The 144179-nt window shown below is 36.2% G+C and overlaps 4 protein-coding genes across 6 annotated transcripts in view; 3 read left to right on the top strand and 1 right to left on the bottom strand.

The window, feature by feature from the left end:
- Positions 1 to 14275, top strand: part of LOC136833686 (KAT8 regulatory NSL complex subunit 1-like) — a 281243-nt gene extending 266968 nt beyond the window's left edge. Inside the window, 5 exon segments of the mRNA XM_067095876.1 lie at positions 8170 to 8295; positions 8298 to 8325; positions 8962 to 9437; positions 12533 to 12676; positions 12880 to 14275. Coding sequence (XP_066951977.1) covers positions 8170 to 8295; positions 8298 to 8325; positions 8962 to 9437; positions 12533 to 12676; positions 12880 to 13026 — 921 coding nt within the window. The 3' untranslated portion in view covers positions 13027 to 14275.
- Positions 14276 to 35254: 20979 nt separating this feature from the next.
- Positions 35255 to 71607, top strand: LOC136833687 (dnaJ homolog subfamily C member 16-like). Its single transcript, XM_067095877.1, has 17 exons — positions 35255 to 35473; positions 38503 to 38569; positions 38795 to 39003; positions 39139 to 39289; positions 44165 to 44294; positions 47919 to 48010; positions 50143 to 50231; positions 52200 to 52401; positions 54721 to 54934; positions 59002 to 59201; positions 60408 to 60484; positions 61571 to 61666; positions 62233 to 62460; positions 62975 to 63179; positions 63753 to 63800; positions 67637 to 67747; positions 70398 to 71607. The coding sequence occupies exons 1-17, from the start codon at positions 35325 to 35327 to the stop codon at positions 70536 to 70538; spliced, it is 2409 nt and encodes an 802-aa protein (XP_066951978.1). The 5' UTR covers positions 35255 to 35324; the 3' UTR covers positions 70539 to 71607.
- LOC136833688 (sulfide:quinone oxidoreductase, mitochondrial-like) lies at positions 65558 to 109136 on the bottom strand. Of its 3 annotated transcripts, none has more exons than XM_067095879.1 (13): positions 109063 to 109136; positions 100814 to 100922; positions 99729 to 99834; positions 99058 to 99138; positions 96408 to 96551; positions 95960 to 96154; positions 95466 to 95555; positions 93188 to 93307; positions 92788 to 92974; positions 91824 to 91925; positions 90736 to 90880; positions 89825 to 89914; positions 65558 to 65687 (listed from the first exon to the last, which is right to left on the bottom strand). In XM_067095879.1, the coding sequence occupies exons 2-12, from the start codon at positions 100912 to 100914 to the stop codon at positions 89854 to 89856; spliced, it is 1332 nt and encodes a 443-aa protein (XP_066951980.1). In that variant the 5' UTR covers positions 100915 to 100922; positions 109063 to 109136; the 3' UTR covers positions 65558 to 65687; positions 89825 to 89853. The 3 variants fall into 3 exon arrangements, with proteins under 3 accessions (XP_066951980.1, XP_066951979.1, XP_066951981.1); XM_067095878.1 differs by lacking the exon at positions 109063 to 109136 and adding an exon at positions 108257 to 108501; XM_067095880.1 differs by lacking the exon at positions 65558 to 65687 and having other exon boundaries at positions 89329 to 89914.
- Positions 109137 to 134376: 25240 nt separating this feature from the next.
- Positions 134377 to 144179, top strand: part of LOC136833852 (probable G-protein coupled receptor Mth-like 1) — a 41009-nt gene continuing 31206 nt past the window's right edge. The window contains exons 1-3 of the mRNA XM_067096154.1: positions 134377 to 134618; positions 141628 to 143273; positions 143644 to 143722. Coding sequence (XP_066952255.1) covers positions 143021 to 143273; positions 143644 to 143722 — 332 coding nt within the window. The 5' untranslated portion in view covers positions 134377 to 134618; positions 141628 to 143020. The remainder of the gene's footprint in view (positions 134619 to 141627; positions 143274 to 143643; positions 143723 to 144179) is intronic.

A 144179-nucleotide genomic window follows, 5' to 3' on the forward strand; every position in this document is an offset into this window, starting at 1 on the left:
AATTTGAAATTATATTTCTTGAATGTGTACCTGGAGGGCAAAAAATAAATCTAATATGCAAACAACTTCCATTTTAAAAGTTTGTATTACTGCAAATTACTAGCGTGAATCACACATTTAATTAGTTAGTGGATATTAATTAAGTTTAACCTACCATGTTGGTAGCCTTAATCATCACCATCATCATCATCATCCCTGACAGACATTTTCAATTTTTAAATCAAAGTCATTTCCTATGCACTTAGTAGATGTTCTCTCTCTCTCTCTCTCTCTCTCTCTCTCTCTCTCTCTCTCTCTCTCTCTCTCTCTCTCTCTCTCTCTCTCTCTCTCTCTTTTCGTTTGGTGAGTTGGTACTCTCCTGGCCCTCGCTGGGCAGTTCAATTCCCGGCCGGCTGATGAAGAGTTAGAGGAATTTATTTCTGGTGATAGAAATTCAATTCTAGTATAATGTGGTTCGGATTCCAGAGTAAGCTGTAGGTCCTGTTGCTAAGTAACCAATTGGTTCTTAGCCACTTAAAATAAGCCTAATCCTTCGGGCCAGCCCTAGGAGAATTGTTAATTAGCTCAGTGGTCTGGTAAAACTAAGGTATTCTGGTATAACATATTTGAAGACAAACATATACAAGAAGAATTTCATATAACTTTTGTGGGAGTTTTAAGTTTCCGTTTTTGGTGACTTATGTTACAGGGAAACAATGAATGTGCTTCAATATGTGTATTATATTTTCTCTCTTGGACATGGTGTCAGGTAAGTACTAATATGTTACATCAGATTACAAGGAGTGATGTAGGTATGGATTGGAAGTGGTATATGTTTTATCTCTTGAGAAAAGATAGTTTTAAAGTTTTGGATAAGTGATGGGTTTTCAAAGCTTTGTAGATTTCAGTCACTGTTACTTAGGGTAGCATATAGTGCTGTGGCTACAATCCGGGATATTTTCCTTGGTTTAAAAGAAGAAAGTTGGTGAGGTCTTAAACATCCCCAAATACTTGGAAGAAGTTGTAAAGGTGAGAGTGATGAACAGCTTTTATCCTTGTGCCATAGCTGTTTGGCTCTACTAATTTAACCAGTGACCCATATTGTGGTTATTGCTGAATTCCTTACTCTGAAATTCATGAATAGCACATTAACCCCTTTTGCGTCTGGATGTGATCATTTGAGGAATAATAATAGATATTGGATTCGATCCAGGTATCCTCGTGTAACAATCATTTCACACTGTGCAGGAAAATGTTCAAATCACTTGAATTGGCCATAAATAACTGTATCGCAACTCTTATGGCAACAATCACACCTGTGCTCAGTGACATGAGGAATAAGAGTGACCCACAAGATTTCATTGGCGAAGGTGCTGCATCTCTGGGTCCCAGTACAACTCCAATATATTTGTCCCTAAATGTACTCGGAATGTTGCCGTTGTTATTTCTTATGAGGTATGATATAATTTTAGCTGTAATTGTAATTTTGCAATATCATGTACAAAAAAAGTAAGACATATATAACTACAAAATTCATAAAAACTCATGGCTGAGGCCCCAGGCAGGGTTGGAAATACTGCATTTACTTTCAACTTTACTTAGAAGGTAGAGAAGATTTTTTTATAATTTTTTCCTTATACCATGTTCATTTGCGTAGCTTCCTCTTTCCATTGATTTTTTTTTAATTGGATAACCTTAAAGCTTGCCAGCCTTCGGTTTTGTTAATGTATTTTTAGCGTGACCTGTGAGGGTCAAGTCCCACAACTTACAGTCCCCTCCAGTTCCACCTGGACCAAGTGTTGATGTGAGAGAGATTTGGCACCACTAAAGTCTACTTTGGGCATTCTTGTGATCTAGATTAACAGAATGCCCAGTATAAACAATGACAGTTTGGTCATCTCTCCTGAATGACCGTGGCAAATAAAATGGGTTGGAACTGTTCGTTAGCTCTGTAGATACCAAATATTTTTCAGATAATTTGTAAAAATGTTTCTTACTAATATGCTGCTAAAACAAGACACATGAAATTATACATACACAGTAAGAGTTAATGCCAGTTTACACTATGCTCGTCTAGCTGGTTGGGAACCCCTTGTGATGTGTTAGTCACCACATTTTCACTTCCAACAGCATCCCAGTTTAAGTTTATCAATTAAGCAACTGGAAATTGGTAGAAGTAACTTGTACTGATCTGTGCATCTTAATGCTAACCATGAAATTTTAAATATAAGCTTATATGATTTGAGGGGCTTGACCATGGATAAAATCTAATTATAGTAGTATTATCTCTTATTATATAATAGTTTTTATTATCTAATAATAATACTATCAAACTAGTATTACTAAGGTTGAATACGAGTTTTGAAATGAACAATATACTAAATATGATCACAACAGTAAATAATATGCTATCAAAAAAATATAGAGTGCTGAAATTTGTAAATTTTACTCTTATTTTCTAATACACTACCTGTATATTTGGGAACATTTTCTGCTGAAAACCTTGGATCCAAACTCAGAAATGAAATGAGAGGAAAAACTCCCTTCACTTAAGTACAGTATTTGAAACATTAGGAGGAACACCAGTATGCCACAAAGCAGCACCGCTCCTCCTAACTTGGGTTGGAATCCTAGCATAGAGGGGAAAGTTTATTTCATTGCCTGATTTGGATTAATGGCCAGTGCTATGAGAGGTATGTATTTTAAAAGGTTGGTTGATGTAAACTGCATTAATAATAGCAACAATATTAATAATGATAATAATAATAATAATAATAATAATAATAGTAATAATGAAAGGTTTGCAATGGAAAAACTAGTAAAAAAATATTCATGAATTGAGTTCATTGCACAGTGCCATAGTTCTAGCAAATGTTCCCATTAGATTCCATGTGCTGAAGTGTTGATGGACATGGTCTGTGTTGGTAAACTTGAAAGTGTATCTATCATGATCATTTCAGACATATTCTCTGAAATCCTGTAGCATTGTTGAATAGATAGTGAACTTTCGGCATTGATTTATTTGATCCTAAAAAAAAATGAGAAACCGTCTACAAGATTAGAGTGGTTTCATTTATACGCAGTGGTGCACCTTTATCCCACAGGTTTTGTATTATGTGGTTCTGTGCGTTATGATCTAGCCAGTAACAAAAAGGAAGCAACAGGGGTAGATTGTGAGCCCTCTAAAAATGCGAAGTAATGTTGTATTTTTATGTTGATGGCATAACCTAAAGTATTGTTGACTCTGTTCAGGGTAGATTATCATAGTTAACTTCAGTGGTTTAACCAGGCAGTTAAGTTGAAACTTATTTACACAGTACTAGTCTGAATTGACATCTTTTTTGATCTGATCTTGTAATTTACAAAGTTTTTTTATCAAGTTAATTCATGTAAATGACATACATGACATTCCTTAAATGAATAATGTAAAAATAAAAGACTGGATTGTTGCGTAAGATTATGCATTAAAATGATGCTGTTAGTTGTCATAATATTAAGTATAAGAACTGGTAACCGGTTTAACGTGGCCGTTTGATGAAGACTGCACAGGATCAAGTTCCTCGTACCTGGACTGCTGTATAACGTTTTGTGTAATAAGAAAATCCAAGGTTTTGGCCAACAGTAGAGGCAGATTCATGAGTGCAGTTCTTGAAAGGAAAAAGATAAATTGCTAACTTGAAACTTCCAGGCTTTAATAACCTGCAACATACTAGTAATTCTAGGTCTTTTAGTTAAATTTCAAGACCCTGTAATGAAATAATGTGTTTTGCTGGGTTTTCATCGCAACTTAATGTTCATATAGTTTTCTGGTTTGTAAAATATTTGGAAATATTGTATGATGTATACTCTAGCAGTTCATTTTGAGGGTTGGGTACCTTTTCTAGTGTTTGTTTTAAGCCAGTTTTTTTAATGCTTGCTTACCCTCTCTCATGGAGGTCTGGTTAAGAATCCAAAAGATTTAGGTGTGGCTTTTGACAACTGGAAAATATGGTGTTTGATTTTACATGAAATTGGACATCATAATTTAGAAATGCGTTAGGTTTGTAAACATACTTGTAATGTTTCTGTACATGCATGTATATACAATACTGTACAAGTACAATATATATATACATGGTGCATTTTACATACAGGACATAGTTTTGCAATGAGTAATGTATATGCACAATTTTTTTTATATGGGCATATGTTATAGTGCATGTGCGTTGCTATATTATTTTCTCACTCAATATTTTTACTCTTACATATTCACTATCTTTGAAAAATAATTAAGTAGTCGCAGGTTTGATTTAATTGATAAAAGTTCCGTACTTATTCAACCACATTAAATGCACTGCAGCGTCAGTTAGTTTATACTCCAAAGTACTTGTTTCTGAGCTTGTTTAGGAATCACTGCTGCAAGAACTAATCAGCGATCGGAAGACTGCTGGAAGTCCAAGTCTTCTTCGCCATCAAATACAAATGCTCCAGTTTTGAAGCTGGTGCTCAGGACTTCATGGTCTTGTCATGGGCCTACTATTTATATTTTCTAGGATACTCGAAGTGACTCCCCCTGTGTTGACGTTTGGCGACGAAAGAGGAGAAGATATAGTTGAATGGTGTGTTTGATGGCTAAATGTGAAATGTGGGAGTTTGTCATCTGGGATGTAGAGGCCAATTTTCAACAACTTTTACTTCCAAAGAAGATTGTTTTTCGGTTTGGTAAGTATTGAACAGTACTACAGGCCAATAAAGGTATCCTGTTATCACCGTTTGACAAGAGAGAAACGTTCTTCAAGAGTCAGAAATTCCTTCACCCGTGATCTTGGTTAGCATGAGTGAAGAGGAGTATCATTTTAAGTTTCTTCTCTCATGATGTTGGCTGGCATGAGTGAAGGGAAGAGGAGAGCCATGCTTAAAAGCATGTTAGGTGCCTTTGATTCTCATGAGCCTAAATTGTCGTATGTTGTAGACATGCATTTCATTTCTACTGGAAGTGACACCATCAGTAGGTAAAATGTGAATGCATGGTACAACTAAACTGCGTTAGGCAAGTTTTGATGAGAAGCAAATCAAGGTAAAACAGGTGAAGGCTTTGTAAACCTGGTACTGGAAAGACGTACCAGTTTCCAAATTGTTTCCCAGTATCTTGAGCAGGAACCATAATCTTTGGTGAGTACAGTGAGTTAAGGGTAAGTTAATTTCAGATTTTAAAAAGAATTTTTAAGAGAGTTTCAGAGTTTTAGAGTAATTGCCTTTGGGTATAGAATAATTTGTTTTTCATATTTTGTCATGGATTAAAATGTGAAGGTTTTAAAATATATTTTGAAGTTTACATAATTGGATAACACTATGCAAGAAAAAATTGAGGTTTGAGAGAGAGATCTAAATATGATTATTTTTAGAATTGGGGAGATCCCTTTACATTTATTTTTAGAATTGGGGAGATCCCTTCACATTTTATAGTTCAAGCATTAACATTAAACTTTTGTACCTTAGAAACATCTTTTTTCTTTAAGATGCAGATTATTTTGCCAAATAGTTTGCTTATAGTGTTTCTCCAAGTTTAAAAGAGTAATAAGGACATGGTTTTATGAACAGCATTACAAGCAAATGTTGATTAAGAAGAGTATGATACCAAGATTGAAAAATCACTTATGTAAGTGGTACTGTGGATTGCTGGTTGTTGTTGCAGCATCACTTCAATTTGGTCTTTGCTCTCCAGTTAACCTACCTCTTGCCCTCTTGGATTTGGCACACATTAAGTCAATGTTTGCCATTTATGAAGTTTAGAAAGGTCCATTATTTATCTTTAATATTAAAGTACTTTGAAAACATCACAGAATCCCATTTATAGACTTATGGCTTACCTGAAGAGTTTCTTGATATTGGTTGGAATGAATACACTGAGAAATTTGTTATATAGGTATGAATAGGGCGACAGATGGTAGGTCAAAAGCAAAAAGCAATGCATTTGGGGTCCAGAGGGATGTTGCAAAGAAACTTCAATACTGTCTACATGAATAAAGGCATCTAACTTGCAACAGGTATGTATGAGGATAAACTTAATCATTGTAATTTCCCCCTCCTACTGTGTTGAATGGAGCTATAAATTTCCAATAAATCACATGTCTTTTGATGTGTGATAGTGTTGGGAGTGATTTGGTCAAGTCAGCATGAACTATAAGGAATTGTGGAAGGTTTTACCACTTCCCTCATGGAGCACTCTCGTTGTGTGTTCTGCCTTAAGGAGACAAAGTATTGTGCAGTACTATCTTATGGAAAAAAAGACATGTACTAAACAAGTTGTGCCATTTTTTTTTATTGGAAAGGCAGCGAGAGAGTAACTGGTGTAATACAGTACTCCAACCACTAATGTCACTTCTGCAGGACTTGAGCCTTTCAGTGGTCACACAAACATATGTCACTTCAGTCTGTGAATGACCTTGTGTTCATATAGTTGAGAGTACAATAACCACAGAAGACAGTGTACCAAGAACATCCCTCCTGACAGAAAAAGTAGTTACAATTTGTGAGAGCTGTGGACAAGTTGCAGTATCCACAAATTATCCCTAAATATACTTTATTATTATTATTATTATTATTATTATTATTATTATTAAAGACGACGTAACTTGTAGGCCTATTGCTTAGTAGGTATTACTGATTTTTCATGTGAATGTGATAATCTTTAGGATCCTGATTACTAATTCACTGTAATTAGTTTGATTCAGGTCTAATATCCTAGAATTGCAGGGAGATTGGTTTTAATTTCTTGAAATGAATTGAAGTAAATTGATTTTCATTGAACTGCAATATGGTGTTGAATGAACTTGAGTTGTCACAATTTTCCTGAAGTTATTCAGAACATTATTGGTTATAGGCAAATTACTCTTGATTATATGTTTATATATATAATTTCCAGAGTTTGTTTCATGATAATACTGGCATGTTTATTAAAACAGAACAAATAAATTTTTGTAGATTGTTAGGTAAAGCAGTTAATCTATATAAGTAAATCATTACCCATGCTTTTACTTCACTACTATTCTATTGTTATTTTAACAAGCTGTCAACATAATTTTGATTGCATGTAGTTGGGAAATTTAGGTCTTCGTAAAAGCTGAACCCCTCTTTTTGGTCATAAAGTCGGAGTCTAGGTATATTCATAATTAGATTTTTATTGCTTTGCTCTATAACTTGTGCAGACCCATAATGTTATATGCCAGCTTGTTTCTGTCTCTGCTCATTGTGTACTTTTTTGTTGCATTTTCCTATTTGCCTGCATACTACATATGTCTAGATTTAAGTTCAATTTTTGTAGATATGGCCTTTCTACATATGTCTAGATATAAGTTCAATTTTTGTAGATATGGCCTTTCTTTTATTAAAATAATGTTTATGAAAAAAAAAAAAAAAAAAAAAGGGTCATCTTGACCTATAGCTGTTCATTACAGGTGTTAAATGGATACTGAGTGTCTCATATAACTTTCCTGTATGTTTTCACCTAATTGTGCCAGGTTAAGTTAAACAATAGTTGTATCTCATAGCAAGATGGTTTCAGCAAATTCTGATTCCTACTGAAAGTCACCATATTTTTATATGTATGTGCAGTATGTATTACTAATTAGTCAGAACTGATGGTATATACAGTGCACTGAAAATTTTATATTAATTTCCCTTTACCAATATATTTCCTATTTATGTACCCAGTGAATATAAATATATGTAAACCAGATAGTATGTTTACATTTTTGTATTGGGAAAATTAATCTTCCATTCTATCAGAAAAAATTACTCATGAGCAGTTCTGTACTTCATAGAATTGGGGAGAAAACTGTTAGAAGATTGAAGGTGACTTAAGCTTCTTTACCTACCCCATGTGCCACATGAAGGATTAACTGTTGCCACATATGACTTGGTATTTCTTAAGTGCAAATGCATTCCTGAATTTGTGTTATCTCCTGGTCTGTACAGGTTTGGTTTTGTTCTAAGTATTACTTTGTACCATAAGTTTTTAAAAAAATTTAGGAGAACAGTAAATGGTAAGAAGTGCATTGCACCATAAGCTGAAGAAAGGTGGATTGAAAGCTTTGTACCCATACTCTCCATGTGGTTATTTTTAATTTTATTACAATGGAGTTCAATATTTGTTATATTCAGTAGATTTTATGAGGTAGGTTAAACCTATCTTAATTTATTCATTGATAGTTTGAAGAGGACATCAGTGAAGAAGCAATTGCTGCCCGGCATGGTCGCAGTGAAGAGATGGAGCGTAAGAAGTTCCTACAATACCTCCACATGCAAGTAACCTCAAGGTCTACCCGCTCACGCACTTAACTGATTCCTCAGGAACAAACACTCCAGGTAAGTTGATTGTTTTGTATAAGTCAAATAGCATACTAATCCAAGTGTTAGAAAGTGTTCACATCAGACTATTTGTTTATAGCATGAAGTATTACACTCAACGCAGTTGGAATATAGTAATTGTGGTTGCTACTTTTATTTATGATTAAAAAAGTAAAATTTTTTGTCATACTCATTTGTTCAAGACAGCATCTGTCCACCTCTCAAAGAATTTTTTTTTTAAGATGTTTTCTTTAATAAAGTCTCAAGTTCCTGTAATTCATTATTCATGCTTTGTTTCTCAACTGTTTTAATAGTTGATTTTTACTAAGATGATCAGGGTGCTCAGGTCTCTAATTTCGTTTTAAAGTTAGTCAAACCATTGTTCCTTTTTATAATTTCTCTATCTCTCATAGTGGTAAATATCTCCCCTTTGTTATTTGTCTTTTAATCTTTTCTGTTAATTCATTTAATTTCTTTCTGTATTTGAATAGTTGAGAGTTTTGTTAGTAAGGTTTTGTACATTTGAAGACACTGCTTGTACAAAATTAACTGAATTTGAACGTTCAATTTTTCTTACAAAGTTTGTATCTTTTTTGTTTGTTTGTAAACTAAAGAATTTAGTGAATATTAAATGCTGATTATTTCTCTTCTCAGACCATCCATTATCTCCAAGACCGCCGGATCCAGCAAGTGACACTATATCACCTTTAGCTACGCCTCCAACCACTCCTTTAGCACCATCCGAGGATTCCAATCAGTCGTCTTCATTACCCACTATAACAAATACTAATTCTTCTACTTTAATTACTTCTATCCCTAATTCTGGAATACCCTCAACAGTGTTGCCTCAACCCTCAAATAGTTCATTGCAAGAAGACAGCCAGTCTGGTTCACTAAATCAGCCATCCACTCTTCTCGTCCATTATCCTCAAGTTGGATTAAGCAGTGACAGTAACCCTCTACCCACAACGGGTTCAACTTCAGTGACATCTAGTGCCACACTTTCAACAGCTTCTCTGTCTTCTTCGCTGTCCATGTTGCCGGGGACACGGCGAACCAGAACTTACAGCAGTGGCAGTCGTTCACGTGGCTTCTCTTCTTTGGAGGATGGATTCATTGAAAAACTTGAGGTAATGTTGTTGCACTTTTGATGTAGTAATTGAGTTTTTGCAACATAGGACAGTAGGAATATAACTCATTTCCTGTGCATTAGATATTTGTGTATCTAATAATGAAGGTCACAGTATAGATATAGAATTATGTAAGTAAAGATGAGGAATCGGTGTAGTACTGGACAAACATGTCCAGGTAACAAATCATTCCACAAAAATGGTTACATATACAGGAATGTGGTGCTTTTTTTGTGTGCCTTTATTTTCATATGATAAACAAATCTCTTGTACTTTAATAAAATTTTTAATAACTAGGAGGAATCTTCTCTTAGACTAAACTCTCTTTTAGCCTTGTTTGCTTATCCAATTATCCTGTTAATTCTTCTAATGTGGTTTTTCAGCTCTGTTCCTCACAGAATGTAGTCTTTTCTCATCTTGTCAGCATTGGAATTTGTGTGTTTTCCATTGTGTATGGTTAAATTGCAGTTTCATCAAAGTTTGGCTTTGTTGTTATTCATGATTTTTCTATTGTTGAGACCTTTGTGTGTTAGTACTGCCAATGTTTCTCAACCCCTGTGATGTTTTTGAGGTATATTCCTTTATCCATAAATGCATACATGTTGGTGGCTGTATTGTGTATGTAGTTGTTGGTGTGTAATGAGTGACGATTATGAACAGTTCTTTTTATAATTTTGTTAATATTTTTCCACCTTCACATAAACCTAGAAACAAGCATTGGTTTAGGTATGCCAAGGTTAAAAAAACAGAAAAGAATGCTCAGACATGAAGTGAAAGCTTCTGGGACAAATGTCCTTGAGTTTTATTTATTTTTTTATTTTTCTTAAAGGACCCATCAGATAGGGTGCTTGTGTCAATTATGAGGACTTCACCAGTGACAGCTTGGACTGGTTTGAAGGGCACTTCAGCCATGAATGAGCAACACATCAGAGATCATGTGTTTTCTTTAGCTCTGTATATAAATGTCGTGTTGTGGATCCCTTTCCATGCTGGCAAATGGTTCAGTCTTTGAGCCATCTCATGGCTAGTCAAATTCCACCCAGTAGTGTTTTCTCCATGAAGGTGGCAGATTTTGAAGGTTAGAAAGGATGCTCACATGCGGTGGCAGGGATATCCAGGATCCTGCGTATAATTGCTATGGTTACAATGAGGTGCTTATAATTGCTGAGATCACAGTAAGACAATTTACTGTGGTCAGAGGTTAGATTTTTCAACCAACAATGTCCGCTGACACTATTGAGGAAGATGATTAGTCATCTAAAGGATCAGAGCAAAGGGAGGACAGAACTTGAGGGAGGAATGGCGGTATGTTCAATTTACAGAGAATGTAGTCTTGTAAAACATTTAAAAAAGAATGCTATGAAATATTATCCCGTTTTTTAGTTGATCACACTCATGTAACCAATTAGTATTTGATAATGAACACAACCCAGTCTGTGAATGCAGAGAAAATGTAGTACAACACTTTCAATCAAACATATCTTGAATGACTATCCAACTTTCAGCCATTGACATAATGTCAAGTTTCAGAAATACATTCCAGCCAGCAGTGTAAATCAAGCGTCAGAAACAGATCCTTGAAAGAAATTGTCTGTCTTTAACATTTTAGTTTATATATTAAAAGTTCATGTACCTTCACTAAGAACAAACCCATTGGCCAATCTTTGGGATTTAAAATGTTAACTCTAGTCAGTTAACCTATTAAGAATGATAATTTGGTGTCAGCACTGGAATATATAAGGAAATTGAATCACAGTATCTAAATGTAAACTATTCATTACAAGCCAAAACCTCAAGACTTGAGTTGAAATAATTGAAAATGTTTTTGTTCCTATGAACCTTGAGTGACTTTTGAATAACTTTATTTTCGAGGTGGAGTATTAGCTGTAGAAGCATTGAATGATAACTTGTCTGTGTTTGGATTAGTTTAAGCTATAAGAAATCTGTACAGTAATTATTATTAAAGGTCATAGAGATACTCACAACTAACTGTGTTGCTGCTGGAGTGTTCAGCTGAAGTATTGGTATAAGTTTGGAAAATGTAACTGCTCAAATTTCTAGAGCTGGATGCAGAACAGAGGTATTTATCAAAGATGTGAATTTATTACTAAGATTGGTCTCCCCCTTTTTTTAACGAGCCGTAATAATGATAATGATTATGAGTGTTTTGGTAATTATATATCAGAATTATGGATTGTTGATGCAAGGCTAACATCTGTTTTACTGTGATGTTAAAGCAAAAAAAAAAAAAAAAGTGTTAAAGTATAGTGTGCTTTCTGAACATAGAAGTTTAAAACTGATTAGTGAAGACATTTTGGTGTATGTCACAATATTAGAAGTTAGCAATTGCAAATTGTTAAAATGTTAATAATGAACAATAGAAGACTGAAAAAGGATAAAATCTGCTCTATGAAAACCCAGTAAAGATCAACATTTGCATTTGGTAATTATTCAAATGAGTTTTTTTTTTTAGTGTGAGTGTTAAGCTCTTATATAATAGTTAACTGGACCATACCTAGTCATTACTTGACTCAAGGAATGACTTGGAAAATTAGTTTTTAAAGAAAAGGTATGAAAATTAGAGTAAAACTTCTCAAGGATGTGTAGTTGTTTAAAGACTGAAGGGATTAGATGAAGGGTGGAGGGGGGAGAAAAAAGAGTACTCTGTATAATAATTGGAAGTAACTATACAGTGATCCCAATCTGTTTAAAGCTGTAGGTGATTTGGTAGCAACATGTTAGTATCATAGTATCATGTTGGTAACAAGGGCGAATAAGAGACCTTGGGTGAAGTGACGTTCTTGGATAAAAAAGAATCATGTAATATTTGCTCGAGAGGTTCTGAGGGAGGGAACTTAGAAGCTCTCTACTGATAGGAGGGGGAAAAAGTTTGTCTATTTTGCTGTCAAATAAGTTCTCTGTTTGACTTCTTTTGTGTGTAACACTAAGTCTTAGTGTATTGGACTACTCCCATTAACTTATAATTACTGTACTGTGTTAATGTTGTAGTGTACTTAAAGTATATGAATAGTAATACATGTACTAAATAAGTTCGTATGATGGATTACTTAAACCTTGACTCATTCTCTTCACAGGGTATAGAGCCATATGAAAAACGTGTCTTCCCATTGTCTGAGGCAGAATATTTAACATTGTTAAGGAAAGCAGAAGACTGTGATAGTGTCCCTGTTAGCACTTTCCCTGATCCCTCCAATCGTGAACCAAATAACATTGATGAGGTAAGAATTTCAAAGGGTTATGGTCTAAGGATTCATGCATACATGAACTGATCAACAGCTTAGGTAGATCACTTTAGAAAATGCCCAACCTTTAAAGTCTTTGTAATTACTGATACATTACAATTAGTATTTTTTAATGTTAATGTAAAGTTTAAAGAAAATTTTGTTAAGCCTACTTAACTAAGTATCCCAAAATTCCACAGAGTGGACGCAGTTCTCCAATGAGTGAAGTAACAGATTCAGCACCAGAGGATGAAGGCAATTATGATGATACAGCAGAACCAAAATGGACGATATCAGGATTAAAAGATGCTACTGGTCAGTGTGTGCTGCAAATTCACCGCAACTGATATTGGCATAACTCTGACAAGGCTCTAAATAGAAATTGAAAAGAAATAGGATGTTGTCTTTCTAATTTAAAATCCCAAGATTTGTTTACACAAGTTACTGGTACAATTGTATAAGCCCTGCATTAGGAATTTATGGGGAAATGGATTATATTGTCCCGTTATTATGAGTCAGATTGATAATTTTGTTAATTTGTAAAAAAGATATCACACAGGAATGCAGATTTTAACTTGCACATGCAAATCTTTCAGGGATGGATGTATTTTCTCAGTTATGGAACTTCATGTAATTGGAAAAGTCTTGAAGTCTCATTCATTTCACTGTAATTGGAGAGTAACCAATTTTTTTTTTTTTTTCATTTCGTTTCAATAGGAATTAAATATTATTATTATTAGAGTTATTGTCACACAGTACCACAGACTTTGTGTCTATGATCAGGAAGAAGTTTTGAATTACAAGATGGAAGGGAACTGCACGGTAGCGTTACGTTTAGTGAAATTTTTTGTTTGATGATTTGAGATTAGTCATTAGTAGTTCAGTATGAGGGGCTTGAAATGTAGTGCTAGCAGAAAAGAGAATATAGTATAATGTTGAATGCAGAATAAATTATGTCAGAGTTTATCTATCTGTATTTAGTAAGAAAGGCTATGCCATGTTGCTAATAAAGGTTCTCATCCCTTGGTTTGTTAGTTGAAAAATTTTTGTAAAAGACTACTGTGCTCGGTATTTAGAAAAGAATGCTAAATTCCTTGCCTTCCTATTTGCTTCTACCAGCACAGACAAAAAAAAAAGTCAAGCTTTTCTTTAAAACACAATCCAAGCTTGGTCCCTGCACATACCCCACCCACCTATTTTATTTTTTATTTTCATAAAGATAGAAGTCTAGCCCTTTACGTTGTGTTTTACTGTTTATCACTTTTTTAAAAACTACTGAATACAAATAATAGTAGCATTGTTTATTAAAGAACAGAAGTGAATGAGGATGAAAGGAAGGTTATAGATAGGTGTAATTTTTGGGATGTGTACCTTTTTTTTATTTATTTATTTTTAATTAGTTGGTAGATTTTAGTTAGAGGTCTCCTTACCTTGTGTAATTCTGTCAGATTGTTTAACACTGTGATGATATATAGTGATTACTTTCATTATTATTAGAACAATTATTGATAACACTTTTAGTTGAAAGTGTTACTGAATGATTATAAAGAAAGTTTGATAAGGTTGTTCATAATTTAAAATAAAAACAGCAGTATAGATTTGGTTTCAATCTGGACAGAATTCTTAAAGATATTTTTAGATTTTCAGATACTGTATGTTAAACAAATCATAAGTTTTTTACTTTCTTTTCTAGGTCCACGAAGAAAAAAAATACAGTAAAAAAAAAAAAGTATTTAGTATATGGTCTCTGCTTAGCTAATTGTTTGGTAAAGATAAGCTGCTTTGTGGCAGAATGGCTATATGTTTCGATATATATCCATTTCTAATTAATTTTGAACCAAGTGCTCCGAAGAAAGAGGATGATTGAAGTTTCTAAGATTTACGTACAATTACAGGCATGGAGAAGAAAATTCCTCTAAATATGCTGTGCTTTGATCCTCCAGGAGAACACAGCAGAATATACGCTTATGTAATCTGTGTCATGAACTCTCCTGTAAACTTTCAAATCTAATTACATAATGACGTGTTCATCTGTTCTCGAAATGTATCTCCTTTCATTTTCCATTATATAAATATAAAAATATATATAAATATATATATATTATATAGGTGTGTCTGCCTATTGTTCTTTAGTCTAGAAGACTAATGGAAATGTATTCTTACCAAGTAATGTTTTGCTTTGTTTAATTTGCTCCTATGGGGCCCTTGTAAAAAGGTTATTGTAAAGTGTAACCACAGTGATGCGAGACATATTTGTACCTTTGTCAACAATGCCTGTTTATCATTATTTTCTTGAATATTCCCTTAAGAAGGTGATTTTTGAAGTACAGTATGGTAACTATATTCTTGTTTTTCAAGTCTTGATTGAATGGGCATAAAATGTTGACATTCTTGTAAATATTGTATAGAAGTCAGTGTGATTACAAGTATTTATAACCATTCATTGTTGTTGAATGGGATACTTGTTGCCTGATTGAGAGAGCACTGTCGGAGAAAACAAAAGGGAAAAAAAATACAAACATTCTTGACCTTTTATTTTCCTTTTCTCTTTCCTTATAGTTTTAAGTAGAATTTTGTCTGCATTTTCCAAGTGTCCGTATCACACTTGGTGAGGCATGTCAAGGTTCTTTATTTTGAGCAGAGAATATTAATATTGTCTTCATTTACTTGAAATACTTTTCATAGAAATGTCAGGACAGGAGTTATTTAACAAAATTTTGACACTGGTATATGCAAAACTTTGATTATATGGTTTTGACTAAACTATGTGGCTGCTTTTAGACCTTGAAGAATGGTAAAGAATGTCTGCAAAACCTACCAGTTTGTAAAATAGTAGAATTTACTGTAAATTTAATAATGAGGTAATATGCTTTGATTCCAACAGATTGTTATTATTTGAAATGTGTAGTGAGATTTCAATCACTACAATTCCATTGGGAGTTAATTTTCAATTTGTCTGCTTGGGAGGGAAGTTAAATCGTGAAATAGCTAATTGTAGGCCTGCATATAGAGGGTTCCTTTAATGTGAAAGTTAGAATTATTAATCAAAACGAGATGATGAAAATTGTGTATGGCAATATATTTCTTGATGGAAGAGAGTACTATTATGATTTTGAATACTGTTTTACACATTTACGTTACCTTTCTTACAGAATATTTCACAGTAATTCGAATTTCAAACATTAAAATTTGGTAGTACTTAAAACCTAGTCAAATGAGTGTTCTTGAAAATTTAACTTGAAAGGCCAATGGGAGTGACAATGTGAATGGTTTCATGTAATGCCTTTTTGAAGGCTAGTTTCAAGGAAAACTAGAATAGGTAAAGAAAACTGAGGGCAGAGCTTAACTCTAAAGAAATTGCAATATCAGCTTATTGAAGGTTATAAATTGGGAAAACAGATGATGGAAGTGTACAAGCTTTTGTTGTGAAGGGATGTAAGCTCACTAATGTGCATGGCAGTTACATGTTACCACAGAATAAAATAAGGGAGCAGTAGTTTGGTCATTCCAGTCCCTGGGTCGTAGCAGAAGACTACCCCACACCACCTTGAGACTACCTGGACCTTTACACCTTTCCCCCCTTTTACCTAATCCAAAAAGTAATCAACAGAGTGGTGAATTATCAGAATCACAGGATGACACTGGTGGCTCCCTTGTGGCCACATGCAGAATGGTACCCTGGTTTCATAGCATTGCTGACCAATACACCGACAAAGATGATGATGATCCCCCCCTCCAGCACAACTGCCTTTGCCAGCCACACATCAAGAGGTTTCACCGATCAGTAGGATCCCTATCTCTCCATACCCGGAGACTATCCAGTATCTCTTGCGAGCGTGAAGCTTTTCTCGCAGAGTAGCGACACATATGTTTGGTTATCTCAGAAGATCATCTACAGCTGTGAACCACGGAAAATGAGCCCATCTACTGTGATTGGTGTCATCAGCGCTGTTTCTCTCCGGTCGGAACTACTATTCAACAAGTAGTGGACTTCATTTTTCTGTATGGAGAAACGTCTTTCTGTGTCAGCCATCAAGGGCTATAGAGCTGCTGTAGGATTAGTTCTGTGTATGAAAAATGTAGACCTTTCTTCTTCATGGAAAATCTCTATGCTTCTCAAAAGTTTTGAGCAGTCCTTTTCCTTGAGAGATGTTAAGCCTCCTAATTGGTACTTGACCCTGGTGCTTAGCAGTCTCACTCGTGGCCCATATAAACCCTTATGGATTTTCATCAGACAGAAATTTAACCCTCAAAACGGTTTTCTTACTGGCTTTGGCTTCGTCAAAGAGAGTTGGTGAACTTCATGGAATCTCTTGATGTTAAACAAACGAGGGTCGGGGTCTGTAGCTTTTGAATTTGTCCCGGAATTCATAGTTAAGACGCAAAATCCCTAAGTTCACGATGACAGATTCGAGTCTTCTTGATCCCTCCCTGGTGATTGGGTTGGGAATGACCCAGAAGAATTACTTTTATGTCCTGTCAGGTTGCTGCATAGCTATCTTAAAAGGACTCAGCATCTTAGACCTGAGTGTCAGAGACTTTTTGTTAGCACAGGCCGGAACAAGAAAGTTAGTGTCCAAGAATACCATCTCCTTTTGGCTACGTGAAGTGATTAGACAAGCTTACAGTTCTGCTTCACATACAGATACCAATACAGTGCATGCAAGAGCACATGATGTTAGGGGCCTAGGCCCTTCCATTGCTTTCAAAAAGAACATGTCAGTTCACAGGATTTTGAAGGTTGGTACATGGCTTCGCCAGGCCACCTTCACATCCTTCTATCTGCAGGACGTTGCCCACAGGTCCTTGGATACTTTTTCCTTAGGTCCGGTGGTGGCTGCTCAAGTTGTGTAGCTCATCCAGTGCCCCTAGTGGGAGAGTTTGTATCTTGCCTAAGATGGTTATGAAAGTGAGAGTAAATGGGTTGACTGGTCTTTCTTTCTTTCTTTCTTTTTCTCCTCTATCATCAGACATTGGAGAGATTTGATCCATCATATGCTGGAACTGGTTATATACAGGTGAGTGAGCTCCCATTCTATTTGGCTATATTTGATTGTTCCTACACAATACAAATTCCTTATAGAAGCAAGTCCTTACACCTCTCACAGGGGGAGAGAGGAACTGGCAACAAACAAGGTTGGTGGCAAACGTAAGTTTTGTTGTCTTCCAAGGCACAATGTAGGCAGGAGTTTACATTGTCTTTTAGTGTTGATGTCTGGCTGTGAAGTAACCTTTTGCTTAACAGATCAGAGGTATATGACTCCTTCCTATCTTTGGCCAGGAAGTGAGCCCAGGTGAGCCAAACCTCCAGTCAGTTCTGAGGCATAATTTTTTCTCCCTCCAAGAGTAAAATCTCCCTTACGTTAAGACCAAAGTTTTGTTCTGTGTGTGAACAAATGACAAATTTTTAATTAATATGTATTTTTCATAACTAACAAACTTGTGGTCTTAATGTATACAGCCCACATCAATCCACCCCTCATTCAATTACCTGGACTGGAAGGTGATTGTTACAGCATTGTTGGGGGCCAAGCCAGGTCGGCTTGCGCCCTCCTCCTTGACCCCCAATGGCTGCCAACCGTTGCCACCAAATCCTTGTTCCTTTTTAACCAGACTCCAGCTGGTGGTAGAAAAATTCCCCTATGTTAAGACTGTGGGTTTGTTAGTTATGGAAAATACAAATTGATTAAAAATTTGTCCTATCAGTACAGGAGATATAGTGAAATGGGTAGAGCTCAATAAGTCTTAAGTTACAGTATCCTCATTCGGCTAACCTCTCAAGACAGAGGATAGGGCAATCTGAGAGTGAGATCCACAGTAGAAGACTAGAAGTAAAGCATAGCCAATATATTGGTCAGTGAATAATCAGAGGAACACTTTAGAAATGTGGACAAGGGGTTTGTCATACCCACCAGCAGCAACAATATATAAGGTAAAAAGATGTTTGACGAAATGCTGTCAATAAGCTCAGCTCCTTGAGAAGCTGATGATGTTATGCTGTTGAAGTTTTAAGATTTCAATGATATACAAAAGGACTTCATTGGAGGGGTGGTTACGGTTCTCAACTAGCACTCTGCTGGCCCTGCGTTCCGTTCTCCGACCGGCCAATGAAGAATTGGAGGAATCTATTTCTGGTGATAAAAATTCATTTCTCGGTATAATGTGGTTTGGATTCCACAATAAGCTGTAGGCTCTGTTGCTAGGTAACCAATTGGTTCTTAACCACGTAAAATAAAACTAATCCTTCGGGCCAGCCCTAGGAGAGCTGTTAATCAGCTCAGTGGTCTGGTTAAACTAAGGTATGCTTAACTTTTAATGATATACAAAGAAGAAAGTTAATCATAAATGTTATGACAGGGTAACATTGTGATGACATGCCTGATTATACTGGAAGATGGCTTTAAATCCTCATCTTTCCAAAAATTAGTGGGCATATTGATAGGAAATGAAGGTAAAAGTATCCTGTGATGCATACTCTTTGATATCACAAACACCACACACAGCATACAGTATTGTGTAAGGGTTCACACTGCAATTTATACTGGTAGCTCAAAATATTCATCTGATGTAGGATTTGTTGCCATGTTACTAAAGAAATACCCCAAAATAATGCGGTAAGTTTCACAGCAGAACTGAACATAAATCTGCCAATCAAAATGACCAAAAATATACCACCATGTAGCCCCTCTTATCAACAGGCTTGTTTTGAAAATGTATCGCTGAGGCATTTCCGGGAGACAGATATCACAGATACATTCACAGTGAATCTTCTAACCTTGGACTACGCTTCTAATTTATTCAGCGTACAGCTCCTAAGCTTCCGAGTCAATTTTCGGAAGCTGAAACAGGGTGTAAGTCAGGCTTGCCCGTTCCGCCTGAGCTGAAAAATCTTATGAACGGTTTCACCTGGAGAATTAATCTTTTCCCAGGTGGGCGTTATTACGCCCCATCTGGGGCTACTATTGTTACCCAGAGCCTCCGTTCTCATGGGTGTCTACCCTACGAGCAGAAACGGTCTGATCTTGCTGGGACCTGCCCAAGTCCGGCAAGAAGTTCATGTAGTTCAAGAGCCCCTGCTCAGGCAGTGGTGCAGGCCCTTCAGGTCTCTGCCCCTAGACAGCCGTCAGCTCTCACTCCCAGCCTCCACCTCGATGTGTGCGGGTTCAGCCAACACATCAGCCCCTTGTAACGCCCCGTGTGTCTCTGCCTCCCCACGGAAAGAGATAGCAATGCCCGCCGGGGTTTTCTTTGCTTCATACGAAAACCTAAGGAAAAAATTTTCACTAGACATTTGGCAAGAGGCTCTGACCCTCGGGGTTATCATAGGAGCAGGGATGCATCCTACCCTCTCCGAGAAATTGGGAAGGCTTTCCGCTTCACGGGAGGCAATCAAGCCGCCCTGTAGTATTTCTCATATGGGTGGGAGGCTGTACCATTTTCGGGGCCACTGGAACTTCAGTTCCTGGGCCCAGAGTATAGTTATCAGGGCCCGGGGTGGAGCTGGACTGTTGTTCCCCAATCAGGTTCAATCAGCCTCCGGCCAGAGTTCTGGGGGTCTTTAAGTAATGGCCTGTCAGGCTTTTTTCAGTCTGCCAAGGAAGTTCCCTTCCACTGGAAAATTTTTCCGGCGTGTCCCGTTTGTTTTCCTTATTCATGCGGCAAGTCTCGGTTGCTTACAGTCTTGTGGGTTCGGATCCTACTGCGCCGTGGGAGCCGTAACCACCTCTATAGACCTTTCCGACGCTTCCTTTCACATCTTGGTTGCAGAAAGGTCCTATCCCTTCTTGGGATTCAGACTCGGGAGCAGGCGCACCCCTTCAGGTTCATGCCCTCCTCAATGCGGCTCCAGAGTCTTCGCCAGTTTGAACAATACCGTAGTTCAACAGCTCCGGTATTAGGAGGCTATGCTAGCTGCATATCTAGTTGCCTGGCTCATTTGGGCACCCAGCGTGGGAATTGCCTGAGGGCGCCGGTCATTATAATCGGTTTCTAGTCTTTGGGCTTCTAAGTAACCAGGAAGGAATCCCACCTGATTCAGGAGGGTAGCCTTCCGTAGTTATGAATCCAGTGGAAGTGGAAAGAGATAGCAAGGGCATCTTATCATTTCATCATCTCAAGCATACCTCTCCCCGTGCCCAAGACAAGGTCTGGTTTTCTCCAGTTTGCTTCAGTGACGGTTCTCCTTCTGAAGTCAAAGCTGGAGTTTATGACCGGGTATGGTGGAGTCAGGGACGTGTCTCCTGATTCCTCCTACTTGAATAGTGGCCTCTGGCCTTGCACAACTGTCAAGTGCTTACCGGTCAGTTCCTCTCCAGCTTTCCCCCCGGCCTCAGTATTCCACACCGTCACCTCTCTGGCGGGTGAGGTGGTTATTTTTGGCCCAATGGAGTACATGGTACTTAGTCGGTCACGTTCCGACAGTTCCATATCAACGCTTTGGAGGGCGGTGACAGTCTTCCTGTCCTTGGAAACTCCCCAAGAGGTTTCCTTTTAGGCTGGTTCTGAACAAAACAGCAATAGTGCGCTGCGTAAACAGGTGGTTTTGGACTCGAATTGCTCCGTTCAGGTTATGGTTCATTCTTCTCCATAACCAACAGACGAGGTGCCTCTGTCTACCACCCTTCTCGTGGGGGTCCAAAAGGTCACTGCTTTTTCCCTATCCAGGCCTCCCCTGGTGTCGGAATAGTCCTTAGGCGGAGCATCATTCAGGTAGTCTTGTGACCTTTTCCTGGGCCTGGAAGTAGGTCTGTTTGCAACCCAATTCAGCCACAAACTATCAAGCTGTCCCGTCTGGTATAAACTCAGCCTCGCCAGCCCCTCAAACTCTGATGTCCTGGCTTTGTGGTCTTTGTGAATCTTACAGTTGAGGAGGAAACTGATATTGGTCCTGTTATTACTGTTTTCCTGAAATCAGTTAAGGATCCTACTCTACTGCAGTATGGTTCTGCAGTTAAGTAACTAGCACTCTTCACATAGTTTTCGAAGCTTATAGTACTGATGCGACCGCATTGGCCTCGAGGAAAGTGTTTTGTTGGAAACCAGACTCACAGGCCCTTAACTTTCATCCCTAAGGTCTGTGTTCGTCTAAGAACAGTACTCCGTCCACATTCGGTTTCCTGGTCTTTGAGTAATGTATCGAGTTAGCTTCGGTAACCAACAATCACCTTGTTCTTATCTTTCCTTGTTAAGGAAGTCCCAAAAATTTTTAATCAGCTTAGCTTCTAGTGTTAGTTTTCCTGTACTGTCTGCCCTGTCTGGCAGAACCAATCAGTTTGGTTTGTCTGGCATGAACCAATCAGTTTGGTTTTCCTTCTTCAGGGTAGTGTTGTGAATTCCTCACCCTAACTTTCTATCTACATTGAAGGTCCTCATTTTCGGTGGTCACCTTGGAAAGTACTCCCTTTTACAAGGTCTGTTTCTGTGTCCAGTTTTCTCCTTGCAGGCTTTTTAGACAGGACCTCTAAATTTTGTCAGGTCCTCTCCTTTAAAAAAGGGGGCACTGTCATCGGGTCTGCTATTAGGCAGGAAGTATTTTCTTAATACAAGCCTATTCAGGTGCTATTCTAAGCTCATGATCTTAGACGGTGACCACTTACATTATTTTCATTACATGAACTTAGAGGACCTTACTTATGTTCAGGTAGAATTCTCCTAGTTTTCAACGTTTCTATTTAAGTCTTTAATAGCATAAGAATGATGTTTATTTCTCTGTTACTATTTCATCGGGTGACACGGGACTTTCGATCCAGAAAAAGGATTTTGACAAAGGAAAAATCTATTTCTGGAGAGGGGCCCGTGTCACCCGGTGACCCACCCCTGTTTTTCATTCTCTCCCTCCCTTGATAAACTTCATTCTAGTGAGGTGGGTGCTAACATGGAATGCGGCTAGTGTTGCCTTGTATACAGTCCGCGAGTAGTGCATGGGCTTGTATCGGCACCTCTCTCGTTGGGACTTTTGACATTGGGAATCTCTATAGATAAGGTTCCGTGTTTTTGTAGTTCACCCTTTTTCCATACACGACTCCATCTAGTGGAGCTCGCTCTGGGGGTAGTAACTCCAGCATTTCATTTAGCTTTCTGGTATCTAGCAACGGAATTACCTAGAAATAAGTGCTGAATGGACTATTTCACCGGTGACACGGGCCCCTCTCCAGAAATAGATTTTTCCTTTGTCAAAATCCTTTTTGTAATCTTCACTGAGATGGTATAAAAACCTTTCAACACCAGTGTCTCAAAATTCTATTGTACAACTGACAAGGTTTTCATTATATATCTTATGTGGAGCTGGTGTAGATGTTGAAATAGGCTGGATCCTTGCCCATGCCAGCATAATGGGTAATGAAAGGTATAAACCAATCATAGTACAGTAGTAACTACTGTACTATGACCAGATCTAAAATGGCTGTCTTCCAAACAGAGATCCATGTCACAGTAACTGCCTCCCTTCTTCGCATTTGTCACACTTGTTTGATCCATGGATACTGTATTTAATGAATAACCCACATGATCCACTCCTTGTATGCATAGAATGTGGAACAACGCTAAGAGTTAAAACATCTTACGTGACGTCCAGATTGTATTTAGCAGAGAATGTTACTGTTTTAGAGGCAAATCATTTCAGGCAATTTATTCAGTCTTCATTATTTTCGACTTCCCCAATTATCGTGTTTTCAAAGAACTATAATTGAATAACTTTTCAGTTTCAGTATTAAGGGTAAACCCTTTTCGGCCAGCCTTGTGAGCGTTGAGTGTTTTGACTTGGTGGTCTGGTTTGATTACTTAGAATTAAACTAAGCAGTCCTAGATAAAAATTTTGCCTATTTTTATATGGTTTTATTTAGCTTGGTTTTATGTCTGTCTGTTTGTCTTGGTCAAATCGTGTAACTCAATTTTCGACCTGTTCCTTCATCTGGTGGACTTGAAATTTTGCATGGTTGCTCAGTCCCGGTGACAATACAACCTTACATGATCAGTAGGTCAGCAGTGACCTCTAGTGACCCTACAGTGACCTCTCCCATTATCTCAGTATTTGTATGAAACCTTGGATTTTTCACAACTTCTTTGACCTGGTAAATAACTATGGATTTCTCAAACCTCCTTTGGCTCAACAGAATATCAGTTTTGTTAGCTACAATCATAAGTCTGTTATAATTTCTGTCAAAACTAAAAAGTATAAAAGAAAAAAAATTTATAAACATGCTTTTACTAAAATGCACTAAAAAGTTAAATATAATTTTTTGTCAAATTATTTTTCATCTTGTAGTGCATTTTAATAAAAGCATGTTTTAAAAAATTTTTAATATCTTATTTCTGCCAAATAGGCATCAATTGCTGTAACATGTAATATTTATTATTGGAAAGATGTAGTGTTCAAGAAGAATTTACTTCTAAATCTCTGAACAGATTTTTGAATATGTGCAGTATTTACAAAAATTAACGACTTAACTATTTGGCAGACTTCAGCACATCAATCTGATTTTATAAATTTATTTTTCAGTTCTGAATATACTACAAAAATGTACATTTATTCTGCTTCAAAATGAGGCCAACTACTAACACTGAGTTGTGAAAAATTACTGGTAATTTACAGAGTTCATTTTGCTCCAGACAAATTTTGGACCCCATTCTCTCGGAATCTCAAAGAAGTATCAAAGTCATAAGCAGTAAGACTGGTACAGTAAATAGATATCAAAGAGGGTTGGTAAGATATTTACTGTTACCTTATATAAGGTACACTAGCCAAATGAAAGAATTGATATTGTAACTGATACCAGTCTTTTGAGTTTGCAGCATATATATAAATGAGTTATATGATGGTAAAATGTTAGGCACTTACCATGACTTATGTGGTAGTCTCTATGATTTCTCTTCCCTGCAGAGGGTTAGTGCTGTCAGTGCACCTTACGCAGTACACTGTAGGCATTACTTAAGGTTCTCTGTGGTGTCCCTTCGGCCCCTAGCTGCAACTGCTTTCATTCATTTTACTGTACCTCCATTCATATTCTCTCTCTTCCATCTTGCTATCCACACTCTCCTAACAATTGTCTCACAGTGCAACTGCAAGGTCTTCCTCTAGTAACACCTTCGAACTTTCTGCTCTCAGTTTTCCTTTCAGTGTTGAATGACCCCATAGGTCCCAGTGCCCGGCCTTTGGCCGAAATTCTGTATTCCATTCCATTCTATGATTTCTCTTGTGTGACATGCTGATACAGTGCTAAAGATTCTTTGCAGCATTATTTCAATCTATAGCATTATATATTGCTTTGTTTTGCTACAGCCCAATCACTTATGTATACCTGCATTTGTTCATGTCCACAAACTTTGCACTCACGTTCAATAGATCAGCCGCAGTACAGCACGTGCCACTTGGAGCTCAGGTACCTATCACATTAGCTGCTTCACATTTCATGTGTCTACAGTGTTGTTAATAGTTGAGCAGAATAGAGAATTGTATTTATTAAATGAATCAGGTATGTTGAATGTGAAGTGGCTAAACTACCTAGCAATGCAGAATGCTTACATTCTTTGTTAGTCCCTTTTCAGTGTAACAGTTTCTTAGCCTTATTTATTTTTCTTTATTTTTAGTGATACTATTATGATATTTACACCTTAGCAGTCCCTTGTCTATTGCTAGCTGTTCAGTTTTCTCGGAGAACTGTCTGCAATATGGACAGTGGGAAGATTATTAAAAACATTCCACAACAGAAATTTGTCATTTTCTGTGACATGAGGTGTTTTAGAGGCCCTCAGACTAATTGACCTACAACTCCATTTGTTCAACAAACGAAATGTGTTGATCCACAAATTATATGAAGCTGGTATGTATTGAAATATATTGGCTACCTGGACATGTTGGCATTGAAAAAAATGAAGATGCTGATAATATAGCCAAAGCAGCAGTCACTATAACGAGATCCATGCCTGTTCCTCTTAATGACTATTACCTCCCAAGCGCATCATCCTTAGTAAATAGCAGGTGACGTGGGATAATGAATCTGAAAATAACAAATTAAAACATTAAGGGAACTGTTGGATTGTAGTGTTCTTCATTCTAAAAGGAACACCACATTGAAGTAATATTATCCAACGTCAAATTGGTCACATTCGTCTGACCAATGGGTATTTGACGAGCAAAACTCAACCCAATCCTGAATGAAGAGATTACAGAACAACACTTTCAATGAAAAATATCTTTCGTGGTTGTCCAACTTTCGACCAACAAAATTGATCAAGTATTGGATAAAAATCCAAGAAAGAATCGTAGTCTTCAACGTTTTCAGTCAGCCCAGCTACGGTATAAGATATTCAAGGAGTGGCAATATTTTAAATAGCATCTTAATTATGGTCAATCCCCTTAGACCAGCCCTATGAGAGCAAACACAGTGGTCTGGTTATACTGTCTATTAATAATGATAATGAACAGGAGAATGATGGATGATAGAAGAATCAAGAAAGAATGTAACCCATAAGAGATTAAAAGTGCACTCATGAAGATAGTTAAAAAAAGGGCATAGCTCCAAATTCATCTGGAACAAGTAGCAATTTAACAAAAATAGCAGGAGAGCTGGTCGTCCTTGAGCTTACCAAAATAGTGTATACAAATATCTGACAAGAAAGGATAGGGCTAGTAAAATCTGTACAATAATGATAAACAAAAGAAAAGAGGATGCGCTGCAATTACCTAGTAATAGCTGTGTTTGGGCATGCTATTGAAATAATGGAGAAGGTGCTGGAGGGAAGGCTGAAAATACAGTGCTGCATTGTTAAAATTGACAACTGTCAGTTACACCCCAAACTGTTTTGGCAGTTATACGGCTTTATCACTCACCTTTCTGCCACTGTTTGTTTGGATTTTCTTCGCCAGTAGGAGGTGTTAATAACTGCAAGTGGCTTCCGGTTATTTTACCAACGAAACCCCTCCTCCATCTGCGAAGAGGAGGACTGGATTTCACCAGGGAGCACCTGCTGAATCCTCATCCAACCTCCACTTCCTCCTCATGGCCCTCCCTTCCTCGTCACCTGACGCCGCATCAAGTTAAGTATACCTTAGTTTAACCAGACCACTGAGTTGCTTAACAGCTCTCCAAGGCTGCCGTATGATCCTGTATCCTTTCCTTCTCCAGTCTCGAACGAGTGCATACCAACCACTGCCGAAATTTAGAGAGGTACCAGCCAAAGGACAGTCCTCACACGCTGCAACTGTTGCCCTTGAGAGGAGTCGTCCCGGCATGAATGTTACAGCCCGACTAAATCACCGAGGAGAGGTCGTCATTACGCCGAAGAGCAGAGCAACAATCAACCTCCTGAAGGCTAGCACGTAATTCTAACCACTAAACCCCAATGAAAAGTTTAACAAGACCACCGCTTGCTCCTACCCAGTCGAGCTCCCTCTTGAACCTTTTTCTACAAAACCTCCCATACATTGCGACGCCCAGAGATGTATAATAAAACACGGTCAAGGAAAGACCTAGCCCATTTCAGTTGGTCAGTTCCAAGACAAGTGTGGCTTGGATCATGGGGGTTACTGCCCTACAGAGGAGCATATATCAGTCTCTCAGGTGCTTCTGTTGCCAGTGGACATGTACTATGCGCAATCTGTAGTGAAGAACGCGAGACCAAGGAATGTCTTGTTAAAATTCAAAAAAGGGGAATGTACTAACCCTAATTGCCCAACCGTTCAGAACCACATCGTGCTCAGTTTAAACGTTGCAGTTCAAGACTTGCTCGCGAATAAATACTATATTATTTTTCGCTGAAATTGGTTTTGGCAGAAAATAAGATTGTCAGTGATAGTGGATTATGGCTTCTAAAACGGAAACGGTGACTTGTCCCTGCCTGATAGAGGAAAAGAGCAGGATTGGATAAGTTGTGATTGTAATAAGTGGTATCATCGGAAGTGTGTTTTCTTAGTTGGCCTCAGTGAAGATAACAGCGAGAATTCGGCGTGGCTTTCAATCAGTGAAGAAGGAACTGGTGGATGTGATCAACCAGATGTATGTGATGAGCTTCGGAGGCTGAGACGCTATGATTACTGGGAGTGATTCCATAGTTGCTGAGCGGGATGAACGAATTGCTGAGCTCAAGAACGAGCGAGGGGAGTCACATGATGACACAATGTACTTTCCTCGGGTCATTGATTCCAAGATTGAGAATATCATGAAGACGATGGAATTGGTAAGAAGATGGCAATTTTTACCACAGAGAAAAACTAATGCAGACATTGATTAAGGAAAAGCATTTAGTAATAAAATCTACATAAGCTTCAGGGGAAGATTGAAAGAAATCTGAGGGTGCTAATGACCTGAAGGATATTTCAATTATTAAAAGTCTACCTCAAAGGGTAGTCTTATCAGTTTGCTGATGCAAGCAGTAGACACGAGGCAGCCACCAGGATATGTAACAGTATAGACTATAGAAGGTGTTGACGCAAAGATGATTGGGAAATTTAAACCAAAAATAATGATCTGTAACGTCTGTGATGAGGAAGATGTGGGCGAAGTTACAGAAACAGTTTCTGAGGTCTATCCCTGGTGTCAAGGGAAAGATAAAGTTGCTATTTAGTAAACCTGTTGCAGGTAGGACTACCCACGTCATTCTAAAATGTGAACCTGAGATTCACTGGGCTCTACAATCTATATGAACATGGTGATAAGGTTGCCTTACAATGGGGAACATATAAATATGTGACAGGTATTACACCTGGTTCTATTGTCAGAGTGTATGGACATTTGGAGAAGGGCAGAGAAGGTAGAATCTGAATTGTGCTGGTAATCACGTAACAAAATTTTGCAACTTGAAAAATTGCTCAAGACAGAAATAATGAGAGTAGCAGCAAACACTGATCATGGATATGAATGTTAGTGAATATTCGGCCTGTTGGAAATAAAACACTGCAAATTAGAGAGTCGATAAATGAAGAGCCTTTCGATATATTAGCGGTTTTGATAGTGCTGATAAATGAAATTACGGAAGAATTTCACATAACGGGACTCTGTTACCAGCAACGTTTCTCATCTTAAAAGTAAGAGAGACCCCAGGTAACAAGTTTTGAATACAAATAAGCCAGTACTTAGATCTGAGGTCTATCCCTGGTCAAGCGTAAATGTGTGTATTGAGGAATTTGGCTTATTTCTGGAAATGATTGACATGATTGCTAAAAATATATATATCTGTGGAGACTTAAATATGTGGATAGATTATCCAGAAAGTCATAAGTTGTTTTGAATGAGTTACTGGAATCGCGTCGATTGGTAAATGTCTACTGGAACACTGAGTTTTAAGAGATTCGGACAATAACAGTGCAATGGATGTGTGAAGTGCACCATATCCTCAATACATATCTATATTTTAGGATACGGGTACTGAAATTCAGTGTGGTAAAAACTTCTAGAATACATCGATTTTTCCTCAGTTTTATTCATAAAGTTATCCCGAGAATAAATGAAGACATGGGAGGAAAATCCACTGCAATATTCAGCGTTTAGGAAATTATAAATTTAGCCATATTTATCAAACAGTTTATCAAACTCTGTCAGACAATTTGATAAAGAGCAGCTGCTAACTAAATATATAATTTTCTAGACTTTGGTATTATTTGCGGATTTTCCTCTTATTAACCTGAAGGCGGAACTGCACTGATGTCTTGAATAAAAAAATGAGGATATCGATAAATATTCCTTGGATCATTACCCTTGACGAGACTGCAAATTGTCTTTTGAATGCTTATAAAATTTGTGGCCGTTAACAGAAAAGGCTAATCATGAAAGACAGATCACCTTGGTGAGAAGACTAAAGGGAAAAAAGGCTTAGGGACAAATGGCGGAGGTTGAAGACTGAAGGTGCACGGGAACAATATAAAACAGTTAGAAACCGTTACAGTGATCTAAAAAGGAAGTGAAGAACGGAATACTGTATTGTCATCAGAAAATCCAGGAAGCTGGAACCGATATGAATAAATTGTATAGACAACTGGATAGCTTAACTGGAAATGTAAAGGAACGAAGGGTCCCAGAAGGTTTCAGTGATGAACTCGCCGAAAATTTTCTTGGATTTTTTTAACATAGTTGAGAACTTAGTTGTCACTTGTTGAAACGCCGAGTCTGATAAATACTACACCAGAAGCAAATGATGGACTAACGAGATTTAATTGTTTATATAATGATGAAGTTATCACGGTTTTTAAAAAGGCAAGAAAAAACTTGGCAACTGAACCGATGCCATTCTCTGAACTTGAAATTTTTTCATGCTTTATTAATAGACATAATACTGTAAATGATGAACCTGAACATTTTTCATGCTTTATTAGCGTCACTATCTCTGAATGCAAGTTCCCTACATTTGAGAAAGTGGCTGTTGTTAAACCGATAATCTGAAAGGTAGCCTATACTTGATCATCAAGGTCCAAGTTTATACAGGCCTGTTTTGCAGTTATCTTTTATGTCCAAAATGTTACTGTCATTCTTGAGCAAGTAATTACATATCTGGAAAGGGTATATGCTTTACCGATAGTCAGTTAGACAATTATATTCTACAGAAACTGCTGTATGCTCTGTCTTCAATCTATTTGCAATAATGGATGAAGGCAAATGTGGTGTTTTGGTGTTGCTCGATCTCAGCGCTGCTTTTTATAAGTTGTTCATGAACTTCTAAATTGTTTACAGTCACCTGGTATTACTGAAGAAGCTTTTGAGTATTTGAAAGACTTCTTATGTGGCAGAAAATATTGTGTACCGATTGGGAACTCATACTTACGAGTACCGCAAGGAAGTGTATTATGTCCAATTTCATTTTGTCTTTATACGACTGGTCCAACTTACTCAGGGATATGGGGTTAAAGTTCAATCCATTTGCAGATGAGAGACAATTTTATTTTTACACAATTTAAAGATCCAATGGTAAATAAATTATGTTCTTACCAGTGTTAAGGAGTTGTTGACATTTAAGCAGTGGAAATTAAATGAAAATAAAACTGGATTTATATTGGTAGGTAGGAAAAACAATTTAGGACAGCTTCATATTTTTCGACTAAGTATAAATAGTGATTAATTGTGGCATAAACAGAGTGTACTATTGCAACTCCATCATAATCCGCATAAGATACAAATTTAGAAGATGCAAAAGATAGTGAATATAGATGTTTAAAACGTATAATGACTCATCAAGCTAACAAGACCGGGTGTCCAAAATATTTGAATGACTGGTGAGTATTAAACAGCCTAAAGATGGAGTCAACACAAGAAGAATTGCAGATGGAATCATTTTACTTGAATATAGGTTTCAGAGCCTTAATATTATGCCGCGCAAGACTATACAATCGGATCCGACTTGATATCAGGAGGACTGAAAATATCAAGTCCTTCCAGAAAAAATAAAGACTTCTTTTTGCTAAGTGCCATTACATTGGGCTTTGGCAATTATTAAAGAGGACGCCGTATAATAAGAAAATCTCAGAATGGGTCTGCATTGTTATGTACGTTTGACTTAGCTGAGTTTGCAGAACTCCTTGAGAGAGAGAGTATGGCACATCCGACCCCAACGATTCTGTCGGCGAAAGCACTCCGCGCAATTATTTATTACACATTGATTGGTAGTTGCCTTCAGCAAAGGCATTTTTCTACAATTCTACAATCACCTTTGACTGAAAAAACTTGTTTCCAGAAGAATGGGCGAGTCTCATCATTATGCCTGTAGTTAAACCTGAGAAAGAAACAAGCAAGGCTAATTATTAGCTCTCGACCTACTTATTAACAAGCGGCTCATTTCTGTACTAGATTAGTAAAGCATTTGCAAAGTCTAAAATTGTGATTCCATCGTAGATTGTTTCTAAACAATAGCTCTTAACTCAAGATCATATTCACGGAGGCTTTGATCGTAAGCTGATTTACACATTCATTTCCTTCGATATTCAAAACAAGATTCTAAGATTCTAAAGGCATTTGACTCTGCGCGGATATAGTAAATTCGTGGACACTAGAGTTCAATTTAACCCCCAGGTACGTACAGATAATTTTACTTCAATGTATACAAATGAAAATGGCGTCCCATAAGGTAGCACTGTAATCTTAGCAGCTCAGTGTTTATAATTAAAATTTAAGAAATTACAAACCGCCCACCTTATGGTTACTACCAAAGTTGCTTCATTGTCTTCCCCGGTAGGGTTTAAAACTTTAAATTTTCAGCTGGTAAAACAAAAGCTATAGTAAACGGGTGGTTTAAACAGGTCATTTGGTAGTGCTTTCACCAAATAGAGACTTCCTCCTTGGACGTTTGGAGCCTTAGCAGCAAATCTTTTTGGGGAGTAGTTCTGATTGTTTGTTACTTTGTAGAGGTTCGATTGTGGGAGAAGTAAGACATATGATTCTCGCGTCATAAAACTTTATAATATTGTGAAGGTGGTAACCTGTCAGACCAACCACAGATGGTGTTTGGGTCACAGTTATGAATGTCCATAAGCCTTAGAAGAACCACATGATATCGATCAATATTGGATAGTTATATATGAGTTACAAGGTATTAATACGACTCTTCAGCTGATCATACTTGCCTAATCGTTGACTTGAAAGCCCATCTTTCGTAAAATAATATGCCTGTCAAAATCAGTCTCTTCACATTAGCAATGTAACACGGCTGGTACGATTACAGTGACAAGAGTCCACAGCTAGCAGTAGCATTCGCTGCGATTCTGGAACGTCCTAAAGGCCACATCTTATTCCAGATAACAATCGTACCCATGCCCTGCCTGTGCTGACTCCCAAAAATGAACTATCGGCTGCTATTAGTGGGACTTTCAAAACTGCTTAACAGCTGTGGCCTTTAGATCGACTTACTTTACTGAAATGTAATTAGTAGGACAACCTACAAGAACCCCATCCGCTGAAATGACATAACTGGGCGAATTATTTTCAACCATGCTCACTTCACTTCTGAAATCAGGTAGATATCTAGACTACGACGTGGTCATTTCAGAGGAAACAGCTTGGTCGAAGATCTACATCCATTCTCTTGCGAAAGGTTTTTACGGTGGAATTAAAATTTTAACCCCAGATCACTTCGCACTTCTAAGGAGACAGGCAAGAACCTAGTGCAAACTTCTTTTGTGGCATTGTTAGACAAAAGAAAATTAGTTTAGAGCGAATGACATATGGTTACACGCCAGCATTCACCCACACCCATGTAAAGATATAAAAAGCTCTACTTCCTCAAATCTACAAACTATCACAAAGAAAGGGGAAGCAGTCCGAAACAAAGCTGTTGCAAGGATATACGGCGATCAATTTGGCTATGTCCTGAGTTGCATAAATTATGCAGATGGCTTGTGGGGAGTACATAACCTTTTCACTTACAACGCACTGTTTCATCTCGCTTACTGTATAACGTTAAGCCGTATGAAAGGTGATTTAAAAGAATCCACAAATAAATTAACTGTGATCGTTTCCCTGCAGAAGCATGTAAATTTTGCTAGTTATGGATCTGTATGCCTAATGCTTGCGTGATTCGCCTATTGTAAAATTCTTATGTTCCTGTATAGCGCATGCAGTACAACAAAAAAAAAAAAAAAAAAAAAAAGGATGCCGCAGACGCGGTAATTTATCGTCCAAATGCGAGTAAAACCAGTATATCAAGCATTACTTGAAGCTCCTTTGACTGCACATGGTTTCCGATCTTCATACATGAGACAACCAGCCGTTTTAAAGTTGACTCAACCAGCATCTGCATCTATACCCTGAACATATCCCCGAACTATTTAATCATAGTCTATATACTTTGTATTATGCTATAGGCTATTGATGTGAGAAAAACATTTGACAGCGTAAACTATCTGAAACTCTTCTTTGAGCTCAAAGAAGTGCACTTTAGTTTGAACGGCATGCTGCGAATATATTGTTGGTTGTCTACGCAGCAATTCATTACAAAATGGGCAAACGTGATAATGCAACTTTAGCTCATTCAACGGGCTCCAGTAAGGTGGCTATCTCTTCAGTACCTACTGTCCTTCAATAATGAATACCCAGTTGAAAATGTTGTACAATTAACATCATTAACCAATTATGATTGCCTGAAACATCCATCCACAAACCTGCGTAGACCTTATTGCCAATAAATACATTTTATTTACTATTTAAATAGCTACTGCGTATTAGGAGCCGTCACCTTATTGCAGCTTCTAACGACCAAGTTTTCTGTTGTAGGATTATCAGCTCTAGAGCCAACTTCCAATTATTCAGTTTCCATCGAAAGATTATCAGTCTTTAATATAACGCACTGCGGGAAATTCACTGAGTCACAGCTGGCTTATCATGCATACTTTCAAGCAATTATGACCTCCCACCCGGCAATCTCTTTATCTCGCAGTTTACTTTCATCCTTCAACACAAGTATTTCAGTCTGCATTTCTTTAGACTTATTCACTGTTGCATGCACTACAACAAAACGTATAGGACAGAGCCACTTTAGTCTCCTGATATGATCACCATTGATGCCATAAGTAAAGCAAACAAGATGAAAGCAAAGTGGTATGACAACATACAGAATGAGCAAGTCAGTTACCATTGGTCGTCATGTCAAAATCGTTACTCTCCGCCGACAGTTAACCAAGATTAATCTTGACAGTTACCATAGAAATACCTTGCCGACAACTTTACCACAGTTATCAATATTTAGGGCTGAATAAATAGTATCTACAAAATATGTTTTCAACTTTGATTTAATTTCAAAATCAATGTATTATTTGTTAATTTATTTGTATTATCGCCATGTTTTCTTTTCACGTATGATGGGGAAGCTTGCTCAACTCTCAAGCCTCATAAAGTTGGTCCATATGAATGTTCGCTCATTTTGAATAATAATAATAATAATAATAATAATAATAATAATAATAATAATAATAATAATAATAATAATAATAATAATAATAAATAATAATAATTTACACTTCCGCATGTTTACTGGGAAAAATGGGTCCTTGACATACGATGCTATCGAGCTGTTTCTTACATAATATGCTTTTCTGTGTCACAAAAAAAATATTCTGTTGGCCCTTAAGAGCTTGATACTACTCAGTGAGTGACACTAATTACGAAACCCAGGGTATTACGTAATAATATATGTTGAGGGACATGGAGTGCCATCGAAGCTCAAGAAATTTACTGAAAATTGTTTCTTTCTAAACCTTATTGATGGATAAATTGGATACGACTATTTTTTTTAACGCGTGAAGCCACTCCCTTTTCAGAGAAGTATCGTTTTGGTCCAAAATACGTAGAGATACGTGAATATCAAACCATATTTAGTATTATATATATACACATAAACTCGTGGTTATAATTTGTCAAGGAATTAATATGAATTCATAATGGTTATAATGAGGAAATGAGAATTAAATTCCTCGGCATTTCAAACTTCCCGCTCTAAGGCCTATCTCATTGATCAGCTGGCGCATGTACCGCATATTCATTTAACGACAAATAAAACGACGGAAATGCCAGAAAAATAATAATAAAGTCTAAACTATGTATTATAGACAGCCATGGCGAAGCTATAACACTTTATAACCTCGATAACTGCGAGATATAAAGAGCGATGCCGGAGGTGGTGCCGAAGTGTTGTAGTCTGCTCGAATGACGGAATTCCGCAGAGCAGTACAATCATGCGGTGGTCGGTGTGTGTTTTCCTCCTTTTCCCTCTCGTAGCGTGTGCTTTGGCGAGAATCAAGGACCCGTACAACATTCTGGAAATAAAGAGGACGTCAGATGCCCAGGATATCAAAAAGGCCTACAAGAAATTGGCCAAGGAATGGTAAAGTGATCACCGCGTATGGTGTTTTGGATATGTCAAATTCATGAGTTTATTGCGTTAACGCTTACGAGGGTACAAAGATCGTGCATTGTTTTACTCCGTTTGAATGTCAGTTATTGGGTTATGCTTTTTTATGGTCATACAAATTACTAAGCATGGAATTAAAGCACCGGGCCAGTCAGCAATTTGCCTAGACGTAGCTGCAGTAGGTTAGGCCCCAGTATCCCTTGTGTTAACTTATTCCTTTAGTACTGTCCCGTTGTCTTGTCAGGTCTAGGCAATCCGGTTTCATTTTGCCCTTATTTTTATTCTAGACTTAACACTTCGGGTTTCTCTTAGGCATTCGTTCAAGGGTGGTTTTTGTAGATTAATGGGTGCGGTTTCTGTAAGAGTTGGCCGTAGGCCAGCCTATTATTGCTTGCATGCTTGCAGGCCTAGTTAGCCTATTGTAAATACTCTCTCGCCAGTAAACGTGATTTATGCTGTATATTTTTCTATCTGTTTAGTGAATGACTCGTGTATTTTATGATCCCCATTTTTTATATATTGCTTTTCCCTTCTCCCACTGACAGTTAGGCTAGGGGAGATGGAATATTGGAAAAATTTTACTTTAATCCTATTTTGGACTTGATTATATTATTTTTTGTGTTTTAGTGTGTGCTTTGAATATTTATGTTCATTTCTTTTGCTGTAAATTTTGCATTAATACCAGTGCCACTCCCATTAATTTTCATGTTCAGTGCCAGCCCCACTGGAATGATTGATGAAGCATAAACAAAAGACAATAAATACCTCATTAACAGTAAATTTCAGATAGATTTGAGCATCAATTTAGTACTAATCATGTTAAGGAGACTTAAGATCTCAGCATTAAAAACTACAATACTAAATAATGGTTTACAGTAAAATAATAGCAGAATTTTTGGTGAGAATGAAGGAAAACTGACATTGAGCTGTAAGAGCAACAGGAATTGTGAGCACATCCAAACTTGGGAGACGAAGGAGTGTCATGAGTAGTGGCAGGATCCAGGAGCTGAGTACTGATTATCCAGGGTTGAGGGTCGAAGCCCCTGGCTAGACAAAGGGATCTAGGGCTCAGGGGCATAGCTCTTTGTTTGGTCAAGATGCTTGGGCTGGGTTAGATCAGGTTAGGTTAGGTTAGGTAAGGTGATATGTAATATTAATGCATGAAAAGAACAAATGCTAATTCAGAGATTCCCAAACTTTATCTGTTGTCTCTGACTTTGACTCTGGGTCACATTTCCTAGCACATCCAAAATGGACTAGTACTGCCCCTGTGCATGGTCACAAAAATTGTAAATACCAGAAACATAACGGCAAATACCATAAATATAATGTCTTACATTGTTTTGGATGTTACGAAATAAATGGACCATCTCTGGGTCACATCCTTTCTACTGCTGCATGGTCTTGTCATCCCAGATAAATAAATGCCATCTATCCAGTGCCGATTTTGGGAACGATTGTCTTAATTTAAAATAATCTCATATGGTATGCTGGACCCCTAAAGTACTTATTTTCACTTATCATTCCTTTCATGATTGGGGTTTGAATTCAGAATTTGAAGGGTTAAATGCCATTTGCAAAGGGTACTGCTCGATCTAACCTAATATCATCAAAGAGGCAGTGTCCAGCCTAACCAGCATTGCCTCTTGTAGAATGCTCTTTCACTATGGAACTTCCAGAAGACTTCGTGAGACTTGTGCTTCATATAAAGTTTGGGAATTCAGGGTTGTGAAGCTACTGGTCATGCTATGACATTCTTGTCCAGGCATCAGTGTAAAATACAGGCAAGAATACTTTTCAAATATATTCATCAAAATTATTTCCCCGCCCACATGTTCTGGGGTTAAAAGTAAGGTTTTAAAATAAAAAAATCATAATAAAACTCAATAATAATGCAGTCAATTTTTCTTATGATTTTTGAGATTTTTGATTTTCCGGTTTACGACGATTTTCAGACACGCGCGCAGTTATTTATTCTGAAAGTAAAAGTAAAGTTTTATGTTAATTTTAGCTTGAGTTATTTACTAAAAATTAATAGTTATGTTAATTTATTGAGAGAGAGAGAGAGAGAGAATATTTATATGTACTTCATTAAAAATTTGGCCTCCACTGATAAGCTGTAACATTTATGTAATGAAACACTGAGCTTTAATAGAATACTTAAGAAGATACTGTATATGAATACAGTTTTTGATGGGTAGTTTACTCATCAAAATTTTTTTTCTTGGACATTAACTTATGTAATGCAGAAGTTTTTTCTAATGCATTTTATCCATTTTTAGTGAATATAGTGAAAAAATGTTCATATATTTGACTTGGATTTTGGATTTTAGATCATACATCAATGTGTTATGAATGTTCCAATTGGTTGAAAGATTAGTGTATCTTATGTGGTCAGACACTAGGTTAAAGGTGACAAAGTGACAATTTTAGTTAGCCTTATTTTGGCAGTGGTATTGGGTTTACCCATTGGGAAACAGTGCCTGGTTAACATTCAAAGTTAATTAGTTGTCTGCAGGGTATCATGTTCACTTGATCCAAGTAATATTTCATTTACACAATGTGTTTTATTTTAGTGGTGGTTGCTGGGATGATAATGTGTTAGCCAGTAATGGGCTGAAAGGTAAAACAAAGTGGTTGGGGAGTTAGGGGACTTCTTCCTATTGAGAAGTCAAATATGCCAGCTTTGCCCATAGACACTACTGGTAATGAGACGGGTTACTTTTAGTTTGTACATGTTTGATGAGATCGGTTAATAAAGTAATATACAAAAGAACTATTTACCACTGTTACTACTGAAACTAGTTATTTGTAATAGGTTACTTTATATTGAATTAGTCTAAAAAATAGTATTAATTTTATTATAAAAGTGCTTCTTGGTTCAGTATCAAGATTCCAGCTTGAATTAGAACTTGAACAGTTTTCAACATTTTTTTATTTATAAGATATACTTTTATAGCTGCAAAGTGTAATTATATGCCTACAAATCCTAAATTTTGCAGGCATCCTGACAAGAACAAGTCTCCCCAAGCTGAGGCAAAGTTTATTGAGATCAACCAAGCATATGAGGTAAGTTACCTTGCAATTTTTATTTGGTGTTAAGGGAAATCTTTCTTTATAGGTTACAGGTGAGCAAGATTTCTATTGCTTAATAATATATATTTTGAAAATATTTTGAGTCTGTAGTGTTTACTAGAGTGGCCATTTATGAATGACTTTTGGTACTGTATTGTAAAATACATTATGGAAATTTGCTTTTAAAAACTTGCTTGCTTTCATGTTCCCCAATTTCAGTTGTTGATGGATCCAGAGAGACGTAGGCTTTATGATACTACTGGGCAAACTGAAGAGCAACCAAATTTTCGAAGACAACATGATTATTCATCATTCCGTCGCTTCGATCCTTTCGATGAAATTTTCAGCAATTTAGGTGGCAGCTTTAGATTCAACTTCAAACATGGCGAAGGTTCAAACATTTACCAGAAGCAGTCCATAACATTCAAGTAAGATAATTTAGTAATTATTGTGTTTTAGTTGTGAACCAATAGTACTTATTGAATACAAGCACAAATAGTGGTCAAGTCCTTATTTAAGGAATTGTTGGTGTTTATTAATTAATGATTTTGTATCTGTTACAGAGCTTACCAAAACTCCATCGTTCAGCTAAGCAGAAAGCAGCCATATCTTTTGCTATTTTATTCTGACTGGTGTATAGCATGTGCTCACATAGAACCCATATGGCGAAGATTGTATGAGGAACTGGAGCCTATTAATTTTGGCATGGCTACGGTGAGTGGCAGTTTTGTGTTACTAAATCTTGTTTTAATAAATATTAATAAATACTTGTGTAGGAAAACTTTTTGGATAAAATTTGTTAAAAATCATTCTTATTTAGTATTACAATTGCTGGTAATCATACTGTATGAATTCAGTTATTGTTTTTTCTCATAGCTGTCTGCTGATTTCTCTTATCAGTCAGTAAGTTTAAGGGGTAGGCAAAAGCTTTGAAATCTAATTGAATATCACTGTGATTCCATAGGGGATTTGTGGAGAAACGTGTTTTCTTATTTTGATGTTTATGTTGAAAAATTTTACTGTATCATTTTAGAAGCTGGTCCCTTGCCTGCCGTGTTCATCAGAATTGTTTTAAAGAATTTGATAATATAAACTAGTTCCTGAAGTATTGGTAATCCTTTGATGTTTGTTACTATCAATATGGATTCTAAAAGGAGCAATCAGTTGCTAGTGTTTTCTCCTATTCTTTTCAGATTATCTTTTACCAGATATTTAGAAATATTAAAGTAAAGATTTACAATATATACAATAGTCCTGCACAGCCTTTGCAGTAGAAACACAAATATTGACAAGGAAAATTAGAAGATTATGAAAAGTGACCATAGAATTTTTTCAGTCATGACAAGAAAAAGGAGATTGTAGAAGATATACACTGATTAAAGAGTTTCAGAAAAATTATACAGGACAGAAGAAATTGGAGAGAATATGGTACATGTTTAACCTAATAAGGAAAACATTGATGTTGCATTCATGACGTTGATGAAAGATTTGGAAGTATTAATGGTTATATTTTTAACCTTTCAAAGACTTATGATGAGGTTTGTTGGGTCTGTCAGCTGGGTTTTTTGGTAATGGTGTAGGCTTTCTTCTGCATAAATTTTTTATTGTAAATATGATTATACAGTTTTCTGTTATTTGATATATAGTATAAAAATTAGTTTTGCTAACTACCTTTTTCTTCTTTATTTCAGCCATTTGGCCCTTTCTTGTCTTATCCTTAATTGTCTGGTTGAACAGTGTAGTTGATCTGGCCAGTGTGAATTACGACAGAAAGAACTTTGTACACTTCAGTGCTTTCAAGTCGTCTTGTTTCCTTTAAGTCTAATTTATACTGGTTAAGACTGTTGTAGTACAGAATTTGAGGATTTTAAAATTTAGCCATATTTTCCAGTAGAGTAAATAAATTTTTTCAGTGCAAGCCAGGTCTGGTGTGAAGCTATATGGTAGTTCTTCACTTGTGATGCATTATACAGCTACTATTATTATGGCTCTTAGGCAGGACTGCACATGGTGTGTGTGTGAGTGTGTACATTGTATGATGTCTAACATGCTTCTTCTTCACAACCTATTCAGCCTTCCTCACCTGCTCAGTCTCTCTGATCCTCTGTCTTTAGAGGCTTTCATACTTAGTGATCCTTTCTTATGACGAATTTGTTTGCTAATAGTATGCTAGAGCTTGTGGTCTTGGTGAAAACTAAGGATAGAGGGTGACAAGTGGGATTGTAGCAAGTCCAGAGTCTTTATGCAATGTTCAGTTAACTATTGCCGAAGTCTCCACACTAACTGAGGTGGTGTAGTTGTTACCTTAACTAAATTTACATCAGGAACTGCCAGTAAAGCACTACAGACTTATAACCAATTTTTAGGTTCAGATTACTGAATGCCTTACAGATTGAAATAACTTTTTATGGAGTCTGTTTTTTCATGACTTTGTTTTTGCTCAGTCTGATTCGAGATCATAGAGTACAGTATTGAATAAATCCTGATGGAAGGTTAGGTGAGGCTCTTGCTGAAAGGTTAAAGTGGTATCTCTCTCTGTTTACTCTCTTGAGGGAATCTCTCTCTCTCTCTGAGGAACTGCCATAAAACAAACTTCAACACACTTTTCTCCTTTATTCAAACTCTGTTACAACTTTTGGACAACTGTCCATCTTCAGGTTCTATAAAAATTAAAAAGCAACACATTTTTCCCCCCCCTCCAAAAAAAATCAAGTGAATTACAGTCAACATATCAAAAATGGTAACACTGAATTTAAAATAAAATACTTTCCTACTGAAGGCAGAGTTATCTATATTCATGCTTGGTTTTAGTCTCTGTATGTAAAAAGTGTTTAACAGTCTTAGCTAGGTTTCAAACCAAGCTTTACGTGAAATACTAATATCAGAAACATTAAAATTTTTCACAATCTAAGCAATGACTGTTAAGAAACCTTTTATATAGGGAACTAAAACCAAGCTTGAATATAGATAACTGCCTTCAGCGGAGTTTTTTTATATTTTGAATTGTATTCATTTGATGTTTTGGGTATAAGTGTGCTGGTTTTAATTTTTACAGAACCTGAAGATGGACAGTTGTCCAAAATATTGTAAATTACTTTGAATAAAGGAGAAAACAGAATATTGAGGTTTGTTTTGGTGTTGCAGTTCCTCACCCAATTAAGATTTCCTTCATGATTTCAATCGTTTATGAGACGTTTATCAGTTGTCTCATTAACTAACTCATAATGATACTGTACTACCAATCTTCCTGACATAGATTTCTTTTACAACCTCTAGATCTTTAACTCAGCTGTTGCCTTGAAATGTTTTGAACACAATTTTGAGTTCAGTTCAGCATTTCTAGCAGCTTCACATTTTTAGGGGAAAGGGTACTTCATTATATTTGATATGATTTACAATAGAATATATGACAATAGTGAAACTGCTTCCATGGTACTTTTAGTATTTTTGAAAAACATCAAGTTTTACAATGTATGAGATAATGAACAATCCCTCTGAGGCACTTAAGTTATGGGAACCAAGTGTTTATATCTATTAATCCTCATAGTAGGTACTGCTTATAATTGGCCTTGACTGTTTCACTGTAGGTGATATTCCTGGCACCCTGGTCTCAGGCTGCATTGCTTTTTGTCTTTTACTTTTCTTGTGTTCACTTTGGTTATCTTATACCTCCGTTTCATTTCTTTTGCTTTACTTCTTATTTAAGATAAATCCTTTGGGGAGTTCTTATGAGAATTTAGAAATGGGACACCATGGTCTCACCATATATACTACTGTATAAGGCAACCTTTTAATTTTAAGAATCTCCCCAGAATGGTAGGTCGTCTTATATTTTTTATAAAAGCAAACCTTAAATCCTGCTGAGGTTTTTAATGATAGGCTAACCCCTGAAGTGTCGATAGTTATGTCAATAGTTAACTACCATTACAACTATTGACACTGTAAACAAAACAACTGTAATAATGGTAAAACCGTAGGTAATTCAAGTAAATCACTAGTGACACAACTATCAGCACTGTAAACAAAACAACTGTAATTACAGTAATTACCATAGGTAATTACCATAATTAGACATTAGGTTTATGAGTGAGCTCTCACTTTACTAGCATTATATATCTAGAGTACCATTATTATAAGGCAATAATTTTAGACAATTTTGTTATTGATACTTAAACATTGCCCTTTCAACATTGAAAGATAATTTGAAGTTACCAAAGGGTAAATCGAAGTAGTGTAACTTTCTTGTTTACAAAACATAGCCATGTTTGTAGTTCCCAGTTGTGCTGGACTTACAACCCTTGTTGTTTACTAAAGGCCAATATTTCCTTGGTAGTATTTTATAATCAAACTAAAGGGTTTTGTGATATCGAAATTTTCCTAGCTATCCTTGATATCGGGGTTCTTTCCAATTTTAAAGGAACACGTTCATGTGGATCTACTTCCAACGGGTATTCCTCCACTAATTAGTGACATCACAGGCATTGAGCATTTGTTGTGATGTTTATATTTTTCCTAAGGGAATACAAAAGTATTTTTTTGTAGTGGTGAGCTTTGCCAAACATTTTAAAATCTTGAAGATAATTTTATTTATGTACCAACTAACTTATATCAGCTGATACAGTTATTTGATTTGATAAATTGGGGGTCGTCTTATACGGCAATCATACCTCTAAACCTACATTTTTACATGAAAAATGGGGGGTCGTCTTAGTACTGGAAGGAGGATTATTGCACACTTTTCAGTGTTTTGTAGGTGCAGTTTCTGAAGGATCATGGATGGTAAAAAAAAGAGATCTGAACTATATGGCACTATTGGAATATATGTAGATACTGGGAGCATTGAGAAGGAGAAATTGAGTATACCTTGTAAATCATGAATCGGGGGAAAGTAAGATCAACTACAGTATTCTGTTAGTTTTGTCAGTGCTCAGTCTCTTCGCTAACTGACTGCACCGATTCATGATCTATTGAAGATCTTGATACCATTTTTCTGGAAGTACTGTTTTAAACTTTTTCCATTTAAACATTCATTTTATTTCTTTTACAGTAGAAAAAAGATTTATAATAAAAATTTATTTTTATAAGTTTTTAACATACATTTATTTAACATACATTTATTTAACATACATTTACAGTCGTGGCCATATACGGCAGCAATATAGCAGTGGTCAATATTTCGAACAAGGTTTGAATGATCTAGGCAATATTAAGAGGGTCACTTTATGTGCAGAGAAATTACCCAAGAACCCAAATGATGAAAATTGCCTTTCTGTGTTACGTAAATATAAACCTTAATGGGCCTTAATTTGGATTATTTTTTTGTGTATGCAATTACTGTACTACTGTACTTAGATAGTGTGTTCTCATAGGGAAATGAAAGTTTATATGGTAAAGAATTTAATATATTTCCTGTAAAGGAAAAAATGTAATGTTGAAATGTTCAATGATGGTGATAAGTGTATCTTACATGTAAGGAAAGTTTAGTCACGACATAAGGTGTTAGTCAGATCAAGCATCTGATATTAATAAAGTATTTTGTAGTAAGTAACATTATACTAAAGTATATTAAAAATTCTTACATAATTTCAGGTGCATGCTGGCCATGAAGTAGAATTAGCTCGAAAGCTTGGGGTTAGTACTGTTCCCTATTTGATTATGCTTTTGGATGGCCATCCTTACCATTACACTGAAGCATCTGTTAGCATGGTTTCTTCATTAGGTAAGGGCTGATGTGCATCTTTAAAATAATGTTATCAAAGCTATTTTCCCAGAAGTAATCAAGTTACTTATTAACCCTTTGAGATTCCACTGGGTCACACAACTTGTCTGTGGCAAAACTTGGTTCTGGCTTATTGCTTATGAGCTTGGTGAGAATTTTCTTTTATTGCTTGCTGTAAATTTTAGTCTTCTTGACAAAAGTTGGGTTTTTTGCTATAATTTTGAAGCTGAGTAATTTTACTGTATATATGCTGTTGAAAATGAAGAGAGCAATAAAATGAAAAATGCCAAATTGAAGCTGGCCCTAAACTGGATTTTTAAAGTTTTCTTAGAGATTTTTAAGAAATAAATATAAATTTTTTTCACATCATAACATGTGTAATAAGTACAGGTACTACTGTATTTCTGGTCATATGTATTTTACTGTATTGCTGTTTATGCCCATCAGTGCTTATAAAACATACAGAAAATTAGATGAAAATGTTTAAAATTCTCTTTCAACAAATTTAGTGACAGTTCTCTTTGAATGGCCCTTAATTTTGGGAGGATGAGATTCAACCATCTTCCAACATCCTTTCAGACATCATCCCAGGGCTTCTGGTTTCAAAATATGAATAATTGTTAAAAAAAATTCTCTTGACATCATCTGACATCAGTGGAATATCAAAGGGTTAATGTTCCTTGTTAAGTATAGTAATATATAAGGAAATTTGTTGGAAATTTATTATAATTATTATGTCTTCTAAAATGTGGAGAAATGGTTTATATTGTTGCTATTAATATTACTAGAAAAAAACTCTTTTTTGTTTCCTTATAGAAAAATGATCTTATTGTTGCAAAATGGAAGAATTAATTATGTTACAAGGAATAGTGTATGGTAGTCAGATTTTGAAGACACATAATAGCATGTTTACATTGTAAGTGACAAATGTTGTAGCTTTATTATGAGCTGTCCAAAGCAGGCTGCATCTGTAGTCCCAAGTACTCTTAAGCCTTTCTTGGGGCAAAATAAAGGTTGCTTATGCTCAAAATATGATAGATGTATGATTTATTAGATTCAATCAACATGCTATTTGCTCAATAGATTTAATCATTATGCTAATTGCTCAGTAGATTAAGTCAACCTGCTAATTGCTCAAAATTTTCAGAAATGCCCAACATCGCTTGTTTCTCTGATCTGTGTAAACTACTCTCAATATCGAAGTATCAGTCATTTGCCTTATTGAAAACATTGGCATCTAAGCATTTTCAAGAAGATTATATATGGTAGAGGAATTTGATGTTGGTTGTGTTGGGTAGCTACTGTCCAAGGTTTATTCTGTCTAGATCTCTTGCATCGTAAAAGTCTGATTTATGGAACTAGTTCATCTTAGAACCTGGGACGCCATCAGATTCCACATCATCTTGATGGAGGAGAAACGTTGTAAAAGTTCTTGATATAATAACCAATGGTTCTTGCCCATTGAATGAAACAGATCACCTACAAATTCTAAGGCCATCTGAAGGGCTTCTTGAAGTCGATTCCAGGTCTTGTATCCCCAAACCCAAAAACTCCTGTGCCTGTGTTATGCAAAGCTTAAGAGGATACTGGTTAAAATTTGGTGTCGTCAGTGATATCAGAAGCAGGTTGACAAAGAAAGAGGAACTTAGATGAAACTGTTGCAGTAAGGACAATTTCTCTCAACAGATTCGTCAATATTTCAATCAGAACTAGCAAGACTGCAAAGCCCTTAGCAACTCAGCTCTCCAGTGCTGAAGGAATGTGATATGGCTTCACATGTATTCGTTATCTGTTGGTAGCTCTACTATAACTCAGCAGTTTCAGCCTTTTTGATTGATTTGACTGAAATGTACTGAAGAGTAACAGTTCCTCTGGAAGGTACCCAGTTATTAGGTAAGATTAGTGAGGGTTGGAGAACCAGGGTGTCCTGAGAGCTACAATAACACTGAAGTGGCCATGTGACATTACTACAATAAATGTTACATCTTCTCAAAGAAGCTGTTGCACGTTTGCTTTTGTCTTAACCTCAATAAAACCAGTGATGAAGAAGCAAAACACTAAATGTTGTAACTGTGGGACATAAATGTCTGAAACTAATGGTTTAACTACTTTCATGTGTAACATTAAAAATGGTATAACAGTCAAAATAAATTAACTGGTGGGCAAGATTGCAGTGCTTCAGTCAAAAGCTGGTAATGAGGAAAAATGGTGATACTTAACAAAGTAATTGATTTTCCTGTAAAAATTCAGCAAAAAACATGAATGCTGTAGAAGAATGCTCAGCTCAGCAAAGGAAATACAGTAACTACAATATGTACAGTACTGAACATGTTATGAAATTAAGACACTTTTCCCATGGATGACTGTACAATTTAGGAATGTAGATGCTCATGACTCAATTCTTCAACAAGGAACTGCTGTGACTTGAAAGATTTATAGATCCTCAACCAAGATTCCATGGTTCTCATAGAGAGCTATCAGAACGCCAGTGACCAAGATGATGACATTGTTAGGCAGTCCTGTGGTTCTGACTTACAAAGGTACAGTATTCAGGAATATAACTGGAACAAGATACATCATCTTACATCAGGTCTCCAGCCAGAATACATGGGTCTTTTGCTGACCAGGATATAGAATCTGGTTTGGTGTGCTGGAAAGCTTTATTTCCCATCTTGAATCAAGAAGGTTGGTTCTAACCCTGGTGTTCTTAGGAAGAACTTAAAGATGCATAGGTAGTTTGTATTATTTAGGAAAGATTTAGGACAAATTTCTTTATGTACCCTCTCCGTCTTGTTATTTCTGATAGTTCTCAAAGTTTTTTCCCAGATAAAGAAAGGTGTGCATAATTAGGTGAAGTAACAAGTATACAGGTAACATCTACCATAGAATTGAGATTGACTTGCCACTTGTTAGCTGGTTGTAGAGAGTTAACTTTCATGTTGAAGAAGGTGTAATTAAGGAGGCTTCTTGTATTGTGGACTTTAAAAAAATTTAAGATAATTCATAACTTGGAATTAAAGCCATCTAAGAGGCTCACTCAGCTCCTCTGTTGGGTACACATTTTCTGTATGAAGCCAACACGAGTTAAGGAACTGAAGCATTCAGAAGGCAAGATTTGGGACTTGCTTTTTTGTTGAAAAGTCTCATCCAGTGGTATCCCTACTTTGCCAGTTTTAGCAGCTGTTGAGCACTTGGTTTGTTTGTTCTTATCTGGGTACATATTACAATACTTGAAAATAAGATGTTTGAAAGTATGGAGAATGGGTCCTTAAGATTTTGCAGGTTTTGCAGATGGAAACCATTGCTTTTTAAGTACCTTTCCTCCCCACTGTCATTGTGATGCATGCAGTTTCTTTACATTACAAATGTCATTTAGATGTGAGAACTTTGTGAGAAAACTGGTATCATCCAGTTGGACTTCTTAGTTACTAGTTCACAACATATAACAGGGCAGTATGAAATTCAGGATGTGATTACAGTACTTAACTTGAGTTTAAGGAAATATGCTTTGTAAAGCACCGAGATTTCTATAAAAATTTTTGTACATATATTTTTATCAGAAAGCTGTAGTAGATTTAGTTGAGTAATCATAGTAAATATTGAGTAAAGCTCATTGTTTTTCAGACTTTATTCGCAGCAAATTCCCTCACAAATTAGTACAAAGAGTAACAGAGGAGTCACTTGAGACATTTCTAAGTGGCTGGATGGATAATAAGGTAAGAGACTTTCTGGCAGAATTTTTTCTCAGCTTTATTTTAGAATATTTAATTGTATGGAAAGAAAAAGTAATAATTGAATTCACATTTGTTGAAAATACATTGTAAGGTAAATGTTGATTTGGTGTTGGTTGCATTACAGTAAACTGTGCGTATGGCAGCCTCAGACCTTGCCCAAAGGTTCCAGTAAGAGTACAGGTGTTTAAAGGGAATAAGAAGCATGTTATGGACCTCTGTACTCTCCCTTACCGACATGGATGGTCTTCAGACCCATCAGTCATGAATAGCTTTACTCTGTGTGAAACGAGCCCAGTCACACTCACTTGAAGAGTTGAAAGAAGGAAGACCTGCAGCACTTGTGCAAACTGGCTCCACAAACCACAAGATAATGCACCCTTTTTATTCCTCTGTGCCAGCCTCCATCTAGAAAATTGAGGAGGAAGGAAGCCCCAGAAAATTTTTATTATGGGTTTTTAGAAAAACATATTATAAGAATATAAATTTTTCATATGAATCCATTAGGTGAAAGGAGCCTGAATTGCAGTATAGGGGGGAAGGTGAAGCAAATGAGGCCTTGAAGATAATAGTAGACCCTGTATCAAGAAGTGCAGCAAGAAATCTAGTCCCAGTAGACAATAGATAGTTGAGTCAGCTACAATCTCCAGAATCATGGAAACTTTGTAGTTAATCGATTTGCACTAGAAGACTCTAGCTCAAAGCACTACCCTCCCAGTAAGGGGGTATTGTTGTCAGGGCATCTCATGTGGTGCACTGTAGGCATTACCAAAGGGTATTTGCAGCCTCCCTTCACCCCCAAGCTGCATCCACTTTTTAGCCTTTTAGTTTATCTCCATTCCTGCTTCCTTTCTTCAATCTTGCTTTCCAACCCCTCTAACTGTTACTTTTAGTGCAACTGTAGGGTTTCTCCCAGTCCCAGAGTTAGATTCTTGTACTTCATTTCCTTTATTTTTCGGATCTAGCTGTTTTGCTGCACAACTCCAGCTCCCTTTTTTTCGCTGTTTTAAGTGCAGAATGGCTAAAAGTGTCCCAGTGCTTGATTTGATGGCCCAAATTTCATAAAGTCAAATAAAAATGAGTAAATTATATAAGGAAAAGTGTAAAAATGTGGCTGTTTCATGTACCACACCCTTTGAGTTAAGATTATAAGACTTTGAGAAACACCCCAGGTAACCTTTGAGAAAGAGGTCATCAAGAGTATAAGGATGAATGACTTGGATCCTTCTAAATGGTAGTAGTGGCCCACTGCAATGATAGGTCTCAAAGAAAAATTTCGAGGTTTATGGGTACTTCATGTAAGTGGAATCTTACAAAAGTATTTAGATAATGCCAGTTACCTGATATAAGAATAGCTGAGAACTCCAGTTTATCTGTAAATGCCAGGGAGTAAGAGGATGTTCAAACAATGTAGGCCTTGATCTCAAGTTGTGAAAGGCCCTCCCAGAAAACATATAAATAAGCCCTTGAAATGACCTTCTTAAACCAGTAGGAAACAGAATTAAAAACCATGGGTGATCTGGCAACTCATGCGATAGAATAAACAAGAGGGCGAAAGCTAGCCAGAAGGGCTGTCTCAAGGCACAGGACTGTCCTGTGGAGAGAATGAAAAAGGCAGAAATAGCAAAGGAATCCAAAAGCAAGATTTGGCAAAGAGGTTTTAGGCAAAGGACTCAACAATGACCAATAGCTGGACATAATATACTTATATAGGCCAAAGAGCTTGCTGAGATAAAAATGGCAAAAATAAAGGTCATTGAACACTGGCCATCACTAATATGTATGGATAGATAAAAATGACTGGACAATGAATTATAAAAAAAGAATGGCACAACAAAGTGATTGGGAAAGCACTGCAGTAATCTTGGGAGGTAGATGTCTTTGTTAAGGTGCATAAAGGGATGAGAAGAGCATTGCCTTGTGGTTCCTGGAGCTAGCCCATCTTGCAGTGTGAGTCTTTCTTCTTTCAACTCTTCAAGTGACTGTTGCTGTGTCCACATCACACATGTTAAGGCAATTTATGATTAATGGGTTCATAAGAATTAATAACCCTGTCTGCTTAGGAGTAGCGGAAAGTGTGATTTCTACTTTTTCTGATTTTTTCTCTGTTACTTCAGGTACGGGTGCTAATCTTTGGCCGTTTGGATATCATTCGCCTCCGATACTTGACTGTTGGATGGGAGTTCAGGGAAAGAGCTGTGATTGGGTAAGTATTGTGTATTAATTGTAGGTAGAATTGTTTATGAACCACACCCCCTTCAAGTGAGGAGAGTGGACACATCAGATTATAAAAGTTGGGGAATTTTGATTAAACTTTAGTAGTTATGGAATAGGCTAGTGTTTGTATGTACAAGTAAGTAGTAGAAATTATACAGGCATATTTTGGCTTTGCATAGAGTCAGAAAATGCCTAATAAAAATGTTTTAAGTAGAAAGATAATGGGAAATGAATATTTTACATAGTGGGGATTGTAGAAAAGTTAAATCTTGAGACCAGTGGAGGCAATAATTTTTTAGATGAAGAGAAGATAAAGAAATTCCACCATTAAGCCATAAATAAAGTTTGTTAATGGTCTACCATTGGGACAACTTTTGCTTGCAAGGATACGTCATCAACTGTTTGCAATTGTAACACCGTAGGGGGATAGTGCCGTCAGTGCACCTCACCTGGTGCACTGTAGGGATTACTTAAGGGTCTTTGGAGTGTCCCTTTGACACCTAGCTGCAACCTCTTTCATTCCTTTTACTGTACCTCCATCCGTATTTTCTTTCTTCCATCTTACATTCCACCCTCTCCTAACAATTGTTTCATATTGCAACTGCAAGGTTTTCCTCCTGTTACACTTTTAAAACCCTCTTACTGTCTATTTCCCTTCCATCGCTGAGTGACCTGTTAGGTCCAAGTGGTTGGCTCTTGACCTAAATTCTGTATTCTATTCTATTCTATTTGCTAATGTAAGTTCACTGTAGGTAGCAACTTCCTAAGATATTTAAACCTGTTCAACCACAGCATCCCTCCTGGGAAGAGAAAAGTTGATAGGTCTCCTTTCAGACGTGGTGTTTTGGTCTGATATGCTACATAGGAAAGTATGGACATTATTTGGTACATTTTTTATATCAATGTAATGTTAGATAACTTAGATCAGTATTTTAAAGTCTTAAAGGTATAAATTATTATAGAAATATGATAAAGTAACCTAATGTTGAGGATGTCAGGGTTTTGTCGTCTGTATGCTGGTTTGTTTAATCTTTTCACATTACGGCAGTAGTTCTGACATGATCGTCATAGGTAGATATAGGCTATTGTAGGTTGTGGGATGTAGTTGATGACAATGCTCTTTCTTTTGCTTTTAAGCTTAAAGTAAAGTAATTGTATTTTGTTAAAAGTGGGGTCAGTTTTCAACTAAAATCAGAATCGTTAATGTTTTTAGTCCTTTTGCATAGTTGATAGATCCAATTTAGTAAATTTTTCACTTTGTACAATGAACAGCTGGTAGATGTACAATGAACAGCTGGTAGATGTTTAGTCATTTGAGGTTAACCTGGCATTTGAGAAATAATTGATCAAGTAGACTTCATCTCAGTTTTATGATTATTTGTTTGTTGTCTAAAAGGCTAGGTGGTTGGATGAAGGCCTTATATTAGTTTAACTTTTTTAGGTTAGTATGTCGTTGTCTTTTCTTGATCCAGCCATTGAATGTAGTTCTTTGCTTTATAAGACAGTAGTGTAATAGCTTATATCCATCTGAAAGATAGTCATTTGAACAAAAAGGTTAACTTGGTATTTGAGAAATAATTGATTGAGTAGACTTCATCTTAATTTATGATAATTTTTTTGTTGTCTAAAAGGCTAGGGGTTTGGATAAAGGCCTTATATTAGTTTAACTCCTTTAGTATGTTGTTGTCATTTCTTGATGTAGCCATTGAATGTACGTAGTCCTTTGTTATATAAGGCAGTAGTGTAATAGCTTATATCCATGTGAAAGATACATAATTGTTGACGATACTCAGTGTTGAAAGCATTCCTCATCTTCATCACCTTAAGTATCACATTATGCAGAGCACAATAGGTATATTATTAAAATTTGTAACGCATGTAATTCATATTATTAGGATATTGTAATTTCATAGTTCAGTACACTAATTGAGCATTTTCTTTGTCTCACAACATCTAGGTATGTACAAATGGATCGAGCAGATACTGACAGCATTCGCACGCGTTATAGTGTGTCAAACAAGGTTGATACGCTGCTTGTTTTCCATGAAGACATGCATACTCCTGTTGCATCTGTGGCTATGACAGATTTACCTTATGCTACAATGAAGGATATTATTGAAGGAAACAAGTTCCTAGTCCTTCCACGTCTTTCTTCTCAGGTATGTTTATTTCCAGGTACTTGTAGTGTTTGTAGATTTGTAATATTGGCTGTAGGCTTTGTAAATTCATTTATGATAGTCTTGGTAAAATATCTTAATTTTCAAATAGTTTAAAGTTTTCCAAGACTAAATTCTAATTGACTTGTGCTGTTGTGTTATTGTGGAACATCAGTGAATGTTATACTCCATATTGTATTTGCTTCTGTGATTTTGACTTCTTTATGATGTGATGTAGAAGTTTTGTCATTGTAATGACTAGAAAGAGAGCAAAGGAAAAATTAAAATGAGAGTGGCTATGTGGTCATTGTGAGAGAGTTGTGGGAGTGAACTCTTTAATGTGTACCGACTGCAACAGGTGGTGCCACAAAAAGTGCTCAGGATTACAAAATGTACAGCATATAGAATCGGAGATTGTCGATGCTTGAAATGTATTACAAGATAAGGGAGTTGAGAACCCTGTAGTGACAGATAGACAGATCCTACAGGAGAAAAAGCACTTCTATGTTTGGAACACAGTGAACTGAAAAGCAGGATTCAAGAGAACAGTAAGAAAGAGAGCAGCTGCAACATGAATGAAATGGAGAAACAGCTAGATTACTAGTAAATAAAAATTGCCCCATAAGTAGAGAGAGCAAAGACTTCTGGTGAGTACATAAGGCTTTTATTACTCATGGGTCAGAAACATGGGCAGTAACGAGGAAAATGGAGGAAATTTTGAAAAGATGTGACCCATGAATGTTAAGATTCTTGGGTGAAATATTGTAGGGAGATTGTATTATGAATGGGGAATTCATAATACAAGTGTCAAGAGGCTGTAAAAAGACAGATCTCAAAGATTGAGGTGGTTTGTAAATGGGTTGAGAAAGATTGAGGAATAATTGGTTATAAAAGCAGTAGATATGGATGTAGTAGGACAAAGACTGCAGTGCTCTGTCCAGTGAGAGGTGTACAGTACAACCTGCAGGGAACCTGGGATTCCAAGGGCAGTGACACCAGACTTTTCCTCTGATCAGGCATTGGAAGAACCAGCAACAAGGAGTGCCATCTCTTTATTGGCTGAGGCATGTCATCCTGAAATCTTACTGTAATGCATCAGATGGCAAAGTGGAACAAATGGGAGTGCTAGTTCATAAAATCAGAGCCTTCCCTCATGTTGCTTTTAAGCATAATGTGGCGTGTCTTTTGTTTTGAATGTAAATACCGGGTGGTTTGTGTGGTGATTCGTCTTTAATACATTATATTTGAGCTATCCCTCACAAGTAGTTGGTTACATACTCTTTGAAGCTTGTAATTTGGTGGGCCAAGTTCTGCCCTTGGGGAAGACAAAGGTCCTTCATTTTCCATTTCTTCATAGCTTTATCCTTATACATTTGGTAAAACTAGAGACAAACATCCGTGGTTGCTGGCTTCTATATATTCACATGATGAATTGTGTGTGTGATTTTATACTAGCTTAAAGGGACTTACCAAATGTATAAGCACCTTCTTAACACTATTTTTTTATCCATAATTATGAACACCCCATAGAGGGGTAGTGCCATTAATGTACCTTATGCAGTGCTCTGTTGGCATTACTTAAGGTTCTTTGCAGTGTTCCTTCGGCCCCCAGCTACAACCCCTTTCATTCATTTTACTGTACGTCCATTCATGTTCTGTTTCTTACATCTTACTTTTTACCCTCTCCCAGCAGTTGTTTCATAGTGCAACTGTGAGGTTTTCTTCTTGTCACGCCTTTAAAACCCTTGTACTGCTCTTAATTTTCCTCTCGGTGCTGAATGACCTCATATTTCCCAGCACTCGACCTCTGGCTTAAATTCTGTATTCCATTTTATTCCATAATTATGAACAACCCATTTCTTTTGATCTTACAGGCACATGTAAAATAATTTTGAGGCACTTTGAAATGTGGCCTCCCACCTGAATTACAATTTGGACACTCATGAAAGTAATTGATAAGTTGTGATGAAAGAAACAGATTTTAAAATACAAAACTAGTTTTCTATACAAATCCATCAGTCATATGGTAAGTTGCTATCTCCCACCAGCCAATCTCAGTCTGATCTTCAGACTACATAAAAAGGGAAGAAAGTAATTGATGGGTACCTTTTGGTTCAGGTTGTGAATGGTTAATGAGACTCTTCTGTATGTGTTTTACAAAAGACTTGAGACTGAAGACATTTGAGATCATTAATGTGGCATCATAAAGGATGGAAGGATTTGTATGAAAAACTATGAATATATAAATTTTTCAGTTTTACTCAGCTAGGCATTCATAAATGTCATGCAGAATACCAACTAATGCAATATGAATATTTTCAGAATGTTTTTGATGCCTTGTGTCCTGTTGAATCAGTTCGATCTCGTCGACGATTATGTGTAGTTTTAGTAACTCAAGATGATCCTGCCCATGACTCAAGCCGTGCAGCACTTCGTGAATATGCTAGTCTTGATCAGGCGCGAGAAAGAGACCGTGTTCGCTATGCTTACCTTTTCCGAGAAAAACAAGTTGAATTCATGAATGCGTTGACTGCAGGTTTGTAGAGCATTTTATATCATGTATATAATGGTCAAATTTAAGAAGCTGGTCATCATGATTCTCCAAAACTTAGTTGTCTTGTAACACTGTTTTTGAGTGTGCACTTAAATGAATATGGTCATCATTTATATAGATTTGAATTTTGCATCATAGTTATATTACAATAATGAGGATGTATGGATGAACAACTGCAGTTTCTACTCTTGTCAGCGACTGAAGCTCTGTACATAGTAATAAGGGCTGTGTTACGATACATTTATGAATAAAATTATTTGAGTCTGAGTCCAGTCCGTTTGTGGTTGACTTGAAGAATTTTGGTATCAGGTTATTGCATTTTCAAATCATGTCATGGGTACCAGAGTAATTATTATAATGCAGAGCTATCAATTTGGACTAAAAGATTTTTGAATAACTTTTCTACAAATTGTGTGTTGAAGGGTATGATTCTTAGGTACGACCCTTCTATGAAACGATGCCTTCATATTGTATGAGGGATCACAACAGCTTGCAGCCACAGGAACACCTGTTTGCTAATTCAGAGACAAAGAAGAAACAGTTTTCCACAGCAATTTTTTTTCTTAACTAAAACATCTGTAATTGTGAAGTATAGACTATCTGCTCGAAGATTTTAACCTAATCTAATTGTATAGATAGAGGGGAAGTCCTTGTAGTTACTGAATACTTTTCTGTATAATGACTTGGGACATGTATTTACTTTCTTGGCACCTGATGCTGTAGTCAGGATTAGCATAAGGGCAGCTTGAATCCTCCTGAAGGTGAAGCAGTGCAAGTTAACTTAATGGAAGTGATGCCATTCGGTTATCAGGTAGCTTTGTTAGGTGGCAGGAATACCACTTTTGTATTCTTGTTGGCAAAGCTGAGGTGTATGGGATGGCATGGAGAATTGTCAATTAAGAAGAGGATCATGAATGAGGGCACCTTGTCTTCAAAGTATTTCTTCTTCGCCTTTGCCAGTGCTTTGCATTCCTCATTGTCTCTTGGTGCCATTTGGATGTGCTGCTAGGTTGTGATGCTTCATTTGTTTTTGTTTACCAGTGTTCACTTTAGCTTAATACCCATGTTTAGGAAGTCATATACTTCTTTTTACCTTTTGGCTGGTCAGCCGTGCATCACTGCAAGTAAATGTGAGTGTGCCCATTTTCATGATTACAGTGTCTGTTGCAGTAAGTTTCAGTGATTTTCTGCAATTTTCAGTTATTTTGAAAATTTTAAGTTACATTAATAATTTTTGTTATGTAATTCTAGTTTGGAGTTCTCTTTGCTGAGTGTAATGGGCTGTCTGGCATGACTCTATAACTCTTTATCTAATTCTTATTGAGATGATTTGTTTAAGTAGTACTGTAAATGTGTTTGTCATTTTTATTGTCATGGCACTAAGCTTCTGTCATTTTTATTGTCATGGCACTAAGCTTCTGTCATTTTTATTGTCATGGCACTAAGCTTCTGTCATTTTTATTGTCATGGCACTAAGCTTCTGTCATTTTTATTGTCATGGCACTAAGCTTCTGTCATTTTTATTGTCATGGCACTAAGCTTCTGTCATTTTTATTGTCATGGCACTAATGGAAGCTGTTGGTTCTCCTTACTGTTTTTGCTGTAATTTCATGATTTTTAAAAATTTGGAGGTGTAATGTAAAATGAACTTATATTTCCTGTTTTATATTACTTATTGTTATTGTAATTTTGGTATAGTTCCAACATGAAATCTTGAGGGTATTATTGTAGTAATCATATCCCAGCTGACTACTGCAATCAAGGTGCCTTAGTCATGTACTACAATTGTCATGTTCTGATTTGAGGGGTGTAGTGTGTTAAGATTGGTTCATGGGTCAGTGGTATTTGTATGCTGAGCAGTTTGCATGTAAGTGCTGTACTTCTGCGTCTGCTCTCAGCGAGTCGTCAGACTTAATTTCCTTTGGTCTGCAACCACAGCTTTAAAGTGGTAAGTGTCTTCTGATGAGGCTTCTCCTATTCCATGCCACCTCCTAGTATCAAGAGCATCAGCTTAGGCCTTTCCAGTCTCAACTCCTATATCCTATTTGCTTGAGGAAATTTATCTCCTCATGTTCTCCTGTTCAACTTGGGGAATGACTTACTGTTTGTAATTTTCTGCTTCTGCGGTATCTGCCTTTGGACATGTGTCCACTTCAGGAGGCTATTCCACGTTGTAGGGAAATGGGATGATCCAGTAGTGGCTAAAGAGGGTTGGGATACTAATCCTGCTGTGCCCATAGAAGGGTGATCAGCATCATAATAGTGGCTTGAGGCTTTTGTAATTTTCTAGTACCTAACTTATTGGGCCACACAGAGGGCATGTATAAACATGCAGACTGTCCCAGCTGTGAAGCATGGCATCTGGGTTCCAAGCCGTTGGGTTTGGCTATGCCAAGGATTATGTTGAAGCTTGTTGGTCAAGTTTGTTGCAAAGAAATAAGTTAGACTCTTTTGGAGGGAACAAGTAAAGATACATACTTCATGTTTAATGATGAATTTCATTTACAGGTAGATAGGGTAGCAATGGGTAGCCCAATTTCATGTATTTTTGCAAATTTGTTTTTAGGTTTTCATGAGGGAAAGTGGTTGGAGGATTGTCCTTTACATTGTAAACCTTTGTTCTATAAACAGTATGATGATACTATTTTAATTTTTGAACATGAACACCAGGCTAGTAGTTTTCTTCTTTACCTAAATAGCAAACATGAAAAAAATATAACATTTGCTTTAGATAGGGATGTGAATAACAAGATGCCATTTTTAGATATTTGTATTGACAAAACTGAGAGTCATTCTCTGTTTACAGGAAACCTACTTTTTCAGGATTAGGTTCCGGGTTGTTTGTCATTGTCCAAACTTTTTAAAATTAAATGCAATTAATACTTTAATCTTCAGGGCTTATAATTTATTCTCCAATTTCATTGTGTTTCATGAAGAGATGGAATTCTTAGTAAATTTTTTTACAAATCATGGTTAACCAACCAACTTGGTCTATAAACACATTAGGCTTTTTCTGGATAATATGTATGGTCCTAAAGTGCCAATTGTTAGTTCCTAAACTAGTTTTATTGCAAATTGCCTTACATTGGTAAATCAATTAAACAACTTGAGAGGGAATTGAAATACTGTTTTGATAGATATTATCCACAGATTACTGTTAAATTAATTTTTAGTAATGATTTTACAATAAAAAGCCTACTGCCTTTTAAAGATAAACAGCCTGATTCATTGAGTTCTGGTATTATGTACTATTGTACTTGCCCCAACTGCCAACTGGATTATTTGCGTAGTTCCATGAAGGTATTCGAAACAAGATACTGTCAGCATGATGGGATCAGTGATAGGACAGGTAGAGACTTAAACAGTCAAGCAGCAGTTTTCAATCTGTGAACACTGTGGTAGATGCCTTCACGCAAAAATAAATATAAAGGGATTTTCAAATTGTGGATTCTTGTTGAAAATTGTCTGATTCAAGGGTTGTAGAATCCATATATATTCACAAACTTAAGCCACAACTCGACCAAGATCAGTCCTTTCCGTTATCCATAATCGGCTGATTTTCTAGCCGCTCTCGCTTTCCAGTCATCAGGTTGATTTATCTATTGGGCAGTTTTTCTTTTCTTGTTTGTCTTGGTTTTTTTGTTTGGTTTTTGATTGTTGCAAAGAAATCTACAAGTAGCATCACTACAGTACTTTAAATTTAATAATTGTCTGCTTGTTGTGATTGATGAAAACAAGTAAAACTGCAGTGTTTATCTATAAAAATAAAAATGAGGAAAGAATTTATCGAAATAACTGAAGCACTGGTAATTTGCATTGTTTTTATGAGTTCTTGATATCTTCCCCAACCATCTTGACGGCATTTGTAAAGCAAGATACTCTACTTACGCTTGAAATAGCGAAGAAAGTTTTTTAATCAGAAATTTGTGGTGTTAATTAGATTGACAACCAGCTAAAAATTTTCTGAAGTATTATAGTTTCTTTTTGTCCTATTGTAAAATGTTTGTTCATAGCATTACATGTTGATTAATCAAAATGTTTTATTATAGCATCTGGATCACCAGTGGAGACAAATCATCACATTGTTATTTTGTGGCGAAAAGATCAGAACCATCTCAAGTATGAATGGTTGGATGGAGGATGGGAAGTAGAACCTGAGAAGCATAATGCTTCTCGGGAGGCTCTAAGAGCTGCTGTTCAACGACTTCTACATTCTAATCAACCAATGCCTTTCAAAACAGTAGTTCAGGTTAGTGAGTTTGCTAATTATATTAAGACATTTGGAATCTAGAAGAGAGTGAAACTTATTGAGGTTATTTCTAGTGAATATGTGATATCAGGTGAAATATCATTGGGATACTTTTTTAAAAATGTGCTTTTATCCATACTTAACAGTTCTTTATAAAAATTTGGTAAGCCTCTTTATTTTTGTGAGAGAAAACGATGAGGAGATTGTGTTGTTTTACTCCTTTTGAAAAGTTAGTTTACAGTAGTGATGTCACAAACTAGAAGAGCTCAGGAGGCACTGTTGCATAGTCAACACCTCTGACGTCAGCTCAACTCAGGCGTTATCACTGTTTACATTCTGTGTATCATCTGTTGGAAACAGTGCAGTTCTTTCTTGTTAATATACACCAAATATTTTGTATTCTTTTACATTGATTTCTGTATTAAATTGTTAAATAAGCTTATGCAATACAATATTTTTTAGAAATATTTCTGGCTACTTGCTAAGGGTATAGTAAGTGGTGTACAGCAAGTGTTGGGAGTGCTTTTATGTATTTTTGCCATTCTGTGATAAGTGTTCACATTTTATCTCTGCCATATAGATAGGATCTTAATTTTGGAGTGATATTTTCATGCTTAAAAAGTCAACTCGTAAACTGAAATTTATGGCACGTGGGAGAATGCTGGCTTTTACCTTTATTGCAGTGTGGTGCATTATTTAGTTATGTAATTTCCCCTGGACAACTGTTATTTACAACACCAAGCCATAATACACTGCTGTGATATTTTACATTTTAGTATTTCATACGGCTTGGATGTAGCACCTTTTTCTCAGATTGTTTTCCAGCATAATCTCTCTCTCTTTTAGTATTTCATACGGCTTGGATGTAGCACCTTTTTCTCTGATTGTTTTCCAGCATAATCTCTCTCTCTTTTAGTATTTCATACGGCTTGGATGTAGCACCTTTCTCTCAGATTGTTTTCCAGCATAATATCTCTCTCTCTCTCTCTCTCTCTCTCTCTCTCTCTCTCTCTCTCTGTTGCTGTGGTCCCATTTGTGTTTCTGAAACCTTACTCTTCTCTTCTGTTAGTGTTGCTGAATATTAAAAAATCTTAAAATCCACATAATTTCATTGTTATTTTTTATGAAAATTTGGACAGTGTAAATCTTGGCATTTGGTATCTCATAGTTCTTGTGGGACTTAGTGTTGTTATTCTTTGATTGCAGGAGCTGTTTGATGAGCATGCACAAGGAATTGTGTGGAGGATCATTAATAAGTTGGTTTCAGTTCAGGACTACTTCAGGTAAGTTGGTATAATTATACTTTAAAGCATGGTTTTAAAGTATAAAGCTTGTGTTTTATCTTCTGAAGTACGTTATTTGGGATGAGAGCTTAAAATTTTCAGGGATTTGCAAGGGTGGGATTTAGTAACCCAAACACATAAATGGAATTCATTTACTGTATCTCTGTGTTATATATGAAGTCATTTGAATATTTTGTTCTTAATTTTCTATCGCAGAATGAGACTCAGTTTAAGGTTTTGTTCTAGTGTTTAAAACTACTGTACTTCACCTTCATATCAGGCCTTGTTAAACAAATTTATAACTAACTAACTAACTAACTAACTTTCATATCAAGTCAGAATGGCAGGGAGTTATAACAATTTATTTGAATTGCAGCCATTCATAAATTCTTACATCTGATCACTTGAAAAGCACTTTTGTACAAAGTTAACTATATTTTTCATTATGTTATGTAGGAGTGCTTGCATGGTATTCATTCACGTTACGTGATGGGTGATGTTTATTTTTATAGAAACATTATGTCTTTAAAAAATATTTATATTGCTTGCTGTATAATACAGCTGTTACATTTATTGTAGCAAATAATTTTGAAAGAAATTCTGATAGCTTTAATAGTCATGGTAGATACAGTAATTATATTCATGAGAGGCAACACTGTATTTGATAGATAGAATAGTTTAGCCTCTTTCCTGGCCCATCCACTAAAAAACAAAGTAACATTGTTTACAGAATTTGCGTGAGTACTGGAACCCATTATAGGTACTTTCTTGTATAGTAACCTTTGCAGAGTTAGTGTTCTTTTATAGATATGTGGTTTTGCTGAAGGTACACACCCAATAGGATATATTGGAAAATATTACAGTATATTCTCATGTAGAGTAATGTTGAGGTGATATTTTAGCCCTTTCCTATTCAGTATTCTGTTTAACACTTGACTTATTTCATATTGTCATTTTAAAGCTCTATTTCATACAAGAGATATTCATATTGTCATTTCAAAGCTCTATTTCATACAAGAGATTTCCTTTTTTAGGATTTAATTGAAACGGGGAGTTTTTATTGTAGTGACTTAATTTTCTCAACAGGGAAAATGTAACCCAAGATGATCTAGTTCCTGCTGTCTCCATCTTCATCACTGTCCTCTTTATTGTTGCTGGGGGATATGTCATGTCCTACTTGGTGTAAGTATTCTTTATAACTTTCTCTTAGAATATACAGTATGAGATTTCTAGTTAGACAGCCTCTTGGTGGTGATTGTTATTATGGAATCTCCCACAGTTTTCCTTTGTGTAATGCGGTTTCATATCTGCACTCAAAAATGCCATGCAAACATTGAAAAGGAAGTTGCTGCATTTGTTACCATATATTATTGGAAATGTGTACACCAAGGGTGAGTCAAAGAAATTATTAGTTTTGCTGTATGATTGTGTTATTACTCTGGCTTAATCATAAAACAGTATTTAAAAGGAAACTTGTGAGAAATCGTTTGAAAAAATATAAGTTTCTTTGTCAGCTTTTTGGTATATTATAGTTCCTTTGTTGAAAGTGGAATATTATGAGTATTTGAGGTTAGCTAATAATTCAGATAAACATTTGAGTAGCAGATTTCAAGTTTATTAGGGATAAAAGATAGTTCTGATGCCACCATTTCATTTTAACAGAATTAGTTAATTGAATGTTTTTCCATCTTATCAGTAAGAAATTCACTTGAACAGAATAGATTAATCAACATTTTTCTTTATTGCAGAAAACTAGAGGAGGAGCGTGTAAGCAAAACAGGAGGGGTATTTGTTGATCAGACTGGGAAGCTGAGAGTTCAGCCTCAGCTTAAAGTGCATGAGCTAAGAGGAGAAACCTACAATGGTCTGGTACGAATGTTGAAGCCTGGATGCCGTACACTGGTTATGCTTTGTGATTCAGAAAGCAGGGCAAAATTAATGCCTAAATTCCACAAAGCTTGTTGGCCATATAGAAAGTAAGTTGTTCCTCTATGTATACCTTAAGTTTTTAGTTGTCTGCTTTTAATGATGTAAGTGATAGTAAATTTCAAGAAGTGTGTAAGTCTGTTTTAAATGATGTAATTGATAATAAATTCCAGAATAAAAAAATTACTTATGATTTCTGTGTGAAATGCAGTTGGTGGAAGTTTCTCAGTGTAGTTCCTGGTGTTTGGAAAAAATGTCCTTTATAGGAATTAAGTAATTACCTGGAAAGTTTTTAAACTTAACTGAGCTCATTAGAGCATAAACCTGCTTCTCTATGTATAGGGGATAGGAGCTGTTGGATGAGACATTTTCTCAGTGTTTAAAATATTGTAGTTGGGGTGTATGTTGTATTATTATTTTTATAGTTAAAGCAGTTGCCCTGTTAAAATTTTACAAGAAAATTGCTTTGCATGTTCTGTTAGGGATAATGGTTTGAAGTTTGTAATTCCTCTTATCTTTGGAATTTGGAATAGATTATGAAAATTATTTTTATTTATTTTTCAGAAACAAGACACTTATGTTTGCATTTTTGAACATTGAGAGGGCGTCAGCCATGGAATGGTATAAGCGAATTCTTATCTTGGGTTTGCCAGAGCCTCGTGATCTCAACATCAACCCCAAAAATACAATAGGAACTGTGATTGCTCTTAATGGACACAGAAAGTACTATTGTTTATATCATGCGAAACATCCAGAGTCTGTGTTTGGGGTAGGTGCAGCTGTTTATTTTTCAAATGTAATTAATTTTTTGTCATTTATATATCTTTATCTTCTAAAAGTGAGGTTAATATAAAAATTTTAAAGCATAATTCTCACAAGTCCACATGAATATTTTATAGTCAGTTTCATTTGTATTCCACTAGATGGGTGAATGGCCCAAAACATAATTGGTACTTTTACAGTTCTGTAAGAGAGAGAAACTTTTTTTAAGTGAAGAATAATTTTAATGATCAAATGGCGTGTATGGAATGAAATGATTGTAAAAGCCGGAGGCAACTGAATGTCAAGGTTTCATTAGTAATTTTTCTGATAAAGTTCTTCTGTGGATATTTTGGAATGTGGGTTCAAAGATATTATAATAATGTCTTGCTTTTTTAATCTTTTGTATATTTTTAAGCTGTTTGTAATAATTTTAAGAAAGAAAGAACATTACTCTGTTTATATATGTTAGTGTTTTATAAAGTATATTTTCTTTCCAATTAAATATTTTTTCCTTATGAAGATTGAAAAGTGATATTTACATAGAAAAAAGTCAATCATGACTTCAATTTTTTTTTTGTAGGCTGGGTCTCCTGCACCATCTGAATCTGAGGGAGGACTCAGGAGAAGAGTAAGTTTCCTAGTTTCTTGTTGTTATTCATTATTTATAAAGGTTTGCCTTGTGTGTTATTTTGATTTCCTTAAATTTTAGTAGACTCGGTGAACATGATTTAACTTGCAGTTTCACCAGTATTCAGATGAGCTGTGGCTGGTTACAAAAATTTCTTAAAATTTATCAAAATTTATTGGTGAAGAAACTGTTAATTTGTACCCTAACAAAACATTCGTGTAAGAGGCTCATCGTAGTTCCTGATTCATTATTCTTATATTTAGTAGACAGCAGAAGCAGATTAGTTAAGAGCAGAAATTCATGCTTGTGTGCTCATGACCCATAGTAATTATCCACCTTATTTTTTTTGTGTATGTGGACTGCTTGCTCTGGTGTGAGGTTCTCTGCTACCTGTTACTCATCAGAGTAAAATAATGAAAAATTTCTCAGTATATACTTTCAAATTTCTTTCATGATCTTCTTGCCTAATTCCTAATTATCTTCAATTTTCTAAGTTAGAAATAGTGACTACTTACAGGTTGTTGCCGTTTTGCTTCCCATAAATATTCCAGCTTATTCTCTGCTCTTTTTTATGTGATTTTGCCATTTTATATCTGTGCGTGATGCAAATTCCCATAATTTTTAGTATTTTTTGTAAGTTACTACTATACAATCTTGATAGTAGCTAGTGCCAAGAGTTAAATTCATTCATGACTTCTTGTTTATTGTGTATGAAGTACCAATATTACTTTGAAATTTTTTTATTTTCATGATATTTTTGTACTAAATGTTACGTTTTTGCCCTGATATCAGTTGTTTAATTGGTATCTGTAATGTGTATTTGGTATGTGCTGCTTGTGTTATGTTTATGTTGAGGCTCTTATTAGAGATGTGTTGCATATCCAAGGGCTCTCCTTGGATAAACAGATATATCTAAAGCATTTTACCACCTTACTCCTTCCATCCAAGTTATGATATGGGCATACAGTAAATATGATGAATGGGGTTGTAGTGAAACTGAGTTTTGATACCAAAAATAGTTTTTTCATACAAACTCATCAATCATACTTTCAACTTGCTATCTCCCAACCCCACTGATCCATTAGCATAATTTCTAGACTGCATAGAAAGTTAGGAAGATGATTATTGGGTAAATGAAGATACAGGTGCTGCTTCCACTCTGAGACTACCATTCTTATGTCTGTTAGTAAAAGAACATGAGTCTGGGGAATTGTAAAGACCATAGATATGAGTTGATATAGTATGTATATGATTGATGGTTTTGTAAAATAAAACTAGTTTTGTAGTTTTAAAAATGAATAGTTCTAAGTCTCTCTTTCTCTATTCAAATTCATATTAAAGTTTAAATCTTTATTTATATGTATTACATACTGTGACATGTATTACATATATTTTTAAAAATCACAAAGATAAAATCTTGCTTAACACAGTGAAAGTCTAAGACAAAAATAATTTCTTCTGCATTATAAATTAACATATGTTAATTTGGTTTTCCTAGCATTCTATTAGTTCTTTTATCAACTGATCAAGCACTTCACTTCATATTTATAAATTTTCTTTAGTAATTGCTTAATACTACACACTGGTATTATTATGGAACAAATTGCCAAGATTAATATTTCTATTTAACAAAACAAAATTTTTTGTACAGAATTGATTCTTTGAGAACAAAGTGACCAGTAAAATAAAAAGAAGTAATTTTTTATTCATGGTTGAGTCCTATCTTAAAAATGAAAACATTCCACCAATAATGTGTATTACTGGTGGCGAGAGCAAGCAGAAGGAGGAAGCAACCTGGAGTGAGTACGTGGGTTTATTGAGAATCCTATGGGATGAGACCTTCCGGGCTACATTTAGCATGTTCACATCGGGTCTTTGCAAATCCATCTGTTGGGAACCATAATAACTAGATTAAATTAGTATTAAACAATTTAACCCAAGCATCAGCAGATCAAAAATTAAAATGACATATATCAGTGATTATTAGACTTGCTTCTAATAGTATTGTATATCTTGTGTTGGTCAGAACATGTCCCAGATCTTTTACCCTATTCACAACCTTTAGCTGTGCTCCTCAAAATGGTAGCTGTACAGTCACTGAGCAAAATAACCTTATCTTTTAAAACATCCACATATAGAATAAACAGTATTGGGGACATTACCTCTCCATGCTTCACTCTGTTTTGAATTTTGAATTTAACAGAACAAATACCATTCCACTTAACCTGAGCTTCAACATCACACTATACATTGTAACTAGCATTCTGTTGACTAATGGGCACAACACCCCAGTTGATATTTTGTCAAACAACTTCTCCTACCATATCCTATGAAGGGCTTATGAACAGTCGAGTAATGTTGCCAATGCATTTGACCCCCTCAACACACAATCCTGCAGCATCTCCATTACCATAAAAGTTCGTAGTGATGTTGAAAAACTTTTCTTACAGGCAAATTGAAAATCACTAGATTTAAACAATCTTTAAAAGTAATCATTAATATTAGTCCAATAATTTACAAACTAAACTGTTTAAATCTTTCCTTTTATTTTTGACCAGAGGTGAGAAGACTAGAATGTCAAAAATGCCATCGCTAAGTCTATGATGTCGCATTATTATTAAAATAAGAGTGAGATGTACATGAAGTTTTCTTGGGGCTTCTGTTAGGGCATCTGTATAAATTTCATAGCTATCATCCTTTTTACCTTTGTTCAAATGATGTATAGCACTACTGACCATTTGAACAGTAATATGATACGAGCGACTTTCATTATTTGACTGATTACCTTGACATTATCAGAATATTGGTCTTTACCTTGCATAGAATACGTAATATTTTATCAAATCTATATTCCATGGAAACAAAATCTCAATATTTTTGACAGAAAGTACCACTTTTGGCATACGTATTCAAAAAGCAGTTGGCTTTTTTGATTGTTGGTCCGTGAAACCTTGGGTCATAGTAATCGTTGAGAAATTTTGTACCCATATTCATGGTTGTTGCCCTTTAAGGATCAGAATTTGTAAATCAGAAGTGATGGATAAACTCCATTTCAGTCAGATTTCATATCCTCTGAACAAAAAGTAACTTAAAAACTCTTTCTGTCCTTCGTGGTTGCTTGATGCAAGTAAAGGATCTTGAGCCGATAAGATTTTTTTCCTAAATTCAGGTGAAAAGGCTCCTCACTATATCCAAATAATTTGCATTGAGAGCTAAGATTTTCCCCTCATAGTTGAAATTGAAGTATATACTGTACTTGAAGTTCATTCTGTACAGTAGGGGGGGTGGGTGTGTGAAGGGATGTCAGCCATCTGTTATTATTTGGACTCGAGTAGTATTATTGTGATTAGCCATACAGTATTATGAAGTAAGAGCAAAATTGTATAGAGATTCACCCTCCTTATTTTTTGGTTCACTTTTTTCTATTTGAGGATAATAGGCTTCCTAGCAAAGAAGCCAACTTGATGTCTGGTTAAACTACTTGATATATTATCAACCATGATTTAATGAACCTTCCAGGGGTGTTGAATTCTGCACTGTAAATTTGTGAGTAGACCACTCCATGTGTTGAGGGTACAGCCAAAATACCCAACTAATAATTTTTTTAGGTATGCTAATTTTATTAGCTTTATTCATATGTGGTAACATCATTGTGGTAGGTGGACTATGCAAGTGTTGATGTAACTGGCCAGTTACCTAAGCATAGAATTATTTTAATATTTGTAGTTGTTACATGTTAATTATTATGACACTTGCTACATTTTATTTTCATCAGTATGAACTCTTATTATGACACTTGCTACATTTTATTTTCATCAGTATGAACTCTCTTTCAGCATCCGCGTTCTGGTATCAGTGGAGATTTCATGGGATTCAGTGATAATGAAACAGAATCTGATTCTGATATTGAGAGTGGAGACAAGAGGAAGGATTCTGCTGCCTCTGATGTAAGTATTGTATATGTCCTCTTTATTACACTTTGGGAAAATTGTATTGCTTTTGTTTGTGTATTTGTTAGCTGTGTTACACAAAAAAGGTTGTCTTATACAAAAATTTTACCAAAGGGTAGCACTCTTGATTGGATTTGGGGAAGTTAGGGAGTTAAACTACAGCCATGTAGGATGTAAGAAAATAGTCCAGGCCTTCATCAACAATGAGTATGCTCATGTAGGGTATGACATACCTTAATGAAGATTTATAACCTTTGGATGTTATTGTATAGTTTTTATTTTGTATGGAAATCCTCATGGCATCTTCCAATATAGAAGACAAGCTCTGATTCCCACACAAGTATTCAAAAGCAGTAAGCTCTTTTAACGTTAAAAAATGTTCATTAGAATTTTTGCCATCTGTTGTGTCTGTATTGTTAATGTATTGTATATGTCACATGATAATTAGTATGTTTATTTAATAGAACGAACCATTTGTAGTGGTTGTTTTGAATAGTAGACCAACACAGAATGAGTGGGGAGGATGGCATACTGTTATAGAAACCCTTTAAAATTATAGTCTAAAAAATACCCAGGCAGCACAACAAATTAAGTATTCACTTCACAAATTATATGAAGGTGGCAAAAATGTAGAGATATGTTAGATTCCTGCTTATGTGGTTGTTGAAGGAAATGAAGCATAAAAAATATGAAGCCAAAGCTGTACCAATTGTGAAAAGATCACACAGAGGTATTCCTATTAGTGATTATATAACATCTCTAAAATCCATTGTAATGAATGAATGGTAGAATATATAGAGAATAATTAACATAATATAACAAATTAAAAGAGGTCTAGCCTAGTTTTGAAATATAATATTCACCATATTGAAAGGAACAACATTTACAGCCACAAGGAATTTTTTCTTGTCTTAGAATTGGTTACTCTCATTTCAGCCATAGATATTTGATGAATATACCACGTCCAATTCCTGTATGTGCAGACTGTAGAGTACAGTGTAACACTAACAGTTATAATTTTTTTGTGTTAATGTCCACAATATAATCAACAATGAATGCCAAGCTTTGGAAACAAATTTGTCAGGTTCTACAGCATTTCTAGTCAGTGATGAAATTTTGAAGGTGTAATTTCGTTAATAAAATCTCAACAAATCCTTTGGGCCAGCCCTGTGAGGGTCAGAGGTCTGGTTAAACTACTTAATAATAATAATAATGTTGTTCACTGTGTATTAATAATAGTGCATGTTGTTGCTTATAGTTGTAACTGTTATATATATGCAATATTTTTCTCTGTTGTCCATGCAGTAACATAAATTTGTAAAGTAATGGTGATTGTTTTAGTAAGTATTAAATACTTTCCTGCTTTTATGATGCAGTGACATTTCAGTGTAACAAAACTTCTTCATAAATGTTTTTATGCCTGCTTTTCCCTTTTATGGGGTGTCCTTGTTATTATTTAGTTTTACTAAATATATGGGATAACAGTTACATTGAAATTTGCTTGCTGTTAAGTACTAGCTTGTCTCACAGATTTTTGCTGACTTGTGCTGTAAGCTCCTATTTCACAATGTAACAATCCTGCCCTAGCTTACCTTTCAAGACCTTCATGCCTCTGTCATTCCTGGAGAAAGGGTAGTTATTGCTGCCAGGTATAACTGTTCCATCTCACCCAGGAAATGTTTTGTGACTGGTTGCTTGACCAATAGTATTATGGCAAGAGGATGACTTGAAAGAGACATCTTAAAAGGGTCCACGTAATGCAAGATCCATGTACCACAAGCAAGCAGTTGAGTAGGTAATGGATAGATCACCGAGGTTTTACAGCGCCTTGTGTAGTTCTGAAGGTGACAAAAGGATGGGGATCAATTTTAGATTTCAACCCGCTTAGTAAGTTTGTGCAAATTTGGGATGTGGATGGTGTTGCCACTCAGAGACCATAAGAATACATACCTTCATGTTTGCTTAAACCTGTAAGGGGATAGTGCCATCATTGCATCTCATGCAAGTCTTCATCTGAACCTTGGCACCTGTGGCAACATGGGTGCATATGATCAGGTTGTGACTCAGGAGGTATCTCAAAGTTTGGTTGGTAATGGGAGAGTGGAGGAGGAATTAAAGGACACTGCTAGCGGACGACTTGAGCAGGATAATTGTTTATGGTTTCCTCCATTTACCCTATTCAGACAAGTTGTGGGGAAGTGCCATACATCTGACAAAATGGAAATTTTTTGATAGCTCCAGTTTGGCCATAGTATAAGTGGTTTGTGTGGTTTGTGGGTTTGTTATGCAAGGTGACGGACAACTTTTTGAGTGTTCTGGTTTGGAAGAAACTCCTGGAACATTCATACCTCTACAGATTTTTATTTCAACCTGGATGTAGTTCATCTATAGGCCTATTAGTTATCAGCAGTCTCAGAGACTGAAGTTTTTCAGAGGCAGCAGTAGCCTTTGCAAAAACCTGTAATGTTTAATGCACCAAGGTAGGAGGGAAACTGCTTTAATGCATGTAAATTTTTTCAATACAAAGATATGCTCTCCCCACACAGATACTTAAGTGCCATCCTGATAGTAGCTTGAGGCTTAAAATGTGGTTTGCTGTTAGTTTATTAGTAAACCTTTTTAATTCAAAGTCTTGTCCTCTTTCCAGAAACCCCTGCTCAACTACTATAGTAACATACTTTTTGAAGAACAACTCTTAGAAGGATTATCCATGTGGATGGACAGGCTCTTTGAAGGGTCAACTTTCCGATACCACATCAATTACTGGCCTGACTGGCCTGGGAAGTAGAGATCTCAGACGTATACATTCTGGCTATGGAATGGAGTCATATCTTATCTCCTCTAGTGTCCTGAACAAAGGGAATCATGATATATCATACAAGCAGGTGACTGTACGTTGATAGTATTGTTAAATAGCATGTTACCCTTGACTACATTGTTGTAGGTAGACTATGTTATGTGCAAGGCAGCATGTGTTTCATTGTTACTGATATGTCTTGTACAGCATTAAAATTAAAATCTTGGGAAACTACAGGGGGCAGGACTAATTTATTCAAATGTGAATTCAATTTATAAGACTTTGTATATGCAGACATTATATGTAATGTACATAATATGTATACACTTATATGTTATGTAGAGAAGGATGAGACTATATAGTAGTATATGTATGAATACTCAGTAGACATTATATTTGATCTTGAGTAGGCAGTAGTAGATTTGGTTCTTATTTCATCCTCATAGGGATTAGCATTTTACTGTGTAGATATGGTATAGACTATATAGATACTGGATATGGCTCTAATTTCAACAAGACAAAGGGTTCTGATTTACTTTTTTTTGTGTAGAAGTATTAATCCACTTACATGTAAACTAAAAAGTAAGGCTGCTATTTCTTCTCATAACTAGTATCTTCATGCTGAATCTGGTGAATTACTGAATGTACTCGACACAGGCAATTCTGTCTACTATTCATCAGTTTCCATGAGATTCAGGGTTTGCTTTATGTCATCAGTCACTGATAATCTCTTTCACCAGGTGAGTAAATTTTTAAAATACTAAGAGTATATAAATTTCTCATTAATAGGATGGACCTGCCAATTATGGAAGGATGATGTTCTTCTTTATGCCAGGCAAACATGTTAATTGATATTTGCTTTAAACATTTAAAAGAATAACAGGATTCCTATTTTATGCTTACCCATTGTAGTACCCTTTGAAGTTCTGTGTAGTTGCCCAGTACTCTTAAAGGCATATTAAAGTACTGCAGTAATTCATAGTCATATCATGAGTAGCAGTTTATTTTTTATGTCAACAGACCGTAGTAAAAACCATTACTGTATATTGAAGATTATAATTCAGTGGCGTGATAAAACTCTTCATTAATTATTTGTCAGATTAGGGTACTCTATAATAGAAATAGTCAGGAAATATCCTAAGTTATTTTTATTTCAGCAAGAACAGACAAGTGTCAGAACTTGAGGCTTGCTAGAACTTCATTTGATTTTGAAGATTGTAGATATTTAGCCTGAATTGCTAATTTTTCTCTATTTTTTTTTATTCTTTTGGCAGAAGTTACCACTTTCTTGAGTTCTTCCTGTTATTTACATAACTAGCTGCAACTAAAATGGTTAACCTGGACCTGTTGTCATTTAGGTTGAATGATGTTCATGAAGACAAAAATTCCAAGCTGCTTTAATGATATAAGTTGCAATGAAGAAATATTTTGTTACTGCTTGTTTAAACCCTTGCACATCTGGGCTTATTTTGGGGCTCAGCAAAGCAGTACAAGCATAATGTGTAACATAAAGTAGTAAGCTGTTTGCAGTTTGATTTAGAATGTATCAAATGACCAAGAGGCCTTTATTATAACATACATGGCAAACTATTGTTGGGAAAATAGCGTTTTCCAGTGCAACTTTTAATTTTACATATTAATTTTTAAAAATGACATGAATTTTTAAAACTGCAAAACAAGTAAACTTGAGATGGAGAAACTCAGAAGAGCTTTATTTGTAAATTTCCCCATGAGAGAATTTTCTTTATTAGTTACTTCAATACAGGTGGTAAAATTTGAAGCAAATCCCTTCAGTCATAAAGGTAGAAACAGTCATTTTCTTTATAATGGTGCCTTATGGCATTGGCGTTTCCCTCCAGCGATCCCTAATAGTAAAAATCATTTGATATCATGGCCCTCCTCCGAGACAAAAAAATGTCTGAATATGGCGGTCTTGCCTGCTCTCTCAAAAAAAAAGGTTGCTGACCCACTAAACTAGAGCATTGTCAGGACAAGGTTATGTGTATATTAATGTGAATTACTCTGGGTAATAAAAAAAAAAACAAAAAAACAAAAAAAAAAAAATTAATAATGCTATGAACCATGCCTCTGCTGAAGGAAATTATAAAAGTTAAACTTGGGGCAATGGCAAGCTTTTTATTCCTTGGTGATTGTGTTGATTCTGGAAATTGGTTCTAGCCACGTAAATAAATCTAATCTTCTTTGGCATTTATGATGTAAAAAATTTATAAATCTACCCCAGCGAGTACTGGCACTTTCTCAAAAATCCTTGTAGATAGCAATGCCATGGTACTGTTGAAACCTGTAGGCCTGCTCTTTAAAAACTTATAGGACAAACTTGTAGATATTTTGTTCCTGTAGACATTTTGTCAAGGTCATTGTAGACAAGATTTTATTTTTATATTTATTATAACTTTGTATTATTTTGGTGGATTTCCTCTTTAATCACTATGAGAATTCTTATCTTGGATTTCCTTTTTAATCGTTATGAGGAGTTCTGATCTACAGTATTATGCCTGCCTGAGTCTTTGTCTGAATTTTACTAATATTAAAACAGAAGAGGTCCAGATTTGCGAGGGTATACTTTTGTGTATGTTTTAGAACATTTAATTTTATGACTTATCATAAATAGACGCTAATTATGCCTGCCTGAGTCTGGTATTATTTATACTAGGAAAACTTGTATACTTTGTGAATGTTTAATATAATAATGGATGTCCAGTATCACAGTTTTCTTTTGATGCAGAAAGTTCAGATGCTTGGGTCATTTTAGCTAGTCCATACACTTCCAACTTGTATCATTAAGGTACTTTTATTTTGTTGCAGTTGTGTTTACCTTCAGCCACTTTCTCACCTCCATAGTACTTTTTTTTTTTTTTATTCATTATTGGCTCTGATTACTGAATTAACCTGGGTGAACCTGGCATTGTTAAAACTTCACTCTTGCTTTTCTTTACAGAAAGCAGGAACTTACCTATATTGTCTTGGGAGGTTACGGATCTCAGCACTTACATTTCATTTTTAAGTTTAGAAATCACAGAGGGCATGAATCAGTCACACTGAGGTCATGCTGTTACCATAGTACCCTTTGAATATGAGAATCATTTAAATTTATTTTTGACATGTTATCCCTTCCCTATACATTCCAGCACAGTTGTACCCAAAGTAGTGTCCATATTGCCACTCTCCTCACTGCCACACCACTGCCTTGACATTGTGACATTGCTGGTGTTATTGCAGATCAGTTTTTCATGTCTTGAAATTTTACAGATAAATTTTGCTTTATCATTATTCATTTTAATAAATTTGAATTGACAATGGCTTCCCTCATATTGTAATTATTACAGTACTTAAGAGTGTCAGTGTAAATTTATAAGGTACATGAAAATAGAAGTGGTGCCCGAGACATTTGCTTCTAATGAGGGATAGCCCATGTAAAAATAATGGTAATATTCATCAGTGCTCTACTTTGTCTTCAAAGTAAGTGCTTCTTGTATGTAAAAATGCATAACATTCAGCATGTGGTTGAAGTTTGTTGATTTGTTGTTCCTTTGTAATTTGGAAAAGAATTGCAATGAAAATGTAGATGTATGAAGTATAAACCATTGTCTTCTTAGAAATAAGAAAATTTAAATTCTAATAAGACAAGGATTTGCATCAACAAAACATGTTTGATTTTTGGATAGCTGGCCTTCATACGGTCTCAATATCATTGTAGTATTGTAAAATTATGGAATAATGTTTAATAGTTGATTTTTAGTACTTCAAGTATTTATTTCCCATTTTTACTAGTGAGTTTCTTTTCTGTGACACAAGATTGTTTTGGAAATAAGGCAAGGATTGCACCCATGTTTTTTTTATACAATTTTAATGGATTGTAGTACTGTACAATGTTTCATTGTTTAAATTTGAAAGCTGTGCTTTTCCATGTATGCAATTAAGGTTTTTGACATTTGTTTTATTATTGAATGTGTTATTATAGCTATTCTAAAGCAGCTAACGTTGTTGTAAAGTAGCCGTTGTAAAAGAAATTTTTATTTAAAAGTATTAGATGTTTTTCTATTCTGATGAAACACCATAAAAACACCAAAGTGTTCAATTTTAGTAAAAAATTATTTCAGGGTCATGGTAGATGTGTATTTCTTCAGTCACCAAATAGGAACCATTATCCAGGTTTTTCAGTAGGTTGTATGGCAGTTTCAGACTTTATTTATTCCACTACAATTTATGTTTTACTTGTTATGGAAAGTTCAGGTTTACCTTTAGCTGTAGGAAAGTTCAGCAAAGACTTTGCAATGCTTAAGTCACAAGTCACCAGAATTGTCAGCAGGTGTTGGTATTGTTATCGTTATTAATAATCACAGTACTCTAATGATCTCAAAATATTGAAAGTAATATTGAAAGGTCACAGCCTGTTGAGAAATTAATGAAGATATTTCCATGAGAATCCTGGATTAGTAGAGGTTTAATGATGTACTATTGTAGGAATGGTATATAATTAGCTTTTCTTACTGACGATTTCATGTACCGTTAAACAGAATTAGGTATTTTAGTAAGTAGGTGAACAAGTAATCTAATCTTAAGCAAAGACAGTGTTGTTTTTATTAGCTTGTCATTTGTCATTGAATTTTTCAAGCTGAAGGGAATGGGGTTATCATTGATACTTGATGCCAAATGACCTAAATTTCTGTGAATTCTTGGTTTACTGTTTTTTTCTGTAATGTCTTCAAGTGTATGTGCGTCTGTAAATGACAGGAGTGTCTTCAGTAGAAGACTGCTCTTGTTTTGTTTATATGTGTTATGACAGTCATCATTCATGTAATTGAGCATAACTGGTATCTGCAAGCTTTGTTTCTTACTCATGTAAATTTCCTGCTATATTCAAAGTGACAATGTCAAATTTGTAAAATATATGAAAGTTACTGTAGTAGGTATCTAAAATTAGTCTTGAACTTGGTCATTGAGTAGACAATATTTAAAAAATTCTTGAGGAAGGTGTACAAGTTTGTTTGAAATTCCAAGATCCTAATTTTTCCTACAATATTTCAAAAATTTTTGAGGGAGGTGTTCAAGTTGTTTGTTTGTAATTCCAGGATCCTAATTTTTTCTACACACTGGACTATTGGTATGGGCTGTGAGAAAGCTGTTTGAAATTAATATAACTGTCAAAGGGGTATCATGCAGAGATTACTATTATGAGGAAAAACTAACTCCACATCTCAGGAAGTTTGTTGGCTGATTCATTTATAAATTACCATCTATGGAAAGAATGTACATTATAAATAATTGGAAGATCATTTTAAAAATTCTCCTTCATATTCCATTTTTTGGTGTTAAGGGACCTATTTTTTTTATATACAATAATGATTAGAACTAATTAACTCTTTAATTTGTTTACTGTACTTCCATTCCATAGCTGGCCTTCCAATTATAGTTTAGTACTGGGTGTGTTTCCTTTGGTAGTAAACTCCGTATTACACAGGAATTCAGCATTGTTTTAGACTGATGCCCTGGCTCTCAAATGAAACCACGATGAGTTCTGAGTTTCTCCTTATTACTGATCATCATGATTTCAGGCAAGGTGAGACTAGGTGTAGTGACTCAAGGTCCACAATTGTAGGCTGCATGATTTATTGCAAACATGCAGGAAAAAAATAATTTTCAGAGTATATAATGTCATTTGACATTAGAGTGCAAGTTTACTGGTGTGATTCGGCTTCTTTTCCTTTTATTTTGGCTGTTAAAGCCTCAGTGAACCTAATTCTGATGCAGTCATGGTTTTTTTTCTGGCTCCTTTATGATTGATGACTTACCCCATTGTTGTTGGGAGGTTATGGAAGAATTACTTCACCTTTAGGGTTTTGCTGAATAGGAACTATAAAATGGGTGGTAACCCAGATGAGATTTTGGAATGGTTTTAAGTAAGTGTGCCAGTTATGCCTTCATGCATCAATTCTGTTTTTTCATTGTTGGACTGTTTTTGAATGGAGTCAATATTATAGTTTAGCTTGGGAAGAAAGCTTGTGATGCTATTTCCTTTAGTGTCTGTTCTGAGAATTTGTATGCATGCTACTTTTCTTATAGAGCATCAGTATTCATAAAATCTTTTTGAGATACTGTTACACTGTTTGGCTGTCAAGATGGTAAGCTGCTCAGTACTATTTTTTAGAGATGATGTAAAGCCACATCACTCAGTACTGTTCAGTTTTGAACTGTATTTTTGGCAGTTTTATGGATGTTCTTCCATAAAAGTTTTAATAGAGACTGTAATTACTCTCTTAGAATTTTTGTAATCTTTTTCTAAATGTTGGTTTGCATTGTATTTATTTTTATTCTTCTCTTCTTCACTTACAGACACCGTATTCTGTGGAGGCTTGTTACAATTCGTGTATGATTTTTTGCTTGCTCTTAAGAATGTGGAAAAACATCTATTTCACTGATGATGATAACGGAAAATAATTCTAGTCATGTTACTTTAGTGGTACAGTAAATTAAGATGGTAACTTAGAGAGCTTTTGGAAACTGGCTTATCATCCCTTGTCAGTCTCAGTATTTTTTATTGTACTATGTTGATTAAGACTCTTATTCTCTCCAGTTTTTCTCACTGCATGTGATTATGAGATTTTAGCCAGTAATAATAATACTATAATGTCTATTATCATGTGGTGGTTTTTATCACTATGACTGTCCTCTGCAGGCAGAAGACAGCTGCTGTATATTTTGGTGATGCTGCTTGCTTCTATGTCCAATGATTTGGATTTCAGCAAGTAGGTGCAGAGCAATACTGAATTAAAAGTTGTAGAACCTCTTTTTCAAGGTTATTGCCAAGGTCCAGTTAATACACAGGGAAAGAACACAGGTTGAAGGCATCTTAGAACACAGGTTGAAGGCATCTTAGCCTATGAGACAAACTCAGAGGCAAATGCCATATGTTTAGACAGATGTTCCTTCAAGTGGTTTTCTCATAAGGCCATATTTTAAGACTTGATGCTTCTGACAGCATTCCTACTGGAATACATGTCATTTGAGCTGGCCATGTTTAAAGACTTGATGCTTGTGACAGCAATCCTACTGGAATACACATCATTCGGGCTGATGGATGAAAGAATTTGTATTGTGCAAAAGTGCTTCACTCACAGTCTTAATGTTTGGTTGTGGATCCTAACAGTCTTGATTTGGTTGTGCTCTTTGATGCTGGAGTTTGTGGCTCCTAGTCATTTTTGGTTAAATAACAATCCCTTCACTATCATTGTGATGTTCGGTTTCCTCTGTTAAGAATTCCACCGTGCAATGCATAGTGTTGATGACTTTAAGTCATATGTGATATTTTAGGTTATTGGTGATATTTTAGGTCATAGCTGCCAACATCTATTTTCCTTATCCTTCTGAGTATTTTTGTCATGTATGGATTTAATAGCCTAGTGTTTGGCATACCAGTTACCTGTTAATGTAGACATATTGCCGTGGTTGGAAAATGAGGAATCTGTCTTATCAACTGGATTGTAGTTCCCAATGCGAGTACAGTATAAGAACAGGTTTGTAGTTTTATTTTCGTAATGCGATTCTTGAACATATTTTGAAGGTAGGGGAACTTGTTTTGAAGGTAGGGGAACTGTTTGTATTTGAGATGCTACCTTAATTATATTTGGCATGTACACTTTCTGACTTTGCAGGAAATTCTTCACCAGTGTAGCCAAAAACCTATTGGCATCCCACTGATTCAGTAATCAATGCATGGTACCTCTTTCATAGTAATTCTACTTTGGATGAAGTCCTCAGTACAGTGGAGACATTTTAAAGGATTTAAAAAAATTAAAGAGTTAAATCATATGTGATTGTTTTGAGTAATTTGAAAAATATAGAAAATATGCAAGGATTAGGCTCAAATTCTTTTCATTTGTTACAGTAATATACTCCTGGAACTTTAACAGTAGTTTAGTCTTGAAACTTAAACTATATTGGTGATGATTTGGTGATAAGACTTCCATTGTTGTAGATGTAGTAGATTTTCTGATTAAAATTTTTATTTTCTTGGTAAATTTTGTCATTGGCATTAATATCAGATGCATACTGTACTGTAATAGAGGATTAAAGTAAGAAAATATTTTTATAATAACCATGGCCAAAATGAAACAATGTTTAGAGATCTTCTAGTATAAGAGAACCTATTTGTAAATTTATGTGGCAGCTGAGGATACTGCAGTTTTTAAAATATATGAGCAAAGTGTTAGGTTGTGATATATATAGTTAAAGGTAAGCCATAGCCTCAAACTTTTTTGTTCCTATGGGTGAGCAGCCATCATCCTTCATATATGAAGTATCCTTCAGCATGAGCTGGAATAGCTGTTGAACCTTTAAATAAGGTTGTTAAAATGGTGGGAATTTGGGGGGCGAGAGAGGTGGTTACCTTGCCCTCCTCTCCATTATTTCTTTCTTTGCCATAGCAAGAGGATGCATTTACTGTTGCTTCCCTGTGTGATTTGAATTTTTGTTGAGTACCCTGAAATCATTGTTCCTTTTAACTTGAACCTTGCTTTTTGCATTGTGTGAATACTTTTTTTTTTTTTTTTACGTATTTTGGGCCTGGTTTTCTCAGTTATGGAGAATAAACCGAATCAATGCCATTGTGAAGGTCATGGGTGGCTAAGTAGTCATTTCATGTCTTCTGTATCAGGAGACCCACATATGTTTTGTACTTGTAGAGAAAGGGAATTGTTTCTTTCCCTATGATGAGTGTCCCCATTGGACTTCACCTCAGTGGGAGATGGACAGCAAGAGGAGGAGCAGGCCTAGGGAAGTTTCATTAAGTTTTTTGGAGAGTAACACTTGGCCAGAAATGATGCCAAATCCTCTTAAAATCTTGACTACTGTAGAAAAATTCGGTTACCTTTAAATATTCAAGGTAGTCCATCACTTGCTACTTTCCTGGATTTGCTCTCAGAAAGAAAACCTGACCAGTTATCTACTGACATGTCTGCTTCTACTTTCGCAGTATCAATGTTATCTTCATTTATTACAGGTAATTCCCTAGTGGCTGTGGTTATGTGCCTGTTGCTGAGCAAGCTGACATTGTAACATCTCTTCCACTTGCCTCAACCACATCGCTAATGTACAGGTTGACTAGAGTTGGACAAGGTGGTGAAAAGAGAGAAGCAGTTGCTTTGGCTTCATCCTCGTCATCGTCTTATACTTCATCATTGTCCTTTTCCTCGTCCACATCCTCAGACTCTTCATTGGCGTAGAAGAAGAAAAGAAGAAGTTTAAGCTGCTAGCTTCCTTCTGGGTTAACATTGCACCTCTGGCAGGGTTAATGCTTCAGCACGTGCCTGCTTGGACAAGAGGACTGCTCCCTCGGCTTGCCACTGTGAACTCTTGGGCTGACACTGGTATGGGATTAGGAGTAAGAAGTAGTAGTTTTGACCTATGGGAAATTTTGAGGTCCTGAGGACCTGCTCCTCTGGACCTTTCAGGCTCAGTTGAAACTGTATTTTCAGGAAATTATTTTGCTTATCTGTTAGCACAGTTATCTCAGGAAGGCAACTTTGGCTACTAATCTGACCATGATCTTGACTTCAGAGTGCACTGTACAGTTTGCTTTGGAAGTGAGATAGTCAGTCAGGTTGCTTGTTTGCTTGTTCACAGTTATCTTGTGGTATTTTGGTGGAGGGAACTCCCTTATTAATGGGTCTGGGAGTTCCCATGTTGCCAGCAGATTGGGTAAACTCCTCCCCCGGCCTCTTAAACTCCAGGATTGGTTCTATGCACTGGATGTGGAGGACTCACCAGGGCAGTTGGGTGCATCAGTCTGCTGCCTGACAAAAATGTCTCTCTTGTGAAAGACTGTCAGGAATGCTTTGCCATGGAATTTGCAGCAATGGCTTCGGTGCAAGCAGTGACTTGTTTTAGACCTGTTTTAGACCTATAGGTTGGAACTCTCACTGACTATGTCCTCTCAGGTATTTTGTCTTGAAGACAAAAAGACTAAAAGGAGGTTGATGGTCTCAAGAGGTAGAGGCTCTACCTATCTGGCACACTGATTAACATTACAGTAGGCAAACCTGGTCCTGCAAAAGAGAGAGTTTTCTCTTTACTTTCTTGCTTGGTGTCCCAAGAAAACAGCCTCTTGCGGAATAGTTTAGGTATTGGATCTACCTCTCACCTTTACCAATAGAAACGGTAGATGCAGTGGTTGAGCTTTGTTGGGAGGACTGTAGGGACTCCCTGATCACCTGTGCAAATGAACTTAAAACCCCTGCAGGGAGCAGAGCTGCCTGCCTCTACACCTTTAAGTCCGGCAAAACCCCAAGCATTTGGTGTGCAGAAGTAGCCCTAGCCAGCAGTAGCAGTCTTCCTCCTCTGCTAGGAAGGGCAGGTAGCCTTCCCAGCCCTTTCATCTCCCTTCTCTGGTCAGTCCAAGACGGGTGGGAAAAGGAAGAATAAGGGAGGTGGTCGGTGAGAGTGGCAGTCTCCATCCTCTGCTGCCATGAATAGGGGTATTGACTTTTTTGCTATTGGACAAAGTGGCAGCAACAAGGAGTAGAGCCTTGGGCCATATCGGTCCTTTGGAACAGGTACAAGTTTCCATTCAGGGACTTTGTGCTTTCCTCCTGTGATACTAATCCTGTTCCTGTTAAACTCTCTTGATTCTTGGACGTCGTTAAGCTTACTGGAGGAGGTGGAAATCACAACAGAGAAAGGCACTTGAAGTTGATTGCTGGTCTCCGAGGCTTACAGTTGCCTTTTCCTTGTGGAGATGGCATCTGGGAGTTGCAAACTGGTCATTGACCTCTCAGCACTGAACGAGTATATTCGGAAGGCTCCATTCACAAATGGAAGCCATGTTCAGTGTTATATTCCATTAGAGAGGGGAGACTTAATGATTTTGATGCATGTTCAGGATGCGTATTTTCAAATACCCATCCATCAGGCTCTCAGAAGTACATTTGCTTTGCCTGCAAAGAGACTATGCTTTTAACATTGGCAACTGGTCCTCAGATGTTCAGGATGGGTATAATCACCATCCATCAGGCTCTGCTGTACATTTGCTTTGCCCAAAGAGACTTCAAATTGAGTATTCCACCTTGCTGGGGCATTCAAAGTACCTGGATATGATTTTGGTGGATCAGCTCAGCTGCTGAAGTGTGGTCCTTATACCCCAGAGTAGCAGAGAAGTGGTTTGATCTATGGAAATCCCTCATGACTGAACAGGGAACTTCATGTTTTATCTTCTCAGTCCCAGACCTGTGTGCAGTGGTGAAGAAAATGTTCAACATCCCTGCAACAGTCTGGATGTGTACAACTTTACACCTTTCACTCTTTACTGTGAGGTGATCAACTGAGTGTTCGTTACCCTGGATCTTCACGCCGAGTGGTACGTACATCTGCTGACATTCCTGATTGAAGTGCTGATGCAGTTGCCTTGAGTCAACATGTTCACAGGTATCACTAGGCAATTTGATCTCTCCACCTTCATAGGTGAAGTTTATTCAGTGTGCCCGTGAAAGAGGCTTTTCTTGCAGGGCAGTGAGAGAAATATATGGGTACCTATGTTGTTTCACAGTGAATGAGCATCAGGGAAAGTTTGCTATCTTCTGCAATTGGTGTCATAGAAGGGGTCGCTCTTCCCAGTCACAGGCATTGTTCTCCCCAGTCATCAGGTATCTGTTCAGTGGCCTGCAGATTTCATCTTCCTTCTCTGGAAACAAGCAACTCTCACTTTCTGTGGTAAAGGGCTATTGTTCAGCCTTATCTCTGGTTTTTAAACTGAAGGAGTTTGATCTCACATTGGTAGAGTTATCCATGCTTATGAGAAACTTTACTCTGGTCTTGCCATTCCTGGGAACTCCAGCCCCTGGAGTAAGATGTTTCGTTGACGTTATGCGTAGCCTCAGGGACATCTCTCTGAACTACTGTCTCGTTCTTTGGACAGAGACTTAGTCTTCAGTCTTCCTCTTAGCTTTAGTCTCAACAAAGAGAGTTTGGGAACTTCATGGCTTGTCTCATCTCGTCCAGCACGATGAAGGTGGGGATCCCTCTCATTCTCTTTTGTCCTAGAGTTTGTAGCAAAAACTCTCAACTCATCGATTCTGGACAAGAGGTTTGAGAGTTCCTTGATTCCTTCCTTCTATGATTGTTGGTGGAGATCTGGATGAGATACTGTTGTGTCCTGAAGTACTATTTGAAAAGGACTTGTTCTTGAGTGTAGGATAGGTTAGTCATAGGTGGTGGTGTCTAGGAACATCCTTTCTTTCTGGCTTTGTAAGGTTATCAAGTGGGTGTACAATTCATTTCTGGAAGAGCTTGCCCTCCTTTCCTGCTCAAAAACACACAAAGCTAAGGGTGTGGGACCGTCTCTTGCCTTTTGGAAGGATTCTTTTTGGCCTGTGAGGTAATGAGTACAGGAGTTTGGCATAGTCAGAACTACCTTACCTCACTCTGCTGTAGAGGTGTTGCCGATGAGTCAGCCTTGACATGTTCTCCCTGGGACTGGGTGATTGCTCAACAAGTTATGTAGTTATACAGACCTGACAGGGTATGTTGCATCTCATCCGAGTATGAAAACTGGGTATGTTCTTATATGAAGGGTGATTGAGGAATGAGTGGTTATACCGTCCTTTTCTTTTCCTCTCTTAAGTGTGTCCTGGCTGAAGTACACTGGAATTAAATGAGGGTAAGGTAATTAAACAGCAAACGCCTGTTCTGGGTAGCTTAGAATGTGTTGCTCTCTGTCTTATCTTTTTTGACAAGGAAGAAGAAAGATATGATAAAGTTTTCTCTGAACTTTTTTTTATAAAAGAATAGGCAGGAAAAAGCTGCTTGGTGACTTGCCAATTATTATAGGAGTTGTCATGGTTTTCCGAAATGTTTTTCCCTCTTATTTTGGAGATTTAAGGCACAGGGCCCTACCTCTCTGGTCTTCTTTTCACTAGAATTTTACAGGTTCTGGAAATCATTTCATCCCTTGTTTGCAAAGGCAACTGGAAGCTTGGTGTTTCCAGGTGGAGTTCAGCCCTTTTCTTCTTCTGGGACCACACCTTCCTAAAGGGCAAGTCCCCACATATATAAACAGTGATGGTTGTATCCCTATAGGAAGAATAGCAGACTATTGAAGCAACCTTTCATTTAGGTAGTAACCAACTCTATCATCCAGTTTTGTCCTTGTGGGATAAAGGAAAGAATGGAATGGCAAGCATGTGGAGAGCTTAGGTAACTCCTTCCTCCCCCTTTCTTCATCATTTTACTACCTTGTTTACCAAGATTTAACAGCTGTTCCAGCTTGTGCTGAAGGTTACTCCATATATGAAAGGCTCTGCTCTATATGCCCAGGAAAAATACAAATAGCTTCAAATATTTAGTTTTTCTTAAAAGTTGGTTTAAAAAGGTAAGGTGCATTCTTACCATTGAAAATTTTGACAGGCATTTTAATCTGATTTTTGTTGGTAATTTCTAGGGAGATGACCTACCTTTAGTCATTGTTGTCAATCTGGGATTTATACATTATGCTTTAACTTAAAATAGTTTAATGTGGTCATTCTTTCACTAGATGTACAGTATACAACAGTTTTGTTTTTTTAGTTTTAGCTTCTTTTGGTGTATAGTTGTTAGATTAAGAAACTGGAAAGGCTAATTTCTGCCAATTTCCCTTGATGTCATTTGTAATGCAGGCAATTTTTGTCCATGATTGTTTGCTTTCATTCTAGTCAGTTTTATAACTTTCTCATCATAATACAATAAACTTAATCATTAAAGTCCTTGCATCAGTTATTTCCTTTTAAATATTTTATATTGCATCAGTCATTTCCTTTTGAATATTTTACTATGTAGAAATCCCTAGACTTATCATTTTGCTTTTGGGGGCACTGAGAGCAACTTCATACAACCAACATGCATAACTTGGCCTTTAATACATATTACAGTAGTTGGTCTAACCTAAGTTGGCTAGGCTTATAGTGTTTTGACTCAATGATCTGGCTAAACTAAAAAATAATAATTGCTCCTTTTATCTTTCTTACATGTTAAGATTCATTGATCTTTGGATGATGCATCTTGTGGCTTTGATTGCAATTCTGATCACAGCTAAAAAGCAAAGGAGTTATCTATGAGGTTGGACGACACACCTTACCCCTGGCATTTGAGTAGCACTTGTAGTTGAGCAATGTGAAAATCTAATAATTCATAACTGTGGGTATTTTCCCATGCCTAACAAACAGCTAAACCTAAGGATAGATAAACTCCCTCTAATAAGACCGTCTAAGGTTCACACCAAAGTACAACAAATGCTACTAGGGCATTGTGGGTTACTGGTAACCCTCAAGGCCCTAGTAGCATCTGCTGTGCCTGGGTATATAAACCTTAGGCAGTCTCTGGTAGAGGGAGTTTATCTATCCCTAGGTTTAGCTGCATGGTAGGCATAGGAAAAGTTTAGCTGCATGGTAGGCATGGGAAAATACCAATATGTAATACCCAAAAGCTTGATGCAGCTTGATGACCTCAGTCATGTTAGGGCATAAGAACTTGCCTGTAGAAAGTTAAACTCACACAGCAACTCAGCCAGCCACATCATTCATCCATTCACTGTCAAGAATTGCCTGGTTACCCAAGCCTCATTATTAGCCAAACATATCACATATATTTTAATTTTTCATTACATTATTTTTCTTAAAAACTTTTGGGTTCTCTGAGTGGTAAACAAGCAGAGGCTTTTCAATTTTAAATCCTAACTGGCATTCCATCAGAGTGAATGAGTTTATCTGTCCATCATTGGCTTGTACTATGGCAGTGACTTCTCTTCTTGGGTGGTATGAGTCCTGTTTGGCTTTTCTTCCAAAACAGGCCTACAACTGAACACTTATTGGGGATTGAAACCTTCATCCATTACATTACCTGAGCAATTTTTCATTCTGAAAATAATAGTAATTGCTCCTTACATGAGATGCTTGATCTTTAGATGATGAATCATGTGGATTTGATTAAGATTCTGATCACTGATAGAATACAAAAGAGGATAACATTGGATGGCAAACCTTACCCTGGCATTCAAGTAGCACTTATGGTTGAGCAGTATGGAAGTTTAGTGTGTAGCTATGTGCTGGGTCTGGTCTTTATGGACTGACAACCCTCAAGGCCCTGGTAATATTGGGTATGTGTAGGCCCTGGTAATATTGGGTATGTGTACTTTGGTGTAAACTTTAGGTGGTCTTATAAGTGGAAACTTGTCTATCCCCAGGTGTAGCTACATGATAGGCATGAAGAAATACTCTCAAGATATAAAACATCAAACACCCCAAACCTTGATGACCTAAGTATGCAGACTGACATTTCAGCCCCTCTTCAACAACAAAATTCCAACAAAAACAACCCTTAAGATACTGTAGCTGTGAGCTCATAAAACAAAAGAAATGTGAAAAATTAAGCTCCATCATTGATCCATTTGATTCCCTTTTACAGAGTCAAAATGGGTGAAGGTTGGAACTTTTTTAATTTTTCATTTTTCTTTTGCTCTGCAAATCCAAACAGCTTCATTGTCATATGAGTTGTTTTGTTTGAATTTCGTTGGAGAGGGGCTGAAGAAATGTCAATCTTTGCATACCTACGTCATTAAGCTTTGTGGTATTTGATGTTTTATTACTTGTGAGTATTTCCTCACCCTACCATGCAGCTACGCTTAGGGTTAAGTTTCCACTTATAGGACATTACATGTCCTGTCCGTCAAGATCACACCCAGCACAGAGCTACAACACATTACTGCTCAACCATAAGTGCTACCTGAATGCAGGGTAAGGGGTGTCTTCCAACCTCATCCTCCTTTTTACTCTAACAGTGACCAGAATTGCAATCAAAGCCAAATGATTCATCATCTAAAGATCAAGCATCTCATGTAAGGAGCAATTATTATTTTATTCAGAATGAAAATGGTCAATCCATGTAAAGGGAGCTGAAGGTTTAGTTCCCCAACAAGTATTCAGTTGTAACGAGATGGGCCTGTTTTGGAAGAAAATGCCAAACAGGACTGATATCAACCAAGAAGAGAGTCACTGCCATGGCAAAAGCCAATGATGGACAGACTATAACTCTTTTGCTCTGAGGGAATGCAAGTTAGGATTTAAAACCGAAGCCTTTGCTGGTCTTCACCACTCAGAGAACCCAAGAATTTTTATGAAAAATAATGTAATGAAAAATAAAATAAGTGTGATGTGGTTGGCTAACAGCAAGACTTTGGTAACCAGGTAATTTTTGAATGGATGATCAAGAAATGCCTCTAGGAGAAAAAAATTGCTTTTGCTCACCCTCCATGCTTGAAGGCTGAGTTGCTGTGTGAGTTTAATTTTATACAGGTGAGGTTCTTGCCCCTTACATACCCCCATATCCAGCCTAAGAACCAACAGGTGATTTCAAACTAAGAAACTCTACGCCAAAGCACTAATTCCAGAGGTGTTTTGAAGTGACCTCCAACAGAGCTGACCCTCAGAGAGTTCTGGAAGAACCATTTCAACAAACCCCACTGCTTAAGCCTTATAGACAGGACCCTGAACTCTGCCTGGAGAAAATTGTGGCCAGATGCTGTCACAGAAAAGGAGTTTGAAGGCTGTGATGCTGAACCTGTTGTAAAGGATAAAGTCTCTGAGCAAGTCCATAGGCTTGGAAGCTAATGCTGATGATGTGGAGGAGTTAGTGGATGAGCACAAAGAGCAGTTCACCACAGATGAACTGCAGGATCTTTAGAGGAACAGTTCTCCACAACTGGGAATCTCCTTTATAGGGTTCCGTTCTCAGCTTCATCAATAAAAAAAATTGTTTAAATTGGGGAAATTCAAATTTCTGACCGGCCAATGAAGAATAAGAGGTAATTTATTTCTGGTGATAGAAATTCATTTCTCCCTTTAATGTGGTTTTAAAAATCTGACAAAAAAGCTTGGATCCGTTGCTAGGTAACCAAACACTGGTTCTTAGCCACGAAACAAAGTAAGTCTAACAACCCCAGAAGTTCCAGCCCTTTTAGGAGAGCTGTTAATCAGCTCAGTGGTCTGGTTAAACTAAGATATACAACTTTTTTAGAGGGAACAGCAACAGACAACAACTGAGGAATCTCCTTTCTTTCTTGCATAAAGGGGTAATTTCTGTAGTTCATCAATAAAAGAAATCTGCTCAGATTGGGGAAATGTGCAAAATTATTTCCATGAAAAATATCACCCTGAAAAAGCAATTTGGTAAACTGTGTTATAAACTTGCTGAATGACAATGCTTTTTTCCTATTACCTTTAAGGACATTTTCAAAAAAATCTGTCCCAAGCTGATCAACCAGATGTAAGGGGTTTCCTCTGAAGACTTGCTCTTCTAATTACCAAAAACTCATCTATAAACAGGAATGTAAAGCTGATGTATGAAAGGAAGATGCTTTAAACCAGCTACAGAGGAAACTTGTTGAAGGATGACCAAAATTACCTCTAGAGGAAAACACTTTGTCATTCATGTAAAAATTAAAAAAAAATTAAAAAATGAGCAAGACAATGAAGACAAAGCAAGAATAAGAAGAAAAGGGTCTGAAACTCCAGGTAGAAGTACCAAAATGTCTGCTTCCTGATGAGATTGGGAAAATAACTCTGCGGAAGGTTCCCTTCCTTGTTCCTAATACTCGGTGCTTGCACTTCACATTAAAGTCCTCATTTTTAATGTTTATATTTTGAGCTTTACGATTATCTCTGTATCCTAATGCAATTAAAAACATTTTTCTCCTACACAACCTGCACATTATCTTCATGGTATTCTAAACTGTTCTGTACTGTTAGAAAAGAGGTTGAGTACTGTATGGAATAAGAATACTTCAGAGCTCTGCTTTACCAGCTGGTTGATATGTATATTTTTAAACATTTTCATCTCCCTATTGTTCACTAACTCATATCAATAATAAAAAGCTAATTTCTAAAGTATTAGAAAATATGCAAACAACCAAAAACATAAAATAAGCTTGACATAATTTTTTCTATACATGCCAAACTATCAGAGGCGCAAAAGTGTGAGGTTTTGGTTTTGAATAAAATTTGAGTATTTGAAGCCAATGCAATTAGAACAATGTGAGGCACTGGCCTGGGGAAAAATGCCCTACAACAGGAAATTGTTCAGTTTTAAACTGAACATTGCCAGATTCTTAGCCATCAAAGTTTTCCACCTGAGTTTGAGTGAGCAGCAATCTTTGGCTCAACAGGCAATCAGAGGATCTTTTAAAACTGAAGCCAATGTTATATAGTGTAAAGGTACTCCTAAGCATTTGATGCCTACCTCATTGCTACAACTGACATACTATATAAAAAAGGAGCAAGAATACTTACTATATTAAAATGGCACGATATTTAACGGAGCAACTACTGTACTTTCTGTGCTAATCAACTCTACTTCGAGACTAAAAAGTGTACAGTACATGTACTTATTGTAAATGTCCAAAGTTCTCAATAAAATTACATGTACTGTATATTAAACTCCAGTAAACTCCAGTACGCACTTATGCAAAGGATGAATACTTTTACTGGAACTACAAGGTACTTATCACAACATTAACATCCTTTTATAATACACATACAATTTCCCTTCAACTTAAGAATAGGCTACCATTAAGTGTTCTATACTGCAAGAAGTTTAGACTACGCACTTGCTATTGTAAGTTAGTTAAAGTTTTCCCAGACCACAGAACTAAAGATCTTGTCTCTTATAGAGCTGGCCTAAAGGGTATCTCTTTTAAAACGGATTTAAGGGAACCTCGTGTATGTCGGTAAGTAACAAGCTGATAAAATGTATATAGTCTTATATATTTACAGGCAAAAATAATTACTAGTACTGCTACTGGTAATACTACTAGTGTGGCTAGTACTATTAGTGTGACTACTACTGCTAGCTTATCATTAATGTACAATGATTTCTTTTAATTCAACATTTAACTACATATCATGGCTACAGTTTACATCATGCCTTTGTTAGGCTAACGTCTCCCTTTTTTTCGGCGCTACTCAGAAATACCAAAACCATTCTGAAATTTATGTTGAACGAAATTATCGTGTACTGTAGTCTTACAAACACCAGACCCTCAACTCTATTATTCCCTGTTATTCCTTCTTACTGATTACAAAGGCATTCTTTTCTCTAAGAACTAGTTACAGTATATAATTGATTATATACTGTACTGTGTTAGACAAGCTATGATTAAGTAAATTAATTACTGTTCCATGTCATTACATGTACCGGAATGGGATGAATATAAGAAAATTATATTCCTGACTCATACTTACAGAAATGTCGCTTGAAATAAATTGCAATTTTACTTAGATAATCCAAGATGCATTGCCTTCCGTATGTATTTAGGTCCTTCCCAGTAGCCACTGCAAGGGAAAGCAACATGACATTAATTAATGATTCAAAGTAAATCTATTAACATTTAGCCAAACCATTCTAAGTATCGTTTAATATTCAAATGACAACTGACAAAGACGGCTGTTAACTCGGTTTTGGATCTGTGTCACAACCTTGTGATTAATGGAGGTTTTAGATATTTTCTTCTCTGGTAATTTTTTATTAACCTTCCCAATTCCATATCGCTTGCTATTCATTTTTTTCGTCTTCAGAATTCACCTTCAGAATTTGTGTAAGCGAGCTACAGGAAACTATTGTTATTTAAGCTGAGAAAATTGCAAACCTCAGTTTTTTCGTATTTTCACAGATTGTCAACGTGTTGATTATACTGTGTTAATTTTCAGTGCGTACCTACCTAAACTATTGTTCAAATAGTGGATTATGTAAATATATAAATATAAAAATTTTTGAAAAAGATAAAAGTATGAACTTACAAATTTGTCAAATAAAATTCTGAAGCCCTGCATGCCTACAGCTCAAGAAACGAAGAACAACATAACTGGATTTGGGTAGGAGTTATGAAAGCTCAAAGCTGAGTGAGTTGTATTAGGAAGATAAGAAACCAGTTGCGGAAAGGAGTTGATGTAGAAACTAGATTTTTAACGCCAGTCGGGCTGGAGTATTCAAATGGAGTGCAACATATAACAACTGCAACCACCAGCACCCCATAAACGTTTTTTTTTGTGGCATTTATTTGCTCAAATTAATTATGATAAACATATACATTTGAAGTTGCATTTACTATGAACCTTGGAAACTAGAATAAAAATGCTGAACATGCTTTACTTACTTCATCATTGCCATCCAGTACATGGGAGGCATCATATCCTTCTTCATGTGGAACATAACTCTTCGCTCCTTTGCCTGATTGACTGGGAATGTCTCCACGGGATTTAAATTAAAATCAAATTCGGCCAGTATGCAGGTCGAATATCCTGTTAGAAAAAAAAAGTATGGGATCAAACACTCGTATCTTCCGTAAAAGAAACATCAATAAAAATAAACAATTGAAGACTTCAAAATATGATACCTAATGTCTACTTTGCACAGTCCTAATCATGAATGCTCTTTGAACAATCTGAAATCGGATAACATTATTGTCTATTTCATCTGGCAAAAGGTAAACTAATTACTAATGAATAACAATCGTAGTCAATTTTTCTACATTATAAACAAGGATATATTCAGTCTAATGATTTATTGTCTATTTCATCTGGCAAAAGGTAAACTAATTACTAATGAATAACAATTGTAGTCAATTTTTCTACATTATAAACAAGGATATATTCAGTCTAATGATTTGTTAGCTGTAAAACAATCAACAGCGTATGGTTATTTTCTTGTCCAAGGAAGTTCTTCAATTACTCAGATAAGTTATTGCAGGGGAAAAATAACTTGATTGACAAAAACAAAGGTCCATGAAGAATGTATTGTCCTGACAATATCTATGTCAGCCTTTTTGGGGTAGTATTTGGATGTAGGTGAGCCCTCAGTCGAGTATTTTATCTTAACAAAAAGAAGTATGACAACTAGAGCCAAACTAGTAATATCCTGATCAATCTAGCTTTATATTACTAGGTTCTAGAGCACACAGAAGTCAGGAAAATTTGATACGATTATGATGAGTAAAATTCTCGAATGGAGCATCCTTGAAATTAAGATACGGGGCAATGGCACTGGCGCCCTCTACTGTATCAAGTACCATATATACTCTATTCTGTCTAGTACATCATTCAAACCAAGAAACATGTTTCTCTACTTTCAACATGCACAAAGGTTCCAAAATAGTCCACGGCAGCATCAATGAGAGTAAATTCTTCTCTCTTAAATTACTATACATTATCACAGAACCGTAGACATACGAACACCGAAACTTACCGGTAACCAAAGGGCAGGAAGTGTAACCGTCATATGTCTGTCGAGGATCTTTGCCGTCCATCACCATTCCTAAGTTTTTACGTAAAATTCCAACCTGGGCAGCTAGGAAGACAAATAGATGCTGATGGTGAATATGGCAAATTCTCAAAAACAAGCGTTGACACTTAACATAATTAGCCAATAACAAAAAGTATTCATCAAAAGTAATGACTTTTGTAATAGTCATTTTATAAGAAGTAAATAAAAAATGTACAGCAATATGGAAGTTTGAGCAATTGTGCGAGTTGAAGGACATCATAACGATATATTTATCGTTTTTAGTATGATGTATAACCATTACTTTAGGTAATAATGGTTAAAGTACGACTTATATTAAGGCTAATAACAACCTTGATTGAAATGCTGAATGGTATTCTGAACCTATTTCCTAGCTTCGAAAATAGAGGAATTGCAATGGAATAAAAAATTTAGGCCAAAGGCCAAGCACTGGGATCTATAAGGTCATTCAGCGCTGGGACTTACGAGGTCATTCAACGCTGAAAGGGAAACAAAGTAAAGAAGGTTTTGAAGGTGCACTATGAAACAAGTGTTAGTAGAGGGTGGAACGTAAGATGCAAGAAAGATAATATGAACGGAGGTATAGTAAAAGGAATGAACAGGGTTGTGGCTAAGGGCTGTAGGGACTCTGCAAAGAACCTTATGTAATGCCTACAGTGCACCTCATGAGGTGCACTGATGGCACTACCTCCCTACGGGGCGAAAATAGAGGAAAAAATCCATCATGGAGCGCAGTCTCCTCAAAAGCCCTAAACTTGGACCCTAGTGTTTTTATGCCTCACTTTCAGCAACACCTCAGTGATTAATAACTATCAACTACTGATGCGAATAAACTTTCGCAATATGCCAGTAACATCCAACAAGGTCTATACCTGATTTACAGTAAGTAATTGGTTAAGTTACTCACCTACCGCCGCAGCTGTCCTGGCAGTTGGTACATTAGTGCAATCACCAATGCCAAAAATATTTGGGAACGACTCGTGCTGAAGAGTTTCTTTGTTGACCTTAAGGAATCCTGCACCATCCACAAGGGCCGGACAGTTCCTCAAAACATCTGGAGAACTCATCGGTGGTGTGACATGAAGCATTTCATACTGAAAGAGACGGTTTGCTTTGCAAGTATTCTTAGAATAAATAAGTAGAATTATGTAACAATTCATAAAAAGCATTAGTGTCCCATTAAATGTGGCCGTGTTTCATCTATTGCAAGTTTTCTGTTCATAATTATAATTCTCTTTCAGGAGACACTCGAGATGATTCAATCACGTTTTCCTTCACTATAGACTATAATTTAAAAATGTGCTTACCTTGAGCGTTGACAACTCCTCTGGTTTATCTAAATTCTGGAATACTGCCTCTCTTGAGTCTGGTTTAACTTCAATGAGGTGGTGCCGAAGGTTCACCGAGATGTTCCTTTCTTTTACAATCTGTATAAGCAGGTAAATATACGTAAGTTGGTTTATAATAATTTGTTTATTTTGTATTTATTAAGAGGGTTAAAACAATACATTACAGGACTTTATGTCTCGTGTACTTTCATTTATACCCCATTCATTCCACATCTTTCAGTGTCTTTGAAGTGTTGGTGCCCTCCATCTTTTCACCCATCTGGTGTTTTTCATGAACGATCTCAACATTTCATCTCCAGGAGTTTAAATAGTGCCTGTATAGATTTTATTAGTGTTTTAACGCCAGAACTATATCGCAAGTGGAGCTAGCAAAGCCAATATTCTATGGGTAAGCCTAACAATGTGAGAATGACTATTAAAGTAGTTACTCCCACCATTTAACAGCTACTGGAAATCATGTAAGCCAGTCAAATATCCAAAACCCCAACATCCCTCCTGCAGTCAAATGAAGTAATACAGAGTTTTCAGAGACCAAAATGGCTCCTCATCAAGTTCCCTACAGGCTGTGGTTCCTCTCTGTAACTAGAACAAGACAGTCCAAATTGTTATAGGACTAAGAATTGGATGGATTAGTCTCAAGCTGCTTTCATTCATCTAGTTTACTCATGCATAAGACTGATGAAAACACGTCAAAAGCAAAAGGATTCTTTGGCCTATTGGAAACTTTGGCTTGCCAGTGTGGTTATTTTTACACCACCCCCAAAAGACATTCCTTGATTTACCTGGCCATAACAACACTATAACAACACGTTTCTCCAAGCTTCACTTATCCCGTTTTAAAAGTGCAGATGACTTTGTCCAAGATCAATGGTTCCACCACTTTGCTTGTAGATTCTCACTTGTGATGCAAAATGGAAAGGTATTTTACTGCACCACTGATCATAAAGTCAATATCATACAGGAAAGAGAAACCTTGAAACTGTTTTTAGACCCATCCAGGGTCTACTGATGTATCTTAATGGTCAAGAAAAGCCCAGGTGCAAAGAGGCCATTCACTGTACTTAGCTTCATCTTGCAAACCCCTTCATGATCAAGGAAAAGAGACTAATGGCATCAGTCAGCCATGTCCCCAGTCTGACATGGTCACACTTAAGGAACGCTGGTCTTAAAGATACTTGGATGACTGGCACGTCTACTCCAGTTGCCTCTCTGTTTGCGTGATGACCTTTAAATCTCCCATGCGCTCCACTATTAGCAAGAGATTTTTAGTGTTTGGTCACCAGTATTTGACTATGACACAAGACTCTTGATAAGTTTGTGACGGGTGCTTCGGTGATGGGTGATCAGGTAGTCCATTGACTGTGATCACTTCATCTCGTACGAAACTCACAAAACAATATTGGGTTTTACTTTTTTCAAAACCATCTTAGACATGTTTTCCATTGGTAAGTGCCAAATATTTTTAACCCTCCTTGATTATCATGGATGAGCTAATCTTTCACTGAAAAGGGGTAATTAATTCTGCCACTGCATATTTCTGAGGCACTTTTTTATGAGTGTTTTAGTCATGTGCTTTCCAACACGTTTAGGTTTGAAAATCAAGCTCCATTTTTTGAAAAACTGTAAACTTACCTATTTGGTATTACATAATCATATAAAGATGGTGCCATCAGTTACCCATGTCTAGACCTACAATGTCAGTTTCAGTTGGTGCTACTGTACTGTTAAATATTCCAAACGTTAAGTAATGGATGCAATAATATGGTACAGTACAATGTCTATTTTCATACATTGTTGCTGGTTTAATCGACCTTGGGGTAGCAGCAAACTAATGCAGCCAGAAAGTGTTAAGGTATCTTGAAGAAAAGCTTGTTGTGCGTGTCACAGGCAACTATGTGTATTGCTAGTCAAATTTTACGGGTTTCCCTTGAGCAAGAGCTCTTGCCAGCACAAAGCTGGGTCAACCTAAGATGATGCTAGTAAAAACAGTATGACCATGAAATTATTGTTATAATGCACAACGTTCAAGTAATTTGAAAAGCTGTTCTGTGTCTGCATGGTGAATGGTAATGCCAAATAAACAAACGTCATCAAATAAGAAAATAAAACATGCGCCTAACTGCCGACATTATATATGCACTGGATCAGTATTTTGTGATATTAGTAGCCAAGGTTCTTTTACCGGTAATACCAATGGAAATTATAGCCAATTTTGAAATGAAATATGTTTTCTTACCTCCCAAAGTGCATCTGCATATTTTTTAACGCCAAATAAAACAGGAAGAGATGTGTAATAAACAATGTTGGCCTTGTCTCGTTTCCCATGCTGCAATGAAGGAAAATTCCTCATTAAATTCAGTCGAAGATATTTTTGGACGTATGGTGATAACTTTCATTCACAGGGTTCTTTAAAAAAAGGCATACTTTAAACATCAAAGATTATCTTGACATTTAATACGGTAATCCCTGAATGAGTTGAAAAACCGTCGCATTTTCTCCAACGACAACGAAAGAACTTAGTTTGAAAAGCTCACTGAAACCATACAAGATGGTAAGCCTCTTATTGGCTCGAGATTGACTTCACAAAACAGCAATGTAAACTTTAATTTATGCTCTGTGAAAGTATTAGAACCCTATATAAAAGAAGCGAAAGCTCGTTAAGTATTTTCAAAATCCATCGAAGTTATATAAGTTCAAATATTTCTTAGTCCCGTCACCCAGTTCTCTTACCTTCCTCAAGTATTCTTCCGAGATGTACATGATTTTCTGAGGTGCCCCTGGGCATTTAATAGGTGTATTGGGGAAGGTGAACAACGCATTTCCCTCTTGGAAATTCTGCAGACTCTTTAATGTTTTACTGACATATAGGGGTGAGTAATTTGAGCATACCCCTGGGGTTTCGAATGCGCCTGGTAAACCTTTTACCTGAAACAGAGCAGTCAGTAAGTATATCAGTAAGAAACATAATTGTGTATACGAATTTCTTACTAGTATTTTTAAGCTGAAAGAACAGATTGATCTAATATTTTGAAAATAAATGTATGAGGTGTACACTAGTAATAGAATTTGATACTTTAAATTATATAATAATAACAGAAAAGATGGAAATTTATCAAGTAGTCAAAAGCTATAAATATAGAATAAATAAAATAAAGGGAAATGAAAGTACAATACACACCTGGTTATAATTTAACTGTATGCCAAGGGCAACCACTAGATATTCATAATTTATCTCCTGGCCATCATCTGTCATTACTCTGTTGTTGTGCGGATCAAAACCCACGACCTTTTGTTTGATCCAGTCTGCTTTCTTTGGTAAAACCTGAAATAAACAAAACCAAAAGCGAATCCAGATAAAAAAAAAGTCTCGGGGAAAAAAGTCACAGAAAGAAAAGTCACAGGAAATAGTCACATTAATCTTTCCTAGATAATGACCCCTAAGGGTTTTAACCTGGTATGTATCCACCTTTGCGGCGTGTTCAGTAGAAGGCCGTTGGGGATTTCCGTATAAACATGAACAAAAGACTGTAAATATAATAAAGATAATGACCCACCCCAAGGAAATATTGTGAATTTTTCCCCTTGTGAATTGTTTACCGGCCACCATAAATCAATGTGACTTTTTTCCTAGCCAAAATTATAGCCTTTTTCTTGTGACTTTATACCGGCCACGGCAAAAGCTTGTCACCAGGAGTGTTGCAAATTGCTTTGCTGGTATAAGACATATGTTTAATAATCCTTTCTACTATCTATAAGTGGTGCGTCCATGCTACAGCAAAACTTGTCAGAAACAAAAGTCAGAAACTTATCACATACATATCACAAACAGGTTGAGAGTGAGTCAACGACTACTGGTGACGAACGAATCTTAGGCAAAAGCTGTTTAATCGCACGAAGCACTAGTTAGTTCTACCAACAAGTCGTTGGGTAGTATTCAGCATGTATGTGATATATGAACGATAAGTTAACGACGTTTTGTATACGAGTTCGGGTCGTTTCGGCCGTAAGTCATTTAGGCCGTAAGCACGTTTATTGAAGAGCTAGGCTTCTGGCGTTGAAATGGCCTTCTTGGCCCTTGTACCAACCTCACATTACATTGCCGTAGTAACGCAAGGTAGACGGAATGGGAACTTGAATCTATGGTATATCAACAGCACTTTAATTCATTATTAACGAAATCTATGAAAATAGCATTTCATCTTGTATGCCAAACTTATAAACCCAATAGGAGGGTTATGGATAGGGACCGAATATCAGCAAAATTTGCAAAAGAATTTTAGCAAAAACACAAAGTGTTGCCAGAATCTAATGCTTCAATGGGGCCTGTTGTCGGCTGACAAATGGACAACCTGGCTTAGTATAAACGCAGAGAATGGACAGCAGTATTACAGAAGTAAAAAATGGGCAGGTAAAAGAAATTTGTAACTGAAAAAACTTCAATCATCAGAATTCACTTGAGACCCCTGCATTTCTAATTTCTTTGCTGTTGTCTCTTAAATTTTATCATTCAATATCTTCGATGAAACGCAAAGAAAGCTAGCATTCATAAGTGTACATGCTGCAAAGGGTCAAAGACGATCTGCAAGTAAGGTCTGAATACCTTAATAGATCAAGGCACGCTAATAGATAAATCTAAGAGGATAACGATCACACCAGCTAGGTTAAACTGGCTTCTAACGAACTGTTCATAAGAGCTTTGCTATTCAATCGGTATTTGGAAGCATTAATGTATACTCAGTTATCCATACCGTTTTAGAAGCATAAATGTAGTTAAGGTTCTACAGAGAAAGAAGTCTAGATGCAGGAAAACTTAAAGCTATCATATTGAGTTCATAAGACCGGACAAACTAATTATTGAGGGAGTATGTTTGTGGCTTTGCAGAAACGTAGTGATGTAGAAATGGGTGTTTAAAATAGCTTTAAATGCTCGGTTACAGTACTCTTAAACAACACCAGAGTAATTTAAAAGATGATAATAGTTCATACTCCCAAGAAGAAAGATGAAAAGAAAATTTCTGCCAAATAATTCTTGCCTAAAAGCAGTTGTGTGTGTTGAGGGGTGGGGCCCGGGGAGGCAGGCAAAGAATATGCTGCCTAGGAACGTCCCTGCCACATGGAGAGACTGGGGCACTTCCGAAAATAAACAAGGAAGTTATGATAAAACCAAAGTCTGAAGAGCTGTAAACGATAGCCCGGCAGCTCGAGACAGCAGTCACTTTTCTTGGTTCCTGGACCCCACCCAGTTTCAGTTAATAGATTACTCTGTATGGATACTGTTTAATGATAAAATTCCTTCTCCGTCTTATTTAAGGACTTGCTGACTTTTGCCCTGAAATGTGATCGATTGCATAGGAATAAAAGTAACGGCGACGAAAGTGTATCCTACATTCAAGTTACAATAAAAATACTGGTTAGCAACACAAATCATAAAATATATAAGCTTACTTTAAACTGATTCAAGTAATGTACCATCATGTATTACCTAAGTCTGAGGGCAAAACGAAATTGTCTACTTTCATATCAGAATGCTAGGAGTTTAGGAATAGGTGATCAGGTATTGTCATATCATTCATCCTAGGTTCCAGCAGAAATAATGCTGAGATATTTTTCCATACTGTACATGGAAAATGTCCTTCAAGTGCTTTATGAAATGGACAGAGAAACGAAAAATATTTGCGAGAGACTAAGAACATCAAATTACAATCTCTGCCAACTGGGCGCGCGAGAGCCTTAAACGTCGTATTCTGGTGTAAAATAAAGACCAATCTAGATCTTGATAAAGACCATGGATGATTGCCGTGAAAATGACGATCAAGTAGAAGACTTACCTCACTCATTGGCTTACCAGAGTCCTCCAGAGTCTTCATGCCACCTCCGACAAGAGTCCACATTGGTTGATAATAATGCATCTGTAGAAGAGAAGGTTGTTGTTGCTAATCTAATCCACTAAATTCACGAGAATGTTTTCAAGTGACAGCCTACATTTTACCCCTTTAATGAATAAACTTTGACAATTTACCAATTTCTTGAGTTTAAAAAATTGCATTGGTTGATTACCTCTCTTGCATAATTAATATCTCAACACTAGCACATTCCTAAGGGTATGTTTTCTATATAGTGTGATATTTTTTTACTTCGATGTAATTAGATGGAAAAGGTCAGAATAAACATAAAAATAAATTAATAAATACTGGGAACTTCTAAAAATCTGATTTATAAAGACCATTAACGATTAATAGCATGCAATCATCTTTCAAACATCCATGGTCGTTCACCTACGTCAAACAACAAGAGTAACATGGAAGCTGAGTTGAATTATGATCGATACAACAAATTTTTAAAGTAATCTGTATCTTTCCTAACATACAAACCTGAAGTTCTTTACATATGGTTCGGCTCGCGTTCGCAAGCTAAATCCCATATACAGAACGAAGGTTTGTATTTGTGTAGGAAAAAAGATTGGGTAAGGATTAGCTTCCGATTCACTGTCATTACTTACGTTCGCTGGATCAATGACTGCAACTTTTCCTTTGCCGAGTTTCGAGGAAAACTTTGCAGCCGTTGCACAGCCTCCTGCACCGCCACCCACCACCACCACCTTGTAGCTTAAAAAAATAAATAAAAGAAAGCTTAGTTACAAAACGAATCCATTTTATTTCTATGTATGGAATATAAAATTTAGGCCAAGGCCAAGCTGGGACCTATAAGGTCATCCAGCGCTGATAGGGAAATCGAGGTAAAGAAGGTTTAAAGGTGTAATAGGGGGAAGACCTCGCAGCTGCAGAGTGAAACAATTGTTAGGAAGGGTGGAAAGTAAGATGGAAGAATGAGAATATGAACGGAGGTACAGTAAAAGGAATGAAATGGGTGTTGCAGCTAGGGACCGGAGGGACTTATTTCATTATGAGAAAAAATATGTTTTTAACTGCCTATCAACAGAAACTGAGAGAAGCTGCCATGATGCACCGTGCCTCTTTTGACGTTAAAACCGACAGGAAAGATTCTGAAAAGGGGGTGATTTTACTTCTTTGAAATAAATATGAACTATATTTTCAGAAATTTTCAAGAGGTAATATTGTAGAGAAAAAAACTTGTTTATTTTTGTTACATTAAAAACAGATTTACTCATATTTAACCAAATATCAATAGAGAGAGGAAAGCTAAATTAAGTAACTAGGTGTTTTAATGTCTTCACTGTCAAAACTTGCATTTCAAAGTTCATGTAACGGGCTATCAGGGCTAATCCATGAAACGGAGAGATACATTGGCAATAAAAATAGCTTTCTTCCATTCCATATGAAAAGTTGTCACTAACTTTAATAGGCTGGTTTGTTAAAAAAAAAACTTAATCACAAGATAACTTGAGGAGTTAATATTCCATTTGGCAAACCAATGCAAAAAGGTGGAAAGGAAACAAGCATTTATCTACAAAATGGTAGTACAAAAAAAAAAAAAAAACCTAAAGACCTGTCAATGTAATTTAATAGAAAATCGGATATCTCTTGATCAAGCCGACAGAAAAATAGTAAAAAAGTCTGACAACCAACAGCAATCAAGAGTTGCCATAGGTGACATTTCTCTAACCTCTTATGCTTGGGACACGTCGTGGAAAAAGCAGCTTTTCGTAACGACCCTCTCAAGCCATGAGCCGTTAAAAGGCGAACTCCTCGTCCAGACATCATCATCTTGTTCTCTGGTGAAAATAACAAGAATGGAAAAGCAAAATGAGTATCCTCATCTGGTGAACAGAATAGAATTTAGCCCAAAGGCCAAGAGCTGGTACCTATGAGGCCCTTCAGTGCTTAAAGGGGAAATTGACAGTAAAAAGTTTGAAAGGTGTAACAGGAGGGAAACCTCGCACTTGCAATATGAAACAATTGTTAGAGAGGGTGGAAAGTCAGAAGGAAGAGAATATAAACAAAGATAGAGTAAAAGAAATGAAAGAGGTTGCAGTTAGGGACCGAAGGGACGCTGCAAAGACCCGTATAGGTAATGCCTACAGTGCACCACGTGAGGTGCACTGACAGCGTTACCCTCTTATGGGGTTTCTCTGGTGAAACTAACAAGAAAGGATAGTACAATCAGTATCATCATCTGGTGCTCTGGTGAAAATAACAAGGAGGAGAAGCAAAATAAGGTGTATGTGAACCGCTATTTAAAGCGTAATTGGAGGTATGGTTAACTGTCGAAAATCAACATTTTTTACATTGTGTCCTTTGAGTTAAGAAGACCATTTTCAAAATGACCAGTTGCCCGAAAGTGAGTCGACTGCAAGTTGAAATGAAATGTATCACCATCTGCAAAAAAACTAGCTGACCTAAAAACCTATAATGAATAAAACAAATATGAGCCCGGCCCCACCCCAAAATCCCTCTCCTCACCCCAAACACTTTCACACACACATACGCACACGCAACATCGATCGGCTTAAAAAATGATTCAATCGTACCTTCAGTAGCTATGGCAAAGGAGGATTACTAATACTGATTTAAGTTGAGTTACGAAAGTTAGGTTGTCAAACACTGGGGAACTTTCGGATATCCAGTGCTTAAGACAGTGTAAAGGGGAGTTGGAGCCGTTAGACAGCAAAGTGAAGAGATCCAGAAAATAAAGGGACTGAAGGGCAAGGATCTGAAGGTGGAACTTGGGAGAGAACGCAAAGCTGCTCTAAGAAGTAACAGTTAGAGAACAGAGGGAAAGGGTAAAAAGTCGGAGCAGCTAGGGGCCGAAAGGACGCTGCAGGCACCCTTTATTAATACCTACAGTGCACCACGTGAGGTGCACTAATGGCACTACTACCCTGCGGGGGTGAAAGTGATATTCAAGTAAACTTTTCACGTGTATGTATAAACCTATAGCTTGCATGGCAATGCCCAGAACCAAAGCGCAGTCAAACAAGACATTCTGGGTAATTTGTGAAATCAAAACATTGTCTTGTATGAGGGCATTAACGATGTCAGACTTTTCCCTTTTCTGTTAATGATTCAAAAGCTCAAGTTATTTTTAGAAAACATTATCCTAAGATAAATTCAGCTGAACTGTGATAGGAATGCCAGATGAGAGAGAGAGAGAGAGAGAGAGAGAGAGAGAGAGAGAGAGAGACTTGACTGCTCAGGTAAACAAGGAACCTCTTGTTGACACTGACGTCACTGAACAACCCTCCTTCCCAGCACTCAGCATTCACAACCCTCTGCCAACGGACTTAAATGTCTGAAAATCATTTTGAGCAAAGGACTTCTATTTCTTACTGAACCGAATATTTTCTTAAAGCTACGCAAATTCATGCTTTATGTGTATAAATGTTTGCTTTCCTATTAACACTCAATTTAGTCTTGAAGAAACTGAAAAAGTTTTGGAACTGGAATATAAATTTTAGGCCAAAGGCCAAGTGTTGGGACCTAAAGTTATTCAGTACTGAAAATAATGTTGAAAGAATTGTTTGGAGAGGGTGGAAAGTAAAATGGAAGGAAGAGAATATGAACGGAGGTATAGTGTAAGGAATGAAATGGGTTGCAGGTGGGGGACGAAGGGACGCTGCAAAGAACCTTACGTAATGCCAGCAGTACGCTGCCTGAGGTGCACTGACAGCACTAACCCCCTCTTACGGGGCTGGAAAATTTTGTCTTGAAATGATAGAAGCAAAATGAGCATTTGATACGAGTATTTGCACATGTGTATTTTTCCTAGTATGGTAGATCAAAAGAGAACCGCAATCTAAGCCCAGACACGGGTTTGAACCCCACCAGGGAAGTGTAAGAGCCGTTTCAATTATTTTCCTATCGGATTCAAGGTTTTCAGTGTTCAGCATGTCCAAAACATGTGAGGAAATCAGTAGGTTAAGTGTCCTTGTATTGATTAAAAATGTTGGCTTCTAGTGACTGGGTCTACAATAATATCACTCTTGCTCACTCCCACTTCGATATTACGTAAAAAGAAAACTGATTTTACTTCGGTACAAATCGGTAGTTAAAAGAACTCTCTCTCTCTCTCTCTCTGCATATATATATATATATATATATATATATATATATATATATATATATATATATATATATATATATATATATATATATGTATGTGTATGTGTGTGTGTATGTGTACACTACATGTAAATGTATATCACATAGGTATATCTAAGGTAGCACTTTTGAATGTTAGCAACTGGATTTGCATATCTCTAATTTCACGTTAATTAGAAATTTCCCATCACTACAAACTACTGCTAGTTTTGGTAAAACAATCTTAACAGCCACAGAATTCACTCATTGCTTCATCAACAGATATTTGTTCAGTGAACAAGCGAATCTGTAAGTTCAGACGAATGACTAAGCAGAAACCACGACCTCGCTCGCTATGCTAATATTAAAACTCTTACATAACGACTGTGTGGCTTTGGTTACGCGCGTTTCTCCTTAACTAAAAATGAACTTTATGAATTGACGAACTGACACTTATTTGTTGGACTTGGCTGAGGTGTCAGCTGTTTGTGAAAAACCTTAGTACCAGTAATCGGGAGAGCGATTTCATATGCTGGTCACATTACCCGTCAAGATATACTCAAAGTTATTGAATGAGCATTCAGTATTGGAACACGCTTATTTGGTTACTAAACGAGGATCGTATTGGAACACGCTTGTTTGGCTACTAAAAGAGGGTCGCATGGTGCTTAACATAAGTCTCAAAATAACTAGTTTCGTTTACCACTCAACAATCCTCGTCAAGAAGGAACGATAAGGCCGATATTAATAAATTAAAAACACCAGGAATCTAGGGTACGTATTTACTACCAAGGCGCTCGTATCATTCTTATCAGGTTGGCCATGATGGTCAAAAATAAAACAATATTCGCTGTGACTCTGGGAAAGATTGATCCTTCATTTATCAACAAGGAAACCACCCACTTTTTAGTGAATGGATTTTGGTCGAAATCCTTTTGTTATCTCTTATTCTACTGGTTAGTTTTCGTTAATTCAGATGATGACAGAGAATGAAGAAAACAAAATCACTAGGTTGCATAAATATAAATAAAAAGGTTGCTGAGTACTCTCTTGTCCTTAACAAAGGCTCTATGTCATTATTGCGAAATCCAGTTCATTCAAAACAAAACACAGACACTACACCGGCATATTTACATATATATGAATATATATATAATATATATATATATATATATATATATATATATATATATATATATATATATATATATATATATATATATATATATATATATATATATATATATATATATATAGATAGATAGAGAGAGAGAGAGAGAGAGAGAGAGAGAGAGAGAGAGAGAGAGAGAGAGAGAGAGAGAGAGAGAGAACCACGTCTGTCCGGCTCTACCAACCGAAATCTCGTCCCGTTTTTTCATGCTAAATACCAACACCCACTTTAGTGATTACTCAGTCGGCGCACTTATATAATCTGCTTTAATCAGTTTCACAACTCCCTACTGGAGATGCCAAGACAATAACTGATAACGGGGTTACCATACTTAATCAATATGTAAGCTGTTAGGTTACATAGTATATATAAGTTACATAGTATATATACCCCCTTACTTTCCTTACTGGGGCTGACTGCAGTGAACTTCAGTATAATTGCTTTTATTTCAAATTAACAACTTTTGAGTGATGAAGAGTTCAGTAAAAATCTCACTGACACTGAGTGATAATTGAAAAAATAAAAGCATACGTTAAGAGAAATAAAAATGTAATGAAAAAGTCGCGTGTGATTTCGACGACTTTCCCGTAAATGTAAGTACTTATTGCAAAAGCGCTCAAGGTATATTTTCCTGCTACACCAACAATCAGTCCTGTTAGTTATAGATGGGTTCCATTTCAGATTCTAATATATGGAATAATACAGACTTGGTAGTAAATTAAATAACAGTTTAATAATTAATAATTCCAGGTTTGTCAGTTTCGGAGGGGTATTATTATTCTCTAAGAACCCGCCGATGATTCGTTAGATATGCCATTCTCTGGGAATACCTAAATAGAACTTAGTAAACTTTGTGTCATGATGTATATTTGAACCGGATCTTTCCTAGTGACCCCCAAGGGTTTTTAACCCGTTATGTATGACCACCTTTGCGGCGAGTTTAGCACAAGCCCGTTGGGGATTACCGTCACAACATAAACAAAAGACTGTAAATATAAAGAAATACTAGTCCTAGATAACGACCCCCGAACTTTGTTGGGTCACTGTCTAGGAAAGCTCCTTTGAATTTAACGGGAAATATTACCCTCACATTTTTAGTATGGAAAACCCCTTTCCCCCTGTGCTAAGGACCTTGAATTAAAGTTTATGACAGGGGGACATTACTAATTTTTCTAGAAAACGTAAAATGGTTTCGATATACTAGCGCTGTAATTTGTATTTAGCCGGGAGACGAAAATGTACGCGTATTCTTTTATAGATCGGAACCATTGATCAGATTTATCGTGAAGATGTGAAACAAATTTAGCCTTACATTTTTGGCTTTCCGTAAATTTATATTATATAGAAAACCCACCAATATATCAGCGGATGTTAATCTTACGATAAATTGTTCACGTTAATGTTAAAGTGTAAGTATCACAGATGAAATATCTGTTAGGGATAAAGGCAGGAAATTAAAACATCGTAATATTGTGTTAGTCGATGCACTGAATGTGGGAAAAAAGACGGAGAAATATAATGCAAAAACCTACCGGGACTGTTATCGTAACAGCTTTAAAAGATACTTAAGAACAATATTACAATGAAAAAACGTACTGATAAAGAACTCTCCTGATTGCATTAAAGTTGGTCTTTGCTAACAAAATGTTAGAAATATAATCCAGCTTACTTTTACAAAGAATGTTTTCATAAAAATATTAACATTACCTTAAACCATTTATGTCAACGGAAATATGTTTAATTCTTAATTTTAGTGTTTAAAGTCTGGTCCAGTGGACAACGAAATGATTGGCCTGTTATTTTCCAATGAAAAAGATAATTCATTTTATGCGTTTTGCATGGTCAAGATTTATGAAGAGTACCCCCTCTCACAAGAAAAAAAAAAAGCTATGGTTCTTGCAAATTTCAAAGCACCCTCCTCTTTTTTTTTTACTGCGTGTGTGTTCATATGTGCGTATTTTCATCAGGACATACTTATACTGTAACTGTCCTCGTGGAAAATGTCTTAATTGCCGAAAGTGGTCAGTATCACATCCTCTTATTAATTCCTCCATATAACTTGTATTTGAACATCACGTGGTTCCTGAGTTATACACGCGCGCGCGCACACACACACACACACATATATATATATATATAAATAATAAACAATATTACTCAAAACGTTTTGACTTGAAGTCTTGAATAACAATGGAAAAATCAATGTTAATATTCTTCGAGAAAAAAAAAAAAATAACTAGAAACACAATTTCTTCAGGACGATTCTTTACATAATCAATACAAGAAAGTCTGTTGCAATCTAAGTATCTCCTTACTGTAAGTACACTATTATCAATATCCTCTTGACAGAGTATTGTTCATACCTACGGGAAAGGTCACGTAGTAATAATTTTTATCAACACTCCACGAGATAAGTACCGTTATATAGTTACTTACGTGACTTCCTGCTTCTAATAAAACTCGCTGTGATGGACTTAATATAACGACCTCGTCACTCTCTTCCCAATTCCCTACTTTTCCAGGATGTGTAATCCACCCAATCTTAGTGCTTTTTTTTATTTAGTAATATGTCAAAACTGAAAACTCAGAACTAGTTATTTTTGTGTAATAGAAAACGGAAGGAAAACCGGTTAACTTGAAACCTTGGAGCAACCATACAAATGCATTAGATAGTTTGGGGACAAACACGGTTCATCAAATAAAATTATGGTTGTTATGGGGTGATGGTAAGGATGATGATGATGAGGATTACAATAATACTTTTACATGAAAGTACATGGGAAAATATCACAGCCTGCTAACAGAATATGCTTATCGAAGGGATTGCTTATGACTGTTCTGAATCAAGTTCTTGGAGACACCTTAGGATGACCCAATATAAGTTGAAATGGTACTAAAATTCCGGGATGAAATCAATTTTGTTCACAGCTGGTCAAAAACTTATGGAAACCTGTGTAAATGAATTAATCACATAAAAATGACCTCCAGCCCAAAGTACAACAGGATTCAATGCAAAAATGGTAAACAATTACAGGCGGTTGTGGTCTACACATTCTTTGCAGGTCTGAATAAGCATGTCCTTGACAATCCTAAATCTGTTATTAGCACAAGTTACCTTAAAATGTTTTAATGAACTAGTTTGTAACACCAGTTTATTTCAACTGGGTGATTTAAGCTTATAAGAGCCACTGAATCTCTTATGGTCTTGATAAAAAGTTTATTCCGGGCTGGAGAAAATGTTCTGGGAAAAGGCATAAACTTAAAAAAACAGTTAGGCTAATAAAGCACTAATTATATTGATAAATGAAGTATCATGTACTTTTTAAACCTGTATATAACCATTCTCATCTCTAGAAAACGTCGCGTATAAACAAAAAATGATTAAAGATTGAAGAAAAGCCAAAAAATTCGATAAAATTTATTCTAGTGAAACCCAGTCATTGCTTCCCGGAGACATCAGTTGTAAAAGGTAACAGCAGTTTTACTAAAATATCCAAACACTTGCTTCCCTAAGAAGTTTTCTGCATAATGTAACCCAGTTACCCTGGAAATGTTTCAAGTTCACTCACGCAACCAAATGTCACGTAACCAAAACATCACGTGACGTAAACCTGACAAATGTTCGAAAATATGTCATCTTTTTGTGTAGTAGAATCACAGAAGCGAATAAGATGAATGGCTTAAACGCCCTTTAATGAAATTTGGAAGAAGACTAACTTTGTAAGTTTTAAAATAACTTACGTCATTTTGTGTCGAATAACAAGACTAAAATATCCCTACGTTACTATAACCTGAAATTCACTCAGTACTTAAGAAAACGGTAAATCATAAAAATCCAGTAAATTCTACAACTCTCACCCTTAGTATACGTCTCACCTCCCCGAGTTACGTAAAGAAGACGTGACGATAGACGGTCTAACACGAGACTGAAGGTGACCGTGAAACAATGCAGGTAATCTATGGGACAAGAGGCAGTCACCTCTTTCCTCCACGGTCGGTGGGTGAGGAGTGATAATCGCATCGGGATATGGGCTGTATGGCAAGCTGAGCATGACGGGAAAGATGCTTAACTATAGCAATAAGAAAAAACGAAGGCTATGGGTGTGACTAACAGTACCATCTATTGAGAGGACGCTAAACTATACGGGGAGGACGTTTTAGTATTATTGTACTAAGACGATGCGCGGTACAGCTAATCTTGTTTCGTGATTTTGACAGGCTGAGTTCTCGAACACGTAACCTTCCACGCTTAAACTCTGCTTCCTATCGTAATTATTACTGATCTTTTGCTCTTTTCTTCCCTGAAAAGTATTCAGCTAAAGTATTCAGCAATCTGAGCTGTCGTAAGCCCAGCTGAATCTAAAACGAACAAACAGTGCTCTGCAAAATGCTATCTATACCATTTTAATTATCCATAGATTGGCATTCAGAGGAACTGTGCCTAACTTCAACTCTCTGGCTGGAATATAGTCTCCATCACCTAACAACTGCCGGACATGCAGACTGCACAAGACCCAAAATGATTAATTTTCAATAGTTCATTAGAAATATGTACAAACACCTTCAGTCCTACTACTTCAATGTTCATTTCTACCATATTCCTAACAATTAAAAGGAAAAACACCGGGTCTAAATCGAACTTCGAAGAATGGTGCATATCTTACTTTATTCCTTTGGAAAAATGGCCAACATACCATCTCCAGCAATTCCATCGTGCTAAACAACCACGATATTTCCCTCACATGTTGTCGCAATCCCCTGGATTCACGTAACGAAGCTGAAGAGAAATCGCAAGGATATTAAAATAAGGTTTAAAACCGACAGCACGAAACGGGCGTTAACCAGCGCCACCTACTTAACTGATGGACAACAATCCTGACCTGGTGTAACTCATTTTAACTCCTAGGCGTTATCGTCGAATAAATAGTATTGGCCCAGCACTGGTAGCCGAAAATTATTGTTGAGTCACCATTTAACGCGTTGTCATGTTTCCTGACGTCGCAGTTCTGCAAATATCCCAAATGTAAAGTGTTGCATAACCAAAAGATCGTAGACAAAAGAAATGAAAGTCACGGTTTTGTTCACTGTGTAAAGTGTCTCGCCCAGCCATTCTGTCCTCTGCCGGTATTCCGTGAAGTTATTAATCTCAAATGTATTAAATATTTATCAACCTCTGTAGTAAAATATTTTCTCCGGATCTAATCTGAGATTAGTTTCCAGAAAAACTGACCTGACCATGAGAAGGTCAGGTCGGTAATGTTACCTCGTTCAAATACTGAGGTGCGGGTTGAAATCCTGCTACAAACGTCAGAATTTCTTCATATTCTTATATTTGGCTCTTTACACGCGTATGTATCCAAAAAAGTGCGAAGAATTCGATAAGTTAAAAGAGCATTGTGGTTTTATAATTACACATGTGTCCGATAGAAAGTGACCAGCATAAATATATAGACACACACACACACACACACACACACACACATATATATATATATATATATATATATATATATATATATATATATATATATATATATATATTTATAATAAATTTTATACATCACCGTATATTCCAAGCAAGTAAGCCGTATTCCCTAACTGAATGTAGCCCCAGGGAAAACAGATATCTACCTCAACTGCTGAATCAAGAGTGAGACCATTGCAGAATACTTCTACAAATTTAGTTGCTTCATACACAAAAACACCCTACACACAATGCGCCTCTCAACTTGAGCTTGGTGGATGTTAACACCCATCTTTTTTTCCCTGGCACCTCCTCAGTGCTACCTATCCAGTCTTTTCTATGTCTTCCTCTCCTTCTTCCTCTTGAAGCCTTTTAATTATAAATTCTTCTTACCAACCTGTCTTCCTCCATTCTTTCCACATGACCGAACCATCTCAAAACGCTATGACCCATCCTTTAACCAGTGATATTCTTTACACCAGTTCTTCTGTGTATCTTTAATGTACACAGTACATTTCAATCTCAACAGCTCAATCCCCCTTCTTTTCTTTATTTTGGATTCAGTATTTACATTTTACTGCCACAGAAGAGAGTTATCTCAACAATGCTTCATACAGTCCAGCCTTGGTTTCCACAGACACTTTTTCTTTGACCAGTCTTTTGCACACCACCTGCTACCTTCCTTGCTTCACCTCTTCTGTAACTTCTCTCATCCTACCATTATCACTTATATTTGCTCCCATATACCTGTGTATATAGACTATTACCGTTTTCCCTTCAGTCATTTTAAAATTCATTTTTCCATTAAGGGTGAAAAATTCCATTTTATCCAATCACATAAACTTTTACATATTTAATATGAGGCAATAAACCGAAGAAAACAATTCTTTCAAAGTTTTATAATGAATATTATGAGAAGAAAGTAATGATTTTTCTCACCTATCTCACGGTTAATCAACAGTGTTATTGGCTTGGTTATACTGAAAACATATTAGTTTGGATGACAAATCCAATGAATGGACTGACGAATGAGGAACAAAGACTGAAATTTATACGAGCAGAAACAAAAATGATATTTTCCCAGCGAAGGGCATTTGAGGGAACCGTGCAGATCCTGGTAGAAACATAAAAGTGCATTCAAAACTGCTTAGAGGTGTGAAGACAGATAGTCAAGGTCAATTAAGGTCAATTTTACCAGAACCTTCTGATAAAGGGATACCTGAAGAAGTATCAGTCAGTGCTAAACACAAGTGAAGTTCCATTTCAACAAAGATAACTCTGCTACTTAGAGAGTTTGAAACGCCATTCTTATTCCAGGAAAGGACTTCGAAATCAATCCACTGGAGCTACGTAAATGGTTGAAAAGAGAGAGAGAGAGAGAGAGAGAGAGAGAGAGAGAGAGAGAGAGAGAGAGAGAGAGAGAAGAGAGAGAGCCCAGCCTCATAGGCATACACACACAAGAATCAAATGCCTTTATTATCGATGACATTTAACGCTGTTCGATATTACATGCGAAATAGGCAAAGTTTGTAAACTGTGATACACACTAAATTGAGATGAAGTCATTTTGGTACAAAGAAAAGAGTCAACTGCTACTGATAAGACAGATATTTTTCTCAAAAAACATGTGTATATATATATATATATATATATATATATATATATATATATATATATATATATATATATATATATATATATATATATATATATTCCATATTCCATGAGTGCAAGGTTGCTTTATCCTGCACCTGAACCAAATTTACCTTTAATCCATTTTTTTACCTTAGACTTTCTAAAGTAAAATCATATATATATATATATATATATATATATATATATATATATATATATATATATATATAGCTTAATGATAAATATTATTGCCAAGACCAGGAAGAACATTCTTTATTGTACAAGCTTTCAGTATAAAACCTCATCATCAGGCTGAAAAAAAATGACAAGGATGAGAATCAATAAAATTACAATAAAATGAATTGTCATAATAAATCTTCATATACAAAAATACTAACGAAATATATAAAATGAACAAGTAAATACAAACTAAAGGTGTGAGACGTAAAATAACTTGAAAAATTAAAAACACAAACATAAAAATATGAAAATAAAACTAAATTGAAATGTCGCCAACAAACTACCACTCACAAAGTAAAATATTTAACTTCCTAATGATACCTACTAAAAAAATACAGATAGTGTAAATTGAATACCAGAAAAGTTGTTGTTCAATAAATGGTGATCATCTTTTAATACAGCGACTCTGAAATTAAAAGGTCAGTCTATTTGAACAAAAGAAAGTACCCGAAAATCCAGGTCAGTGAAAGGATGGTCCAAAAATGTGCTAAACTGTGTTCTCTAATGGCAGAAAACATTGGTTTGGAAGGGGAAAGCTAGTTCTAATAGAAACCTCTGTGTTCCAAAATTCTGTGTCTGAGCCAGCGGGAACTAGATCCCACATATCAGACCACACTGCGAACAAGTGAACAAGTAAACGACACAGGAATTAAGGTCCAAGGCAGAAGTAGGCTTCTCGCTCAAAAATCTTATTGTAAAAGGATTACAGAAAACAAACCGGAAACTGATTTGAGGAAACAATGCTAAGTATTTCTTGTAACTTTTTCGGACCATATAGCTACTATGACCAAGGTAAGGCAATTTAATGTACTTTACATCTTTACTAGCAGTACTGTACACCGGTCTGGGACAAAACTTTTCATTTAAAAATTTTTCAGAACTTTGTAAAATACAAAAATGGGATATGAGTTTTCAGAAAAATAATTCTGGAGGAAAACCATATCTTGATGAAATAAATTAAAATCACAACAAACATTGTAGGCTCTATTAATCAAAGTGCGTATTGAGTTCATCTTATACAACTTTGCAAAAACTAAGGTAATTCAATCCCAAGCCAGTAAAAGTACTTTTCCTATAAAAAGAGGTCTCAAATTTGTCACTATTTCTTATACCTGTACATCTAAAAATGACAACTTATTATCCTGTTCCGTCTCACAAGTAAAAGAAATGTTAGGGTGACGAGAATTAAAATATTCAAAAACAAATCAACATGTGATAATTCCTTAAACACAAGGAAAGTATCATCTACATACCTTCGTAATACAAAGGTTTGGCACTAGGGCATTCAGACATCCAAAATCCTTTCACAATAACCCATGAAGCAATCCGCATATACAGGTCCAATCGGAATTACCCATAGCTAGCTCCATCTATTTGATTATATAATTTACCATCAAAAGTAAAAATGCCATCAGCAGTTGCTAAATGTCACAATTTTTGCAAGTCTATTTTTTTAAGTCAAACACTGATAAATGGTTTTCACTATATTATTAAGAATAATGTCAGTTGTCTCTTTTGTTGGGATATTGGATGAAAAGAGACCGTTACATCGAAACCCATTACAACATCTTGGTTAAAATTGAAAGAGTTCATAATTCTTTAACAAATTTGGAAGAATTAGATATGTTAAATTCACCTAAATTAGAGGGTTTAAAACTGGAAAAAAACTTAGACAGTTATAACTAAACCTTGTACCAATTGAGAAATAATAGGTCTTAAAGGGTTTTTTTTTATGTACCTTAGGCAAACCAGTTTTTTCTTTATAACATTTTAGACCCTGAAGCAAATAAAGAGCTATATATAGCTTCCCCAATCTTATCTCTCAGACCTCTAAGAACCCATTTAGTTTGTCTTCTAATTTCAAAAACAAGGATGTGACTCGGTCAATATCTGACATTTAAAATGCTAAATTTTGTATTGTCAAAACATTTCATTAATTTTAAAACGCCAGGATTTTAAATGTAAATGGAAGGTTATTCTATTGAAATTAAATATTCAAATTAAATAGGTTTCTTAGAGGTCTGATAGATAGGATTCCGGTCGTATAGCTGGGTATTTGCGCCATCTAAGACCAGTTATTTGTTTTGGTTTGATACTACCGGTAGAAAATATGAAACCCTTTAAGACTATTATTTCCTCAATTGGTACCGCTAGTTATAACGAGGGATTATGTCTTGGAACCCTCTAACTTTAGGTATCTAGAGTTTAAAGAATTATGCTCTATTCCAAGATGTTGTAATGGCACCAAACGCTAAATCAATATCCCTTAAAAGAGAAATGATATTATTCTTAAACATTTACTATTCCCAAAACTGCCATTTATCAGTGTTTGGACTTTATAAAATCACTTGCATGAAATCCACCTTGACATTATATTAATTGCGTAGAAAGCATTTTACATCAATGGTAACCATCTATATAATTTCCATTGCCTGGGCGATGCGCTTTTAAATCGTCATCTTGATCGACGACGTCCAATTGAAACATGGGTTATTGTGAAAGGATTTGAGTCCTCTTTGAATTTCATTTCAATCAAACCTTTTTGGACTGAGGTACTAAGATGATACTTTCCTTGTAATTAAGGAATTATCAAATGTTGATTTGTTTTTTAAAAATTTTTTACATGCACCCTAACATTTCTTTTTACTTGGGAGACGTAACAGGATAATAAGTTGTCATTTTTAGATGTATGATGTTGAACCAAACTGTAGTGGCAAAACAGACTCTGTTTATAGGTTAAACAGCCCGTTTCTTCTGAATTTTATTTTAGTAAAATTGCATAAGATGAACTCAATAAACAAAGCTTTGATTAATAGAACTACAATGTTTGTTGTGATTTAATTTATTTCATCAAGATATGGTTTTCCTCCAGAATTATTTTGATGAAAAACTCATATCCCATTTTAAAAGACATTTTCAAAGTTCTGAAAAATTTTCCCAAATGAAAAGATTTGGCCCAGACCGGTGTACAGTATTTCTAGAAAGAAAGATAATTTTCTAAATGGTAAATTTTGCCTTACATGCCAGTCTTTCATAGTAGACTAGTATGGTCCAAAAAATTTACAAGAAATACTTTGTGGGACTAATTGTTTTAAATAAGTTTCCGGTTTGTTTTCTGTTTTAATCCTAATGACAATAAGATCAAATTCATTTAGCTATAATCATCTTTCAACAGTTGACCTTAAATCTTGTGTCGTTTACTTTGATTTAATTTGTTCGCAGTTATTGTTCTGCGATACGTGGGACTAAATTTTTTGGCTTTATTTGACATGGAATTTGGAACACAAGATGGTCTTTCTTTAGAAAACAGAAACACTTTATAAACCACTGTTCTGGTGTTTCAGAACATCCGCAAAGGACCATCCTTTCACTTACCTGGATTTTCGACGTCCTGTCTTTTTGTTCAATTTTACTGACCTTTTAATTTATAAGTCGCTGACCTATTATAAAACATTTAGCCGGAATTGAACAACTCGTCTGGTATTCAACTAGCTAAACATTAATTTCAAATAGTAGGTACTAATTATTCGTTAAATATTTTAAGTGCTTGTGATTTGTTTACATTTCACGTTAGTTTTTATTTTATTTTTTATGTTTGTGTTTTTAATTTTTCATTATTTTTGCTTATAATCATTTTTACGAAAACAATTTACTTGTTCATTTTATTTTTCCTGTTAGTATTTTTGCTCGATTTATTATGACAATTTTTTTATTGTAATTTTTATTGATTCTCATCCTTGTCATTTTTTCAGCCTGATGATGAGGTTTTATACAGGTGAAAGCTTGTACAATAAAGAATATTCTTTTTTTTACAATATTATTTATCATTAAGCTAAGATTTCAAGTACTTGTTAATTGTATATATATATATATATATATATATATATATATACATATATATATACATATATTATATATATATATATACATACATACACAAACAACATATATATGTCATGTTAAAGTGGTAAACAAAGTACATAATAACCATCTTGTGTAATAATAGACCTAAGCGCTGACAAGTTATGTAGCAAAGACGCTTTTGACTTCGCTGTCCTCTCCAGCAAATGTGAACACAGATTAAAAAAGATAAAACTTCTGCTGATGATTCTCATTAAAACAAATACAGTAGTGTAAATTTATACCTCCAAAAAGTTGGTACTACAAATGGTGATCACTTTTAGACGACTACAGGAGAATACTTGCTAACTTCGCAAACTACATGAAAGCAAAGAGGAAATACTGTGAAATTTAACTATCATGTTTGATACCAAAAATATTTGCACTTTTATCAGAAAGAAACAAAACATTAAAAGAAGGAAATTAACTTAGCAACCTGAAAAAAGACCAAAACCTGCAGCCAAACTGCCACACTCATTATAACGTCTAGATAGACCCACATGTTAATATAATAATATACTAATCCGAATGAGAAGGAGACGACGCTGTACTGATAAACACACCACACATTTATATATATATATATATATATATATATATATATATATATATATATATATATATATATATATATATATATATATATATATATATATATATATATATATATATATAGAGAGAGAGAGAGAGAGAGAGAGAGAGAAAGAGCAAAGACGACGTGCAACAGCGATCACGTTGCCCATATTTACATTGGATGTATTGAAGATGAGAAGAACAAAAACGCATCGACAAGATGCTGGAAAGGTGCTGAGATGGTGACCGTTGATGAAATGCTTTCTATGCAATTAATATAATACGAGGTGGATTTCATGCGTGATTTTATAAAGAAAAGAGATGTGTTGGTGGCAGAAGTGTTTTGGGAATAGTAAAGGTTGGCAGGACGTAATGTAACTGGAATTATAAGGCGATTTGATTTGGCGTTGTGCCTTTGTTACCCGGAACACGGTTAATCTTTCGATACAGCAGGATTTCCAAGACGCATTCCTTCGTAGCCGAGTGGTTATGGCACTTTACACACAGGCCCGAAAATTGAAGAAATACTGATCGTACAAGGCGTAGCCCTGTTCGATCGCAAGTTTTGCATAGCCGCATAAGAAAGTTCTATAATATGAATAGATTATTTGATAGAATAACCTTCCTTTTGCGTCACTAATGGCGTTTTAACAAGCCACGACTGCTGTTTTGCGATCAGCGAAGTTAAGCTGCATTGGGTGTGGTCTGGTAACTGGATGTGACCGCCACTGAATCCCCCTGTCTTTTGCTCTCTCTCGGCTTTTAAGGGGTTCTTTTGTTTCATTATCAGAATCTATTATATATACGTACGTATATATACATATAAATATAATTTATAAACTTAAAAAAAAAAAAGAACTGTCGTCTGTCGTGGATTTCGAATCCTGCACATCAATGCCGATATCTGTGGAGGGTAAAGGTTCGACTTCCGCCACACACGTCAGTTTTTTCTTTAATTCTTCATTTTATACATAATTTGCATATATTTATACATATATGCAATGGATTCTTATAATGAAACAAAAGAACGCTGTTTAAAAATCGGGAAAGACCATAAAACAAGGATTCAGTGGCGGTCACATATCCAGTTACCTGACCACACCCAATGCAGCTTAACTTCGCTGATCGCAAAACAGCAGGTGCGACTTCTTAAAACGCCAATTGTGACGCAAAAGGAAGGTTATTCTATCAAATAATATATTCATATAATAGAACTTTCCTGTGCGGCTATGCATAAATTCCGATCGTATATGGGTACGCCATATACGACCAGTATTTCTTTGTGGTGGGCTGCTCTGGTAGAGTGCCATGACCACTTGGTTATGCCGCTACGAAGGTTTATGTCTCATAACTAGCCTGTATCTAAAGATTAACCCTATTCCGGGTAACAAGGGCACCAACATAAAATCAAATCGCCTTAAATTCAAATTATATTACTTCCTGCCAACATTTACTATTCTCAAAAACACTTCTGCCACCAACGCATCTCTTCTCTTCGAAAATCACGCATGAAATCCACCTTGTAGTATATTAATTGTATAAAGCATTTCATCAACGATCACCATCTCAAGCACCTTGCCATAGTCTTGGCGATGCGTTTTGTTTTTCCTCTCCCATCTTGAATAACGAGGTCTAAAAGAAACAAAGATGGTTCGTGATCGCTGCTGCATGTCGTCGTTTGCTTTTCATTTCAATGAGTTTACTCTCTATATATATATATATATATATATATATATATATATATATATATATATATATATATATATATATATATATATATATATATATGAAATTTATATATAATATTGTGTTTATTGGTAACAATGTCTTCTCCTCTCATTCTGATCAATATTATATTAACTTATGCATGGGTCTATCTAGAGTCTAGACGTTATGATGGGTATGGCAGTTGGGCTTCATTTTTTTAATCTTTTTCAAATTGCTAAGTTAATTTTCTCCTCTTAATGTTTCGTTGTTTGGTGATAACCGTTCAAACATTTTTTGTATCAACCATAACATTTAAATATCACAGTATTTCCTCTGTGCTTGTCAAACTACGAATTTACCAAGTATTCTCGTCTAATGGTCTAAAAGTTATCATCCTCTTGTAGTACCAACTTTATGGAAGCATAAATTTATAATACTGTATTTTTTTGTTTTAAAGAGAGCCATCAACAGAATTTCCATCTTTTCTTAACCTTTATTCACATTTGATGAGCAGGACAGCGAAATTAAAACTGTCCTTGCTACATAACCTGGCAACGCTTAAAATCGGTATTGACAAGATGGTTGTTAAACGTTTTGTCTTAAAATTAACAGGGTTCCTATTAGTGTATATATATAATCACACACACACACACACACACACACACACACACATATATATTGTATATATATATATATATATATATATATATAAATATATATATATATATATATCAACCTAATGCCAGTAGTACTTATACAAAAGTAAGATTGTTTGTGTGACTACGAAAGTGAATGAATGCAATATTCGTTTTCTGGAAGATCTGAAACTACACTTTGCACTAAATATCCCTTCTTTTCGACAAGGAGTTGACCATTCTAAGGACCCTTACTTGTATCGTCATATAACGTTTATTTTAGTTGCATGAAGAGAAATGAGAGATAAAAAATTAAATCCATTGATTAACGCGCAAGATTTTATGTAACTGCTGAAAGATTGTTATCGTATAATGGAATTTGGTGTCAACATCTCTTCAAAAAAATCAAAAACAAAACTAACCAAAATACAGGAAAGTAAATAGTCCTACAAAATAAGTTTATGCATAACTATTCATTGAGCCTTCACTAGGAGTTAGTCTCAACTTCTATAGAGAATTGCTTGTGCAGGCCATAATATTCTAGAATTGAGGAAATGAACTATTATTCTAGAAATGGTGCAGTATTTCTAGACCAATCTAGTCTATATGTTGGAAAAACGGCAGCCGAGATATAGTGTCTTTTAAACTGGCTTAATGTTTCATATAGTCAACTACTATGGTTAGACTCGTTGGGCTTCCGATGTTTTATAATTATTTATCTCCCTCCCTATCCCTCGAAACCCCTTCTTTTTCTCTTTTTCGCTTTTTATTCACCTTTAAATCTGGGAGGGAATTTTACTCATAGATGCAAGGTGGCCGTGGAGGAGGACCGACTCTTAGGGGGCGCGTTAATAAAAACGTTAAGAACCACTGCTCTACACTCTCCCCAATTTAGAAATCTATGGCATGTAAAGGACATTTTTATGAAACTACATAATTCATGCTATTTTTATTGGGAAATTGTGACACTGAAATTGGAAATAATATAATACGTCGTCCAAATTGATTGAAATGAAAAGCAAAGAGGACTCGCAGCAGCGATCACAAGCAGCCATGTTTGTTTCCATTGGACGTCGTCATTCAAGATGAAGAGGAGAAAAACAAAAGCGCATCGCCAAGACGATGGCAAGGTGCTTGAGATGGTGATCGTTGATGAAATGCTTTCTATGCAATTAATGTAATACAAGGTGGATTTCATGAGTGATTTTATAAAGAAAAGAGATTTGTTGGTGGCAGAAGTGTTTTGCGAGTAGCAAATGTTGGCAGGGCATAATATAATTAGAATTTAAGGCGATCTGAATTGTCGATGATGCCCTTGTTACCCGGAATAGGGTTAATCTTTAGATACAATAGGAGTTCCAAGACATTTCCGTTCGTAGAGCGGCATAACCGAGTGGTCATATCTCTCTACCAGCAGTAGCCCACAACAAAGCAATACTGGTCGTATGGCGTAAAACCATATACGACCGGAATTTCATGCATAGCCGCACAAGAAAGTTCTATAATAAAATATATTATTTGATAGAATAACCCTCCTTTTGCGACATTAATGGCGTTTTAAGATGAACCGAACGCTGTTTTGCGATCAGCGAAGTTAAGCTGCATTATTAACTATCAGGTCAGGCAACTGGATGGGTGACCACCACTGAATCCCTCGTTTACGCTCTCTAAATCTCGGCTTTTAAAAGGCTTCTTTTGTTTCATTATGAGAATCTACTGTATATATGTATGTATATCTACACAAATAATTTATGAAATGAGGAATTAAAGGAAAAAACTGACATCCCTGGTGGATATCGAACCTTTACCTTATAGCGTCACCAGCAGTTAAGGCGGGCTCTTGTTTATATGCAGGATTCGAAGCAGCCTAACTTCGCTGATCGGAAAACGGCTGTGGTGTCATCTTAAAGCGCCATTAGTGAAGCAAAAAAGGAAGGTTATTCCATCAAATAATATATTCATATCTAGTAACTATAATCTAGTAATTATAAGGTTTGACAGCCTTATTAGGCCGCATTTAGAATGTACAAAGATAGAGAACCACGGGTATAAGCCAAGCAGATATCGTTTGAGAAGCAACAAACATCAAGCCAGTTTAAAGGACACTATCTAGGCTATCATTTTTCCAACATATAGAACTAGATTAGTCTAGAAATACTGTACCATTTCTAGAAAGAAAGTTCATTTCCTCAGTTCTAGAATATTATGGCCTGCACAAGCAAGTTTCTATAAAGTTGAAATTAGTTCATAGTGTGGACTCGATGAATAGACATGTAAAGCTTTGGCTTGTAGGACTATTCCTTTAATTTTTTTGTTTAGTTTTGTTTCAATTTTAATGACTGGTTCCAGCTTCGATCTGGTTCTAGGGAATTTTTCGTAGAGCAACTTCATCATGAATTTAAGACGTATATTTCACAAGGAAGGTAATTCAGGTGATGCTCGATATCTTGGAACATATTTTTCTATGCCTGACCTGACAGTAATCCCATATAAGGGTAAAGAAAATCAGTAAGTGTTAGTGCAAATATATTCTGCTTTTCTCTGTCAAAGAAAGCTTTTGCGAAAAGTTGTATACCCCTTTCTACAAAAGACGACGTGTAGCAGCGATCACGAGCCATCTTTGTTTACATTGAATATATTCAAGATGAGAAGAAAAACTCCTGTTTCACGATCAGCGAAGTTAAGCTGCTTTGGGTGTGGTCAGCAACTGGATGGGTGACCGCCACTGAATCGAGGTCTTATGCTCACTCTCGGTTAATAAAAGGTTCCTTTGGTTTCATTATGAAAATCTATTGTATATATGTACGTGTATATACACAAATAATTTATAAAATGAAGAATTAAAGAAAAAGCTGACGTCCGTACGGGAATCAAACCCTTCCCTTACAGTGCCGCAGTGGTTAAGTCGAGCTCTCGTTGATGTGCAGGATTCGAATTCACCACAGACGTCATTTTTTAAAATTCTTCATTTTATCGTTCATTTAAGTATATATTCATACATATATATACAATATATTCTCATAATGAGACAAAAGAAGCCTTTTAAAAACCGAGAGAGAGCAGAAAACAGGGATTCGGTGGCGGTCACCCATCCAGTCACCTGACCACACCCAATGCAGCTTAACTTCGCTGATCGCAAAACAGCAGCTGCGACTTCTTAAAACGCCTTTTGTGACGCAAAAGGAAGGTTATTCTATCAAATAATATATTTATATAATAGAACTTTCTTGTGCGGCTATGCATAAATTCCGGTCGTATATGGGTACGCCATATACGACCAGTAATTCTTTGTGGTAGGGTACTGCTGGTAGAGAGATATAACCACTCGGTTATGCCGCTCTACGAAGGATTATGTCTTGGAACTTCTATTGTATCTAAAGATTAACCCTATTCCGGGTAAGAAGGGCACCAATGCCAAATCAAACCGCCTTAAATTCAAATGATATTACTTCCTGCCAACATTTACTATTCCCAAAACACTTCTGCCACCAACACATCTCTTTTCTTTATAAAATCACGCATGAAATCCACCTTGTAGTATATTAATTGTATAGAAAGCATTTCATCAACGGTAACCATCTCAAGCACCTTGCCATCGTCTTGGCGATGCGCTTTTGTTTTTCTTCTCGTCATCTTGAACGACGATGCTCAATGGAAACAAAGATGGCTGCTTGTGATCGCTGTTGCGAGTCCTCTTAGCTTTTTATTTCAATCAATTTGGACGACATACTATATTATTTCCAATTTCACTCTTACGGTGACATCAATAAAAATAGCACAAATTATGTAGTTGCATAAAAATGTCTCTTTACAAGCTGTAGGTTTCTAAATTGGGAGAGTGTAGAGGGAGTTTGGTGGCCACCCACGGTATATTATGATGTCACACCAAACTGTCAAAATGGAACAAAGATTCTTCCAAGCAAATAGCCCATTTCTTCTATTTTATTCTCGTATATCATATTACCTCTAAACAAACCGGTATTCCTCCAATTATAAGGTTTGACGAGCCTTATTAGGCTGCATTTACGATCCACAAAAGATAGAAAACCATCGGGTATAAGCCAAGCACATATAGTTTGAGAAGCAACAAACATTAAGCCAGTTTAAAAGACACTATCTTGGCTGTCATTTTTCCCATATATAAACTTGATTACGCTAGAAATACTGTACCATTCCTAGAAAGAAAGTTCGTTTTCTAAATTGTAGAATATTTTGGCCTGTACATGCAAGTCTTTATAGAAGTTGAGACTAGTTCATAGTGTGGGCTCAATGAATAATTATGCAAAGCTTTGGTTTGTAGGACCATTTGCTTTAATATTTTTGATTAGTTTTGTTTTAATTCTAATGAAAAGTTGATGATACCAGATTCATTTATAAGATAACCATCTTTCAGCAGTTGCATAAAATCTTGCGCGTTAAAAATTTGATTTAATTTTTTTAACTCGGTATTGTTCTTTGTGTTCAAACAAGCTTCGATGTTTTATTATTTAACATAAGTACGTGGCCACGAAATGATCAACCTTGCCGAAAATTGAAACACCTCTTGCCGAAAACAGACACTCGGTACAACAGTGTTGTTTCACGTCTTCCACAACACCATTATTGCATTCATACAGTGACGTCCTTACACAGCAACAATTTTACTTTGCAAACGTATAAGTACGGTTAGCATCAGGCCTCAATCTCTACAAACCTTTAGTACACGACATAATATTCAGGACGTCATTATGAAACATTAATTAATGGTAAATTAGCAATAATTATAAAGTAATCTTTAAATTGCTCGTGCGGCGAAGCTTGTGTTTTTTTTGTTACGCGGAGTTGTAGGGGGCGGCGGTTAATATTCTTGCGAGCTGTTCCTGCCTCCCCCTCCCTCAATAAAATGTACAATCTCTCATGGAAAAGAATAATACAGTAATATATTTTTTCCCTGAAATATTGTGAATTTTCTGGAATAATTTCAAATGGCAGCGCATGTTTAAATGCATGTTATTTTCACCTAACATGAATATCTCTGTTGGAACTCGAGGTTCATTACTGGTAGGAGCAAACTTTGACATTTAAAGGTTTCGGTAGCAGGAAAGAAATAAATTGCTTTAGTGGAATTGTGCTCTTGAGTAACATCCTAATCATCGTCCCATGTGTACAATGTCTGTTTCTCTCGAGATCTCTTTATTTTGGAGAAAATGGTGAATGATATGCTGGAGAAAGGTTTGAGAAGTCAGGATGCACTGGACGGGAGGAGGAGAGGAAAGGAAACAGTTACCACAAAAGAAAGGGCAAAGTTGAAGTACGTGTGTATATATATATATATAGGCCTATATATATATATATAATATATATATATATATATATATATATGGTATATATATATATAACCTGTGCGTATTTCTTTGTGTATTTGTGCCTGGATGCGTAATTCTTTTTTTACTCGTGTTACACATAAGGATAAGCAATTGAGAATAGACCTGGAAGTATAATAAACTCGACAGAATTCTGGTACATTTGTGGAGCTTGTACGAAGTGCTTGGAGGTAATGCCTAGTAAAATTTTTCTGATTCACATGTAAATGTAGACCATTTATGATATTTAATTGCTGGGATTGCTGGAGCCAGCAATGGCTGTAGTTAGAATAATGAATATTTTTGCCAATAATCATTTGTGAAAACAATCGAATAGTTCCAGTTTCGATGCGGTTCTATATTAATAATCGATTTTCCTAGAGAATTTTTCGTAGAGCAACTTTATCATGAATTTATGACGCGTATTTCACAAGGAAGGTAATTCAGGTGATGCTCGATCCCTTAGAATATATTTTTCTTTACCTGACCTGACAATAATCCCATATAAGAGCAAAGAAAATCAGTACTTGTTAGTGCAAATATATTCAGTTTTTCTCTGTCAAAGAAAGTTTTAGCAATTTTAACATTTAGCCTCTTCAGCCTGAATAAAGAAACAAATTTTTTATACATGGTCGACAGGGGAAAGAAGAAACAATGACAAAACAGCTTCTTTTCGTTATGTGTAACTACAGCATCACTCGTTAGTCTACTGGCAATACGAGATAGCTGTGGCGTTTGGCATACTGATTGTTTATTTTGCTGATTGGTAGGTATGCTCAATGGCCAATTTTGGCGGTTGTTCGATGATCGTAGAAGCGGTTGTTTGGTCTTCTGACCTCCGAGCAGGGAAAAGGGAGGCAGCAAATGCAGGGGGAACAGCAGACGAAGAATTAAAAATTATTATGGAGATAATGTACTTCGCAAATTACATGAAAGCACAGAGGAAATGGTGTGAGATTTAACTATCATGGTTGATACCAAAAATATTTGCATGATTAACAGAAAAAACGAAACATTAAAATGAGGAATTTAACTTAGCAATCTGAAAAAAATGCAAAAACATGCAGCCAAACTGCCATACTCATCATAACGTCTAGATAGACCCACATGTTAATATAATATTACTAATCCGAATGAAAAGGTGAAGACGCCGTACTGATAAACACATACACATATATATATGTATATATATATATATATATATATATATATATATATATATATATATATATATATATATATATATATATATATATACAGTATATATATATATATGTAGAGAGAGAGTAAACTGAAATGAGCAAAAGATGACATGCATCAGCGATCGCGAGCCATCTTTGTTTGCACTGGATGTATTCAAGATGAGAAGAAAAACAAAAACGCATCGCCAAGATGCTGGAAAGGTGCTTGAGATAGTGATCGTTGATGAAATGTTTTCTATGGCATAAATATAACACAAAGTGGATTTCATGCCTGATTCTATAAAGAGAAGAGATGTGTTGGTGGCAGAAGTGTTTTGGAAGTAGTAAATGTTGGCAGGAAGTAATATGATTGGAATTCAAGGCGATTTGATTTGGCGTTGGTGCCCTTGTTACCCGGAGTAGGGTTAATCTTTAGATACAGAAAAAGTTCCATGACATAATCCTTCGTAGAGCGGCAAAACCGAGTGGTCATGTCTCTCTACCAGTAGGACCACTGACCGAATAAGTACTGACCGTACTGTACATATGAAGGTTAATAAAGGATAAAAAAAGAGCAGTATCAATTAGTGATGTGTAGATAAGAAGAAAGAGAGAGAGAGAGAGAGAGAGAGAGAGAGAGAGAGAGAGAGAGAGAGAGAGGTTTCTCTCATTAAGGTGTCACAACCACACTGCAGCAACTAATCGCATACTTATTAAAAACAGGCTGACAACAAGGCAACGCCCGCAAGTAAAGAAGGAAACTTTGTCAAGATCTGGATAATCCTACGACACACTGGTTAGAACCACCACGAAGTCGTTGACTTGTATTCAAGTCACTAGCGTGTTTTTATGACATGTTTTGTTGCAGTAAAGACACACCCGCATATATACAAATGGCAAAAGTTGGAAAAATTCCAAATAGCAATTACAAAATACATACGACGTCGAACCTGTGGAGTTTAATTTCGCAATGACGCCATTCAAAATGTTAAAAAGTGAGCCAAGAAAAGTCAGATGTTTACAGTTTTAACGCTTAATAACTCAGTTTTACGGGCAAGTTCTTGCCTGGCATGATTTTTTTATATTACAAGCTGACTTCAGGATGAAAGCTTGTACTTGGCACCTCAGAGATTTTTGCTTGACTAACAACACGTACGCCTCAAAGGGCTCTTCAAGTATATAACCATACACACCCACACAAACATATATACCAAACTTTCAAGGGCTCTTTGGTAGTGTAAATACATACACACACATGCATATATATATATGTACTATATACATATATAGTAATATATATATATATATATATATATATATATATATATATATATATATATATATATATATATATATATATATATATATATATATATATATATATATAGACAAAGAACAGCCATATTTATAATTTTTCGTGACTTTGTGAAGGTCTTGAATTTTTCGCAAATCACAGAAATTTTGAAAAACGGAGGTCTTACTCATTCTTGTACAAAAGTAAGAAAATAATGGAATTTCAACTTTCCCCCTTTTTTAAGCTCAATTAACAGTCATCATCCCGTTAGCTCTCTCTCTCTCTCTCTCTCTCTCTCTCTCTCTCTCTCTCTCTCTCTCTCTCAGTCTGTCTTTGTTTCCCTTTCGCCATTACCAGGTTTTTTTTTTTTTCCCCGTCATATTTGCCTAGCACTCTACTCATCAATCTCATTTGTAAGGGACTGGGATCTTTATCACCTTCCGCTCCTGTAATTTAACTGTTAGCACTCCTCTTTTCCAGAATCTGATTATTCCAAAATTGTCAATGAATCCTTTTTCTTCCAAGGATTTCAACCACAAGCGGGCGCAACGACCTGCCGAGATAAACCATAATCCTCATTACGCCAAGTCATCGAACCCTACCAGGGATTAAGCCGAGAAGAAGAAGAAGAAGAAGAAGAAGAAGTAGAAGAAAAAGACGAAGGCTGGTCAATTACTTTGCAATACGTTGTGGTACCAGGTTTAGGAAATACCCAAAGGCACTCACCTCTGTGACACAGCTGCCCTCATATGAGAGAGAGAGGGAGTTTTAGAACGCCCCCTCCCCTAAAAGGAGTCAACACCCCCTTATTTTCCCTTCTAAAGATTCCAACCAACAACCGAAAGATCCAAAATTAGGGCTACTCAGGAGCAAAAACCGGAGATAGCAGAGGGCCTACTTCATCTAAAACTTACGAACGATGCTATTTGCCGGTGTGTGTGTGTGTGTGTGTGTGTGTGTGAGTCTGAACAAGCATCAGCAAGTGGCAGGTAGAAGGGAAGCGATGGAAGATTAGAATGCCATTCAGCGCCAGTAAATAACTTAGAATATTCCCAGTTACCACCGTAGGAATGGAATATAAGAATTACTTATGCGGTCGTTCAGCGCTGAGAGGGGAAATTGAGAGTATAAACGTTTGAAAGGTGTAACAGGAGGAAAACCTCGCAGTTGCACCGTGAAACAATTTTTAGTGAGGGTGGAAAGTAAGAAGGAGAAAGAGAATATGAACGGAGGTGCAGCAAAAGGAATAAAATGGGTTGCATCCACGGGCCGAAGGGACGCCGCAAAGACCCTTAAGTAATGCCTACAGTGCGCCGCGTGAGGTGCACTGACGTTACTACCATATGAGTTCGCAAAGATAGCATGGCGACCAACAGGATGCTTTTACTGTACCATTATACCAATCTCCGCACCACACTCTGTAGGGCAGATAATAATTGATAATAATTATTACTCACTTAAATGGTATTCTGCGGGCACTCTTCAACCTCAAGATTGATTCCAGCCTATACCAGACCGAGAGGAACGAAGGAGGACTCCGGCACACCAGTTAAAATTTGGAAAGTTCTCCGACTGTTTAAACCCAGCATTTCAGCACTGGTTACCACCACCTGAGGAGAGGAAAGGACAAAGATTAATTGCCTCCGGCTTTGATTAATTGCTCTGTAAATGAAAGTATGTCAAGCAATATGGCACGCCGCTCTGACCATTGTACTTGCTCATTTTGGGCTATTAGTATGATTATTATTATTATTATTATATGCCTATATTAGATCATAATAATAGGTGTACATTACATTATATAAATGATCGAAACAGGTACCGAACGTAAATGCAATATTTCTTATAAAAGGACAGTTTTGTGTAAAAACAATGATTTTGTTTGTTCTGTTTTGTACATCCCCGGTGTCTGTGCGTTGGCACGGATCAGTATGATTATCATACTATATGTTGATGATAATGCTGATTATTTTCAAGCAATCGCCATTGTTGATTACAGTGATTACAGTGATCCCGACTAAGGATTAAGCGCGGGGGAACAAGGAGAATCACCATTTTGATTGATCACTGTCGATGGAATTGAATTGAATATAGAATTTAGGCCAAAGGCCGAGCACTGGGACCAATGAGGTCATTCAGCGCTGAAACGGAAATTGACAGTAACAGTTTAAAAGGTGTAACAGGAGGAAAACCTCGCAGTAGCACTATGAATCAATTGTTAGGAAAGGATGGAAAGTAAGATGGAAGAAAGAATATGAAAGGAGGTACAATAAATGGAACGAAAGGGGTTGCAGCTAGGGGCCGAAGACACGCTGCAAAAGACCTCAAGTAATGCCTACAGTGCCCCGGACGAGGTGCACTGACGGCACTAGCTCCATACGGAGAACTGATGATGGATTGTGAAATAATTCATATTCTGTCTTGTGAAAGGTAACGAAGCGGACTTCACTAGTCTAGAAGTATAGGTATAAGTATGAGGCTGAATATACTTATATCTCTCCCACGCTGGAAGATTTATGTTCACGTCCTGAAAATGTTTGTTTCTGAGGAAACTTTTTAGGAAACTTAATCGGGGAGATGGAATTGTCTATTGTGTAAAACTGTGTAACAGAGAGTAACTTTAAAAGTCTGTTGTTTGGGCTGTGCTACTCGTATAATCATCATTTTGTACTCAAATTTCGATTTTTTTTTAATGAATTAACAAAATAAAAAATACAGAAAGCAATTTTCTCTAGTAATATTCTTGGTAGAAGGAACAACAATTTGCCTCGAGTAATACTTCAGGATGATATGCAGTAAAAAAGAATGAAAGAATACCAATCAATAAATGAAATCACAACTCCAAGAGTATTATACGATTTCATTTGTTGAATCGTATTCTTTATTTTGTTTTTTGTATTGTATATCACCGTGACCTGTTGTTCAAGCTGGATTCTCGTTCCTTCTGTCAAGAAGATAATGGAAGTCAATTGCTGCCCTGTATTTTTTATTTTTTTTAAAGCCAGTTTTAACTAGTAAAGGTATTCTGAAGAATAGTATTCTGAACCTTTCATCTACAGTATATGTGTTATCATTCTGTACGTGTATATTGCCTCCTGTACGTAATAGCTAATAATGACTTGCATTCATGGTATTGTTTTTGTGAATGTTAAATCTAAGTGACTGCTTATAAAGACAATGTAATTTTTAAAAGCACAGGAAAGATAAGAGTGGTGGAATTTCACAGAGACCTTTCACGTCATTTTAGTGACTTGTGCTATTATGAGATTTTAATGGATTATTATTATTATTATTATTATTATTATTATTATTATTATTATTATTTTATTATTTGTGAAGAATTCACAGTGGTGTAGATGAAAATATATATTTTAGAAATATATATACGAATGAGAGATTCCTAGAACGTGCTCTTCATCAGCAATCTCTAATGCCCTCTTTTGTATATATATTTCTAAAAAATTTACATCCACACCACTGTGGATTCCTTCTTCACCATTTTAGTGACTCATGCTACCATGAGATTTTTTATGAATAAAACTGTTGTTGTGGCAGTCCTTATTTTCATTTAATGCCTGGGTATTGTATGCTAGCCTTAAGCATGTTTATGAGTCTCGTGATTCACAGAAAGTGTATGTTTAGAATCTGTCAAATGGAACCGGAGATAATCTGAAATTTCTGCAACAAGAAGGAACTCAAATATTACAGGAAACTGAGTTAGGGGACCGAATGAAAATGTAAATTCTTGGGTTAATCGGTTCGAACTATTTTTGTGGAGGAGAATTCATTTCTGGAAAAGTGAAATTTGTTTCTGAAAAAGTGAAATTCGTTTCTGAAAAAATGAAGCTCATTTCTGAAAAAAAATCATTTTTGAAAAAGTGAAGTTCGTTCCTGAAAGGGGAAATTCATTTCTGAAAAAAGTGAAATTCTATTCTGAAAAAATGAAATTCAGTTCTGAAAAAGTGAAATTCATTGCTGAAAAGTGATATTTATTCTGAAATGAATTTCTGAAAAGGGGGAGTTAATTTATGAAAAAGTGAAATTAATTTCTGAAAAAGCGAAATTCATTTCTGAAAAACTATATTCGTTTCTGAAAAGCGAAATTAATTTTCTGAAAAGTGAAATTAATTTCTGAAAAAGTGAAATTAATTTATGAAAAAGTGAAATTCATTTCTGAAAAAATGAAATTAAATTTCTGAAAAAGCGAAATTCATTTCTGAAATGTGAAATTCCTGATCATTCTGAAATTTCTGAAGAGTGAAATGAATTTCTGAAAAAGAGTAAAGTTCACTTCCGAAAAAGTGAAGTTTATTTCAGAAAAAGTGAAGCTCATTTCTGAAAAAGGGAAATTCGTTCCCGAAAAATTGAAGCTCATTTCTGAAAAAGGGAAATTCGTTCCAGAAAAATTGAAGCTCATTTCTGAAAAAGGGAAATTCCTTCCAGAAAAATTGAAGCTCATTTCTGAAAAACGGAAATTCGTTCTAGAAAAAGTGAAGCTCATTTCTGAAAAACGGAAATTCGTTCCAGAAAAAGTGAAGCTCACTTCTGAAAAATGGAAATTCGTTCCAGAAAAAGTGAAGCTCATTTCTGAAAAAATGCAGCTCATTTTGAAAAAGTGAAGCTTATTTCTGAAAATGGGAAATTAGTTCCTGAAAAAGTGAAGCTCGTTCCTAAAAATTGAAACTTATTTCTGAAAAAGTGAAGCTCATTTCTGAAAGAGGGAAATTCGTTCCTGAAAAACATGTTCAATTCTTAAAAACTGTAACGCGAGACATTACTGAAGGATTACAAATACAACGACCAACTTACCCTTTAAATACGTTATCAGCGACTCGAAAATCAGTGTTGTATATGTGAATCCAGTACAAACTGAATCTGGAGCAAGTTCCAAGTTCAGCCTTCGTATCATTCTCCTTTCTTTTTTTTTCCTCAAGAACCCACATCTCAGGGTTTCATGCCCTCGACCATCTCCTGAAATATTATTACGCTGCCATAGGCTACGTCTCTATGTCCATTATTGTAAGAATACTGATAATTACGATTGTTCTGTGGGAGAGAGCCTTGTTCGCCTCCCTCCAAGGTGGGTATAGATTATAATTTATTTTCTCCATATTTCATCTGGTGAATGGTGGAAGCCAGCTAATTTGATCAGCTCCCTATAAGCTCTCTTTTTCACTCTTAAAAATGTGTGTTATTTCCAGCATAACTAATGACTTAATCCACTTGTGACCAAATTCATTAACCGACAGGTTACTCCATTTTCTAACAAAACCATGATATAACCGAACTGCATTATCTGTGTCTACGTAAAAATGTTTTCCCAAAGCTACTTTTTATTGTTGAAAAATTACGTGTTAAATTGTGCATTTAATGGAAACCAACACACCAAGTAAGGAACCTCAATAAAAACAAACTAGGAAAAATCAACGAGGTTGTGGGGATTTCCTAGAGGCAAAAATTCGTTTTGAGAGAAACGAGAGCACATTCTGTGCTGGGGCCAACGCACTAGTCGGCTCCACAGCTTGGAAGCTACTGTCTGAGGGGTTTTATAGCTTTCGTTCCTTTCTGGAAATATCCGGTAATGTTTCTCATATCTCGAAATATCTGGTAGTGTTTCTCGCTTCATGGAAGTGTCTGGCAGCATTCATATTTCTGGACGTATCTGGTATTGTTTCTCGTTTCTGGAAATATCAGGTAATGTTTCCCGTTTCTTGAAATATCTCGTAATGTTTCTCGTTTCTGGAGATATCAGGTAATGTTTCTCGTTTCTGGAAATATCTCGTAATGTTTCTCATTTCTGGAAATATAAGTACTTCTCATAATGTTTCTCATTTCTGGAAAAATCTGGTAAAATGTTCTAATTTCTGGAAATATCTCGTAATGTTTCTCATTTCTGGAAATGTCAGGTATTGTTTTTCGTCTCTGGAAATATCTGGTATTGTTTTTCATTTCTTGACTAGCCAATTAGAGGCCATATAATTTCACTTGGGCGTGATCAGAGGAACTGTCAGCCAATGGTAGGCCCTCCTGTTCCAAAGTAGGTGGAGTTACGAGGACATTCGAGATCTGTAAGGATCAAGTATAAAAAAAACTCAGTCACTTCTTGTTTTGTCAGCTAAGAGAGCGAGCGTTCTGGAAATGAGTATTATTTATTTAGGTAAGATTAAATAATTAATATGAAAGTGTATGTATTAAAATTGTCAATTTAAAATCCACTTAAAAATTAAAAGAAAGTAAATTTCACGAAAACTTTTAAATCTTGGGGTTAAGATCCTATACAAATTTATAGAATCAAAACTTTGGGTACAAAAATAAGTAGAGACAAAAATGTCAGCAAATATAACGGAGAGAGAGAGAGAGAGAGAGAGAGAGAGAGAGAGAGAGGAGAGAGAGAGAGAGAGAGAGAGAGAGAGAGAGAGATTTTCCTCTTTTGTTAGAATAAAATCTAAATAAAAGAAATGCTCTTAGATGCAGATAATCCCATAGAAGAATTATTTTTGTACATTATGCTCATCAAATACCATCTACAAAATAAATTTATATCCGTTTCATGTGATTCTTGAACAACTGTACAGAGCCATGATCACATACTTCCTATCAGTATGATAGGTATACTAACAGATCATTATAATGCAATAGCGTAGGTAGATTACGTGTTTAAGACAGAGAAAAAGGAATAAATGAAGGGAAGACACAACATATAAACACCTGGAAAAGACCGTTTATAAACAACGACCCCGGCTGGGATTAAACTCAGAGGAAGAAGTGGAAGAAGAGACTAAAATATATGTCAAGACAGGTAGAGTGAATGTGGCCTGTTCTTGCGTGGGAATATCACTCAAGGTTTGATTGACCGAAGCTTTTTATTTGTACAATGCATTTAGCTTTCGAACAGAAAGCTAAAATCACTGCGCATCGAACAAAGACAAAATTCTGGATTTGTAGAATTAGCATGAAAATTCTCGCGAGGGTGAGAATTGGGATAAATGATTCCTCGTATATTAAACGTTTTTTTTTTTTAAACTGGGGCGAACCTTACAGACTAATTAACCGATTGAATTAAAATTCCCAGTAGTCGTCTCTATGAAGAGGGCGCTTTGATGGATTTAGTCATATTTGGCTATAGCTGAATGATGTATTTATTTTTTATTTTGTTTATTTAATTTATGTTTGATTGATTTTATTTGCTAATCTTTTATCTTCCAATTTTCTTATAATTTGTTTTAATTTATTTTAATTCATTTTGCTTACTAATTTTTTAACTTTTAATAATATTTTAACATTTATATTTACATTTTATATAGTTAACTACCTATGTACTCATTAGATTTATTCTCTCTCTCTCTCTCTCTCTCTAAGCTCTGCTGTTGCTAATCTCTTGCAGACACGATGAGATTTAGGAAGAGTAAGCCAGTGTTCAGAAAATGTCTTGAAGGGTGTATGGGAAATTTCGTTTTCCCAATCGAACATTTTGTCTTTCTTTCTTCATGAGTTTCATTTGATTCTTTTATAAATCGTACTTTTATCCCATTGATGAAGAATTCATCAGTCGTAGTATAAAAGAAGAGAGTTGACTACTGTATTGACGTTTTTGAAAATTGTCCTACTATGATAAGAAGATATTCTCGTTGAAATGATTCGAAATGTAAAATGCTTGAATTAAAGGAACCACTACTTTCCTAATGTTATTTTTATGAAGAGAAACTGGTTTCAGGGTCCGGGAAGTAAGTGCCAATTAGCCATTTTATGTGTAGGATGGATAATCAAGAGCTCATAATTTCGATTACGCTTTCTTTTAGGTCCTATTTGATAAGCAACGCGTCACTGAAATCAATTCAAATAACAAAGATATCATCAGTTCTCTCAAACGTATTCAGACGAGAATAAAATTCTCGAAATGAAGAACATACGCAAAGGTGGCGATATCTGGCAACTAGCCACCACCTTGTCGCGGTGTCAGGTAAAAGGGAAGCGTCTCGGCATCTTGCAACATTAGTGTCTCAATAACCGGAAAGTTTCTTAGGTGCCGGACGGTCTGTTCTTCATCACGGCTCTTGTTCTTCGTGTACCTTCTTCGTGGAATGTCTGATTCTGTTCTGAAGTTTTTTCAAGTGTGTCTGAAGTTCGCTATGGACGTGAAGAATGTTCAAAGCGTCGTTGGCGCCCTCTAGAAAATTTACCTTCTTTCAAAGTGGAAGAACTGTTCGCTCGCATTGAAGTTTCTGCTTTTGAAAGAATCGAAGAGGAAGGTTAGTTAATGTCCAAGAAAATCGTGGATGTGGTTTTTCATTATAATAGAAGAAAAGCTTAAGAAATAGCGGAGAGAATCTATTCCACGTTAGCCATTTCCATTAGCTATAGTTTTTGTGAACAAATCCTAATCGTTCCAAACAATGACATTAATGTTTACCTTTTTTCTTTCCTTAGAAAATATTCGAATGGTACACATTTTTGAAAGTCTGGATACATCTCCGAAGTTCAGGTGACTGACCTACCTCTCTCTCTCTCTCTCTCTCTCTCTCTCTCTCTCTCTCTCTCTACAAAAACTTGCATGGGGCTGAATCTTGCAATAGATACCAAACACAGGTAAATGTGAATTGGTAGATCTGGGGCAATTGAAAGAATTTCAGGGCGTCTAGTTGGGTATTATGACGAAGGAAACGTGAAAGGTCAAATGTTTTGAAGAAGAATGAAACGTGTGCTCATGGTGACGCAATTAGGGAAGTAGGGTGCACACAAATCAGAGTGCACGCAAGAGAGAGAGAGAGAGAGAGAGAGAGAGAGAGAGAGAGAGAGAGAGAGAGAGAGAGAGAGAGAGAGAGATACCCATGCCTGAAAGGATTCTACGTAGTTTGTAATCGGTAGCTGTTAAGAAATCATGACTTTCCCAGTAAAATGCGTTGAGAGAGAGAGAGAGAGAGAGAGAGAGAGAGAGAGAGAGAGAGAGAGAGAGAGAGAGAGAGAGAGAGAGAGGTTTGAGAGGTACTCCTGTTTGCAATAATTTGACTGGTTTGTAATAGGCACTCACAAATAATCTTGACTTTTTCATAGAGGAATGCGTTCAGAGAGAGAGAGAGAGAGAGAGAGAATACCCATGTCTGCAAGGGCTCTATGTGGTTTTGTAATCGGTAGTTGTTAAGAAATCATGACTTTCCCAGTGCAATGCGTTGAGAGAGAGAGAGAGAGAGAGAGAGAGAGAGAGAGAGAGAGAGAGAGAGAGAGAGAGAAAGAGAGAGAGAGAGAGAGAGAGAGCACTCATGTCTGCAAGGGTGTACGCGGATTGTATTGGGCATTTGTTGAAAAATCATAATTTTTTCCCAGTGAAATACGTTTAAATTGTTCTGATTTTGACGCATTGTTTTCCTCGATTGTTTCTAAGGTGAAAATAATAATAAAAAATAAACATTCAGGTGAAAGTTTAAAGTCCGCATTCCTTCGTCAAGCACTTGAACTCTGGTCTACATACTTGCAGGCACTTCCATTTACGCCAATAAGACATAATAATAATAATAATAATAATAATAATAATAATAATAATAATAATAATAATAATAGGTCAAGATTAGTTCAAAGAAGAATAAATTTGAACTGAATATCCGATTTGCCCTTTTTTTGGAGATCTGAGAGATATTGATAAATTACACAGAAAAGTTGAAGCTGGAGTCTGAACACAACTAATCTATTCGCGTTAGCATTCCCACATTTGGTTATGTAACAAACCTGTAAGAAGGTTTATACAATGGAAGGAAATCTTATTGTCGGATTAAAGAACATGATTCAAGATTTTTGAAGTTCACTCAGTAAAGTATATGTATATATATATTTATATGTATATATATAATATATATATGTTTATATATATATATATATATATATATATATATATATATATATATATATATATATATATAAATATATACTATGCATATATATGTATATATATATATATATATATATATATATATATATATATATATATATATATATATATATATATATATATATATATATAGTGTGTGTGTGTGTGTATGTATGTATGTACATATATGTAAAGAATTCTCGATGCTACAGAAACTAATACGATTCCAAATGACATACGACGTTACAGGAATAAAATGGTAATAATCTCTCTCTCTCTCTCTTTCTCTCTCACACACACAAACTCTCTCTCTCTCTCTCAAAAAAAAAAAACTGGTATATATGAAACCTTTGCCAACCGCAGGCGATAAAAGTTAATCTCTCACAAGCTATTTTCTTGCAGTGGTTGGAAGCAGTTCCCATCCCATTTACAAAAATCAAAACCAAATGAAAAATAAATTCTAAACTTGACTTTTCTGAAGATTTGGAAATCATCCTGAATTTGTTTGTATACAATAACCTTTTCTTACCCTTTCTTTGTTTCATTAGACTATAATATCTCTTTTATGGTTTTTTAAGTTTTCCTATTATCAACAACCATTTTCATCTGCCGTTTGTCATTACCGTCTTGGGATACGGACTGTGACCTTGGAACGAAGCCAGAAAGAAATGCGACAGGATTTCGTAAGCCCTCCGGTACGGATTAGTAGATAACCTCCAGAGATTTGTTTGGGAGTCGTTATTGGCCCCTCTGTTTACGATAGTCTTCCTTCCAGCCTCCAGCACACTTAGTGGTTTTTTTTCATGACCCGAGAGTCCATTTCTCTCTCCCCTCCTCTCTCTCTCTCTCTCTCTCTCTCTCTCTCTCTCTCTCTCTCTCTCTCTCTCATCTCCGGGTATTTCTTCTTTTTTTTTTTATCACGATGTTACCTGAGGTACTCTGTTACGCAACCATCAACGGCTTTGTGGGGTATCCTTATACAGTTCTTCTTACATTTATATTTATTTATTTATTTATTCGTTCATTCATTTTTCATTTTTTAATAAGTGGTCTCTTTTTTTCTTTCTGTGTTTCCCTTTACCTCTTGGTACTTTCTTCTAATAAACACCATTTTCTTTAGAAGCTTGAATTTCAAGTCAATGGCCCCTGTGGGCTTGTTCCATGTGAATAGGGTTCATCTTCAGAATAATAATAATAATAATAATAATAATAATAATAATAATAATAATAATAATAATAAATGTGACACTTATTCAACCTCTGTCTTATTCATAAACAAAATGCAATTCTTTAACTAATTAACTGCTAGACTGAATACTTTTTCTTTTCTTGTTCCTGACTAAAAAACCAGCAACAGTAGTAGTATTAGTTTCGGTATTAGTAGCAGCTTTAGCCACAACACCAGAAGGGAACAACAAAATCCCATTAAAATTTACTTAGGATTAAGATATCTCATTCTATACTTAGGCAGTTTTTCCGCCAACTGACTAGTTTTAAAAAAAAAATCTCTCTCCGGCTGCGCTGATATTTTGCCATCTCTTGTGACATCACTGTCAAGGACACGGACCTTCTTGGCCTCAAGAGTTGCATACCAGTTGGGCTGGAATGCTCCGGAATCCGTCAGTCTTTTTTATAGACTTCAGCTGATAGAGAAGCCTTTTTATAGCCCTAATAATGTGCTGGACTTCATTCTCGTACGCATTTCTGCCCCATGTAACGCCAATGTTTATTTGTATCTACCACCCTTAGGCTGATAGCGTGCCGGACTTCATCCTAGCAAGTATTTCTGCCCCATATAATGCCAATGCCCGAATTTTTATCTGTACTACGACCTTTGGGCCGAAACAAGGATATATCCTGAAACTGGTGTATCCCCAGAACCACCGGTGGAAAATTTGTGGCTTAGGTCTAATGCCAGCTTGGGAGAATACGTGCCTGTACCGTTATAAACTTGTTTGAGACTCGTGATAACTCTGACCCTCCCGAGGATCTGAATATGTTGACGTCACAAATTATGGTTCGTTTCATCCCTATCCCCTTCCCCTCCCCTCTTAAGCATACACAAGCACAAGCACACAAACCACACGCTCCATACAGGCTGGTCTGACTTAGTTTGAATAACAAACCGTTGCTGAAAGTGGTCGTGAGATTGACTAAGAGAAATATAATGTTAATAATAAAACAAATAAATAATACGACGAAGTTTCTTTCTGCACAGCCGCTACAGCGTATAACAAAGACCACCAAAAATAGATCGATCTTTCGGTGGTCTCGGCATAATGTTGTGTGAACCGAAGCCCATGAAACTTTCAACCACGGCCCGGTGGTGGCCTATCCTATATCGTTGCCTTAAATAAAATAAAAACTATTGAGGCTAGAGGGCTGCAATTTGATATGTTTGATGTTGGAGGGTGGATGATCAACATACAAATTTGCAGCCATCTACCCTCAGTAGTTTTTAAGATCCGAGGGCGGACAGAGAGAGTGCGGACAGAATAAAGTGCGGACGGACAGGCAAAGCCGGCACAATAGTTTTCTTTTGCAGACAACTAAAAATTGCTAGGAATGATAAAGTAAGAGTCCTCTAACTACGCAATTGATGCATCTCCTCTGATGTACTTATTTAAAAATCACATCACTTAAATTTGCTTAAATAAAAAATTCCAAGTAACCTTGAACTACACCAGACGAAGTTTTCTTGTCTAAAAATATATAAGCCACTTCTTCTCTCTAAGCGATATCGCTTTAATCTTCACAGAATCATTTTTCTTGGTAAGAGAAAATTACTTAATAAGCATATGCTGTGTTGCCTTCAGCTCAAGCTTGCTATCTTAAAAAAAAGCTTTCAAGCTCAACATCTTTTGTTGATAAAGAACTAGGTATTGTTGGTTAGAATTTCTATATCCACAAAGATAAAGTTTTTTGGAATAATGCTTCAGATAATTTGTGCCACATATTTGGAATATTATCTTTCTGAATGGATGTTAGATGTCAGTAGCCTCCCAGGCAGGATCTTAGTTTTCTGGACAAAATTGCTCCATGTAATAGCTTTCTTTTTCCCTTGTTGCAAGATATCTGTTTAAGTATCTTGTGCAGTCACCTCTACACTTAGTGCAATCGTTGCATTTTGCAATGTTAGAATTCATATTTTGCTGAGGTGGCCCAGTGTCCTTCCTCCTGTGTATTCTAGGGCTGAGGAAGTCTCTCAAATTGTTATGGATACTTTGTTCGTATGTTTAGATTTATTTGCTTTTCTGTTTTTTTTTTTTTTTTACTTTACTATACATATCTTGTCCATATCCATCTCTTATTCAACACATGGACAATCTAGTCTATGGAAGCTTGCGAAGTAGAAGGACTTGTTTCAAGTGGATGTGCTGAACACTTTCAGCTGATTCGAATATCTGAAGAACAAAGGCAGCTGATTTCAACTAGAACCGAGAAATTTTATTCGACCTGGTGGAGGATGTCACTAAAACCAATTTCATAATAAATTTCACACACACCACACACACACACACACACACACACACACACACACACACACACACACACACAGATAAATGCAGACACTGACGGACATCAAGGAAGAGAAAGAGTATGGACTTTGAATCTGCCGAGGGAAGTAGACATTAAGATACAATCAAAATGAAAAAATAGCTCCAAATCTTGAATTAGTGAGAATTACCATAATTTCGACTCTAGATAGGATCCAGCATAAGAAAATACTTTCAATATGACTTAAACTCTTCAGGTTGGGCTTTTCTAAAGCTCTTACAGGTGCAAGGAAAATTATTAGTTTTATTTGTTTGTTTGCATATTAAAATTTCAGAATCGTCTCAAAATGGCAAAAGCTAAACAAGAAAATTTTTGCAACAACAAATATTTTACACACACACACACACACACACACATATATATATATATATATATATATATATATATATATATATATATATATATATATATATATATATATATATATATATATATATATATATATATATTGCTGCATCTTCCCAAGCATCCAAGCCACCAAAAGCTTAATTTAAAGCTGAAAAATAAAACACAGTGTATTTTTAGCACTGCCTGGCAAGGAAGGGCAAAAGGAATATTGGCCCCTCCCTTAATCCGTTAATTGAACTCTGTATATCTCTCCCACTTTCTCTTCTCGAACATGTGACTCTGTGGAGCCCTTTGTTTCCAGACACAAGGTTGTCAGGAGATTAAGTATGGCTGGAGGCAGAATAGAGCTGGCAATGCAGATTAAGAGAAAGAACACCTGACATGAACACCTGGCACTGATTCATAAATGATGCGCGCATAGGGAAACACACCAACCTCATCTACCTGTGGATGGCCTCCTAACCCCTGATCAGAAGTCATATAAGGGCCTCACTGAAGGAACAAGAGTTAAAGACACAGCTGGACACGAGCAAGACACATCTTCCCCTTCCATTGCCGCCTCCTTCAGAGAACCATGCCCCTACCCCGTGGTCCTATCTTGTAGGGGGCCTTAGTATTCTTACCAGTGAAGCCCTTAGCCCTCCTCTGCCGCCATTATCCTCGCTGAGGCCACCTCTTCTATATGGTAAAGTGATCTGTTTTAATTCTCGTATTAAACTTCCTGTTCCATTTCTAAGTGCCAGTATTTCCATATTAACCTTGCCTTGTTAGGGTAGTGTTACATAAATGCCTGTGTTTGAATAATTACATAGAATCGTGTGTTCAAGGCTTCTTTGGCACCCTCTGTGCTCACCTTGTCCTATGCATATTTTGGTGTGTCCTTACTGGTTTTTAATTCGTAAATCTCTCCGTTTACAGAGGGTTTGTTAGCGGTGAAAATCTCTCTTGACTGTGCCTTGTATCAGCATCGTCACACCGATGGATATATCTTCAAGTGTTCCCAGTTATAATCAACTTCTCAGGCCTTGCCTGCCTGATTACTTCATTTCATCTTCTGATAGTTCATTTCATGCAAATACACGTAATCTTAAACTTACCCTAACGTGTTTACTTACAACTACCTTGTGAGCAGAGCCCTCAGCTCAGTTAAATTCCCCATTCTTCCTTGTTTTTTTACGATTTTCTGAATCAACAGCAGTCAGATTTTATACAAATATCGAGGTAAGTAACGAAATAATTCATTTAGAGCCTATAACTGGCTCATGATAAGCATTTCCCAGGTTAAATCGTAAATATATATACACACACACACACACACACATACACACACAATATATATATATATATATATATATATATATATATATATATATATATATATATATATATATGTTTGCATACATACATTCTATATATTATGGCAAAATCAAACTATTATAAAAAGTGACATATTAGTTCAGTGGACTCATCCTTTTATTTCTTGTTTCTTGCAGAGGAGTGAAATTGCTGTACGTCAGTGACCAGTCTGTGTATATACAGTTCCAACATGGAACTTGAATTAATGGGAAGCTGAAGATTCTTGCATTTGCATATCAGTACACTTCATTCATGGATGATGCACGGCACAGAATCAGTGTTCTGATGGGTTACCAATGCTAATAAGAAAAACTGGGATAAATGTAGCACTATCACCGCAAACCTCATCACAATGTGGACATCTGCAATCTTTGGTATATTGCTGGCACTAAGTGCTTCACCATCTAGTGCAAAATCACATGGTTTACAGAATGCTACACTTACTGCTGACGATCCTCAAGAACAGGCAGATGAGAACGGGTCTGTTGTGTACAGTGTCGCTCTTCGGAAATGCCTCTGTGACACAGGCGAGGCATGGAATGGAACAGCCTGTGAAAAGAGTGACTCAAAAAGTATGATTCCAGATTTGCTAGGCCTGTGGAGTTTTGACAATTTCCACAACGTTACCATAGGTGAAGTTTGTCCAGGAAAAAGTGTAGAGATTGATGTAGAGCAATATCTCCGTCATTCAAGTGATTTATACTTGAGTGATGCTGGCGAACTAGTTGTCAGTCTGTATAAATCTGAAAATTACTGTTTCGAAGACTATAAACTACCTGGTGAACCTATTAAAGTCATTGCTCGGATTTGCATGGAACCTCCAACGGTGCCGAGCTGTTGCCCACTGGGACACTCGCTTGATCTTCATGGCAACTGTAGTCCCACTAGTAGCTATGACTTTTCACCAACAGTGATGGTACAAAATCAGGGCTTGGTGTGGCCTTCAAAGACCGCTATTTCAGAGACGAATATCTCCTGCACAGACATGGAAAAATTGTCAATACTTGAACTCAACCATGAAGAGGTGATGATGCACATTAATGCCAATGCAGGTACGCATTCTGCGTGGACTCCATCTCTTTGCATCGATAGTGTGGCATTCAAAGGGAACTTCTGCATAGGTGTCCAAGAAAGAAGTGAACAGACTCCAGTATATCTAGCCAAATTTTGCATCAGGGATCTAGAAAAGGACCATCAGAAGCAGTGTTTGGGCAAGTCTTGCATCCGGAAGTGCTGCTTAGAAAATGAGTACTTTGACCAAGGCTGCCAGCTGTACCTGAAAATATCACAAAATTACCCCAACCATTGTTTTATGACCCCAAGCAACTGGAGCCTGCCATCGAGCCAGAAAATCTGGCTTTTGTGTACGGTGAACCCTTCTGCGATGAAAAATATCTGCTGGTGCCTGATGAGAATGGAGAAAACGAATTCAAGATACTTCAGACTGGGTACCTGTACTCGGCCTCATTACCAGAGCATTATCCTCCGACAAAATACTGTGTGGAATCCCACCTGGGAGATGAAATCAACATGGCTGTGGTCTGCATGCAACAGGACCCTTGCTATGAATTGCAAAGAAGTCTCTATCCATTCCTCGTTATCATTTCTTCAGGATTCCTGGGGATTACCCTGTTTGTGTATGTGTGTATTCCAGATATGCACGCCAAAGTGCACGGGAAATGCGTTTCATCTCATGTCTCTGCTTTGCTGATTGCTTTCATCACCCTCTTCATAGTGCACCAGTTCTCGCAAAAAGTGAACACCTTCGGCTGCAAGTTCATGGGTAAGAGAAATTGCAATGGTCTGTCTCTCTTAAATAGTAATTGCTTAAGACAACATTTCATTTCCCAAACTCAGCAAAGAATTCATGAGAATTGTCTTAGAAGTCCTTTAGTGTATTTGTAACAGCTTTAAGATAATTTTGAAAGAAGACATGTATATAAGTTAGTGAAGAACATAGGTTTACAAAAACAGCCCAATTAAAGATGCATACATCTAATGGCAAACTTAGCTTGAAAGAATGATGTACAGAACCTTGCTGACAGTGGATTTTCTTCCAAAGAAATAACTACACACTGAGCAGTAAACCATACTTGTGCATATTATGAAGTTCATGCAGTTGCCTTGTAATAAAAGAATCTCAATCTTTGCAGCGTCAGTGATGCAGTTAAGCTTCTTGGCTGCTTTCTTCTGGCTTAATGTCATGTGCTTCGATATATGGTGGACTCTCAGGTAAGTTCCTTCACTTTTGTTGATTAGTAGAGTGACTGGATTATTGTTATTATAATTGATATTATCATTTTTACTATTATTAATATCTGTGAAGACCTCCTGGATTCACCTGGAAAATCTATGGAAATCTTCCTTCTCTTGAGTAATGCCAAGAGGCTCCCCCAACCAAAAAGATGTTAACATTTATAGATAGTTATGATTCTCAGTGTTTGACAATTCCAGTAGTATCTTATTTTTGTATTTTTGGATTTACACTTTAGGAAGAGTTTAACGAACATCCACATTCATGTGCTTGCAATATGTTGCAAAGGGCAAGTTTGAAAACGATCAAATTTGAGAGCTTCCTCAAGCCAGCTCAGCTTCACCAGTAATAACAATTTATTAGCTAGCCTAAATGAAAATCAAGGCATAGGCGCAAGGACACTTTTGAGGACAACTACAAATGTGGGTTCCAGTG

This window comes from Macrobrachium rosenbergii, chromosome 52 (genome assembly GCF_040412425.1).
Source record: "Macrobrachium rosenbergii isolate ZJJX-2024 chromosome 52, ASM4041242v1, whole genome shotgun sequence".
Classification (NCBI taxonomy): Eukaryota; Metazoa; Arthropoda; class Malacostraca; order Decapoda; family Palaemonidae; genus Macrobrachium; species Macrobrachium rosenbergii.

Excerpts from the sequence above, each read along its gene's own strand:
- LOC136833687 (XM_067095877.1), top strand. The coding sequence starts at position 35,325 with ATGCGGTGGTCGGTGTGTGTTTTCCTCCTTTTCCCTCTCGTAGCGTGT. Across the intron at positions 39,004-39,138 it reads AAGCAGTCCATAACATTCAA|AGCTTACCAAAACTCCATCG; the intron begins GTAAGATAATTT and ends TATCTGTTACAG. Across the intron at positions 50,232-52,199 it reads AGGGAAAGAGCTGTGATTGG|GTATGTACAAATGGATCGAG; the intron begins GTAAGTATTGTG and ends CACAACATCTAG.
- LOC136833688 (XM_067095878.1), bottom strand. The coding sequence starts at position 108,419 with ATGCGATTATCACTCCTCACCCACCGACCGTGGAGGAAAGAGGTGACT. Across the intron at positions 96,155-96,407 it reads TACAGTTAAATTATAACCAG|GTAAAAGGTTTACCAGGCGC; the intron begins GTGTGTATTGTA and ends GCTCTGTTTCAG. Across the intron at positions 93,308-95,465 it reads ATGCAGATGCACTTTGGGAG|ATTGTAAAAGAAAGGAACAT; the intron begins GTAAGAAAACAT and ends CTGCTTATACAG.